The 144,179-nt window shown below is 38.7% G+C and overlaps 5 protein-coding genes and 1 pseudogene across 11 annotated transcripts; 4 read left to right on the forward strand and 2 right to left on the reverse strand.

Moving 5' to 3' along the window:
- Positions 1–16,959: 16,959 nt before the first annotated feature.
- LOC105048539 (probable inactive linolenate hydroperoxide lyase) lies at positions 16,960–18,645 on the forward strand. The gene has a single exon (XM_010927867.4). The coding sequence runs from the start codon at positions 17,047–17,049 to the stop codon at positions 18,496–18,498; it is 1,452 nt and encodes a 483-aa protein (XP_010926169.1). The 5' UTR covers positions 16,960–17,046; the 3' UTR covers positions 18,499–18,645.
- Positions 18,646–59,343: 40,698 nt separating this feature from the next.
- Positions 59,344–65,112, forward strand: LOC105048540 (ribonuclease 3-like protein 2). 5 transcript variants are annotated; one of them, XM_010927871.4, is made up of 5 exons: positions 59,344–59,868; positions 59,946–60,113; positions 60,210–60,583; positions 64,501–64,551; positions 64,661–65,112. In XM_010927871.4, exons 1-4 carry the CDS (start codon positions 59,359–59,361, stop codon positions 64,535–64,537), a joined length of 1,089 nt encoding a protein of 362 aa, XP_010926173.2. In that variant the 5' UTR covers positions 59,344–59,358; the 3' UTR covers positions 64,538–64,551; positions 64,661–65,112. The 5 variants fall into 5 exon arrangements, with proteins under 5 accessions (XP_010926173.2, XP_010926174.2, XP_073116308.1 ...); XM_010927872.4 differs by having other exon boundaries at positions 64,501–64,545; positions 64,661–64,800; XM_073260207.1 differs by lacking the exons at positions 64,501–64,551; positions 64,661–65,112 and adding exons at positions 63,195–63,307; positions 63,409–64,492.
- Positions 65,113–66,331: 1,219 nt separating this feature from the next.
- On the reverse strand, positions 66,332–116,498 carry LOC105048541 (1,4-alpha-glucan-branching enzyme 3, chloroplastic/amyloplastic). 3 transcript variants are annotated; one of them, XM_010927873.4, is made up of 21 exons: positions 116,067–116,498; positions 115,889–115,960; positions 115,682–115,746; positions 102,345–103,022; positions 96,061–96,233; positions 95,898–95,987; positions 93,708–93,783; positions 92,775–92,882; positions 91,799–91,889; positions 91,536–91,637; positions 88,454–88,556; positions 84,726–84,863; positions 84,185–84,256; positions 81,735–81,839; positions 77,448–77,525; positions 77,166–77,276; positions 68,246–68,326; positions 67,333–67,437; positions 67,038–67,123; positions 66,865–66,919; positions 66,332–66,668 (listed from the first exon to the last, which is right to left on the reverse strand). In XM_010927873.4, exons 1-21 carry the CDS (start codon positions 116,369–116,371, stop codon positions 66,636–66,638), a joined length of 2,727 nt encoding a protein of 908 aa, XP_010926175.1. In that variant the 5' UTR covers positions 116,372–116,498; the 3' UTR covers positions 66,332–66,635. The 3 variants fall into 3 exon arrangements, with proteins under 3 accessions (XP_010926175.1, XP_010926176.1, XP_029121377.1); XM_010927874.4 differs by having other exon boundaries at positions 66,435–66,668; positions 96,061–96,227; XM_029265544.2 differs by lacking the exon at positions 68,246–68,326 and having other exon boundaries at positions 66,435–66,668.
- Positions 71,231–73,257, forward strand: LOC140859045 (uncharacterized; annotated as a pseudogene).
- Positions 73,276–75,972, forward strand: LOC140859044 (uncharacterized). Its single transcript, XM_073260208.1, has one exon. The coding sequence runs from the start codon at positions 74,003–74,005 to the stop codon at positions 74,810–74,812; it is 810 nt and encodes a 269-aa protein (XP_073116309.1). The 5' UTR covers positions 73,276–74,002; the 3' UTR covers positions 74,813–75,972.
- An 18,817-nt stretch (positions 116,499–135,315) lies between the features above and the next one.
- On the reverse strand, positions 135,316–142,228 carry LOC105048542 (uncharacterized). The gene is made up of 7 exons (XM_010927877.3): positions 141,826–142,228; positions 139,897–139,963; positions 137,904–137,950; positions 136,638–136,725; positions 136,077–136,210; positions 135,893–135,991; positions 135,316–135,651 (listed from the first exon to the last, which is right to left on the reverse strand). Exons 1-7 carry the CDS (start codon positions 142,045–142,047, stop codon positions 135,577–135,579), a joined length of 732 nt encoding a protein of 243 aa, XP_010926179.1. The 5' UTR covers positions 142,048–142,228; the 3' UTR covers positions 135,316–135,576.
- Positions 142,229–144,179: the final 1,951 nt, after the last annotated feature.

Here is a 144,179-nt window from a genome sequence, read left to right on the forward strand (position 1 = left end):
CTCTATATTCCAGTACGCTACCCCTCTAAAGCTTAAAGATCCAGATACCCCTACCATTTCTTGTATTATAGGAGACCTTCACATCGAACAAGCTCTCCTAGATCTAGAGGCGAGTGTGAACCTTTTATCTAGCTCGATTTATGAACTTTTTGGATTCAGAGAATTAAAACCCACATCGGTCATTCTATAGTTAGCTGATAGATCAATTAAGACACCACGTGGGATGATCGAGGATATTTTGGTTAAAGTAGATGAGTTCTATTTTTCAGTTAATTTTTTAATCCTTGACATGAAATTGAGTGGCAATCCAAGGCAAATTTCCATTATCTTTGGCAGACCCTTCCTAGCTACGGCAAATGCGTGCATCAATTGTAGGATAGGAGTCACGGACGTATCATTTGGGAATAAAAAACTGAGATTAAATGTGTTTAGTGCATCTCAGGGACCATCAATGGATAGTTGCTTCGAGATAGATACAATCGAGGATATTATAGAGGAAGCAACATCAATGATTTTTGCACATGATTTTCGAGACACCCATTTGATATACTTTGGAGTGGACGACTATGATATAGAGGGAGGTAGTAAAGAAGTAAATATTTTAGTTGATACATCAAGTGATGAAACTACTCTCCATTGGACAATCAAGTATGAGCCATTGCCTGCATTAGCCAATACACCCACAGTCCCATCATTAGAATCACCACCTGCACTAGAATTAAAGCCACTTCCGGCCACACTCAAGTATGCATTCCCAGGACCTAATAACACCCTTCCGGTGATCATTGCATGAGACTTGACCCCGGATCAAGAAGCACAATTGGTTGATGTTCTAAAGAAAAATAAAGAAGCTATCGGCTAGTCCATTGCCGATCTAAAAAGAATTGACCCCTCCATCTGTATGCACCATATTCATTGCGAGGCAGATGCCAAACCCCATCAAAATATGTAGAGGAGAATGAACCCAAATATGCAGGAAATAGTGAAGAAAGAGGTGGTAAAATGGTTAGACGCTGGAATCATCTACCCCATATTCGATAGTAAATGGATCAGCCTTACTCAAGTAGTACCTAAAAAAGCAGGTATTATTGTGGTGGAGAATGAAGAGGGTGAATTACTTTCCACTCGCACACCATCTGGTTGGCGAGTGTGCATTGACTATAGAAAACTCAATGCCGTTACTAGAAAGGATCATTTCTCGTTATCCTTCGTCGATCAAATCCTAGAACGGCTAGCAGGTCAATATTTTTTTTTATTTCTTAGATGGTTATTCGAGGTACAATCAGATATTGTATTTTCAGATGACCAAGAGAAGACCACCTTCACTTGCCTCTACGGTACTTTCATTTTTCGACGTATGCCGTTCGGACTCTGTAATACACCCGCTACATTTCAACGGTGTATTTGACCATTTTTTCAGATATGATGGATAAATATCTTGAAGTATTTATGGATGATTTTTCTGTATTTAAAACTACTTTTGAGGATTGTCTTCATAATCTCTCCAAAGTCCTTAAGCGCTGTACGGAGATAAATTTGATTTTAAGTTAGAAAAAGAGCTATTTCGTGATTCAAGAAGGAATCGTATTGGGACATATTATTTTCGAAAGAGAGATTGAGGTAGATAAAATAAAAATTACGGTCATCTCAAAACTACCACCCCCCACTTCGGTTTGACAAATACGATCTTTCTTAGGTCACGTTGGATTTTACAGATGCTTCAATAAAAATTTTAGTAAAATATCGAGACCCTTGTACAATCTGCTAGCCTAGGATACACCATTTATCTTTAATGAAGAATGTCTACAAGCCTTCTACACGTTACAACAGCACCCATAATAAAACCTCCTGATTGGTCCTTCCCATTTGAAATCATGTGTGACGCTTCCGATTTTGCAATAGGGGCCATCTTAGGTCAAAGAATCAATGAGGAGCCACATGTGATCTATTATGCTAGTAAAATTTTATCCGATGCTCAATTGAACTACACTACGACAGAAAAAGAGCTACTAGTGGTGGTATTTGCCCTTGATAAATTTCGTTCATATCTATTAGGGTCTAAGGTTCTAGTGTATTCTGATCACGCGGCTTTGAAACATCTGCTTTCAAAGAAAGATACTAAACTACGATTGATCATATGGATCCTTCTACTTCAAAAATTTGATTTAAAAATTCGAGACAAGAAGGATTCCAAAAATATGGTCGCTAATCACATTTCTAGAATACTAGTTGATCATATGATGGGTACAGATGAAGTCAAAGAGAAATTTTCTGACGAACAACTTTTTGCAACATCTTCTGACCAAATCCCATGGTTTGCCCACATCATTAACTACTTGGCAACATGGCAAGTTCCTCTCCATTGGACAAAACAGGAGAAGGATCGATTCTTCTCACAGGTCAAACATTATTATTGGAAGAAATCCAAATTGTTCAAACATTATCCTGACCAAGTGATTCGACGCTGTGTCCCTAAGGGTGAGTATCAAAGTATACTTACCTTTTGTCACTCTCATGCATGAGAAGGATATTTTAGTGGAAAGAAAACGGCCACAAAAGTGTTATAAAGTGGGTTTTACTGGCCGACATTATTTAAAGATGCACATAAATTTTGCCTTGAGTGCTTACGCTGTCAGTAAATGAAAAATATTTTTAGAAAAAATATGATGCCCCTATCTTTGATCTTAGTCGTGAAAGTTTTTGATGTTTGAAAAATCAATTTTATGGGCCCCTTTCCTCCATCCTATGGATATGAATATATTTTGGTTGCGGTAGATTACGTATCTAAATAGGTTGAGACTATGGCAACCAGAACGAACGATTATAAGGTGGTAATCAAATTCATCCAACAGAATATCTTAAGTTGATTTGGTTGCCCAAGAGCCATTATTAGTGATGGAGGTACACACTTCACGAATAGACACTTTGAAAGTTTAATGAAGAAATATGAAATCACTCACAAAGTTGCCACACCTTATCACCCCCAAACTAGTGGCCAAGTGAAAGTCTCCAATAGAGAGATCAAATGAATTCTTGAGAAGACGGTTAGGCCTAATCGAAAAGATTGGTATGGATGATTAGACGATGCATTATGGGCCTACCGTACTGTATACAGGATCCCAATAGGAATGTCTCTTTACCGACTCATTTTTGGAAAAACCTGCCATCTGTCGGTAGAGCTAGAACACCACGTATTTTGGGCCATAAAGTAATTCAATTTCGATATAAAAAATACGAGTAGTAATAGGAGACTACAATTGAACGAATTAGAAGAGCTACGCAATGAAGCATATGAGAGTTCATAAATTTATAAGGCTCGAACTAAGGCTTATCTTGATAAATATATTTTATGAAAAATGTTCAAACTTAATCAAAAAATGTGACTTTATAATTTGAGGTTGCGACTATTCCCTGAAAAACTCTGTTCACATTGGGATGGACCATATGTCGTAACTTAGATGTTCCCTCGTGGAGCAATTGAAATCAAAGATCCTAAACAGAAAAATACCTTCAAAGTAAATGGCCAACGATTGAAATATTATATGGATGAAATTAAAGATGGCAAGCAAGTTGACTCAATTGAATTACAGGATCCAGTTTACAATTGAACTTTGGCTTGGTCTGACTGAAGACCTTAAACTTAGCGCTTGTTGGGAGGCAACCCAATATTTTATTTTTCAGCTATCCAATTTTTCGTTTATTTTATAAAATTTTTTTAAAAAGATAATTAGTCAAGTTGGGGGGAGCACCATGATCAATGGAGTCAAGAACACACTAGCCCAGCAATGAACGACATCTTAATCAACATTACACACATCGAACTCAGGTGGTGTCCTTCTTTGTTACACTCTATTTTTACTTTATTATGATTCTCTTCTTCAATTGGAGACAATAAAAATTAAGTTGGGATGGAGAATAACTAATTAAGTCCTCGAGTATGATCAGAAATAATTAATTTTGTATATCTAAATTTTGTCTCAATTTAAAGTTAACTAGGTACTCTAATCAATAAATGATTAACGATCTAGATAATTTTAGAAATATCGAGAAAAAAATTATTAAAGACATCCAATTAATGGAAGAATTTAAACCAGACTAAATTTTGAAGTGATTCTAGAACCTTTTTTCCACCATCTCAATGAAGAATCTGCTTTATGGGGGTATGGGTGGAAAGGTTGAGATATGCAAAAAAAAATTATTACTTAAAAAAAAAAGAGAGATAAAATAAAAAAGAAAGGTTTTTAACATTTCTCACTAAGTAACCGGACTCCTTCACCTAAGTAAGCATTGTTGTTCGCGTCAAAAGGTGAGAATGTGAAGAAACTTCTTGTATAGTCAGTTTTAACTCATAGCCTTTTCGACTTGAGTTAGTAAGCCTGAGGGGTGCCTTACACCTAATGCCCTAAAGCCAACTGGTTTGGGAGTCATTGGCCTAAAGCTTGCTATAAGAGTCAATTAGAAAGCTTAAAGGGTTAGAATATTGCACAGACTATACATGTAAATATTTTTTCAAAAAAAAAAAGAATAAGGAGATTAAATTATAAGAAGATAATAAACCCTGCTCACATCAAGTTTGAGGACTTAAAGAGTAGATAGATTTGATCTTTCAATCCCTTATAAATTTATATAGTCAATTTATTATAAATTTTCATATGAATAAATTTAATTGCACTATATCCAAACTGATCAACATGTTGGTCACTACAAAAGGAATCTTGAAGAGTTCAAGGGATATTATTCTCGCTGTGGAGCGAACTTCTTCTAAGAAAAAGTCTAGTTGGAAGAAGAAGAACAAATCTACTAAGAAGCAGAAGAAAGAGAGCAAGCCATAAAATGATGTTCCAAAGAAGGCTGAAGCAAAGAAAAAGTATTTTCACTGTGATGCTGAAGGCCACTAGAGGAAGAACTATCCACTCTACCTAGAGAGCCTAAAGACTAAGAAAGATGATAAACCTTCAGAAGGTATGCTCGTAATTGAACCTTACCTTACAGTTTCTTTTACTTCCAGTTGGGTATTGGACTTTGATTCGAGTACTCATATATGTACCTCAATGCAGGATCTAATAGAAAGTAGGAGGTTGAAGGAAGGTGACATAATCCTTCGGATCGACAATGGAGCAAAAATTACTGTAGAAGTCATTGACACTTATCCTTTTCGATTACCGTTGGATTTTAGATTAGATTTAAAAGACTGTTATTTTATTTCTGTAGCAAGTTAAAATTTAATTTCCATATCTGTGCTAGCATTGGATGGTTTTGAATTTAATTTCAATAAAATCTTTTGTTCCATTTATTTGCGAAATAAATTGGTTGCATAAAATTTTTAAATTGACAGTCTACATCACTTGCATGTTAATGTGAATGTAAATTTGAACGAGCAAATAGTGAGTGCCGTAGATCAAAAAAGATCCAGAGATGAAATTAATCAGAAGTGCTGGTGGCATCATAGACTAGGTCATATTGGAGAGGAAAGAATAAACAAACTAAAAAAAGATGGGATCTTGGCTCTCTTCATCCAGAGTCATATCCAGCTTGTGAACTGATGAATACTTAATTTAGGATACTAGAGGCACTAAATATTGTAATCATTAATATTAATTTATTAAGAATTTAATGCTATCTTGTCTATTTTGCAGGTAATTGGGAGTTTGGATTCATACGATTCAATTTGGACTCAAATTGGTTCAGATTTGAGCGAATCAAGCAATCAGCTCTTATTTCAGTATGAATGCAACTTAAAGATCAAGGGTCAAGAAGCAACCTCTCCAATCAAAGGCCCAGATTAAAAGATAAATGGAACTAAGTATGAACATGACTTATTAATCAACAGAGGAGAATCAATATGAAGATCCAAGAGTCCTTATTCACACTCCTATCTCTCTTTTCATGAAATCCTAGCCTCCTCACTCTATAAATAGAACCCCAATGCCTCCCTCTTTTTGAATGAAGCCAACGCTTAAGTTCTCTTCAAGCTTCTCTCTTTCTCTCTTCCTCTTCTTCTTTTTCATAAGTCTAGGAGAGGTACTAACCCTAGCACAACATATTCCTCCATAGATCCCTTTTTCACATCCCATCAAATCTAGGAGAGATTCTAATCCTAGTACCGTTATCCTTTCTCTGTTACATATCCGCTTCCATCAACCTTTCTTCCTTGGAGTTCCTGTACCAAGCCTTCCAGCCATCCTATCACTGTCTGCACGAAGAAAGATGAAGGATTCAAGGAGACACATCCACCATCGAACGCAGCAAAAAGATCAACTTGGTTTAGTTATCTTGTATCGTAATTTTATTTCTTTTCTTTATGTATACTTCTTTATTAGATTAATGAAAAGTAATTTTATTTTTCATGCTTTTTTCTTAGTTTTTTTTATAATTTATTATTTTGTTTTTGTATTTTCAAAATAATCAACTAAGTTCTCTATGGATACGATCTCGACTTATCCTATCTACATAGTAGTGAGTAGAGTTAATTTTGGTGTACTACGACACACATCATGAACCTTGCCTTCGAAAAAAAATGATCAAGTTGCCCTTTATAGGATATGGAGAAAGGGCCACTGAGTTACTTGTCCTGGTATACACCGATGTATGTGGGTCATTTGATGGCAGATTAGGGGTGATTATGGCTACTTCATCATCTTTATTGATGATCCGTCTAGGTATTGATATGTATATCTGATGAAACGCAAGTCTGAAGCCTTTGAAAAGTTTAAGAAATTCATAAATGAAGTAGAAAAATAAATAAGTAAATCCATTAAAATTTTTTGATCTGATCGAGGAGGTGAATACCTTAATCAAAAATTTTTGAGATATCTTAAGGACAACGGCATAGTCTCTCAATGGACTCCTCTCAAAATACTTCAGCTCAATAGGATATCCGAAAAGAGGAATAGGACCCTATTAGACATGGTTAGGTCAATGATGAGCTTCACTAATTTATCTTTACACCTTTGGAGACATGCCTTATTAACGGCAATTCACCTGTTGAATAGGATTCAATCAAAATCTATTCCTACCACACCGTATGAGATATGATACAGTAAGAAGCCGAATCTAGATTATCTTAAGACTTGAAGATGTCCAATCTATGTCAAAAGACAGATGGCTGATAAATTAGAAGATAGATCTATAATAGCTCATTTTATAAGGTATCCAAAAGAATCAATGGGATACTACTTTTACTTTCCACAAGATCATAATGTGATTGTGAATCGAAATACCATATTTCTAAAAAAATAGTTTATCCAGGATGGTGGTAGTGGTTGGTTAGTTGAGCTCGAAGAGAAGCTCTCTGAAGAGCAAAGAGCTATAGATCCTCAGGAACTCAGTATTCATGAGCCAGTAGTTGATGTTCCTCTACCACCTCATAGGTCTAGCAAAATTTTTTGACCTCCTGAAAGATACATAGGTATGCTAACGAAGAAAATAAAAAAAATATTTCTTATGGGAGATAAGGGTCATGGTGATGATCCTAATACCTTTGACGAGATGATGTCTGACATCGATTTTAAGAAATGATTAGATACAATGAAGTCAAAAATTGACTCGATGCATTCGAACCAAGTATGAACCTTAGTAGATCTATTCGAGGGTATAGTACCCATTGGGTGTAAATGATTGTATAAAAAAAAATAGATACCGATGGTAAGGTAGAGACCTATAAAGCTAGGCTTATGGCAAAATATTATAGCCAGCACGAGGGCATTGACTATCAAGAAATCTTTTTTATCCGTAGCTATGCTGAAGTCCATTTGCACTCTGCTTGCTATTGCAGCTTATGATTATGAAATCTGACAGATGGATGTGAAAACTACTTTTCTGAAAGGATATCTTGAGGAAGATATCTATATAGAGTAGCCTTTGGGTTTCACATCTGGTGATGGTGATCACAGAGTCTGCAAGCTACAAAGATCCATATATGGATTAAAGTAAGCTTCTTAGAATTGGAATCTTTATTTTGATGATGTGATCAAATCATTTGATTTCATCAAGAATGAAGAAAAACTTTGTGTATACAAAAGAGTCAGTGGGAGCATAATAACATTTCTCGTATTATACGTGGATAATATTTTTCTCATTGAAAATGATATTACTATACTGACCACGATCAAAAGATGGTTGTATAAGAAATTCTCCATTAAAGATCTAAGGAAAGCATCCTATATTCTTGAAATAAAGGTCTATAGGGATAGATCTAAAAAGATACTAGGCTTGTTACAAAAGCTGTACATAGAGAAAGTACTGAAGAGGTTCAGTATGAAAAATTCTAAAAGAGAACTTTTACCTCTTAGGCATGATATTCATCTTTCCAAGATGATGTGTTCGATCACATCTAAGGAAGTTCAACACATGAGTAGGATTCCTTATGCCTCAGCCATAGGGAGCCTCACGTATAACATGCTATATACTCGACCTAATATTGTCCTTGCTATAAGTGTCACGAGCAGGTATCAGTCAAATTCAGACAAAGAGCACTAGATAGCTGTGAAGAACATCCTTAAGTACTTAAGAAGAACTAAGGATTTATTCTTGATCTTTAGAGGAGGTTCTGAGTTGCGAGTCGAGGGATATACTAATTCAGACTTCATGTTTGATCCTGATGATAGAAAGTCTATATCAGGATATGTGTTCGTACATAATGGTGGCGCAGTCAGCTAGAAGAGTTCAAGCAACCCATCATAGTGGATTCGACCACAGAGGCTGAATATATCGCTACTTCGGATGCTGCAAAGGAAGACTTCTGGTTCAAGAAGTTCATTGTGAAACTTGAGATTATGACATCAGATGCCATACCATTTTATTACAATAACAATAGAGCTATAGCACTTGCTAAGAAGCTGAGGTCTCATCAGAAATCAAAGCATATCAAACGGCGATACCATATCATACGTGACTATCTTAAAAAAAAATATGTCGAGGTACGAAGAGTAGACTTCACAGATAACGTGGCAGATCCGTTGATAAAGCAATTGAGCCAGCCAAAGATAGAACATCTTGAGAAGATGAAACTTAGATTAGTGATCAATTGGCTTTAGTCCAAGAGAAAGATTGTTGGATGTATGTCTTAGAAGTCAATATGGCTGACTCATTATAATAAAGCTAGGACATAATTTTATACTTAATGCATTGATTTGATCAATAAAAAGGATAAGTTTATTTTTTCTTTAAATGTGATGTGTCTTTAAATCATCCATAAAATTAATAATTCAAAATATATTCTCAAAGTGTTGAGAATTAGAGATATGTATTTAATTCCTAAATGCTCCTGGTCATAATATCATCATAAGGACGGTGATCAATTCGGATAGATCGATGCACAGATTGCTTCCTTCGAGATAGATGAGTCTCTGATATATAGTGTAGAGATACTGAGTGATGAGTGTGGATAGTTATTAGAAAATAACTAGTACTGAGCATGATCACACGAGAGATGACTTAGATTCTACTCGATCATCGGTGATTGTCTCAATGCTGTAGTTGTATGAATGATCTTTTAACCTGCGATGGTATGACTACTCACAGTGAGACTACTGGAGTTTGACTAACACATAAACATGATCTTAATAAGTTTTTGTAGTAGATGTTGGCGACAGTTGGTCCACTGTAGGAGTAGGGTGTGCATCAAGATAGAATCTATCAACTTTGATAGAAAGAAATAGTCCTATAAAATTTTGAGATGCTAAGTCTGAGAGTCTGTGGCCACAACAGTGTGATTGATGAAAAAAAAATTTCATAAGGATCACAATTGGACTTGAGTTGATCAAATCAATCACATGACTAATGATGAGATTGGACGATTTATCCTTGACCTATCATCTAGTCGGGACTCATAATAGAGGGACTGAATCATATGTGAACTACACCTTTAGATTCTTTTTCGATTCTATTGGGTTGCCACTATATATTGCTAGCTGTCACTGGTGGATTGTGAGAGCTCACTAAGATTGCTCAGGATCGATAATCCTTGATGAGTTAAAGTGAAATTATTTAGACCCATTGAAAAGAGTTTCAATGATACTATGATAGAGATCATTGTATATCTCACTATCAGATAGAATTGAACCTATTGGATCACACAACAAAGAAATTAGATCTAGAATAAGTAGTTGGGCTTATGAAGTCTTAATTGAATTTAGAAAAATCCTATTGGATTCAGGGTAACCTTGCTAGCACATGGTTGGACCCAACTTTTTTTTTATGTTTGAATTTTTTATTTGATAAGATTAATTTAAATTTAATTATTTGCTAATAATCTAAATAAATTAGATTCATTGGTCTTCAATTGTTGGGTGCCTAAGATTTTGGATCAAATAAATTAAAAGTTCAAGCCCTTAATTAATTTTTTTGATAGTTTTGATTGGATGCCACTTGATTTGATCAAGTTGGGCATGCCCACCCATTAGAGGGCGTGTGGGACTAGCATGGGGCATCCCATGGGTGCCATATGGCGTGTATATTTGTGGGTGCAAAGGCTCCAATAGTTGGTGCCTAAAGGATCTCCTAAAGGGAGTCAAATAACTAAAGAAATAAGAATTTTCAATGCAAGTAGGAGCTGTATTAAGTGGTTGTTTGGTTTTGAATAGGATTCAAACCTTATGTCCATTTAAAGAGTCCTTTCCTAAGGCTTCTATGTAATTAAACCAGCAGCCCCACGTCTCCATAGAAGTGCCCACGCCCCCTCTCTCTTTTCCTCTCTCTCTTCTCCATTGAAGAGCCAACGCCCAAGGTTGGGCATCCTCCATCTTCCTTGCCCAAAGGTATTCGTGCGTCTCCTTTTGCTTGCTGATTTCTAGTCTCGGATTGCTTCATAATCTAAGAAAGAAAAGCAAGAGAAGAAGAAAAGAAGAAGATCAAGGAAAAGATTAAAGAGTTGATCATGATCCAGGCGTCGTTCAGATTTGCAGGCTGATTTTTCTTAGAGAAAAAAAAATCAATACCAAAGATGATTGTTCCAGGCTGATCCTGAGTGGATATCCGTAGAGATCGGATGCTTGTACGGCTAAAGAAGAACCTAGTCTCTTCTAGATCTAAATTTGAAAAAAAGATTTGCAAAACAGGTATGTAATTCGATTACATATTCAATTTCAGCATATGTTCAATTTCAGCATATGAAGTAAATTCTAGTACTGTATATTTTATGCATGCATGATATAGATTAAAAGATATTTTAATCTTCTATTTTACTATATTATTTAAAAAAATTTTTTTTGAAATATTCATGCATGCCCCGGCATAGAAAATTTAACATAAAGGGCCACTGTGTGATTGAACGGTGTAAACCTTTATGTAGACAGGCTCAGTCGGATATTGTGTGACTCTTGAGCGAATAAAAGATGGTAAGCATCAAATTTCTTCCATGCCTCACTGTCCAATGGATGACTTATCATATCTATATGCTTGCAAATCTCTTCTTTGTGCCATCTCATCTGTCCGGTAGTACTTTTGGACAAGTAGAGCCTCCAAAGCCTAGAAGTAAGGAGGAAGTATCGAAAAACCTTATATGGTATATTCTTCTTATTTCTATCCTCTTATCTCATCTTAAATTAGCTTCTACTGCATACGTCATATGAGCTCTTCAATCGATTCTCCTTGTAGAAAAGCATGCATTCATTACGGCATGTATCTATCTTCTCGTATCTCATACCTAATCCTTTCATCATTTTTTTTGAAGCATAGAAGCTCCCAACAAGCTTCTCATCTTTTAGTAGCATCTATTTTATTATTGCTACCATCCTATCATAATAATTGACCATCATATTAAACTCAACTTTCAAGTTTAATAACTCTAACACAGCTGATAATACAGTGTGTTTTACATTCCGGCCATAGTGGTTCATTAGCATCTTTCAGCATACAATAGAAATTGTCACTGCCAACTTCTGGATCGTCCTCCATATCCCAGTCAAAATTAGGACTAGCTGCATCCATAACCATATCTACTATTCTAGTTGTGCCCTATCTTGCTAACTTCTAACTCTTGCACTTATCTCCCACATCCAATGCTTATAGTTTGGCATAAATTTACTTCCATATAACTGGATAATTATTGTATCTCTATCGAGCATTTTTTTATTGACACATTTCTCACAAGGACAACGAGCCCATCATTGAACTAAGAGTGCCACATTTTCAAAAGTATAATCACAAAAGTACTTGACACCCTACTTATATTCAGCAGAAATCACTCCATCGATTATCGACGGTCTATCCAACTATGGTCCATAGCACACTATTTAAAGATTCTGCATACACAAATACAAGGTAAAATACTTATCAATTATTTTATTATTTAACATAGCTTACATAATAAATGTATTCTATCATCAACTAATAGGTATAGGAGGATCTATCGCATTCAGGAATTACATTAATTTTATAGATCAATTACAGTAGTCAAATGATATGCAATAGGGACTGAAAAAAATTTTGACAATATTTTTTCTTAGTTCTTCCCATACGACTGAAGATGTGTGAGAAGAACTAAAAAAAAATGATATCCAAAATTTTTCTCGAACCCTCAACATACCATTTGATTACTGTAATTATCTATAGAATTAATTATAATTCTCAAACTGTACAAACTGGATAGTCAATTGACCAACGTACATAATTTTCCATCCATATAAAAATATATAAATGTATAGATGCTGTAGAATATGTACATTAATCAAAAAAGGGATCTATGGTTCTATGCAATATAAAATTTTTAAAAACAAATGGCTAAGTAGGAAAAAAGAAAAAGTAAAACAAAGTAAGAGCAAAAAGAGGCTTCAAAAATGAAATATCTATTCTAATGAGGATCATTAATTAAAAATCAGTCATCCAAAATCTTCATCATAGTTAAGGCTGGAATTGGACTGGGCCCTACCCTTACCCAAGCCTGGTCCAAAAATTTTTTTCGGACTGCGGATCGAGCTTAGTTTAGAAAAAATTAGGCCCAAGCCCTGTCTTGGCCCGAGCCAGAGCCCGGCCCGAATATATTTGGGCAAGCTTGAACCATGAGATGGCTGCAAAGTAAGAAGGCCGCAAATTAGGAGTAGAAATTTTTTTAAAAAATAAAATAAAAACTTAAAAATAATACTTAAATCAGAGACTAACAAAGTAAATAAGGGAACGAGAAAAAGAAGAAGGCTCAGATCTATCATTGAAAAATAAGGCATTGTAAGTTTCTTTGCACCTTTAACCATCAGGTAGCTGCAAGCGATTGCCTACGATGTAACAGACCATCCAAGCTTGACCTGCAACTACAACAATAAGAACAGAAATGCATCACCTCCATCTCTCTCTAGACTCTAGGCGCATCTTGCACAGACAGTCATCATAGCCTCTTTATGAATAGAGCAATGCTGATTTTTGGTTGGATGCAGGCTAGCAGTATAGGGCCCACTCTAGGATTGAGCTCGGACCAGACCTGGGTCGGGCCAAATATATACCCGAGCACGGCTCAAAATTTGAATGAACCCTATAATTAGGCCCAAGCACAGCCTAAACTATTTCAAGTCTAGCTTGAAGTCCGATCCAAATTTAGACCAATCCGAAGCCCATCGGACCAGCCCAGGTCCAGTTCCAATCCTAATTATAGTTAAATAAAATAAATAAATAATTAAATTAATAATTAATTAATTATCTAACTAAAATTAATTAATATATTAAAATAAAAAGATTTTTAACGATGGCTCTACTGTCGTCGCCGCCACCGTCGGTAATACTCACCAAAAGAACGGATATGCTAGCATAGGAATGCCGACGGTGCAGGAACGGTGGTGCGGGGATGGCAACGATGATCCAGTGTAGGGATGGCGGATCCGACAGGGGGAGAGCAGATTTGACAAAGAGGGCGGTGGATCCGACAAGCACTACAAGAAAAATAATTTTTACCGATGGCTATTAGAGACGGTAAATTTACCGTCGCTAATACTAACCTTAAAAATATCCCATCGATTCTCCACTCTTCATTTTTGCTCATCCTGCCGCTGCCCCCTCTTCCCCCCACCTTCGATCCTCCTCTTTCCCCTGCCGCTGGATCCCGCTGCCCCGAGCCATCGGCCATCTCCTCGAGCCTCCGACCGTCAGATCCTGCTTTTTCAAGCCTCCGACTACCTTCTCAAGCCCCCGTCTGTTGGATCCTGAGCCCCTTAACCGCCTCCCACCTCCTCGAGCCCCCAGCCCACCTCCCCTCGACCCCATCCCACCGCTGGAGCCCTCGAACTCCTCCCTCCAGCCCCCACGCCACTGGAGCCACCTCGGATCTAGCCTCTCCCTACTTTCCTGAGCTCCTCCCTTCTTCCCATCCACCTCCTAGAGCTAGCATCCCACCGCCTGGCCTCCCTTTTCATTCCACGCCCCTCTCCTTGCCAGATCGAACCCCCCACCGCCTCCCCCTTCTCCCCCCATCGTTTCCCTTATTAGATCTCGGACCCCCCACCGCCTCCCCATTCTCCTTCCGCCCCTCTCCTTGCCGGATCGGATCCCCTACCACCTCCCCCTTCTCTCCCCGCCCCTTCTCTTACCGAATCAGATCTATGACGGCCTCCTCCTTCTCCCCCCGCCCCTCCCCTTGCAGGCCCAGACCCCCCACCGCCTCCCCTTTCTCCCCCCACCCTCCCCTCACTGGATCGAACCTGCGACCCCACCTCCCTCCTTCAGAGCGCCCAACTGCCGGAGCATCGAGCCACCAGAGCATCGTGCCATCGAACCCACACCACCGTCGTACTGTGAGTATTAGCGACAGTGATGGCTCCATCGCCATCGCCACACCCCATTCTATCTTTTTAAATTTTAAATATTTAAAATTAAATTTATTTGATTATTATAAATTAATAATATTTAAATTTAATTTAATAATATTATTAATTTTAGTAATATTATTAATATTATTATTTAAATTAATATTATTCTAGAAAGATAGAACCACTCCGAGAAGCTCTCCGATGAGAGTAGGCCTACTGCCTTCAACGATAGGGGTTCAAGGTCGGGCTGCCGTCAGACTGGCTCTAGCCCGCTTATCTACCTCGATGGCGGCTGGAGCAACTCGGTGATTGGATTCTAGGCCCTAGGCCTGGCTCGAAGGAATAAGAGGAGAACTAATAAGGGTAGTTTAGGTAAGAAAAGAATATGGTGGGGATAATTGAGCATGACTCTATTATTATCTTTTAATTTTTTGATCTGTTTTTAGCTGACAATAGAGTTCTTTATAATTGGTCACAAAAATGATACTCTCTTATTAGCTCACTGGCTTTATGTATTATGTTAGTATCACTTATTTTTGCTACAGGTAATACTTTGGAAGGTCTGTCGGCTGAGCTGCCTAGCAAAAAATTTAGACAGCCCATGATTATAATACATTTGATATAAGATATGCTAAACAACTGACACATTTGGCACGAGATATGTTATAGCCTCTTTTTTGCTTCCCATATGATGTCTTAAAGCTGATAGGTGCCGATGGATTTTGGTTGCTATATTCTTATAGTTGTCTTTTTATTTTTTCTAATGATGATCTAAACTAAATGGATATTGAAGGAACTGGCTCCACAGATTGCTATAGCCTCCTTTTCTTCTACCCATATGATGTCTTAAAGCTGATGGGTGCCGATAGATTTTGTTTGCTATATTTTTATGGTTGCTTTCTTATTTTCTCTGATGATTATTCAAACTTAATTAATAGATATTGAAGAGAATGGCTCTATAGATTGCTATGGGCTCTTTTTCTTGTTCCCATATAATGTTTAAAACCTGATGGGTGCCGATGAATTTTGTTTGCTATATTCTTATGGTAGCCTTCTTATTTTTTTTGATGCTAATTTAAACTTAATTAATAGATATTGAAGAGAATGGCTCTACAGATTGCTATGGGCTCTTTTTCTTGTTTCTATGTAATATCTAAAATTTGATGATTGCTGATGGATTTTGCTCGCTATATTTTTATGGTTGTCTTCTTATTTTTTCTGATGATAATCCAAACTAAATAAATATTGAAGAGATTATCTCCATACGTTACTATAGTCCTTTTTTTTTATTCCCATATGATATGTTAAAGCTAATGGGTGTCGTTGGATTTTGCTTTTAGCTTACAATAGTGGAGTTCTTTATAATCGAAAGCGAAGGTGACACTCTTTTATTACCTCACTGGCTCTTGATAGCTGGATTTACAGGAGAGAAGAAAATCAAGACTTACCTGTAGCTAAGAAGCTAAATCCCATAATTTTTTTTTTTTGTGATGACTTATCTTTGGGTCGCCATTGGTCGTCGGTAAAAAAGGTTATTGGCGACGACAAAATTGCCGTCGCTAATTGCCATTGCTAAAGCTTGTTTTCTTGTAGTGCCTTATACAAGGCTGAAATTGGAATAGAACATACTAGATACTAGTATATCAATATCCATATTTATTTTGTTTGACAGATATGGATATGAATATGGATATTAATAGAATGCAAAAATTTATGTCCATATCATTTTTAAACAAATACTGATACAATTCAGATGCTAAAAATATGGATATATATATATATATATATATATATATATATATATATATATATATATATATATATAAAAGTCAAATAATTAAACTTTATAATTATAGAATCAAAAAATATTACTAAACAAATGATAAATTAAATTAATAAAATATTAATATAGTTATATATTTTTTAAAAAATTTATGAGTGCTCTATAAAATTAAATATTTAGACATCGATTTGATAGTTATCTATTTATATTTATATTTTTTTATTAATATAGATATTAATCGGATGTCAAATTTTTATTCATATCATAATTGCTTAAATTCGCAAATGGAACCAAGATCGTCCGGTCCCCTACCATCCCTCACCTTACCGATGGCAGGCCTATCGTCTTATACCATCTGTCACGGATATCGACAGGTGCAAGAAAGCAAGCATGGAGGCAAAAGAAAAAAAAAAAAGGAGGAAATCGGGAAAAAAAAATGTTACGACAGTGACCAGCTGCTAGATTTAAGCCAACGAGGAGGAGGAGCTGAAGGGAAGAAGGAGTAGCTGAAGGGGAAGAAGAGAGCCGGTCATTATGTTAAGCACCATGTCGATGATGATGCGGCCGTCATGCTCCTCCGCCACCACCCCTCTCCCCGCACGCCCCATCCCGGGCAGCTACGGCCTCCCACTAATTGGTCCCCTTAAAGACCGCCTCGACTACTTCTGGTTCCAAGGCCCAGAGACCTTCTTCCGGAGCCGCATGGCCACACACAAGGGCACCGTCTTCCGCACCAACATGCCGCCCACCTTCCCCTTCTTCGTCGGCGTCAACCCCCACGTGGTCGCCCTCCTCGACTGCTCCTCCTTCTCCACCCTCTTCGACCCCTCCCTCGTCGACAAGCGCAACGTCCTCGTCGGCGACTACATGCCCAGCCTCGCCTTCACCGGCAACACCCGCGTGGTCGTCTACCTCGACCCCTCCGAGCCCGACCACTCCCGCGTCAAGAGCTTCTGCCTCGACCTCCTCAAGTCCAGCGCCAAAGTCTGGGTCTCCGAGTTCCTCCGCAACCTCGACCTCATGCTTGCCTCCATCGAATCCGACGTCGCCAAGAACGGCTCCGCCAGCTTCTTCTTGCCCTTGCAGAAATGCATCTTCTCTTTCCTTGCCAACAGTCTCGTCGGCGCCGACCCGTCGGCGTCTCCGGACGTCGGTGATCTAGGCTTTGTCTTGCTCGACAAGTGGCTCGCTCTCCAGCTTCTTCCAATCACCAAGGTTGGAGTCATCCCTCAGCCTCTAGAGGAGCTCCTCCTCCACTCGTTCCCTTTCCCCTTCTTCCTCGTCAGCGGCGCTTACCGTAAGCTTTACGACTTCGTCGAGAAGGGCGGCCAAGAAGTGATTCAGAGAGCGGAGAAGGATTACGGGCTCAAAAAAGAGGAGGCCATCCACAACATCCTATTCGTCCTCGGATTCAACGCCTTCGGCGGCTTCTCGGTCTTCCTGCCCTCGCTCATAACCACTATAGGGACGGATAAGACAGGACTGCAAGAGAAGCTGAGAGAAGAGGTGCGGAGAGTGATGCAGAGCAGAGGGGAGAGCGTGATGAGCTTCCAGGCGGTCCGGGAGATGGAGTTGGTCCGTTCTACGGTCTACGAGGTGCTCCGGCTCAAACCGCCTGTCCCGCTCCAGTTCGGGCGGGCGCGGACCGACTTCGAGCTAAAATCCCACGAGTGCTCGTACCGGGTGGAGAAGGGGGAGCTGCTTTGCGGCTACCAGCCGCTGGTGATGCGGGACCCGTTGGTGTTCGACCGGCCGGAGGATTTCTTGCCGGACCGGTTCCTGGGGAGCGCCGGGAGAGAGCTGCTCAATTATTTGTTCTGGTCCAATGGGCCGGAGACGGGCACGCCGACGACCGCCAACAAGCAGTGCGCGGCCAAGGACTACGTGATCGAGACGGCGTGCCTCCTTGTGGCCGAGATTTTTAACCGCTACGACGAGTTCCTCTGCGACGAGTCCACGAACGTTACCAAGCTGGTCAAAAAGTAAATAATTAACGGAGTTTGAAAGCCTGCTTTATTTATTTCCTTTGAATAAGTCTGTTGCCTTTGAGGTTCTATTAACGGCATTTTCTTCCGTTATAATGGAACCCACGAAAGCTGTTGTTTACGGATGCAAGGACCATTATTTGCTCTATTTTCTGTAATTTAAAATTATTTAGTATATATATTAACAATGACATAGTGGTAAATAATGGATAAAAATAACAAAGTTATTGGCCAAACCATTCTTTATTCAAGTGGTACAAATTTTAGGAGGAAAATGAGAGGAAAATTTGAATCTAAGACAACATTATTTAGTTAAGAAAATAATGCCAACGCAATCACTAAAAAATATTTTTTTTACATAATAACTGTTACGCAAAGTAGTTGTTAAGGTTATAACGGCTGTTATCTGGCCAGGGTTGCTTTGTCTCCTTTTACCTGGGGCATGAGACGCAGGCTGCTGTCGTACTTAGGGTGTTTCGGACGCGTGTGCCCCGTGAGTTTTGTCGGTTTGTTCTGATTAAGAGGGCATGGTGATGCGGGTGTAATTGGTTTCCGTCATGGATATTTTGTGGGTAAGGTACAGACGAATTGAGACGTATGGCTCCAAGAGTATTTTGGAACCCACGGTGTGGAGCACTTGGCCCAGCATTTTTGGGTGGGAAGGAAAAGTTGAGCAGACGGGAGAATCTATGGATGTTGTGCACTCGCTTGCGGAGAAATTTTTTGTACACCATGGACAATGCAGAAAATTCGATTATTTTTTATTGAATTTTTTGTTTCAAAATTTTATATTATAAAAATATTTTTATTTTTAAAAAAATTATAATATTTTATATTAATATTATGATATTTTGTATCTAAAAAATTATAATTTTTGACCATATGATATCAAAATATAATGCAGAATATCATAATATGAACAGGATTTTATAATTTTTTTTAAAAAATAGAAATATTTTTATCATTCAAAATTTTTAAATAAAAAAAATTGATCTGTAAAAATTAAATATACATTGAAAAGTAATTAAATAAAAATATTCTTTTCATATTATGATATTTTAGATCATATTATAACATCCTGAGCCATATTATATCATAGAATATTATAATTTTTTTTAAAAGATAAAAATATTTTCATCATATAAAATTTTTAAATAAAAAAATTGATCTATAAATATTAAATATGTATTAAAAAATAATAATTATGTGGATCAATCGAATAAAATAACGTGCTCCATGTCAGATTTTCTACACCGTCTAGGTGCACAAAAAATTCCATGTTGCCTGTGATATTATTGGACCTGCATTGCAGGCTCCTCGGACACCACCGTAGAGGTTTAGCTATGATTCGATACCAGTCGCGTACACATGTTTATTCTATTCGTATTCTTGATCCTGTATACGAGATGTGTCCTACGTACAAACAATTGGTTACTGGTTCAGATACCGTGAATAAAGCTAATGCAGACGAGTTGCCGCAACCTTGGTGCAAGCTCTCTCCCACGCGTTATTTAATTTCGACCACACAAGAGGGGGCTTTACTCCCGTCGCAAATAAAAGATCTTGTTCAAGAAAATATCTAGAGTGTGATATCCGTCACGTGGAGTACATGTTAGCTGCTCGATTTGACTACGTCCTACGCCACAACTTTTTTGATAGGAAAGATTATGTAGATAGGAAAGATTGCAAATTGATGTATAAGATGTTGGCCTGATCTAAATTCTAAGTGAAATGCTAAAAAGTAACTGCTCAAAAAAAAAATATGCTAAAGAGATGTAGATAACCAAAGGCATTTACAGGAAGCCTCTAGGTAGTTTATTTCTAAATTTACTGTATTGACCGATATCATACCAGATGTACTATATTGGCACCACTCAATGCATTATTTTATGTTATATTATTTGATACATTTCATCATTTCATACCATATTGTATATAAATACTGTAATAAGATGGTATTGACATGTGGTCTGATATCAAGATGGTGAATCTTGATTAACATGGTGATATCATCCAATCGATTGTTGCAGAGGGAAAAACCTTCATATTAGATATATAAAATATGAAGCATGTATGATCATGCATGCTTTTGTGGCACGAGTGGTTAGTTGAAAGTTGAGTTCCCATCAAGCACGACCATTTACCAGCAAGAGAAGACAATTGGTTAGTTCCAAGAACATACATTTGGTTGGTCGTCGTGATCTTCACATTTATTAATCAAGACGGAGTATTAATGAGTGACCACGCAAGAAAAGAAAAATCAAATATTTTATGGCACGGCATGTGTGATGTCTTACTAATTTCATCTAATGAATCAGTATCCCACGGATCGAGCTCCATCAATAATTTAATTCTTTGCCGGGTATACGATCTGCCAAAAGCATTTTTCCCAATGGCCAACTTGTATCATGACTGCTTCAACTTTGGAATCGAAGAAGTGGATAATCATAGTCCTATCAATATATAAAGAGCGGTCCAGTATGTTGAGGTTCTCTCTATTGCAATGCATTAGGAGGACAAAATATGTATAATTTTACTCTCGTATGCAGAGAGATCGCTTCCGTATTTGAAATCTGTGATGTCCACCTCGCAATAGAGTGTCTTTATCATTAAAACTCGTTCTCAATCAATATATTTGCATTTATCTTTATTGATTGGCTTGGAGGGGTATGTGATTGATTTCAGAAGAACAACTTTTCAATAAATGATTGTGATTTCGAAAAAAGGTTGATTTCTACATGACGGGCGTCTGGCTTTAAGTGGAATTGAAGGGTGGAGGAGGAAATATGGTAGATAAGGACACAGCAAGTGTATGGATATAAATTTCCAGCTTCATATTTGTAGAGAAAAATTTCTCCAGCTTGACATCTTGTTTTCTTGTAGACATAGAATGACTTTCTGCGGTTCCGTATAAACTCAAATGTGAGGTATTTATGATGGAATCATGACTTTTTTGTCTCTTAATGTCATGGGTGATGCCGTTCGAAACCGTTATCTTCTAGTCTAGAATGGACGTAGCAATAGATTGAATCATGTGGATTAGAGTCAATAACCACTAGCATTAAGCCAATTCCACATCTAATTAATAGGTTAGAATATATAGCAAACACAAATCTGACTTAATTATATACTGAATAAATAACATGTCTGACACATGTAACACATTTTGAACATGCCTTCTACTATGGTATAGTTGGTGGTCTTTGGAGATGGGAATCAAGGACCAGGATGAGAGTCCCACCTCTATCTAGATTTTATGAGGAATAGGGTAACCTGAAAGGGTGGCACATCTAACTTGTATTATGTAGCACACACCCAAGATGTGGGTTTGTGCTAGCCTTCTTAACCTTCCTGTGATTCAACAAAATTGGGATTGTTTTTGCGAAGAGGAAAAACAAGGGCGATGTCGCCATTATCGCTCCAACCAAATCATAGCTGCCAGATTTTGTTTTTATACTGAAAAAGAAATATTGTAGCCTTGCTCCCAAAGGTTAGAGTTATTTTAGGTGTCATAAGCAAGTTCTTGAATCTCCAAACTGAAATTTAAATATGAATGAATTAAACATAAATATTTCTTTTATCAAAAAGAGAGGGACATCCGCCTTCGTTATTATTATAAAGGTCCATATTTATATTATATTATAAAAGGCATTGGGATTCTTTGGATCTATAAGATTTGCCCATCTAAAGAATATTGTTTGATTTAAAACCAAAATTTTGTTATGTAACAATTTCATTATGGATGGCTTTAAAAATTGTTGGGACAACTAGATCTGCTCCCCCCAATTCATAGTCGGCCTCCCGACTATGTGTCGATATCTGATGATGATCGTCAAAATCAGACCGCCAAACGAGTTCTATTTTAACTATAATATCTATAAGGCTCATCGTCCGACTTTCTATCGATGTCATGAATACAGACATTCGACTATCAATCAAAACACCGACAAACAGTCGGTAATTCCCAATCGACTTCCCTGACGATTTCAAATCAACCATAACGACTCGTTCGACATAACCAATAACCAGTTGGTACACCAAAATCATAAACCGATGATCAGTCGGCATATTACGAGCGCCGACATACAGTCAGTACACCCATATCATCGATATACAATCAATATATCAGAAACCACCAGCACAAAGAGCTCGTAACGACTACTTACCATGATTGTTGGTGGGTATTAACTGTCCATCCCACGATCACATAATGTCGAGATAAGCAGAACCTCACGTGCCTAACTGTCACAGACAGTTACACCCATATTGTCTATATAAAAGGGAGGTAGGAGAACAATGAGCATAAGATATTTTTAGGCTAATATTCTATCAAAATCTACTTTCAACTATCCTGTTCACCACTTTCTGTTAACTTATGCATCGGAGGGTCTCTGCCGGACACAACTCCGATCAGTGTGGACTTGTTTTGTAGATCGCTCGTCGTCGACTCAGAAGCACTTGAGATTTGATCGCAATAGATTAGTGCACCAGAAAGGAGAGAAGAACGAATCCAGTCATGGTAAAGACAAGAGCTCAGAACAACTCCACCGGCTCTGCCAGACAATCTTCCCACCAGAAAGATCTTCCTCCTCCACCTCCAATGGCAGAGTCCAGTTTTTCACATCCGGTTGTTACAATGGACGTACAATAGCTCGCTGCTTTAATACAGTAGATAAAAATACTGACAGAGGCAGTACACAGCCTCTAGCTGCAGCAAACACAACAGTAGCAGCAACCGATGGCGGAAGAGCTGGCGGTGCATATGGTGCCATCTAGACACAGTCGTCTCATCCCTCGACGATCTCCTTCTCCATCTTCGAAATGACGACCGGCTCAACATTCCCATCATATTGAGCCACCATCTTTCTGGCACTCCCACCATGCCGCTTGACGACAGCGATGGTCCCTTTGCCCCTCTCGCCACCATAGTGACAAGAAGAGGAAGAGGCCATGCGCGCCCTCAACTTCCTCATTCAATTCTTTGGAGGATTCTATCCTTGCATTTTTTTAGCAATGGTGGCTTGACGACCATGAACGTAAGTTCAGAAAAATCAACCGCCGACTCGCCCAACTTCAGGTGGATGGTCGAGGGTTCTCCAACGACCTTGGCATCCACACTACTCTACCCTTCTCCCGGCACATCTTAGATGAATCGATTCTAACTCAGTTCAAGATGCCATAGATGGAGCCTTATGACGGCTCCACCGACCCTATCGATTACTTGAAGAGCTATAAGGCTCTCATGATGATTCAGGGGCAACCGATGCCCTCTTATACTATGGCTTCCCGACTATAATTTGGAAAGTTGTTCGAGCTTGGTATTCTGGGCTCCAATCGGGAAGCATCCACTCTTTCGAGCAATTAGAGCAATCATTCGTGGTCCACTTCAGTAATAGCAGGAGGATGCCGCGAACGTCTGACAGTCTCTTCTCTATTAAGTAAAATGAAGGAGAGAATCTGAGAAGCTTCATGGCATGTTTCAACACCGCCACACTTGAGGTCCGAGACCTCAATAAAGATATGGCCATCTCGACCATGAAGAGGAGTCTGAGAAGATTCATATTTCCATATTCTTTGGATAAGACCCTCACTTGGACATATGTTGAACATCTTGAGCGCACGTATAAATATATATGCACGGATGAAGGTGCTACTGACCGGCACCAATCAGAAGAAAAAGGTTAGAAGAAAAAGAAATAAAAAAATGGAGCTCCGACCGAACCAAGTCAGACATCACATAGCAAATGAGCTTCATCCCACCGACGGAGTCTAAAACTGAATAATTACGGCAACAGGTATGACTTCTACACTCCTCTCTTTGCTCCTCATGCATAAATTTTAATGAAAATAGATGGAGAAGAGTACCTCTATCATCCCCCACCAATGAAAGTACCATCGAGGAGCCGCGATAAATGAAAATACTATCGGTTCTATCGTGATCACAGTTACGATACCGAATAGTATATTCAACTCATGAATGAAATAGAAGATGTTGGGTATAAAATACCCCCCAGCCGAAGTTCGTAACGGGAGTGATCCTCCGGGGATCCAACTGAGTTTCAACCTCTGACAACGTCTCTTCAAACCTCCCAGGCGGCCGAGCCTCCGCCGCACTCCCAAGTTTTGCCGACGGGCAGGGCGCCGCCAGTGTCGACCGGATTCTTCGCGACGACCGGACTCCTACGGGAGCCGGACTCCGCCCACAACTCCAGCTGCAGGCAGACTTCGTCCGGACTCCTACGGGAGCCGGACTCCGCCCACGACTCCAGCTGCAGGCAGACTTTGTCCGGACTCCTACGGAAGCCGGACTCCGCCCACGACTCCTGCTGCAGGCAGACTTTGTCCGGACTCCTACGAGAGCTGGACTCCGCCCACGACTCCAATTGCAGGTAGACTTCGTCCGGACTCCTACGGGAGCCGGACTTCACGCTCAACTCCAATTGCAGGTAGACTTCGTCCGGACTCCTACGGGAGCCGGGCTTCACCCTTAACTCCAATTGCAGGTAGACTTCGTCCGGACTTCTACGGGAGCCGGACTCCGCCCAGGACTTCACCTGCAGACTTCGTCCGGACTCCTACGGGAGTCGGACTCCGCCCACGACTCCAGCTGCAGGCAGACTTTGTCCGGACTCCTACGAGAGCCGGACTCCGCCCACGACTCCGATTGCAGGTAGACTTCGTCCGGACTCCTACGGGAGCCGGACTTCACCCTCAACTCCAATTGCAGGTAGACTTCGTCCGGACTCCTACGGGAGCCGGACTCCACCCGCAACTCCGATTGCAGGTAGACTTCGTCCGGACTCCTACGGGAGCCGGACTTCACCCTCAACTCCAATTGCAGGTAGACTTCGTCCGGACTCCTACGGGAGCCGGACTCCGCCCAAGACTTTACCTGCAGACTTCGTCCGGACTCCTACGGGAGCCGGACTCCGCCCACGACTCCAGCTGCTAGCAGACTCCGTCCAGACTCCTACGGGAGCCGGACTCCGCTCGGGACTTCATCTGCAGACTTCGTCCGGACTCCTACGGGAGCCGGACTCCGCCCACGACTCCGATTGCGGGTAGACTTCGTCCGGACTCCTACGGGAGCCGGACTTCACCCTCAACTCCAATTGCAGGTAGACTTCGCCCGGACTCCTACGGGAGCCGGACTCCGCCCAGGACTTCACTTGCAGACTTCGTCCGGACTCCTACGGGAGCCGGACTCCGCCCATGACTCCAGCTGCAGGCAGACTTTGTCCGGACTCCTACGGGAGCCGGACTCCGCCCACGACTCCGATTGCAGATAGACTTCGTTCGGACTCCTACGGGAGTCAGACTTCACCCTCAACTCTAATTGCAGGTAGACTTCGTCCGGACTCCTACGGGAGCCGGACTCCGTCCAGGACTTCACCTGCAGACTTCGTCCGGACTCCTATGGGAGCCGGACTCCGTCCGCGACTCCGATTGCAGGTAGACTTCGTCCGGACTCCTACGGGAGCCGGACTTCACCCTCAACTCCAATTGCAGGTAGACTTCGCCCGGACTCCTACAGGAGCCGGACTCCGCCCAAGACTTCACCTGCAGACTTCGTCCGGACTCCTACGGGAGTCGGACTCCGCCCACGACTCCAGCTGCTAGCAGACTCCGTCCAGACTCCTACGGGAGCCAGATCTCGTCTCCGACTTCGGCCACGAGAAGACTCCGTCCAGACTCCTACGGGAGCCGGGCTTCGTCCCCGACTTCGACTGCTAGTAAATTTTATCCGGACTCCTACTTTTATATTAGGAAAGAAGTAATTCCCACGCCTAGAGAAGCTATTGATCATATAATTTAGAAAAACAATTACGGATACCTTTCAAAAGATTATTTACACTAATATGGTACTCTAGCGTTGTCCATTCTTTAATTTTTCAAGTAACAGAAGTTTCCACCCTCCTCACCACTTATCTTTTCTCATGTTTGCTTATATGCGGTTAATCCTATCAATAAACGGTTCCACCAAACCAAAAAGCCGCCAAAGACAAGCTGAAGGCCAGAAGGGCAAAATGTCCAAGGCCAACCCCTTCCCGAGAATAAAAATGGTTTTTGATTGTACTGCTCGAGCAAAAAGCATCATACTTTTTGGGTCATGTGGCATGCCACTCCAATGGTGATAACCCGTCACATTCTATCCACCACGCATTCATGAGGTCATGTGATGCCACGAGCCATTCTTAGTACCTGCTAAAGATTTGAAATGCATAAAAATCAGAGTTCTTTTCCCAAATAGTACGAAAAAAAATTTTTTTTACCAAAATATATCAAAACGAAACTTATTTATCAAATTAATGTAAATGAAAAAAATATCATTTTGAATGACGTTTTTTCCGCTTTCACGTCAGCCCCTATTTCCACGCTGGCATCGACCGAAAGGAAAAAAAAAAAACATCAAGAAACGCCATTTGGGATGGCGTCTTTAAAAACGCCATTTTGAATGGTGTTTTTAAAAACGCCATTCAAAATGGTGTTTTTCAATTTTCCCATCAGAAAAAATCGTGGGAAAATGGAAAATTTTATTTTTTAAATTTTGGAATTAGTAAATAAATTAAAAAAATAATTTAGATTGAAATTTAAAATATAAAGATTTTAATTTGTAATTAATTTAAAAAATCATAAAAAAAAATTATCATAGAAAATAAAAAAAGAGAAAGAAATAAAAATTTGAAATTTAATTGAAAAACATCATTCGAAATATTTGTCTTAAAATTTTTTTTAAAAAAAATTTGAAATAATCAAAGAAAAAGAATTTTAATTGAAAATTAAAAAGAAATTAAATTTTAAAGATTAATTGAAATAAAAATATTATTTCAAATTACTTTTCGAAATTAGAAATAAATTTTTTTTAAAAAATTAAAAAAATTTGTAAAAATAGGGTTAAAAAATTTTATAAAAACATAAAGAATTGAAAAAAATAGAAATTATAATTGTAATTGAAGAACGAAGTTTTTATTTTTAATTTTAAGAAATAAAAATTATAATTATAAATGAAATCAAAAATTATATTTTAAATAACTAAATTAATTTAAATATAAAACGCCATTTTGAATGGAAAATTAGAAAATTATATTTTTTAAAATTTGAAATTAGTAAATAAATTAAAATTTTAATTTTGAATGAAATTTAAAATATAAAGATTTGAATTTGTAATTCATTAGAAAAATTAATTTAGATTTTTTATTTTAAAATGGCGTTCAAAATGGCATTTTTCAATTTTCCCACCGGAAAAAATCGTGGAAAAATAAAAAATTTTGTTTTTTAAACTTTGGAATTAGTAAATAAATTAAAAAAATAATTTGGATTGAAATTTAAAATATAAAGATTTTAATTTGTAATTAATTTAAAAAATCATAAGAAAAAAAAATTATCATAGAAAATAAAAAAAAGAGAAAGAAATATGAAAGAAATAAAAATTTGAAATTTAATTGAAAAACATCATTCGAAATATTTGTCTTAAAATTTTTTTTTAAAAAAATTTGAAATAATCAAAGAAAAAGAATTTTAATTGAAAATTAAAAAGAAATTAAATTTTAAAGATTAATTGAAATAAAAATATTATTTCAAATTACTTTTCGAAATTAGAAATAAATTTTTTTAAAAAAATTAAAAAAATTTGTAAAAATAGGGTTAAAAAATTTTATAAAAACATAAAGAATTAAAAAAAATAGAAATTATAATTGTAATTGAAGAACGAAGTTTTTATTTTTAATTTTAAGAAATAAGAATTATAATTATAAATGAAATCAAAAATTATATTTTAAATAACTAAATTAATTTAAATATAAAACGCCATTTTGAATGGAAAATTAGAAAATTATGTTTTTTAAAATTTGAAATTAGTAAATAAATTAAAATTTTAATTTTGAATGAAATTTAAAATATAAAGATTTGAATTTGTAATTCATTAGAAAAATTAATTTAGATTTTTTATTTCAAATTTTTTTTAAAAGATGTAAAAAAAATCTTAAGAAATAAAAAAAAATTATCATAGAAAATAAAAAAAAGGAGAGAAAGAAATATGAAAGAAATGAAAATATTATTTCAAATTACTTTCAGAAATTAAAATAAATTTATTTTAAAAAGATTCCAAAAATTTTTAAAAAGAGGGTTAAAAAATTTTATAAAAACATAAAGAATTGAAAAAAATAGAAATTATAATTGAAATTGAAGAACAAAGTTTATAATTTTTAATTTTAAGAAATAAGAAATATAATTGTAAATGAAATTAAAAATTTTATTTTAAATAACTAAATAAATTTAAATATAAAATTTTAAAGTATTTTTAAAATAAAAGAAAAAAAATACTAATAGAATATAAAAAAGATAAAAATGGAAAAAAATTAAAATTAAAATTTAAAAATATATAAATTATAAAGTAGATTAGAAAAAATATATCATAAAAGAATAAAATAAAATTAAATTAATTACAATTTCTTTGTTAGGGTATTTTATCAATGTGACTTAAAAAAATAAGAAATAAGAATTAAAATTGTAATTGAAATTAAAAATAATATTTTAATTAATAAATTAAATTAAATATTATTATTTAAAAAAATAATTTAAATGAAGGAAAAAAAATGGGTGGAAAATTTAAATTTTAATTTGAAATAAAATTTGATAAAAAAAAATACAGTGTAAAGTTAAAATTTGAGAAAAAATATGGAATAAGATATTCATAAAAAAATATTTGTTTAATTAAAAGAAATAAAAAAAAAAGGGGGAAAACGCCATAGAGAATGGCGTTTTCCCCTCCCAGATCCCTTTTCCCCTCTCCTTCTTCCTTCTCCCTTCTCCTTCTCCTCTTCTCCCTTCTCCCTTCTCCCTTCTTGATCTTCTCCGGCGTCTCTCCGGCGGCACGGCGGCACGGCGGCGAGGTCTCGGCGGTGGTGAGTTCTTCCCGCCTCTCTCTCCATCTTCCTCTTTCTCTCTCCCTCTTCCCCTCTCTCTCTTTCTCTCATCCTGGCGGCGGGCCGCGCGTCCCGGCGGTGGCTCCCGGCCCCCTCCTCTCTCTCTCTTCCTCTCTCTCTCTCTCTTCCTCTCTCTCTCCCTTCTCCGTGGCCGCCGGCCACAGACTGGCGGCGGTGGGCCGCGCGTCCCGGCGGCGGGCCGCGCGCCCCGGCTGTGGGTCCCGCGTCCCGGCGATGGCCCCGGCCCCCTCCTCTCTCTCTTCCTCTCTCTCTCTCCCTTGTCCTTGGCCGCCGGCCACAGACGGCCGGCGGTGGGCCGCGCGTCCCGGCGGCGGGTCCCGCGTCCCGGCGGCGGGTCCCGCGTCCCGGCGGTGGCCCCCGGCCCCCTCCTCTCTCTCTTCTTCTCTCTCTCTTCCTCTCTCTCTCCCTTCTCCGTGGCCGCCGGCCACAGACTGGCGTCGGCAGGCCGCGCGTCCCGACGGCGGGCCGCGCGCCCCGGCTGTGGGTCCCGCGTCCCGGCGGTGGCCCCGGCCCCCTCCTCTCTCTCTTCCTCTCTCTCTCTTCCTCTCTCTCTTTCCCTTCTCCTTGGCCGCCGGCCACAGACGGCCGGCGGTGGGCCGCGCGTCCCGGCGGCGGGTCCCGCATCCCGGCTGTGGGTCCCGCATCCCGACGGTGGCCCCCGGCCCCCTCCTCTCTCTCTCTTCCTCTCTCTCCCTTCTCCTTGGCCGCCGGCGGCGGGCCGCGCGTCCCTGCGGCGGGTCCCGCGTCCCTGCGGCGGGTCCCGCGTCCCGGCGGTGGCCCCCGGCCCCCTCCTCTCTCTCTTCCTCTCTCTCTCTCCCTTCTCCTTGGCCGCCGGCCACAGACGGCCGGCGGTGGGCCGCGCATCCCGACGGCGGGTCCCGCGTCCCGGCGGCGGGTCCCGCATCCCGGCGGTGGCCCCCGACCCCCTCCTCTCTCTCTTCTTCTCTCTCTCTCTTCCTCTCTGTCTCCCTTCTCCTTGGCCGCCAGCCACAGACGGCCGGCGGCGGGCCGCGCGTCCCGACGGCGGGTCCCGCGTCCCGACGGTGGCCCCCGGCCCTCTCCTCTCTCTCTTCCTCTCTCTCTCCCTTCTCCTTGGCCGCCGGCCACAGACGGCCGGCGGTGGGGCGCACCTCCCGAAGGCGGGGCCCACATCCTGGCGGCGGGCCCCGCATCCCGACGGTGGACCCCGGCCTCCTCCTCTCTCTCTTCCTCTCTCTCTCCCTTCTCCTTGGCCGGCCACAGACGGTCGGTGGCGGGCCCCCCGGCGGCGGCCCCGCGCCCTCTTCTCTCTCTTCTTCTCTCTCTCCCTTCTCTTCGGTTGCTGGCCACAGACGGTCGACGGTGGGCCCCGCGCCCCGGTGGCCAAGGCGGGCCCGCACCCCGACGGCGGTCCTCGACCCCGCCTCTCTCGGTGGGGCCGCATGCCCTGACGGCGGGCCCCGCGTCTCGGGGGTGGGCTCAGACGGTCGGTGGGGCCGCGTGCGCTGAAGGCGGGCCCCACGTGGTGATGGCTCCGATGCGATGGGTTGCGACGACGGTGGGGTCCATGGATTCCGACGCTCTTTTTTTTTTATCTCATTAATTTAATTTTATTTTTATCTTTATTTAATTAGATTTAATTATATTTTAAATTTTTAAATATATTGCATTTCATGAAAACGTAGATCCGTCAATTGATCAATGTATAATATTCTACGTTATCCGTATAAAATATATATGAAATATATATTTTTATATGGATATCGTAAAATACATACATTGGTCAATTGATTGTCCAGTTTGGACAGTTTGGGAATTGCATTTAATTCTATAGATAATTACATTATTCGAATGATATGCGGAGGGTTCGAGAGAAATTTCGGACAGTATTTTTCTTTAGTTCTCCTCACACATTTTGAGTCGTGTGGGGAGAACTAAGGGGAAATGCTGCCAAAATTTCTTTCGGTCCTTTTTGCATATCGTTTGATTAATGTAATTAATCTATAGAATTAATGCAATTCCCGAATGGGATAGGATCTATCTGTACCTATTTGTTGATGATATGATGCATGTATCATGTAAATTTTTTCAATTGTATTTTAAATTTTTAAATATATTGCATTTCATGAAAATGTAGACCCGTCAATTGATCAATGTATAATATTCTACGTTATCCGTATAAAATATATATGAAATATATATTTTTATATGGATATCGTAAAATACATACATTGGTCAATTGATTGTCCAGTTTGGACAGTTTGAAAATTGCATTACAATCTTTTTTACTCTTTAAATTTTTATTTTAAAAATCATATACATTATCTAATTATTATATTTTATTACAGGAGTCCAGACATCTTCGTCTACGACGATCCGATGCAGATTTCTGGAGGACAGAGGATATCCCACGTAGAGTGTTAGATTATTTACGATATTTGGGATTTTATGGAGTATATCGGATCGGTCGTATACAGATGGACGTTGGTCTTATTACTGCTTTGCTTGAGAGATGGCGTCCAGAGACACACACATTTCATCTTCCATTTGGTGAGGCGACCATCACTTTACAGGATGTCAGCATCCTTACTGGACTACCAGTTGATGGAGATCCAGTTACCGGAGTTGATCCCGCACTTACCATTCTGGAGTGGCAGGCTTTGTGCTTGCGATTGTTAGGGTTTGAGCCCGACGCACATTTTTTCGATCATTCACGACTCAGGATTGAGTGTTTGGATGATCGTTATCGTCATTTTCATATTGCGGATGATGCACCGGAGGAGATGGTGCAGCAGTATGTTAGGGGTCAGGTGCTGCGATTGTTAGGTGGTGTCCTGTTACCTGATACTTCATCGAATAAGATGAAGTTGATGTTTTTGCCATTATTAGAGGATTTAGACTTCGCTCGTCGACTCAGTTGGGGCAGTGCAGTACCAGCTTGTCTATACCGAGCTATGTGTGGGGGGCCTATGCTGATCAGAGCGAGATTGGCGGTTATCTTGTATTATTGCAGGTATGTGAATTAAAATTTTTTATTTTTAATATTTAATTATATTTGATATTGAATATATTATTTATTTAATTTTTGAAATTTGCAGATTTGGGTATGGGAGCGTATGCCGACTATCAGTCCATTACGATGACAGTTGCTCGAGATGCCATCAGAGCAGCAGGATCCTGATGTTCCATTCAGACTAGACGGACCATTAGGATACAGGTATCGAAATATTATTTTTTTTATTTAAATTTTTTTATTTTAAATTTATTTAATATTAGTACATTGTGAAACAGATGGAACGTTGCATTCAACGTTCATCACGTATCGACAAGAGTGGCACGGGTTTATAGGTGCCAGTTGGATACATTACTTGATACATCTAGACGAGTAAATTTTAAATTTTTTACAAATATCAATTTACAGTATTCATAATCTATTATAAATTTTTATTAATTTTTTTTATTTTAACTATATTATATCAGTTTTTGTGGGAGCCATATACAGATGGGATATTGGCTATACTGCCGCAGATGTGTACAGTTGGACATGACATATGGACTGCTAGGGTGCCGCTTATTTGTTTTGATGTGGTAGAGTGGCATCTTCCCGATCGTGTCCTGCGGCAGTTTGGTCAGATTCAGGGCATCCCAGAGCAGTTTGATACCAGTCAGGGACTTCATCGTATTGATCGACGAGGGAGAGCTCGTATCGACTGGCGTATCAGACATGCACAGTACATCGATATTTGGGATGCACGTCGAGATCACATTGTTCATGGTGATCCTATTTTGAGAGGCCGTTCATATACTGATGACTACATGGCTTGGTTTTTTAGCATTACGGTGCGAGTCATTGGACAGTCTCAGTATGCAGTTTCTGGATACGAGGGCGAGAGTTCTACTGTACGTCTTTTGGTAAGATTACGAAAATTACTTCATGTTATTTGTGTTATATTTTTGTTTTATATTGTACACTATACTGATTGTTTTATACTAACTGTTCTATTTCTATTTTATAGACTGATTCTGTGTCGGAACTCGTATTGGACATTCGTCGTGCTTTATCTACGACTGATGAGGACGAGCGGATTCAGATACTGCGGGAGATGGAGAGAACAGGTTCTGGAGCATTGGGGGCAATTGGTGTTGATCCACATATCTGTGCGCCTTGGTATGGAGCAGTTCGGGCGCCAGATATGAGTTATACGCCGTCACCATATGCTTCACATATGCCATCACCGCATATTCCGCATATGTCATCATTCGATGCTGCACAGATGCCACCGTCTTTTCATCCACAGATGGCAGTGTCTTCTTCGTCCTACATCCCCCAGATGCCATCACCGGGTACCAGTTGGCCACATGAGTATGATACTTTTTTTTCAGGTCCATCCGTGTATCCAGATGAGAGAGTTGAACGGGTCTCTCAGTCCGTAGATGATCCGACAGCATCAGTTATTCCTGAGCAGCATGATCAGCAGATCTCCTCCACTGATATAGGAGAGGAGCCATCACAGCAGGAGCAGCCGGCGAGGACCTTCCTGAGAAGGTCCAAGCGACCACGGGCGCCGCGACGTCCTTGTGGGACTTAGTCTTTGTTGTATTTGTATTTAGTATTTTTACATTTTTGTTGTACTATTTTTTTTGATATATTTAACATTTTGATTCTATTGAATAATATTAAAAATTGATTTCATTTTATATTATTTAATTTTAATTTATTGGATATTATAATTTGTGCATATGGATACACATACTCGAACGTGTCTCAGAACATTAGGAGAGAAAATGTTATGCCGGCGGGCCGTATTTTCCGGGGGCGAGCCCCGCATTCCGATGGCCACGCCGGGCCCCCGCGCCCCGACGGCGGTCCTCAGCCCCCGTCTCTCCCGGCGGTGGGTCCCGTCTCGATTGGTTGTGGGTCCAGAGCAGTTTGATACCAGTCAGGGACTTCATCGTATGGATCAACGAGGGAGAATTCGTATCGACTGGCGTATCATACATGCACAGTACATCGATATTTGGGATGCACGTCGAGATCATATTGTTCATGATGATCCTATTTTGAGAGGCCGTTCATATACTGATGACTACATGACTTGATTTTTTAGCATTACGGTGCGAGTCATTGGACAGTCTCAGTATGCAGTTTCTGGATACAAGGGCGAGAGTTCTACTGTACGTCTTTTGGTAAGATTATGAAAATTACTTCATGTTATTTGTGTTATATTTTTGTTTTATATTGTACACTATACTGATTGTTTTATACTAACTGTTCTATTTTTATTTTATAGACTTATTCTATGTCGGATCTCGTGTTGGACGCTCGTCGTGCTTTATCTACGACTGATGAGGACGAGCGGATTCAGATACTGCGGGAGATGGAGAGAATAGGTTCCGAAACATTGGTGGCGATTGGTGTTGATCCACATACCTGTGCGCTTTGGTATGGAGCAGTTCGGGCGCCAGATATGAGTTATACGCCGTCACCATATGCTTCACATATGCCATCACCGCATATGTCATCATTTGATGCTGCACAGATGCCACCGCCTTTTCATCTACAGATGGCAGCGTCTTCTTCTTCGTACATCCCCCAGATGCCATCACCGGGTACCAGTTGGCCACATGAGTATGATACTTTTTTGAGAGGCGTCCATCCGTGTATCCAGATGAGAGAGTTGAACGGGTCTCTCAGTCCGTAGATGATCCGACAGACGATCATGGGCGCCGCGACGTTCTTGTGGGACTTAGTCTTTGTTGTATTTGTATTTAGTATTTTTTCATATTTGTTGTATTTTTTTTTTTACGTTTGACATTTTTATTCTATTGAATAATATTAAATGTTGATTTTATTTTATATTATTTAATTTTAAATGATTGGATATTATGATTGGTGCATATGGATACACATACTCAAACGTGTCTCAGAATATTAGGAGAGAAAATGTTATGCTGAAAGGATTATAAAAATTATAACGTAAATAATAATATATCAAATATTGCTCTTTGAATTGAATTTTAGAAAAAATAAGTCTATTTTTAAGTAAAGAAAAGGAATACGTAATAGAATGCTAAAAAGATACAAATAAAAGAAAACTGAAATTATAATTTCAAATGATAAAATTTTTAAAAAAAAATTTAAAAAAAATATCATAAAAAAAATATTAAAATAATAATAAAATAGGAATTATAATTATAAATTTTAAAAAAATTTAATTTTAATTTAAATTAGAAAATATCATTTAAATTATTATTTTTATTATTTAATTAAATTTATTTATTAAAAAATTACAAATAGATAAGTAAAGATATTAAAAAAAATAAAAAATAAAAAAAAAGAAAAAACGCCATTCTCTCCCCTCCCCAAACCCCTTTTTCCCCTCCTTCTCCCTTCTCCTTCTCCCTTCTCGATCTTCTCCTTCTTCCTTTACAAATTTAAGTAAAGGAAAAGAATACATAATATATCATAAAAATGAAAGAAAACTAATATTATATTTTTAAATTATAAAATTTACAAATTAAATTAAAAAATATATCATAAAAAAAGTAAATAAAAGATAAAAAATGGTAATAAAATAGAAATTATAATTTCAAACAAAAAATTATCTTTAATTTAAATTAAAAATTATCATTCAAATTACTATCCTCATTAAAAAATTTAATAAATTAAAACAAATAATTAAACAAATTATGAAAAAAAATTTAAAAAATTTAGAAAAAAGAAAAAGAATAAAAAAATACCGAAGGAAACGGCGTTTTCTCCTTTCCCCCCTTCTTCTCTCCTTCTCCCTCTTCTTCTTTCTCCCTCTTCTCCCTTCTCCAGCGTCTCTCCGACAGCACGACGGTGAGCTGCCTCCTCTCTCCCTCTTCCTCTCTCTTCCTCTTTTTAAAAAATTTAAAAATTAAAAATTACCAGAAAGAAAGTCAAGGGATCGACTCACAGAGTGTCGCAGTCAAAAATTTTGCGTGCCGTTAAACTCTTTTAGCCATGAGTCGATTCATGGGGTCGACTAAAAAATATAAATCTACTTTTCTTACAATTTTTTATATTATGTATTTGTAATCTATTAATAAATAAATTAAATTAAAAAATGAAAATAATAATTTAAATGATAATTTTTAATTTAAATTAAAATTAAATTTCTTTAAAATTTATAATTATAATTCTTATTTTATTGTTATTTTTTTATTTTCCTATGATACTTTTTTTTATTTATTTTAAAATAGTTATCATTTTAAATTATAATTTCATTTTTCTTCCATTTTTTTCTTTTTAGCATTCTATTACGTATTCTTTTTTTTTAATTAAAAATTTATTATTTTTTCTAAAGTTCAATTTACAAAATTTTTTTTCCACATTTTTACACTGCATTTATTTTTTGATCAAAATTTAATTCAAATTAAATTTTCCTCCCTTTTTTTTCTTTATTTAAAATATTTTTTAAATAATAATATTTAAATTAATTTAGTTATTTAAAATATTATTTTTAATTTTAATTACAATTTTAATTCTTATTTCTTAAAATTAAAAATTATAAACTTTGTTCTTCAATTACAATTATAATTTCTATTTTTTTTCAATTCTTTATATTTTTATAAAATTTTTTTAACCTATTTTTAAAAATTTTTTGAATCTTTTTCTCTTTTTTTATTTTCTATGATAATTTTTTTTGAATTTCTTAAGATTTTTTTGGACATCTTTTAAAAAAAAATTGAAATAAAAAATCTAAATTAATTTTTTTAATGAATTACAAATTCAAATCTTTATATTTTAAAATTCAATCAAAATTTAAATTTTTTATTTATTCACTAATTTCAAATTTTAAAAAAGAAAATTTTCCATTTTCCCATGATTTTTTCTTTTATTTTTGGGTGGGAAAATTGGAAAACGCCATTTTGAATGGCGTTTTTAAAAACGCCATTCAAAATGGCATTTTTAAAAGCGCCATTTGGAATGGCGTTTTTAAAAGCGCCATTCCAAATGGCGTTTATTCCTTTTTTTTTTTTTTTGGGACGATGCCACTGTGGAAATGGGGGGTGACGTGGCAGGGAAAAAAACGCCATTCAAAATGGCATTTTTCCCTCTTACATCAGTTTGGTAAATAAGTTTGGTTTGAATATATTTTGGTAAAAAAGTTTTTTTTTCGTATTATTTGGGAAAAGAACTCTAAAAATCAAGTAGATCCGACAAAAAAAAAAAAAGTTTCTGCGTCACTCTATTTCTCACTAACAATATTACCTTTACGTGGCAGTTCGGGATTGGTGCGGTATATGAGACCAATATGGATGATAGATTGCATGGATTATTACACCAATAAAAGAAATTATTATACGGATCAGGCCTAATGGATCAGTTCAACGGCCACTTGCCATATTATCCACCTTGTATTTAAACGATTCACAGGATCAAAACAATGATTTGAATTGATTCTATGGTAGGTGTGTGCGTGTACATATAGTTTTTTCAAAAGTTTCGAAAAATTAAATGTACATATAGAAGCTCTGATTCGATAAGGCTATCTTGAGAAATTTCAACGTGACCATCCGACTCAACTTCCTACCGACCAATAATCTTAGCTTCAATCTGAAGAAATGAACAACAATCGACCAACGGTGGGTCATCAACATGATTTTTGAATGATCGAGAGACTGGAGAGTAACTTTTAAAAAAGAGTCATCTAAAAAGAAATAATATAATAATATATTTTTTTTTGGATAAGAATATTCGAGAAATACAAACTCTTCATGATGATACTATCGTCGTCTCGATGATGATAGCAAATTATCATGCTCTACAGACGTGTTATTCTACTCTACTTTCTTTTAAATATGACTACCGACTGACCGACTCAGAAGGATCTCTACGCCTTTAGTCGGCTTCACTAGAGATGCAGTCAGTGTGGAAGGAGAAATTATTCTCCCTCTGACTGTAAAAATCGATCCACGATAAAGCACCATTCTCTTAACGTTCACAATTGTTCGAGTTCCTTCAGCTTACAACATCATACTCGAATGATCAAGACTCAATACGTTGAGAGTGGTTATTTCAACTTATCATCTCTTTATCTGATTCCCAACAAAAAGTGGAGTCGAAGAGATGCGAAAGGATCAACAACTGACCAACGTTGCTTTTTAGTTTCAGTCGAAGGTAGCAAGCCTGAAGGTCTTCTGTCGGTTGACAAACTAGATCAGAGGGATCAAGAAAAAAAGAGAGAGCCAGTTGAACAACTGATTTCGATCCCTTTGAGAGAGGATGATCCCACCAAAACTATTCAAATTAGATCACAACAACTTGAGTCCGAGCGAAAGCAACTAGTAGAACTACTGAGAGCAAATATCGATATTTTTGCTTGATCGACAGCAGACATATCAAAAATTCCTTCAAAAATAATAAATCATCGATTGAATGTTGATCCAAAAGCTAAATCGATGAGACAAAAGAAAAGACCTTTTGCATCAGACAGACAGAAGGTCATTGATGAAGAAGTGGACAAGCTTCTTGTAGCGGGCTTCATCAGAGAAGCCAACTATCTAGATTGGCTAATCAATATCGTGATGGTGAAGAAAATCAATGAAAAGTGAAGGATTTATATTGATTATACCAATTTGAATGAAGCATATCTGAAAGACAGCTTTCCTCTATCGAAGATCAATCAGTTAATTAATGCAACATCGAAGTACAGACTCCTGAGCTTCATGGATGCTTTCTTGGGATACAATTAGGTCCGAATAGTGTCTAAAGATGAAGAGAATACAACCTTCACAACCGACAAGGGCATCTACTGCCACAAAGTGATGCCATTTGGTTTAAAAAATATCAGAGCAATCTACTAACGGTTGGTTAACAAAGTTTTCAAACAACAAATTGGATGGAACATGAAAATCTACGTCGATGATATACTGATAAAAAGCACCTTGATCCACGATCATGTTCAGGACTTAAAAGAAGCCTTCGACACACTTCGACGATACCGGATGAGGTTGAATCCGACTAAGTGTGCATTCAGGGTGACTGTTAGAAAATTCTTAGGATTTCTCATGTTGTTACAAGAAATCAAGGTCAACTTGGAGAAGATAAAGGCCATTATCGACATGAAGTATCCCAGCTCCAAGAAGGAGATACATCAACTAAATGGAAGGATTGCCATACTTAGCTGATTCATTTCGAAATTGGTAAAAAAGTGTCTATCTTTCTTCAAGCCCTTACGACAAATAAACTTTTCATGGTCGGATAAATATCGATAATCTTTTGAAGATCTGAAAAAGTATTTAATGTCTCTCCTACTGCTCACAAAACTAAAAGAAGAAGAAATGCTGTATCTTTACTTAGCAACTTCTTCGAAAGCAGTTAGTTCGATTCTTATCCGAGAGGATGAAAATTGAATTCAACGATCAATCTACTACACTAGCAAGATACTCCACAATATCGAGACAAAATATTTGAGGATGGAGAAGATAATCTATGCTCTGATTATATCGGCTCAATGATTTTGATCGTACTTTCAAGTACACTCAATAGTTGGCTTGACGGACCAGTCTTTGAAGGCAATCTTACATCGATCAGATACTTTCAATCGGATAGCAAAGTGGGCGATCAAACTCAGTGAATTTGACATACAATATCATCCACGACCATCAATGAAGGTTCAAATTTTGATAGACTTTATCGTCAAGTGTACTGTACCCGATGATAGATCTGATCATAAATCTGACGATAAGTCGGAGCAGATTGAGAATCCAAAGATCGAACCTGAATTGACATGGGTCTTACATTTTGATGAAGCATCCAAAGCCCAAAAGAGTGGGGCCGGCCTCATCGTCACCAACTCTGAAGAGACTGTGACTGAATATAACTTTCGGTTCAACTTCAAAGCATCCAATAATCAAGCTGAATATGAAGCCCTCCTGATTGGCTTGAAGATTGTGAGAGAGCTTGGTGTAGACAACTTAAAGATCTTCACTGACTCATAACTGATTACCAGATAGGTCAAAAAAAATTTTGAAGCCCGAGACCCGACCATGATGAAGTACCTTTAGAGGGTGAAGGATCTAATTCAAACTTTCAAATATTTTGAGATCTCTTACATTTCAAGAAGTGAAATTGCACATGCCGATGCACTATCTCAACTGGTGACTACTTCTTTCAATCTACTTGATCAAACATTCGTCGAATATCTCGAACAATTAAGTATCGACAAGGTCAATGAAGTGTATCAAATAAATAATGAATCAAGTTGGATGGATTCGATCATTCAATACTTAACCAATGGTATCCTTCTAGGAGATTCATTAAAAGCCAAATGACTAAAGTGGATGGCTTCTCAATATATATTGATGATAGGGGTGGCAATCGGATCCGGTCGGGTCATAAATGGGTTGGGTCAGAAAATCATCAACCCAAATCTGACATGTTTATTAAACGGGTCAAAAATTCAAATATGAATCTGACCTGTTTATTAAACAAGTAACCTGACCTGACCCATTTAATCTATTTATTAAATAGATCAAATTAGATTAAATAAATTAAACGGATTAAATAGGTCATATTAAATGAGTCAGAAATAGGTTAAACAGATTTTAAACGGGTTAAATGGATCTTAAATGGATTAAACAGGTTAAACAGATTGGGTTAAATGGATCAGAAATATGTTAAACTGGTTAAACAGATTAAATGGGTTATCTGACTCAATCTGATCTGAATATTAAATGAGTTAAATAGGTTAAACAGATCAGATATCTAAAATTCAAATTCGATCTACTTATTAAACAGGTGAAACACGTTGATCTGTTTATGACCCAAACTTGTTTAGTCTAAATTCAAATCTGTTTATGGCGGATCGAACATGGGTCAGGTTGGCAGGTCTGATCATATTTTGTCAGTCTTAGTTGATGAATGAGCAACTATACAAAAGGTCATTCTCTCTTCTACAGCTTAAGTGCCTGAGACCTACCAAAGCCGACTATGCTCTCTGAGAAGCCCACGAAAGGATTTGCAAAAATCACTTGGAAAGCAAATCACTGGTCTATAAAATTCTACAACAGAGGTACTACAGGCCCATCATGAGAAAAAATACAGCTGAGCTTGTTCGAAGAAATGAAACATGTCAAAGATATGCCAACATACAGCATCAACCGGCAAGTCAATTGACGTCAATCATTGCACTATGATCATTCAGACAGTGGAGAATCGACATACTCGATCCTTTTCCTTTGACAATCAGTCAAAAAAAATTTTTAGTCATCGCGGTGGACTCTTTTACCAAGTGGGTGGAAGCTAAACCAAATCATTCAAAAGAAAAGATGAAAGGAAAGATCGAAGACTTCATTCAAAAGTCTATCATATGCAGATTCGGATTGTCACATACCATCATTATCGATAATTATCGATAATTCAACGATCAAAAATTTAGAAAATTCTATGCAAAACTTCATATTATGCACAAACTCACCTCTATCGACCATCCACAATCTAACAATAAAGTGGAGGTGACAAATCGAACAATCTTACATGGTCTCAAGACTTGACTGAACGAAGCCAAGGGCTTGTGGGTAGAAGAACTATATCATATCTTATGGGTCTATCAGATAACTCCTCGCATTCTGACAGAAGAGTCACCATTCAACCTTGCATATGGAATGGAAGCAATAATCCCATTGGAGATCGGACTGCGATCAATGAGGATAGAGTAGTATGCAAAGTCAAGCAACTCCGACTATTAAAGAGCTGACTTGGACTTGCTCCTGGAGGTTCGGTAGTAAGCTCAAATAAGAATGACTGCATACCGATAAAGAATGGCCCGATATTACAATGCAAAGATCAAACCGAAGGTCTTCCATCCTAGAGACTTAATCTTGAGAAAAGTAGAAGTTTCAAAATCCTTAGATAAAAAAAAACTATCTCCAAACTAAGAAGGACCTTATAGGGTTATCGAAATACTTCATCCAGCTGCATACCGACTAGAGACCCACAATAGAACGACTGTCCTCCAAATGTGGAATGCAGACAATCTTTGAATGTACTATCAATGAAGTTGTTCACATGTAGAATATATTTGAAATGATATGATTGATTTTCAATAAATTCTCGATTGAATATATGATATCTGATCGATGACTAATCGACCAATATATATACCGACCCAATTCCATTCGGACGACTGTACATGCCGACTTCGATCAGTCGACTCTATATATCGACATTAGATGGACAATTATATATACCGACTCAACTACAAGTGAGTAGAACAATAAGCTAACTCGACTTTGATCGAGTGAAAAATATACCAATTCAATTTCAATCGATCGAAGGATATTCGGCTAGCCCCCATATATCAAATACTTGTAAAAATTCATGCCTAAAGTTTAGTTGGCTGATACCCGACAAACAGACAAATCCTGTGACTTCAACTAATGATTGTTAGTTAGCATATCAATTGATAGTCGATTGCTATTTGATATTCATCTATATTGGTAACGATTATCTACAACAAACAATACATTCAAGAAGTTCAATACTTAGAAAATTTTACTTTCATTCATTTATCAATAAAAGATTACAAAATTAGACTAAGGTCCAGTTACAAAAAGAAAAGTTAGACTACAGTCTGATAACAAAAATAAAGACCTACGACATCTACATCGACTGCTGCTCAATCTCCTCAACTATTGTACCGATCACTGCTGCAGGTCCAATCTCCTAGCCTTCGACAGTAGCCGGCTCTACTTCGATCAATGCGGGTATGGATTCTTCAGTCAGAGCAGCTGTTTCGTTGGTTGGCTCTACTTCTACCGCCTATTCTCAAGGGTCGAGACAGTGATGCTACTTATATCCAGGTCCGGATAAAGATTTCTAATAGCATCTCTGCCATCTTCATACCCGACCTAGTAGACCACATTGCCGCCCTAGAGAATTTCATTCTTGAAGTCTTCAGACTTCTTGTAGTCCTCAACGGCTTGCTCCTGCGTCTGACTAAGAGCCTCCTAAGCTGACTTCGCCTCCTCCTTGACGGAGGTCGATTCTACATCAGTCAGTGCCAACCGAGCTTCGATGGCCCGATGCCTCTCCCGTTCTCCCTCCAGTTTCTATATACAACCATCACATTCTCTCTGGAGCCGACTGATCACATGCTTCTTCTTCTTAATTCACTCCTCTTGGGACTCGACTGACTGCTAAGCCAACTCTAACTCAGCTCTAGCTGACTCCAACTCAGTTTTCATATGGAAGATCTTCTCTTGATATTTTTTCTCCCATTCTGTTGCTGCTTGAAGATGTTCAACGGCAGTGGCTTTATCGACATTTGCGGCCACAACCTTGTCGGCCCATGACCGATGGAAGTCCGCAATCATCCTGTACCCTCTCTCTAGTACCGATATGTCATGCACCAGTAGCTGAAAAGAAGAAGAGAAGAGTCAAAAAAAAAGCAAGTATAAGAAAGATAGATGGAGGACCGAGAACCAACTTACGTTGAGAATCATCGGGTAATATGATGAGAATTTGTCAGACACCATCCTACTCTATCTATTCTTCCTGTCAGTCAGGAGAAGTACAGCCTCCAAATGCCGCTTAGCCAACTTCATGTTCACGAAAGCCGACTCACCGATGAGAATTCGAATGTCGAAAAGCTTCGTAAAGTTTGTCGGAGCCCCATCGTCAGCCAAAACTTCTGGTGCCTTCCTGCGTTCCTGTGTGGATGACTGGTCTATGGGAACTGCCATCCATTCGGATGTAGGTGGCATCTGAGATACAATCGGTTCTATATTGACTGGCTCTGGTTCGGATGTGGGTAGCACCCGAGATATCGTCGGCCCCCCGCTGGCCAGCTCTAGATCTACAACCATGACAACATCGTCATCGTTTGGCTGCCTAATCGATGAGTGAACTTCGACTGGTGGTAGAGCTGTCAGAGCAGACAATGCAACAATCGCTTCAGCGATGGCTTCAGGGATGACCACTGATGGTGTGTCAGGCCAAACCTTCTTCGGGGCATGAGAGGGTCTTTCACTAGCAGCGGGCCTTTTCTTGGCGGTAAATTGTCGGATCTCATCTGTCGAAGGTAGCGCCGAAGGTCACATAGCTACAAGCAGAAGATAACAATAACTTTGTTACAAATTTGAAATCAAATAAAAAATAAAAATGAAAGACCGACTATACTATACCTACGGTAAGCGTCAAACTAAGTCTGACGTCATAAAGAGCCTGCTCCGTAAACAGCTCTCATTGCTGAAGGACTTTCATGTCCTTCAGTCGGAGGAAGTCTTCTTTGTCAGTGATTTTGACTCGACTGTTCTCATTCGGGCTCGTCCTCGGATTCCCCCAGATGGAAGGAAAGTCCCAAGGCAAAGAAGAAAAAAGAAAAAAGAATTGGGTCTTCCAATCATAAATGAAAAAAGGAAGGCTAATAATGAAGGACAGACCTTTCCTCGAGCTGAAGAACCACCAACCCTCAGCCTTAGGGTGGGGGTGAAGGATGAAGAAGGGTTGAAAAAGAGAAACTCGAGGAGTGGTCGAAAGCATATGGCACAATAGGGCAAAACTAATGAGAAGCCGAATGAAATTTGATGCAAGTTGAGCTGGACAGAGTCGATAATAGTCCAAAACATTTCGAACGAAGTCCGAAATTAAAAAACGAAGACTAGCCCTAAAGTTCTCTGCATAAAAAGCAACTTGATTCAGAGGAGGAAAAATCATCCGACCATCCGGATCAGGAGCATGCAACTGAAACTACTCCAGGATGCAATATTGTTTCCAGAGGCGGACGACTGTAGACTCGATCAGAGAGGAAGCCTCTATTGTCATATCCAAAAGGGAATCGCCGACTGGACCAACCGGTCGACTACCTTGAGAAGGTTCAAGATTGGATCTATCCTCATCTACCCTAATCTTATCCTTATCCTTCCTACTACTACTTGCTATTGATAATGGCAGAAAAAAAGAGGAGGCAGAAAAGTGGAAGGAAGGAGGAAGGCCTAACCTAGAAACTAAAGAAGGAGCTAGAGATCACGGAGACACGAGGAAGAAAATAATGGTTCCCTAGAGCTCTCAACACCTACCAGAATCCTCCAATGGAACCTTCAATAGTTGACACCCACGGGAGGCACTCTCAAATTCTCAATCGTAGTAGAGAACTCGATCAGATGAGGAAGGCAACCCTTATATATAACTTATCAAGGGCTGAGATATGTTCATTCAAATTGAGATTGTCCCAAATTCAGATGCATGGCAACATCCAAACCGATCGTCAATCCGACCTTTCGACGCACCTATTGCCAGATTGACATGTGTGGGCACAATTCGTGTGAATCGACAGGAGCCAACAATCATTGGACATGTGGCAGCTCCAAATCGACTAAAATCAAATCAAATCAGATCATTTCACCATTCGATCAACTGCGATATTAAATAACTATCTTCTCGAATCGACATCCCAATGATGATCGTACGATCATCGCAAGGACAAAACGATTGAAAATCTTTCAATTTTTGAGATGATCATTAATGCCTGTAATCGAAACGATCGTACAATCGGAGCTCGAAATGACATGTGGTGACTCCCTTCATCCAATATGTCAAGCCACATGTCGAGCCATGTGTCAAGCCACCTTGGACTTAGGAGTGGGGGGCAACTGTTAGGACAACCAAACTTGCTCCCCCCGATTCACGATCAGCCTCCCAACTATGTGTCGATATCTGGTGATGAACCATCAAAATCAGACCGCCGAATGAGTTCTATTTCAACTACAATATTTATAAGACTCATCGTCCGACTTTCTATCGATGCCATGAACACAGACATCAGACTATCAGTCGGAACACTGACAGACAATCGATAATTTTCAATCGACTTCTCTAGCGGTTCCAGTCAACCATAATGACTCATTCAATATAACCGATAGTCAGTCGGTACATCAGAATCATAAATTGATGACCAATCGATATATTAGAAACACCGACATATAGTCAGTATGCCCACATCATCGACACACAGTTGGTATATCAGAAATCGTCAATGCAAAGAGTTCGTAACGGCTACTTACCATAATGTTGGTGGGCATTAACTGTCCATCCCGCGATCACATAATGTCAGGATAAATAGGACTCCATGTGCCTAACCGTCACAGAGAGTTACACCCAGATTGCCTATATAAAGGAGAGGTAAGGGAACAGTGAGGGTAAGATACTTCTGGGCTAATATTCTGTCAAAATCTATTTTTAACTATCCTGTTCACCACTCCCCACTGACTTAGACATCGGAGGATCTCCATCGGACACAACTCCGATCAGTGTGGACTTATTTTGTAGGTCGTTTGTCGTTGAACTCAGACACACTCGGAGATTGATCACAACAAAATAAAATCGTATCCCATAACCAACCTCAATCCCTTCTCGCATCTAAATCCCATAAGGACCTATATTCCTTTATCTTTTTTTCTAAATGAATTTATGTCCTTGACAAATTTATCTTTTTTTTATCTCTCTTCCTCCTGAACAATTTTATTCATCTTCAATCTCTATCTTTTATTGTAGTTTTTTAATCTTAATTTTATTTTAAATATTTATTTTTTTTAAATACTTTTATCTATTTTTTTTGGTACTAAATATGTGTCACGTATACTTGTATTCAAGCTACTAAAAATACATGTTTTAAAAAACAAAATTCAAATCTAAAAAAATTAACTACTAAATAAAAGAAATGACCATTGAAACAAGCCTCAATTCATAATCAAATTTAATTTATAAACAATTACTGTCTTAGATTCCCAACCCAAATATCACCCAACCACAATCAGCTAACTTCATGTACGTATAAAGATCGTCCATCTAGCTTAAAGTAACATATGGTAGTTTGAGAAGCTATCCGTCTCCTTCCTATTCAGAAATACGTTGTTTCGATGGTGTCACGCCCCCGATCTGAGATTGTGAATCGAGGGTCATGACAATCGCCGCATACTCATAGAAAACTCTTCCCATAAGCATATAAGGCATCTCATCATACTATCCTAAAACAACAGCGAAATAATTAGTCAATAATTTAAATCCAAAATATAACGACCTAAATTTTTTCTTTAATGTCTTAATAAATTCAACAATGATTCATAGTCCTTACATCAAATTTAATAAGACTTTCAACCGAAAATAAAAGTATAAAAATTCTACTTCTGATCACTCTTCCATTCATATCTTGTATCATCTTAATTCCTCAACATCTGTAAAAATAGTAAAATAGGAGGTAATGAGCTAGACAGCCTAGTAAGCAATGATCACTTCTCAACATATTTCATCAGGCATTTAAGTAAATAATCATTTATAGAAAATAAGCATATAGAGTTCATCAATTCGAAATTAATTTCAATTATGCAACATAATTCATGCCAAATTCATTTCTTTTTCAAAAATTCAAGTTTCTTTTCAGATTTCAATTTCTTTCGTTCTTAAATTTTTTTCGTCAACCATGAGCTATGACCATATTTTTTCTATGGCAGGGTCATAATACCGCGTATCTTCTTACGGTGAGCTGCGAATCATCTAATAGCAAAGTCCTTCGGAACCGCTGGTCTCTCTGGCAGTTTATCGCTAGTCTCTCTGACGACGTAAATCCTCAGGATAAATCAATTACCAACGTATATGCCCCCATTGGCAGGGTCCTTAACATAGTCAGGTTGTCAATTCATATTGTTCTTATATCAGAATTCTTCATAAATCATGTTTCATATTCTAATTTCGATAATAAAATATATAATCATGTAGTATAGAAATCAGTCAATATAATACATCATGGAATCAATATGTTCAATCATGCTTCATCATAACATTTCAAATAAGATATTTTCATAATAAAATACCATTCATCCAATTCATGCATCGTTTCACAAATCATGTCAGAAAAATATATTATAATTTATTGATAAATCTTGAAAAAGTAAAATATTACTTACCTCGAACGCATTCTAATAAATCCACATAATTCTATAAATTTTCTTTCGAAAATTTTATTCGTAGATCATATCGCGATATCCCATGATCAAACATCCACAATCCTATATAGAATCAATTTCAATAATTAAAAAGAGTACGAATACCATATTTCAACGGTTTAGATTGGATCCGATCATCTAATTTCATCTAATCAAAATCTAATTAGGACCTAAACGATCCTAAATTTGACTATCAGATCAAATCGGATAAGAAGTGATAGGACTGAGATTTTTTCATCGATTTCATAAAATCAAGTGGAGAGAGAAAATTAAAGGAGAGAGAATTCATGAGGTACAATTCGAATTGATCAGGTGACACAATCCAACATTACGATTGGTCTAATATCTCGATTGGTAAAATCAACATGATCAAATCAAGTCATGGCTAGATCGGGATCATGGATGATCAAATCTAAAGATTCATGGTCTGATCAAGGTGGGTGCCAATACACTACCCAACAATCATGGATCAAGATTCTTAATCAGATCAGAAATATTAAAAGAAACTCTCATTGATAAATCAATCAAGAGAAAAAAATCGATAGAGAGAGAAATGACTTTAAAGAGAGAAAATTTTAGAGAGAAAAAATTTATCTTAGACTCCTCGGACGATATGATTCAACAAATCTAATCGATCAGATCAAATCATGCTGAAATTATCATGTGAATAATTTAATAAAATTATAAAAATTAAAATCTAAAAATAGCTAATCTGATCAAAGTGGATGTCGATGTACCGTCCGGTGATCACAGATCAAAAATTTATTACTAGGATCATTTAAATTCATCATCATTCTTCTCAAGATTCTAAAAAATCTTAGGAGAGAGAAATAATCTAGAGAGAGAAAGTAGAGAGAGAAAGTCTAATTTTAGAGAGAGAAAATACTAGTTCAAGCTGAAGGGAGAGAGGAAGAGAGAGAAACTCTCTTTCTCATATTTTATTATTTATATCATTATTTATTAATTAATTAATTTTATTTTTCTTTCTTCTTTTCTTTCTTTCTTCCTTTCTTTTTTTCTTTTTCTTCACGGAAGAGAGATGAGAGAAAATCCTATTTATTATTATTATATTATTATTATTTTATTTTTCTTCTTCTTTTTTTCTTTTTTTTCTTTTTTTTTTCTTTTTCTTTTCTTTCTTCTTCTTCTCTTTCTTTTCTTTTCTCTTTTTCTTTTTTCTTTTTCTTTTCTTTTCCTTCTTCTTCTTCTTTTTCTTTTCTTCTTCTCGGGCTTGCTTTGACTGAAATAGGGGATCTTAAATCTCCTCATTGGTGTTTCGACCGATGGTGCAGCCAGTGTGGGGCGGCCATCGGCAGGAGGGAGGTGGCCCAACGACAAGAGGAGGGCCAAATCGATGGTCGGCGGTGACCATCGGTGTCGGAAATTAAAGAAAAATGGGCAAAAATAGAGGTTCTTCCGCAACAAAATCTGGTGACTCCGATCGCCGGCGAGCATGCACACCAACACGGGAAGGAAAGGAGAGAAGAGAGGAAGGAGGAGGAGGCTCACCTTCGACGTCGGTGAGGCTTTCCGACGAGAAATTGGACGGGCATAGGTCGGATCTCCACAGTGGTTTTTCGATGATTGCCGTCGACTGGGCTTAGGATCTTCGATGAGAGGGAGAGAGGAGGGTTCTCCTCCTTAAATAGAGCTAGAGGGGGGGGCTCTTTTCTGACTCCGATTGGGAGCTGACGAGAGGAAGAAGACTCCCTTCGGGAGTCTTCTCCTCTATTTTTTTTTTGGGCTTTGGTGGGCTGGGATTCTTTACTCGGGCTGGGCCATCACATTCTTTCCCTCTAAAAGAAATTTCATCCTCAAAATTTTTCTTGTTTGAGTCTTCATAGTTTCTTACTTGAATCTCATCTACAAATATTTTAATATTCTAATTCTTGATATAAAATTCATTCTTAAATCATTTTATAAAGAAAAAATCAATACATCAAATATTGATCTGAAATGGAACCATTCATTTTCTTATTTATCAAGATCAACATCTCAAAGATTTTTAATGTTTCAAGATTTCGAAATTATGATCTCATTTCTTGTAAAAATTAATGTTCAATATCTCATGACTCAAATTAAAATCAAATCTATCTCTTGTGAATAGAAGAAGGTCAATGTCTCTATTCTTGCATAAGAACTTCATTCATCATCATTCATTTATTTATTTATTTATTTATTTTAAAATATTAACCACTCTTAATTTCAACCCATCATAAGATAGGAAAACATACTTTCATAAATTATACTATGACATCCTAATCAATCAAAATTCAAAAATATTTTTTCTTATTCATACTTTCAAAAGTTGAAGATTTATCATTTCAATTTCATTCTCGAACTTTTGATATTTTAATTCTCAATATAACTTCATCATTTAATCATTTCATAAAGAAAAGATCAATATCATCGGTGTTGATTAGAATCAAAATTACTATTTTTAATCATCAAAATTTTCTTACTCAAACCCTCGAACTCTTAAATATTCTAATTCTTGAAGCAAATTTCATTAAGTCATTCCATAATAAAAATCAATAACTCAAAAATTGATCTAAATCAAAACTATATATATATATATTTTTATAATCAAAATCAATGTCTCTATTCTAAGTAAGTATATCAATTTGCTTTATCTAAATATTAACTATTCTTAATTAATCGATTCATTATCAAATTAAATTATAAATAACTTCAATTTATCTTTTGTAGAATAATCGTCAATATCAATAGATAACCTCAATCTTTTTCATTCAGTCAGAGAAATAATAATGATCAAAAGAGTTCTAACTTCAAATTTTATTATACCCTGGAGATAAATATTTGAGTATAATAATCTAAGATCAAAATTATTATTCAATAAACAATCTCAAATTCTTTCTAATAAATAGATAATTATAAAATTCAATTCTAGGATAAAAAAAATTATCTCAAAATATTCTAAATCTAAAATCAAAAATCAAGGGTCCACTCATCCTAAAATCAGGATGCTAAATATTTTTGTAGCATAGTAGGTGGAAGCACTACTTTTAAAAATCACATTAGGATATCTAAAATAATTTAAAATTTTAAAATATTATTCTTTCTAATATCAATAAATTTTTTGTATCAAACTATATCATATATCATAATTCTTTAACTCAAAGGGTCAATATTCCTGACTTACTCAAAGTAATCCAGATTACAATGCTTTCGCAGCGCACTCTAATTTAACAATCAAAATTTCTTAGGTTCACCAAAAAAAAGTTTGATCAAATTATTTCTTTATCTTATCAATAGAAAAGATCTAAAATTTTAAATTTCAATTGAAGTCAAAGATTAACTTTCGATTCTCATTCATACTTTTACTAGTATACAATAATCTTGATTAACCCTTGAGTCCAATATCATATTTAAACCATCATATAGATTTACTATAATCAATATGAATCAAATCTTAATTCTCATATCAATTCAATTCGATAATTTTCAAACCAAAAATCCTTATAAGTCAAATCAATAAAAAAATCTTTCGATGCTCCACCAAATTTGGACATAATCAGAATATATAAGAATTTCAAATCATTATTTTTTTTTCTAAAATTTTTATCATCAGGATCTTTAATATCTATCAAATATCCTTTCATAACAATCATACAAGCTTCAAAAAAATCAAATCTCTATTTAATAGTAGATTCAATTAGGGATCTCGTTAACAAAAATAAAGAAACTCCATATCAATTCCTAAATCCAAAATTTCTAAATTATAAATTCATATAGATCCCTTAATTTGAAATAAATATAAATCAGATCTTTTATCTTAATCTAAAGATATCAATTTTTCTTTAACAACCTCAACAATAATATCAGAAAATCTCTTGGTCAACTTAGATACGAAATCTTTAAATTGAAATTTCATGCACATCATGTAGTCTCCAAGAGACATAATAAGATCCATTATTTAGATTTAAGGATAATGATTAAAGATTCCAGTATGATGAATATCTTTCAATCTCAAAATCAATTTCATCAATAAGAAATATACTTTTTTGCAATATCTCCAAATATGCATTCATCCTAATATGTCACTTTATATATGATCCACATACCAAGTTCACTTTCGATAAATATTCCAATCAAGCATCATAAAAAAAAATTTCTTAGCCCATTCTGGAACAACATTTTATTATCAAATCTTTATCTTGCAAATAATAGTCAACTTTTCAACTAGAAGTAATATCATAGTATTATTCTCACATCGAATTTGAACTTACGATTCACTTGAATAATCAATGATCAAATTAATAACTATAATGCACAATAAAATTTTATGTCAATCCTTTTGTGATTACTTTCGATCAAGATCTAACTAATCATATCATGATCTATAGATTATCCATCATATTTCAAACTCCATATGTCATAATCTCTTGCAATCCTTTTATACATAATCTCAATATTTAATCAAAATTTTTAAATATTTCTCCCACTATAATCATCAAAGATCTACACTATAATGTCCCTAGTGTCTATCCACTTATACCCATTCTATATCTGATTTTATGTTTCATAATTCATCAACTTATGCTCTGATACCACTTTAATTGTTACGCCCCCGATCTGAGATTGTGAATCAAGGGTCATGACAACCGCCGCATACTCATAGAAAACTCTTCCCATAAGCATGCAAGGCATCTCATCATACTATCCTAAAACAACAGTGGAATAATTAGTCAATAATTTAAATCCAAAATATAACGATCTAAATTTTTTTTTTAATGTCTCAATAAATTCAACAATGATTTATAGTCCTTACATCAAATTCAATAAGACGTTCAATCGAAAATAAAAGTATAGAGATTCTACTTCTGATCACTCTTCCATTCATATCTTGTATCATCTTAATTCCTCAACATCTGTAAAAATAGTAAAATAGGAGGTAATGAGCTAGACAGCCCAGTAAGCAATGATCACTTCTCAACAGATTTCATCAGACATTTAAGTAAATAATCATTTATAGAAGATAAGTATATAGAGTTCATCAATTCGAAATCAATTTCAATTATGCAACATAATTCATGCCAAATTCATTTCTTTTTCGAAAATTCAAGTTTCTTTCCAGATTTCAATTTCTTTCATTCTTAAATTCTTTTCGTCAACCATGAGCTATGACCATATTTTTTCTATGGCAGGGTCATAACACCGCGTATCTTCTTGCGGTGAGCTGCGAATCATCTGGCAGCAAAGTCCTTCGGAACCGCTGGTCTCTCTGGCGGTTTATCGCTGGTCTCTCTGACGACGTAAACCCTCATGACAAATCAATTACCAACGTATATGCCCCATTGACGGGGTCCTTTACATAGTCAGGTTGTCAATTCATATTGTTCTTATATCAGAATTCTTCATAAATCGTGTTTCATATTCTAATTTTGATAATAAAATATATAATCATGTAGTATCAAAATCAATCAATATAATGCATCATGGAATCAATATGTTCAATCATGCTTCATCATTACATTTCAAATAAGATATTTTCATAACAAAATACCATTCATCCAATTCATGCATCGTTTCACAAATCATGTCAGAAAAATACATTATAATTTGTCGATAAATCTAGAAAAAGTGAAACATTACTTACCTCGAACGTATTCCAATAAATCCACATAATTCTATAAATTTTCTTCTAAAAATTCTGTTCGTAGATCATATCGCGATATCGCATGATCAAACATCCACAATTCTATACAGAATCAATTTCAATAATTAGAAAGAGTACGAATACCATATTTCAATGATTTAGATTGGGTCCGATCATCTAATTTCATCTAATCAAAATTTAATTAGAACCTAAACGATCCAAAGTTTGACTATCAGATCAAATCGGATAAGAAGTGATAGGATCGAAGTTTCTTCATCGATTTCATAAAATCAAGTGGAGAGAGAAAATCAGAGGAGAGAGAATTCATGAGGTACAATTCGAATTGATCAGGTGACACAATCCAACATTACGATTGGTCCAATATCTCGATTGGTGAAATCAACATGATCAAATCAAGTCATGGCTAGATCGGGATCATGAATGATCAAATCTAAAGATTCATGGTCTGATCAAGGTGGGTGCCAATACACTACCCAACAATCATGGATCAAGATTCTTCATCAGATCAAAAATATTAAAAGAAACTCTCATTGATAAATCAATCAAGAGAGAAAAATCGATAGAGAGAAAAATGGCTTTAGAGAGAGAAAATTCTAGAGAGAAAAAATTTTAGAGAGAGAAAATTCATCTTGGACTCCTCGAACGATATGATTCAACAAATCTGATCGATCAGATAAAATCATGCTGAAATTATCATGTGGATAATTTAATAAAATTATAAAAATTAAAATCTAAAAATACCTAATCTGATCAAAGTGGATGTCGGTGTACCATCCGGTGATTACAAATCAAAAATTTATTACTACGATCATTTAAATTCATCATCATTCTTCTCAAGATTCTAAAAAATCTTAGGAGAGAGAAATAATCTAGTGAGAGAAAGTAGAGAGAGAAAGTTTAATTTTAGAGAGAGAAAATACTAGTTCAAGCTGAAGGGAGAGAGGGAAGAGAGAGAAATTCTGTTTCTCATATTTTATTATTTATATCATTATTTATTAATTAATTTATTTTATTTTTCTTTCTTCTTTTCTTTCTTTCTTTCTTTCTTTTTCTTTTTCTTCACGGAAGAGAGAGGAGAGAAAATCCTATTTATTATTATTATATTATTATTTTTTTTTCTTTTTTTTTTTTCTTTTCTTTCTTCTTCTTCTCTTTCTTTTCTTTTCTCTTTTTCTTTTTTCTTTTTCTTTTCTTTTCCTTCTTCTTCTTCTTTTTCTTTTCTTCTTCCCGGGCTTGCTTTGACCGAAATAGGGGATCTTAAATCCCCTCATTGGAGTTCTGACCAACGGTGCAGCCAGCGTGGGGCGACCGTCGGCAGGAGGAGGGCGGCCCAACGATAAGAGGAGGGCCAAACCTGTGGTCGGCGGTGACCACCAACGTCGGAAATCAAAGAAAAATGGGCAAAAATAGAGGTTCTTCCGCAACAAAATTCGGCGACTCCGATCGCCGGCGAGCATGCACACCGACACGGAAAGGAAAGGAGAGAATAGAGGAAGGAGGAGGAGACTCACCTTCAACGCCGGTGAGGCTTTCCGACGAGAAATTGGACGGGTTCAGATCGGATCTCCACGATGATTTTCCGGTGATTGCCGTCGACTGGGCTTAGGATCTTCGGTGAGAGGGAGAGAGGAGGGTTCTCCTCTTTAAATAGAGCCAGAGGGGGGCTCTTTTCCGACTCCGATTGGGAGCCGGCGAGAAGAGGAAGAAGACTCCCTTCAAAAGTCTTCTCCTCTATTTTTTTATTTTTTGGGCTTTGGTGGGTTGGGATTCTTTACTCGAGCTGGGCCATCAGAGATGGTCTTCTTTTGTAGGCTGAGAGATAAATTTTTATTTTTTTAAATTTAAATTTTAAATTTGAATGCATGTATTCATGATTTGATGGGGGATTTTTTTTTTCCTCCACTGTGCTGGGTTTCTTTTTTCTTTTCTCCGTATTCTCTTTCTTTTTAATAATGAATTTGGATGGTTTTCCCTCCCTTTACATAAAAAAAAGAAACGTAAGGTAGTTTGATGGGACACGAAGCAAAGAAAGGGGGAACTCTTTTTGATATGGGAAAGAAACGCAGAACTCAACCAGGAAACATGTCATATCCTTACTCTATGCGTACAGACAAAGCACGGCCCAGAGGCCTGCGAAGGTTGCGAGAAGAGGGGAGTAAACAAGACAACGAGATGGCCCATGCATAGGATCATGCGAACAACAACCCGCCACGTCGATTTCCAATGGCATTTGCCCCTCATGGTCGGAGGATTGCCAATAGAATCTGGCAAAAGGAGCAAACCGTCCATGCAAAATTGGTGTTTTGCCAGAAATTTTCTCTCTTATATAAAAATGACATTAAGGAAGATTACTAATTGATCTCTCACAAAATAATGGTGAAGCAAACCGTCTGAGATCTATTGAAAATTGAATGTGTTTTTTTTGGTCTTCTGCACAGAGAAAAATTAACTCAGCATCAATGGAGTTCAAGATTCATGTAATGTCTGATGATTAGTTCTCAGTGCATTGCTGAACATATGATGATAAACACAAATGTTAAATTCTCCGCAATGTAGTGGAGGTTGGCTTAAAGCAAATGCTGATGCTGTATTTGGACGCTGAATGGTTAACCGGAAGGTAGACGGATTTAATCATATGCAATCATTCACTTGTTCTAAGCTAACTAGCGAATAAAGTTACTCATTGTTTGGTTGAGAAGAGTGAGGGATGGTAAAAAGTAATATTAGAAAATGGATCTCAGGGAAAAAAATTGAAGGAAAAATAAGGGGTGGAGGGGCTGTCGGCCTAGTTAGCTTTATTTTATCCTTCTTTATGGAATACAGTTATTCAGGTTAAGTACCTTTTCGGTTTGTGACTGAATAATTTTATCCATCATTTTGTGCTATTATTTGGCTAGTTAAATTGACAACTTCCTCTTACTCATTGTATATCATCAATCAAAAACCGCCTGAATATCCCTTTTGCAGCAAATCCAAACTACCTGCGCTCTTAATATTATGCATCTGGGAATAAATGTCTAAAATTGAAGACTTAAAAAGTTAAATGAAATATGGCTTGGCCTTCATTATTAAATGGTAATGAAATGAGGATTGTGAATCAATTTATATTTGTCTTGTTCTTTACAATGGTTTTCGTGACATATGAGATGGCCTTTGTTTTTGTTTTTGTTTTTGTTTTTGTTTTTGTTTTTTTTGGGGGGGGTAGAATCACACCTTTCTTATCTCCTAATATTAAATGCAACTAACATCTTTAATAAAGTATTCCCACCTCTCAGATATCGCCAGGCGAGTACATCGATGCCAACTTCTAGTTTCCAGTAAAAATAATTATTCCCTATATCTTCGTTATAATAATTTTTTAATGTAATATAAAATTTTACATACATGAAATCCAATGTGATAATATTTAGACTCCCACTCTTTGTCGCTGATTTCAATAAGTTGTGGAAGCAGATAGTCAAAACACTCCTTAATTTATGTTATGCAAATTCCATATCGTTTTTCATAAAATAAGAGCTCGTTCTTGGGAGAATAAAATATTTATAAAAAAGTTGATAACTTTTTCATTAACTAATCTATCTATATTTTTTATGTTTTGGTCAAAAAAGTGAGATTGCTAAATTAGGTTTCTATAGGCAACATTTACCAACACAATGGACAGAAAAACTTACCCATTTGAAAGATGGGTTAATTAGTTTCCCATTAGCTGGAGGCCTTATTTTTTATTTCTAAAATACCCCTTCTTATGTTAATATACCAACAAACTCTAACTTCTTGTTATTTTTATCTATAACAAAACCTAACCTAAGCAGTGATACTATAATCTTCAACCAATTTCCAACTAAAAGATTGGCGGAATCTGATCAGTCTTTCATATATCTAACTTAAAATCTTTTTTTTCTTTTAATTAGTGAGTTTTACATCTTTTCTTGTTAGTTATTATGAATGACTCTTTCTTCTTGTCCTTCAGTGGAGATTAGATCCTTTTACTCTTTGATTTGATAGATTCTATTATTTTTTTCTTTTGCCATGTCTTTGAATCATCTAGTCCTAATTTTATATGGGTAGAAAGGATACTCTACGAGGAAATTAGGCTCCAACCACTGAGAGACAATACACAGTGAGTGTGTAAATTAAATATCGAAGCATAAAAAGGTATCATGAGAAAGATGGATGGTATTACTATTGAATCCCGGACTGAAGTTGAGGTTAGTGACACCGAGGTGAATCGAGGTCGGTGGTGCTAAGAAAGTACTCTAGAGAAATAATGGACTTGGAAAAAAAAAAGTTCTTGGCTAAAGTTGGTTCAAGTGGGATTTTTTGATGCTCAAATAAGTTAGGAATCAATAAAGGAGTGAGCTGGAGAGGCTCGAGAGCTTGTATACATGAGGTTGCATGCTTCTTTCTATTTATAGAGGGAAGTCGAAAGCTAGTTCTACAAGGAGTGGCGGTCATATCCGTGGAGATCATGCTTCGTGTACTATATGCGGCAAGAATAAGTGATCCGGTAGTTTCGGATGTCTTATCCATATCATTGCTATTTGGTATCAATTCTAGACGTAACTGTCGTTAGAAATTTCAATCTACTGAGATCGTGATGTTATCTTATTGAGGTTGGGCTCACTAGGCCAGTAATATCCGAGATATTCCTTCTTCGGTATGAGTCAAGATCGGTAACATATTCGCACATCAGAAAGATCTTAATAATTTATCTGTGAAGTCGTAATATAAAAGAATATGAGTAATAAATCTTAGGTTCATCTTCCAATTTACAAAATAATGTAGCTAAATTATTTTATAATCCAAGTGTTATCCGGATAATAGTCATTAGAAAAATACATATCTGCATATAACTTCACACCCTCGAAAGAATCTACCACTATGACGCTAGCAATTGGCAAGTCATACCTGTATGGATAGCTATTGGCAAAGAAGATGCTGTGGTTACACAATGCTTAATTATTAAAAGCTTAGATTGCATACCGTTACCCAATGGTCAATCCTGGATCGTCGAGAGATCACCAAATTTTCATTTTCCTTCAAAACTGGCTTTGATTTGTAATTTTCATTCAAGACGACTTGGAAATCTCTTTCTTAAGCTACCCACGGCACTCAAAACGCTTTATTAACGTAGACAACCCCCCACCCAACACACACACACACAAAAAAAAAAAAAAAAAAAACACTTTTTTATGTTTTGATGTGGAAAAAAAAAAAACACTTTATCAAGATATAAAAATGTTTTAAATACAATAAATAAATAAAATACCGTGCTGAATGCAATGTGATTGACGACAGCAGGATTCGAACATATGTGCTGAATATGGTTGATACTGCTGATCAACAACTTACTTTGCCGAAAGTAGTTATCCAGCTTTCCCGACGACGGAAGGTCTGTTCCCAATTCGAAATCGCCCCTGCCCCCAACCTCGCCGATCACAAGCGGACGATGCTCGGCCCTGCCGGCGCCGACTTTGCGTCCTCCTCCTTGCCGCCTCTGGTGGACGCGGGCGACGAGGGGATGCGCACGGCGGTGGCGAAGGTGGAGCGCATGCTTGCTTACTCGTTCCGGGACCCGAGGCTTCTGGAGGAGGCTTTGACCCACTCGTCCGACACGGAGCACCCGTCGTACCAGCGCCTAGAGTTCCTGGGGGACGCCGCCCTTTGTCTCGCATTCACCAACTACGTCTACCTCAACAACCCGGGCGCTGGCCCCGGCCAGCTCACCGTCCTCCGCGCCGCGAACATCTCCACCGAGAAGCTCGCCCGCGTCGCCGTCCGCCACGATCTCTACCGCCTCGTCCGCCGCAACTCCCCCATGCTCGATCAGATTGTATCCATCCATCCATCTGAATTATTTATCATAAACAAAGAGGCGAACATCTTCTTAATTCTTGATCTCCTAATCAGGTGGACGAGTTCACTCAATCGGTTCTTAGAGAAAGGGATGAGGACTTGGGATGTCTGCACCACGGCGGCAGCAGCGTCAAAGCCCCCAAAGTTCTCGCCGACATCGTGGAGTCCATCACCGCCGCCGTCTACGTCGACTGCGATTTCAATCTTAAGACGCTCTGGAGGGTAAATTCCTGGAATCCGGAAGTTTTTGCTTTTGCATTCGCCTCTTGTTTGCTTTTCTTTGATCTTAGGATGCCGTCATCGTTGGAGTGGGAGCAGGTAATTAGGAGCATGTTGGAGCCGATAATTACGTTGGAGACTTTGGATGAGCAGCCGGTGACGACACTCTACGAGCTCTGCCAGAAGCGTGGGAAGAGCGTCTACTTCAAGAACTGGAAGAAGGGACAGACGAACGTGATGAATGTGTTTGTCGATGACAAGCTCATTGGAATTGGGTCATCCGAGCAGAAGATAATCGCGAAGCTCAACGCTGCGAGGGATGCGCTGGAGAAACTGTTATGCCCCGAGGCGGAGTATATGGATATGGAGCCGAGTTTGCCGAGAGGGGATGAAGCAGGAGAGCAGGTAGAAGGATCAAAGCAGAAGCTCAGTGAGCTGTGCAGCAAGAATCGTTGGCCGAGGCCGGTCTACAAGTAAGCTTCTCTCTTGCTTCAGCTTATGTCTGGCTCTGTTTCTCGTGTTTTTTTGTTAGACTGGGAGCTTCTGTTATATTTGCTCGACAATTTTTTTTTTGTTAAAATTTCTGTTTCTCACTTCATTTGAAAGATATGAAATCTGGAATTGTGTTTGAGTTGGCTTCCATGCAACATCTTTGGCTTCTCTGATTGTTGCAGCAGGCTTAAAATAATGTCGGCCAATGGATTGATCTATTGATCTGTTGCTGGTTTTGATAACCATTATCTACTCTCTACGTAGTAGCTTCCTTTCACTTCCGTCATGCGGTGTGTAGTCAGATTCAGATTTGTTTTGCTGCAGAACTGTGAGAATGACGTTTTGTTGGGGAGTGATATGTTCAAATTTTTAAACTTGTTCATTTGGACATTGTTAATATACCTCCATTATAAGTATACACTTAATTTCAGAAAGAGCAGGATGGCTTTCATAAACTCTAAAATTGACAGTTGCTAATTCATGTCTTATTAATTAGCATTTCTTTTCTATTTTTGATGGATTTTGTCTCTGTGCCTTTGCTTTCTAAATGAATATATGATCCTTAAAACTGATATGTGGTTTCAAAGGGACTGGGAAGGCTACAATCTTTATCCATAATACTCTTAAAAGGAAAAATAAGCAAGCTGATCATACTTTCTTTCATCAACCACATATATACTACTAAAATACCCTTACTGAAACTGCTTAGCGTTTTCCACTTCTATTTCACATTTAGAGACTCTTTATTACTGAAATCGTGAAGATCCTAACTATATCTCCATTCAATGAATCAGTTTGTACATGTACTCTTGTACTGTTATGCGTGGAATTAAAGAATGGAGTAAATAAAGCATATAAAAAGAATAGGACTTTGAACCTATCAAGAAAGAAGGTTGCTTAATGGATACTTTTTGCTATTGGATGACGGTCTTAATGCACCCTGTTTTGTGTGTATAAAATCTTAGACATAGCATGAAGGGACAAATAAAAATAATTGCATATAAAAAATATAATTTTACTTATTAGGAAGAAATGTCAACCATGTGGGAAAGTCTAAAATGTTTTCTTATAAAGGGCTTAATGTCTTCCACCCCCACTTCTTAACATACAAACTCTGCTATTAAAATATAGAAAATCCTACATGTACTTGAAAACAATACCGATATTTTTTTCCAACTTTAAAGCAAGTAAACTGAAATTTTTCTTGCATAATTTGCTACAAAAACTATTCTAAGCAGTCCTAGTTGCCATTTCTTGCTTGCAATTCATGGTGAGGCATGCCAAGGGTAAAGCACAACTTTATTATGATTCGGTAAAGAGTTTTTCTCCTTTCAAAAGAGATGCCCAAATGGCGAGCCTTATGTCTGTCAAGACTCAAATTTAGGTCTATTGAATTTGATGCTATTGCACCATTTTAAAAATATCTTCCCTTCACAGAACCAATAATAGATTAGTTATTGTTTCCTGTAGTTGTAGGATTACATTTCTGAATCTGACCTTAGGCCTCCATCTGATTGACATGCTCTTAAGTAATATTTGTAACTGTGAAATGTTGCAACGACACTCCATATGGTAGCATATTTCCACTTTAGTAAGTGAGATGCAGAAACAATGTTTTTATTTTTATTTTTATTTTATTTTTTGTCCATTCAAATCCACAAGGACACTCTTGCAAAAGTTTCAGGGTATTTGTCCGAATACAAAGGACAAAGGGCCTGATTATCATCATATTCAATGAAGATCAATTGCCAGGTGATGGCAATGAGGATAACTATTTGATAAGTTACTTTAACTTTTAGTTGTGACTACCACAAAAGTCATTGTGCATATGCAGAATGACAATCAGAAACACATTTGTGGGCATGCACCTGTCTTTTGATAAATTCCTCTAAGGTCTTGTCGGCAAATATGCCAAAATGAGCTAATTTCATGGACACTCTGGAACTAATTTCTTTTGGAACAGAAGTTGTTTATGATAACAGGAACTTGAAGTTGTTGCACATTTAGCCATAAAATCAACAAAGAAAGATGAGTTTGAAATTATCTGCATGCTTGCAAATGCTATGTTATTGTTTAAAATAGATCATTAAATCTATGGTAGAATAAAGATGAAACACAATGTTTTACGTGCACCCAGCATTATCAAGGAGAACAAGGGGGAGGGTGTGGAAATCTCAACAAAACTTATTTTAGGAAACAAACAAGCGAATTTTTGAATTTCTAACCCAGCCAATCCTTACAAATAGTGCTTTAAGACTAGCAAATGTCACTATGCAATTCAATACCTCATCTAAAGATAATGCAAACCTAGCTAGTTAAGATAAAAGAAAAGTCTTATGAACATAAGCTAAAATATTTAAACTTCTAAATTGTTCCCAGTTTACAGAAACATAACAGAAAATCAAAAGATATGAACCCATGTAATCTTTAGGCTTTGCAGTTGCATGTCACATTTACGGGACACCAATTATCAAACTGAACGTTTGTTTTGGAACTCATCATTCGTATCATTACGATTTCATTGCTTTCTCTTCTGTTTTGCACTGTTTAAAGCTACTTATTCAGTTTGGATTGTGCTTGCTGAGTTGTTAGGATACTCGTGCCAAGACAAAGTTCCTCCAACATCGAGGAAAGAGCTCAAGATTATGAAGATGGAGATTTAATGATGATTCCTTTATATGAATAACCATTTATTGAGCATGATAGTACAGATTTATCATCGAAATTTGAAATAAATAAAAATTTATCTTTTGGTGGAATATTCTCATTTTTTGTGCTTGAGCAATCTCACATCTTCTTCCCTCAGGTCCTCCAGTTCTCCCCTTTGTGTTATCCCTGGTCCATATTCTTTTCTAGCTAGCATTAGAGTTCAAGGCATCTTATATTACTTAGTATCAAAAAAGTTGGAGTTTTTCAGCAATGTTTAATATCAGAGTAAGTTTGATTCCTTGGACAAAGCAATTTCAGTTCCTAGCACCAAGTGAGTTTGATCCCTTGTGTTAAGAGTTTGATCATGCAAGCTTATTTGCTTCTGGATGAATGAAGTTTTTTTATGATTTGGATTGTCAATGGCTGAAAATTTCAATGGACAATCATGTGACTTCAGTACTGACCTTTAAGAAGATCGCCTGGCAGAAATCTGGGATCCTCCATTTTTCCAAGATGTAATTCTTCATTTGGAATGAACATGACACTGTTAAAGAATATTTCATAGATCTTGTGCATAGAAATGGGAAGCAAACCTAAAATGAAAACTAAAGACGAAACAAATGAAATTGAAACTGTGACTGCAATCTGCTCAAATATTTAGGTACACAAATTTTGAATTATCTTAAAAGGGGATATGATTCTTGGAAACACATCAAGCTCAAGGGAACAAATAAAAAAAAACAAATGAGATTCTCCCCTCTCTCTCAAAAAAAAAAAAAAAATGAAAAAAAGAAAAAAGTTGAATGAGGTCGAAACTTGCATAACTAATCGAGTCGTTGACTGGAATATGCATAGATATGCAGTAACACAAAAAGAATATTCTAAGAGGAAAATGAGGAATGTCAAATATGTATGAACAATTGTTAACATGAGATGAAGACCTCTCTCTCTCTCTCTCACGCGCACGCACACAAAGATACTTTTACAATAATATCTGAATTAACTATTGGCTTCTTTCTGTTTTTCCAATCATGTATGTGTCATATCTTTGTATGTGTTTCTTTTTTCCCTTGAAAATAAGGCGCCACACACACACACACATACTTTTGCAATAATATCTGAATTAACTATTGGCTTCTTTCTGTTTTTCCAATCATGTATATGTGTCGTATCTTTGTATATGTTTCTTTTTTCCCTTCAAAATAGGTGGGTAATGCTTAAATTGTATAGTTTTCTCGTGGTTTTGTAGCATCTCCAGCGTCGATACCATGGGAACGAGGACATAAGCATCATTGTACTCGTAATCACATCATTGAACTCATCGTTCCTGTTTTAAGAAATGACATTCTTTTGGCATTGCGGGTAGATTGAGAAATTTAACTACACTGACATGTTTTTGAAATTTGCAGAATTGAGAGAGAACATGGGCCTGCTCATGACAAGAGATTCATTTGTTCAGTTCAAATTGAGACTTCAGACAATGCTTTTATGACATTGAGTGACCCAAAGTCAAGGGTGAAGGATGCGGAGAATGCAGCAGCATGTAAGATGCTTTCCGAAATACTGATTGGTGTTGAGTAATCCGACACACCTCCACCCATCAAAAGCTCCATTACAGAAACCAAGTTAACTTTTTTTCTATTAGTAACTTTTTAGTTTAAATTTTAATGCAGGTCACTGTTTGTCAGTATTATTATTTTATGGGGGTTGTAATATTTATTGGCCGTATGTTCTTGGGGAACCATATACAGCCCTTGGCTATCCCTTGCTGGTGTGTGGTTGTTGGAACTGGTAAAATTGGTACCTTGGATTGATCCATTTGACTTGATGTGCTTTTTGAGAAGTTCGCTAGTTAAGACTCCATGCTTATGAGTGCTCAATCCTCTGCCGTTGGTTCCACACAAATCATCATTGTGGGTTCTTTTTGTAGGGCCTGCTAATGAAGGTGAAGTTAGTTTAATATATATCTAATGCTGACAATTATGAGGCAATGTTTTCCGAAAACATTGTTTTCGCAGAGCTTTTCTAGCTTTACGATCATCTATAGTACCATGAAAATACAGAGACATTACAGCCGTCTATGATACTATGAAACACCAAACTCTGGGGAACCGTCACGGTGCTTCCATACAAGCACTTCAAAAGTCTATTTCTCAAGTCACCTACATCTTAAACCACGTCCATCTATTTGTCCCTCTAAAAGGTTAATGTCCAAACTTTATGCTGGTAAAATCTGTAATCCGTAGACTATTAGCCGGGATGGATAGTAATAAGTGTTGGTTTTTGGTTGCTCCTACTGAAAATAAATTCTGATGTCCTTACTAATGATATTGATAACACAAAGCTCTTAAGGTGCAGATTGCCTAAAACTTTGTTGGGTTTATTTTATTTAAAAAAACACACCGGCCAGTTACAATCTCAGCCATCCAAGATCCTGAAGAGCTTTTTTTCTTTTTTCTCTGGTGCATAAAGCAGTTGTCCTAGGATCCAACATTGCCATTGTCCTTATCAGTCGGAGCCTCTTACCACTCCACTGAGTAATGACCCTTGCTATTTATTTCATTATCATGCCAATGTTGCTTAAATCTCATAAAAAGAGACCATACGTATGGATGAATCCTAAATTGTAGGGCACCAAACTGGAAGGTCCCAACTGATTGCCTAACAAACATGTGCCTTCAGAATAAAAATAATTAGAAAATGGATCTTGATCACTCTTATTATAAAAAGTCCAAAATCATTACACGCCTGCCTGCCCGCACATGCACGCACGCACACACACCTACACACACACATAATGTCTTTTAAACAGATAGAACCTCATTCACTGTATTAATTTTAAATTTTTTTTGGGGAGGAGAATACAAACAAGCAATAGCATCATTCTAGCATGAGTACAATCTAAAAAGTCAAAATACAAAATATCCTATAAAACCTCACAATGAATGCCAGGTACAATCTCTGATGTGCTCAAGTATGTACAACACAAACATATAAATCACTGTACAATCTCTCTCTCCCCCGCGCGCACAACACCACCCCTCCCCCCCCTCCCCCCACAGTAAAAATAATAACCATTATTGCTTGAACCAGGTAGGCCTTCGTTCTGGTTTGTTTTGCTGCATATGACGTGGTGCTGCAAAGAACCCAGAAACTGCATTTATGCACGACATCATCATGCGAAGTAGTAATCCTCTGCTTAATTCCAGCTGATGCATAGTTTGTTCGAAGCTCTTAAAAACCTTTGAACACAAACATAACTGCAGCTTCGTGACATGCACTATAGATGCAGTCTTTGAAAGCTCCCAGAATTGTTGATCTCATACCAATTTCCATTAGTAAACCCAAATTTATTATCATAACTTCTGCAAGTGGCAGCACCATTCATAGTCTCAAAATTCGCACCAATTTGTATACCTGATAATATATGGTAATTAGAAGAACTGTATGCATATTGGAATGAAGCTATTGCAAAAATTAGAATTTCGTCTCCATGTTTATTTTTATGATTGACAAAATTTCTTCTACACGTTTCTTTTTTTATGATTGACAAAATTTCTTCTACATGTTTCTTTTATGATTGCCAAAATTACTTCTACTTGTTATTGCCTACCTGAGCACTTCTAGAAGGCAATGCCACCTCCAAGGAGTTCCGACAACCATCACTCCTGCAGAAATATTCAAAAAATGGCAGAAACAATCAAAATTTTTTGCTCAATGCAAAGACATATTGACATAAAATACACCAAAATATCATAATCTGGAGAGTTATATATGGAAGAGCACCTTTTGGTACTTGTTCTTCGAAGATACTGATTGCTCTTAAGCTCACCTCGTCCACCATAGCTGATTTCATCAGTGTTGAATATTATCTGTGCCAAATCCAGGTACATGTAAATGCAACCTAACAAAAACTAACCTATTTGGATTGTTTTTAACATCTAGGACCCCTACAGAGAAGAAATAATGCTCTACATGTTCTGAAGACAACATATGCATGAGTAAACCAGAAAAAAGATATATGACTAAGAAAATGCATTTGCCAGGGGAAAGAGACAATTAGAATGATGAGGTGATATACCTGATATTCCCCAGCTTCTTCTACCCCAATACGATATGTTTCATATGAGATTTCTGGATGAAAATTGAATATGAAAAGGAGTGGTCCTCTCATGTAGGATATAACCTGCACAGAAAATATGTAATTCAGATTCTTTTAGTATCTTTAATATAAAATTTGTCCAGCTGGTTATAAATTAGTGCGGACATCAAAAAAAAAAAAGAAGTCTGCTTCCTTTCTAATAATTTAATTGTGTAAAATAATTTTGGTGTTTACTTGCACTCTTAGAAAACATAAACTTTGTAGCATTGGCATTATATGTTATAAAAAGTTTAAAAAAAAAAACCATAACATCCATGAGCATTTTACCCTTCTACTTGGTAGAAACTTGTACCAAGGATTTATGGAATGCATTGCATTAGAAAGGAAATATCATGCTCCACATGGTAGGGCATATCACATGTGGCACTGGAAAGACTGTCAGATATAGCCCATATAAAGAACCCACGTGTTCCATTAGCATGCTAGCTAGCTCATAATCATAAGGCAAGAGTTCCCTAAATGATTTGTCACTTGATTTAATGATGAGATATTGAATCAACTATGAAACCTCCTCGAGTTTCAATCTCCCATACTTTGATATTGTTTTGCTTCTCAAAACAACACTGGAGGCATCCCAATCACCTCTGCATCATCAACTCCATATCATATCTTTATGGTCCCATTCATGAAGGAATTGCTAAAATTTATGTTGCCATCTAGCCATGATGGTTCATTTCTCATATACTTCTCACACAAGCCTCTAATTGATGATTCAGTCTCTCAAAAACATGAATCACAAGGACCTAATTCCAGCTGATGATCGATGCATAGAAAATGTCTCTTGATGGCTATCTATAATGGTAAAACAGATAGAAATGGTGAAACACCATACCATACTAGAGTCATTCACATGGTGAACCTTTGACAGACTTCTCGAAAGTATTTGTTCATTTTCATCTAGCCTCATCATGTCCTGCAAAAGAAGATAAAATAACAAGTTTAATTAGGGTTTCTAATTAATCCTTAATCCGAGATCATCCATGACAAACTATGAATAAAAATAATTGTATATAAACATGAACTCATTTGTACTCTCATATATTAAGGATTTGCTTTGTGGTATAAACCGTGTCTTTTACTGTATCCCGAGCCAAAGAGCCACCCTTTGGTGGTTCTATACCTGGTCAATTTGCCTACATGATCCATATTATTTTGATATATTCAACAAAATAGAGCTTGTATGGCTCATATATCCATATAATGTCAGAGGTACTTGATGACCATACAACACACACAGCATCCACATGAATCTTTTTGCCAAGGTTGCTGTAGAAGAACATATCATGAACCTTGAGCACTATGTACTAAAACATGATGAACATTAAGATTGTACAGAGGTCTGCCAACTGCATGCAATTGATGACAACAAAATTATGATGGATACAGCAAAAATTGGATGGACAACAGACAAAATAGAACCAGCAAATTAGGAAAAAAGTAATCAATGAAGTGCAGACAGCAACTATTTTAGTTGTTAGAGGTAGTAGCATGGTAGGCTCAATAAGTACATTTATTTTAGCAAATGCATTTTATTTATGTTTTTGTGATGCTTTCATTATTTTTAAAATCAGTGTGGTTTATATAAAACCTGTGTACTGCCCAACGAGAATGGTTTACAAACATACATACATAAGCATGCACATACATGGCTTAATGAGAACAGTTATACTTTTTGGCACTTGTATGTCAATGAGATATTGGGTCAATAACGGGAAATACTTGTTACAGCATGCCTCTTGGTAAGTAAATAGTCTTGTAGCCAACCTCATGAATCCTCATATTGAAGAGAAATTGAAGAATTTAACAGGTAGCTCTAAAAGAGATTCAAGAATTTGAGAGTTAAATCTAAAATGTCATATTGCGGAATAGAAATGGCATTCGCATTTGCACCCCCCTCACTGGAGTTATGTTGCAACCTTGAATAAGTACATGCCAACTCCCACTATTATATTGTTCTGATCAGAAGTTTAGGTAAAAATTTTACATGAAATATTTCTTAAATATTGATATTCAACTTATCACATTCAACAATACAAAATGAGTTAACAACATTAAGCAAAATTAACATGCAGAAGCATGCAGTTGCAGCATCCAGAACTATTACTGGGAGATTAGCGGCATAAAAGCAATTCAAAGGGAGTTGAGATTGTCTGAACAAAAATATGAAATATGCCAGTAAGACATTTAAACCATGCAACATCTACTATTTCAGCTTGCACATGGAAGCTAGCAGGATCTACAACGAAACTTTGGGGCAGAAATGTATACAGCTTATGTAGCATTTCAGATGTCTAAACCAGATTTTTCAGCATGCAAGCAAAAAATTTTCAGCTCTGACCTTGCACACTAGAAATAAGAACACAGAGTCAGAAGGTAATGTTCAGCAAATTTAAAGCATCAGATTATTAATCAGGCGATGTCTGCTGTACCATGAACTCTGCCCCTTGGTAAAGCTGCTATCATTGGCATCTCAATCAGGAAATTTGATACATAACCAGGGAGGTGAAGATAACAAAGGAGAACTTGTTTTTATTGAATTAGAGGCTGCTCTCCTCATATATGGTCCCAACCAGGGTTCGCCGTACCGGACTGAACCACCCGGTACGAGGAGTACCGAGCCGGACCGGCAATTTACCGGTCCGGTTCGGACCCTTTTTTCGAAATTTTTCCCGAACCGCCCCGAACCGCTCGGTTCGGTTCGGTTCGCATCCATACCGCTCAAAACCGGGCGGTATGGATCGGTTCGGTCCGGTTCGGCGTGAACCGAACTGTACCAACATGCCCACATGAATACAGTGGGGAGTGGGGAGGGGGGAGGGGGGTGGGGTCGGAGACTTAAATCATTGAGTCTTAAGAGTTCTCTGAGAACTTCTCAGAGAACTCCCGAGGATTCGAAGTTTATGAAGGTCTCAACGAAACCGTTGAGACCTCCGAAAAATTAGAAAAAAAGGAAAAAACTCCGTCAAATTGTAGGAGTGGTTCGAGGAGAGGCTGATCTTTGGCCGGAGGTAAGATAATATGTTATTTTCTTAGTAAATATTTTTTTTTTAAGTTTTGTTGTTAAAAATAGGATAAAAATGAGAAAGAATGAAAATAAGAGAAAATCATGCCAAAATTTTATGATTTTGGTATGATTTAATTATATGTGATAGATTTTTGGAAGATCTACACGATGACACCAAAATTGTTAATTTTTGTTAATTATATATTTTTTAAATATTTTTAAATATTTATTTATTTAAAAATTAAAAAAAAATAAATTTTAGAGAAAAAAAATCAGAGTTTGAGAATTATGTTTAGAATGATTCAAGCTACTTAAATCTAATTTCAAATTTTTTTAAATATTTGAAATAAAAAAATTATTTTTTTAATTATTTAAATTAAAAAATTTAATTATAAAATAAAAAATATATAAAAATAGTGTTATATTTTAGTTAATTTAAAAATATTATTTGAAGTATATAACATATTTATTTTAAATTTATAAATTTTAAAATAATTATTAAAATTATTTTAAAATTATATATAATTATTTTAATTATCGTTAAACTATCGTGTTTTATTGTACTTGCATATATTTATAAGAAAAAAATTTAGAGCATGACGTTCGTTCACTTTAATTAATCAGTTATTTTATAGTATATATTTATTTATATAAAAATTATTAAAAAAATTAAAAAAATAAAAAATCAGATTTAGTTTTGAAATTGAGAATAATGTTTAGAATGATTCAAAACAATTGAAATATTTGAATCTAACTTGAGATTTTTCTGAAATTTTTTTTGTAAATATTTAAATAGTAAAAAATATTATCAAATAAAAAATATATGTAATTAGTATTATATTACAGATAATTCGAAATAATTAGTATTTTGTTATACCTGCAGAAATGAGTAAGAAGAAAGATCCAGAGCGTGACATCGGTTGGAATCATGGCGAGATGCTCTCGGCTCAGCATCATTGGAGATGCAAATGGTGCAACACAGAGTTCAAGAGAGGAAGGGTGACTAGATTGAAGCAGCATCTGGCTGGTGGTTATCCTGATGTGTCCATGTGTCGGAAATATCCACAAGAGGTCCGACAATTGATGAAAAAGCACTTTGCTGATTTGAAAGCAGCGAAGGAAAGGGCAAAGCAGAAAAAGATCGAAGTAGACCGTCGAGCTGCAAAGCCACCTTCTTATCACTCTAGAGAGTCAGAAGAGGCTTCTGCTCCAGATGATGAGGCACAGATTGAGGCTGCCATTCCGGCAAGCTTGGCGGATCAGTACCAGCAGAAAAAGATGGCCCGGTACAGAGAGCGATTCGGACCATCATACTACGAATCAGGATCTGAATCAGCGACTGGTAGGAGAGAATTCGAGTTAAGAAGGACTACCTCAGTCAGAGAGCCTGGTGGTAGAGGGAGCAGACGCAGCATGTCTTCTTTGTTGGGAGCTTTTGGTAGTAGGAGGAGATCCTCCAGAAATATTCCAGCAGGAGCCAGCATTCAGGATTTGGATCCACATGCTTTGCCCAGCAAGGATTCAAAGCAACAGAGAATTGACAGTATGCTGAAAAAAAATAAGAATGGCGAGCTATTGGATCATGGTTTCATTTCAGCCATATTCCAGCAAATGCAGCAGTCAATCCTTACTATCGATCTGCTATTTCAGCCATAGAGGCTGCCGGCCAGGGTGTAGATCCTCCAGGACCTAAGGACATTTATGGTCAGCTTCTTGACAGCAATAAGGAGGATCTGCAGAGATGGATTGCTTCTTATAAAAATAAATGGCCTACATACGGTCTGACAGTGATGTGTGATGGTTGGATAGGTCCTACTAGGCGGAGCATCATTAATTTTTTGACATACTGTGATGGAAAAATATTTTTTCATAAATCAATCGATGCTTCAGATAAGATGCACGATGCCACATATATCCTTGGTCTGATGGAAAAGATGATTGATTCAGTGGGTGAGCAGCATGTCGTGCAGATCATCACAGATAACGGACCACAATATAAGGCTGCCGGAGAGTTGCTGATGGAGCAGCGACCGCAGATATACTGGACCCCATGTGCTGCACATTGCATTAATCTTATATTGATGGATATCGGAAAGATTCGCAGGGTGCAGCAAGTAGTGGAGATTGCCCAGACCATTACTAGATTCATCTACAACCACACATGGGTTCTTTCATTGATGCGGACGTATACTGGGGGGGAGATCTTACGACCGGATATCACACGATTTGCTACCAACTACATAGCACTTGATAGTCTTCTTCAGAAGAAAACAGCCTTACGTCAGATGTTTGTCAGTGCCGAGTGGCAGGAGAGCAGATATGCGAGGGCCGGCACTGATGGAAGTCATGTGGAGAACTTGGTGACGAGTCAGTCATTTTGACAGCGAGCTGAGAAGATAGTGAAGGCTATCAAGCCTTTATATGAGGTGCTTTGCGCCGTGGACAACGAGAGATACCACCAGATGGGCTTCCTATATTACATAATGGAGAGGGTAAAGAAACAGATCAGTGAGAATGATCCCAAGCATGCTCAAGAATTCATTAACATTATTGAGCGTCGTTGGGACTATCAGATGGGCAGAGATTTGCATCTAGCCGGTAAGTTTGGATTCAAGAATGTTTTAAAATATTTTTTCAAAGCATGAAAATAAAATTATGCTTAATCAGTCTTGAAATTTATCTGCAGCTTATTACTTGAATCCGAAATTTCAGTATACTATTCCGGGGATAGATATGGATAGCGAGCTTCTTGCTGCTCTTCACAATGTCATATATAAGATGGTGCCCGATCCAGAAATCACGTCATTGTGTCTGCAAGAGGTATGCTAGTTTAAAACAGATGTAATTATTCAACTGAATTCGATCTGATATATTTATAAATAATAAATATATTTTATTTCAGACGAAACAGTTTAGAGAGGGATCAGACAGTTTTGGAGTCCCATCAGCTGTCGTAAGCAAAAAGCAGATGAATCCAGGTAAATTACATATCAATAATGAGCAATGTAGATTGATATGTAATTTTGTTTAATAATATCATCAAATTTGATATGTAATTTTGCTTTTGTAGCTGAATGATGGATTCATTTTGGAATGTCAGTAGAAAATTTGAGACATATGACTGTCCATATTCTTTCTCAGATGGTCTCTGCTAGTGGCTGTGAGCGTAATTGATCCATTTTCGCCTTTATCCACAGTAAACAGAGAAATCGTCTGACACAAAAATGTCTTGACGATCTTGTATATGTTCACTACAATCTGAGGTTGAAGCTAAAATGTATTCAGGAGGAAGTTCAGTTGAAGTACACTAGTCCGACGCTGGATGATTATACCGACGAGGATGACGATCCGATCATCGGATGGCTTGCAGGTCAGCAGCAGGAGCCAGAGCTTGATGAGCCAGGATCCCCTCCACAACCAGCCAGTGTGGTGGCAAGGGAGATCAGGGTGGATCCAGGGCAATGGGCAGAAAAAAATATTCCACATAGGATTTCAGCTGATCAGCCACAGTCTGAGGGGACACAAGGGACTCATTCATCACATGACTCGCTATCCGATACATCTTCCCAGAGATTCGAGCGAGAGATGTATAGACGTTCCTCTCGGCAGTCAGCAAGAAGGCATCCATCCTCCCAATCACAAGAAACTCAGTCACAGAGGGGCACAAGGGGGGGAAGGAAAAGACAGTTGCACGTGCACCACTCTCGAGAGTACAGGAGCTATCTGATTCAGATACGGACACCAAGGAGAGTGATGATGATACTGGTAGTAGTAGCCATGGATCTGATGATCAGGGAGGAACTGGAGGACAGGAGACCACCGTTTATGAGACAGCCACAGGGTGATATTCGATTCACCGGTGAGTCTCAGTTTACGCATGTCACACAGGATAGGAATCATGGTGGACGAGTCGATAGAGATCGTGGGGTGCCGATTTCATATAGACGACGGGCTCTTAGAGGTCGTCCAGCACATGATGCAACTGCGGATGATCTTGCACGTGGAGTAGGGTCCATGGATGTATCTGGATCATCCTCGTATTATGGATCCTATTATCCACAGCCATCTTATGATCCATATGCATATGGTGCATCCGAGGCATCTTCTAGTGGTTACTACCCTATGCAGCCTGGAGCATCTTACGGATCAGATTTTGCTACCGACATATTTGGATGGGCTCCTTCACAACCGTACCATCATCTTGAGGATACTTCTCAGAGTCAGAATTTTAGCGAAAAGTCTGAGATGTCTTACAATCCAGAGAGGATGCCTTATGGGATGATGAATATTCGAGAGTACGGTGCAGCTTGGCTAGAGGGTTGGACTGATGTCCCTTCAGACTATGTTGATGATCCAAATATCTATGAGCGTGACAGACACTCGACAAGAAATTAAATGCAGAGTACATCTTAAGGTTCGTACATCAGTTATTGTGCTTTGTACTTAAATATTTAGATACATTTTAATGCGTATTTTATATATTTTTTCTTTAGTTTTAAGATGACATAGTTGAAATATAATGTAAATAAATATATGTTTGAAATTTTGGATCAAGAGTCTTTGTACCACAATCTAACTCCAAATTGAATCCAAATATGTCAATAATATGCAATATAATGCCATATTGAGGTTGTATTTATCAATTATTAACTTTAAAAATCTAAAAAAAATAAAAATAAAAAATAATTGTGTACCGATATCGGACCGGTACGCCTGGGCGTACCGTGTCGATACGGTACGGTACTGGTACCATACCGTACCGATCCGGCACCGGCACGCCGTCCGGTACCGGTACAGCAAACCTTGGTCCCAACCATTAGGATCAATGGGCCGTAAGTTTTCAAGTTGACTCCATGGCTTGTGGGTAGACCATCTTCTCTCATTTCATTGGAAGGAGACGTTTAGTTATGTTGGATAAGTTTGCAGTCCTTTGCAAGATGGAAAGTTACCAACTGAATATGAGCAAACAAAGGATGGATTGTATCTCAACTCTCAAAGCAAAGGAACTATTACCAAAGCAAATACCAAATGAGCTTTTGTGTGCAATATTGCAAAGTGTGAAAGGCCATGGCACCATACGGTCAAACAGGATCTGAAAAGCTATGTAACTACACAAAAGCAATTACTTTTAAAAAAGGTTTATCATCAATTAAGATGCCTTAAAAAGCTTCATGATAACCAAAAATCCAAATGAACCAACATCCCAAATCTAAGTTGGCTTTAACCATATTTATAGGAAATTCTACCATATTTAGAATTTCTTGAAATATTTATACGCTATCTTGCCATAACATAAATGACAAAGAAACTAACAATTAACAATAATATATGATGCAAGCATTTCTACTAAATGAAATTGACTATTCTCAACAAAACTTATTAAAACAAATAGAATACAACTCATTCAACTAAGCCCTAATCCCAAAGCTCAACTCAACTCAATTTAGTCTTAATGGAAATATAAGAGTCAGCTACATGAATCCCTTTCCTCAATTCCTCTGTTTAGGCCATATTTTATTAAAAATGTAAAGACTTCAAGTCCTTCCTAACTACTTCATCCCATGTGACTATAGGTCTATCTCTACCCTGCTTTTCTTCAACATGTATCAAATCACTCTTTTGTAGTAGCGCATCTCTTGACCTACATTGTGCATGTTCAAACTATCTAATTCATCCTCTCAATTTGTTCTTGATTAGTGCTACATCTACCTTTTATGACTGACTTCATTTCTCACTCTTTCTTGGATTATGACATATCCATCTCAACTTTCTCATTTCAGCCACATTAATCTTGTGCATATGTTTTCTAACTGCCAACATTCTATACCATAAAGTATACCTGGTTGTATGGCTATTTTATAAATTTTTTCCTTCAAGTTGGCAAATATCCTACAACAACATACCCATTGCACTTCTCCATTTTATTCAACCAGGTTTAATCCCATGGATAATGTCCTCTTCAGTCTTCCTTTCCTAACGAACAACCGATCCTCGATACCAAAAGATGATCATTCTTAAAACTTCATGATCCTCAATTCTTACTCCACCTTCATCACTATTTCCAATTTTACTAAAAATGCATTCTATTATTTCATCTTGATCCTATTTAACTTATAGATTCTAATGCACCCTTCCATAATTCTAACTTATGTTAACCTTGATCATAAATTCATCCACTAAATTATATAATCCATAAACAGCATGCACTAAGGATATTGTTGTCTTAAATAACGCGAAAAGGACTTAGAGCAGATCCATAGTGTAAACCTACTGTGATTCGAAACTCGCTAGTATTACCACCAATAATTCTCCACAAGAAACTGCTCCATTGTCTATGTCCTCAATCACATGAATATCTCTAATGAAAACTCCTTTCTTTTTTAACACTCACTATAACACTTCTCTAAGGACTTTCATATGCTTTTTAAATCAATAAGAATCATACAAAGATCTTGTCTCTTTTCTCTACATTTCTCCATTAACGTTTGAAAAATTAAAAAAAAAAAACTATATTCAGTTATATGTCTCTTTTCTCAATGTTTTTCTACTTGTTTCAATATTCTATTAAAAAAAATAAAACATTCCAAAACATTAACTAGAATAGATCCCTTTATTTTATTCCAATACAGATCATATTACCTATATTTAAATGAAATACTGTTTTCATATAATACTTTTCCATTATTATGCTATATGCTATGTTATAAAAGCACCAGAATATAATGGACAATGAGATGAAAATCCATACCGTATCAAAGTTAAAAAGATCACTATGCACTCCTTTTTCTGTCAACAAATCCCATCGACGATTTGCAAAATTAAATGAATAGTTGTTGCTTGCCATAGGAAATTCAACTTTCTGGTAAAATAATAACAAAATGCAAAAGCCTCATTACCTTGATTCCAAATCAAGATAAATTGAAATATATATTCAACCAAAGAATGAAAAGGGATAAACAAAAACAACCTAAAAAGGAATCCATGCAGAATGAGAAATGGACGACAATAACAACAACAATAATAAACTTACATATGGATGTCCAAATTCATTGCCCATAAAATTGAGGTATGCACACCCACTAATTGTAAATGTAATTAATTTGATCATCTGAAACATGAAAAAGAAATAATACTGAGAAAATCTCTAATTGTACTTTCAACAAACAAACTTGGATTTTGATAAGGTTCATTTTTAAGATAATTACTAAACAATAAATACAAAATACAACTCATAGCATAGAAAATGAGGGAACTGAAAGTAGTGTTTTAGAATAGCATTTGATAAATTTTTCTTTGCTACCACATCTTTATAGACAAGTTTCAGCCAGCAGTCAATGATATTATCTCGATGACATGAAAAGTAGGAGTTGAAAATTTTATCTGCCAAGAGAGGAATAAAATCAGAGCTTTAGATAGGGCTGAGCACAGGCCAGGTTCGGTCAGGTTGAGAAAAAAATTTCATCCGACCGAACCCACACGGATTGACAAAAATTCAACCCGCTGCCGACCGTTTATCACGTATAAACCGTTTGAAACTGAAGTGAATGGTTTGTAGCAGGTTTGGATGGGTTGCGTCGGTTTGGACTTCAATATTGACCCAATGTTGATTTTAAGTCCAATATTACCCCACGTAAGCTTATTTGCTTTTTTTTTGTCAATTTAATACAAAACAGGCCTAAACCTTTAGAATGAAGTCTAAACAAAGTATTGAAGTCTAAATAACGCCGTCCCAAAATGAAAGTGAGTTTATGAAATATTAAATCGGTTGGGTTCGGTTTCATATGGATTAAAAGTGTAGAAACCGAACCCGACCGTAAATAACCGATTTTTAACAAACCCCAACCCGATTCCATCCGATTTATGTCTTTCAACCGACCGAAACCGATGTTTATTGGGTCGGATTGGCTGGGTTTCTTCGTATTTTGGTGCCCAAGTCTAGAACTCAAATTGACCATGGTGGTTGACATGATGTTTCTAGTCCATGGAATCATCTTCTTCTTCAATTTCTTGGTCCAAGCTTATAGTTCAGGTCTTCAGGACCATGTCAGAACACATAAACACATGCATTCCTACACACAAACATAAATGCATACATACATATGGACTTGTTCCTGTATGCCCCCTTTTTCCCTTTTTTCTATAGAGGTGTAGAAAATTCCATGTTACTTAGCAATCAGCCTTTCTTGTTTGGCTGAATTCGTTTTAACACATTACTTTTACTGCCATGACCTTTGCTATTCTTGAAGCCTCAAGCATCACTGCTTCATATAGAATCCTTGACTACAGTGTGTACTGCCACATAACAGCAATCATCCATTCTTGTACGCTGCACATCATTACTGACTTGAAAATAATTTCTCAGAGCAAATTGTTCAACCAATTCTGCCTATCAACAATGTGTTACACTGACAAAGGGGTATTTATGGATCAAGCCTAAACAAGCCTGCGAAGTGACAACTCAAAGTCCAGTCATTATGAATGTGTCATAAAGAGGTGACCAAACCATAAATGTGACATGTAGCCCTCCATTAATCCTCATTATGAATTTGAAATATTTCAATTTGTGGTCGTATTTTATGTCTAGTGGTTGTTGGGATGACTATATGGAAACTTGTTTGTAATTAATGCATTATAAAGAGAGCTTGCTATTTATACTAAAAAAAGGCTGTCTTACGGAGTTGTTGTTCTTGCTCCTCTCTTTGTTGGTCAATTCCATAAGGGTGTGAGTTTTTATCCAGTGAGCTTTTGTGTTACCTCCTTTTCTTTCCATCATCCAGCATCACTCTCCCTAGATTCTAATGACCGAACACTTTTTGTTTCAACTATTCTTGATGTCACTTAGTTTGCCTTGGAGAATATTTTTTTTTTAATTTTTCTAGTTTAATTATCATGATTGATCTAAATCATTTAATGCTGCTACTTTTTATTGTGGGTAGCCACCTGCAATGAACTATTAGGACAAGCTACTGCTATGGAGTTCCTTGCTACAAGGATTGTCTACATCTTCCCCTTTCTGCTACTCCAGATTTGCTAAAATCATCACTTGTTCTGTTAAACAACAGGCTTACTTGTATCTTCCAGTGGCACTTTAACCTGATTTTTTAAATCTAACTTTTGCTCTTGTATGGACTAAACAAGCTAAGGAATCAACTTAACAGATCCAACCTCAAATGGTCATAGTTCTCATGTAAACTAAATTTTCCAATTGGGTATCCAAGTCAATAATATATTGTTGGAATCATTTGGATGCACAAGAACACGGCAAATGAAGGCAATTCTGTTGAATCAAATTCTACAGAGGACAAAAGGGTCATTGGAGGGGTGAATATTTGTGTACAGTTAAATATTCCTACATTTAATAATTTCATGTTTTGAGTTATTTATTATGGTAAAGGGTCACGTTAAAATTTAAAAAAAAAAATGTTCTTCTGCATTTAGATTGCATTTTCATTATTATATTCTAATGTTCATTATGTTCCTAATTTAGAATGACTAAAACATTGTCATCTTTCTTTTTTTTGTGCATAAAGGAATTCTCCTAGATCATGGATTCTCCTTATCATGTTCAGAGCAGAGCACATGCTATAGACAATGCTTTGAATATGGAAATTTTCTTATCTTAAAGTTCATGGTTAAACACATAAGCATATATCTACAACCAGTAAGACCTAGGGGTGGCAATCAGGTCAAGTCGGGTTGGATATAAGTCAAGTCAAAAATTCGTCAACTGAACCTAATCTGTTTATTAAACAAATCGAAAATTTCGATCCGAACCCAACTTGTTTATTAAATAGGTAACCTAACCCGAACCACATAACCCATTTATCTAACAAGTCAACTCAAATTAAACAAGTTAAGCGAATGGATGAAAAAAGTTAAGTGAACAAATTAAATGGGTCAAACAAGTTAAATGAATAGATTAAATAGGTCAAAAATATTCAGTAAACATATTAAATGGTTTTAAATAGGTCAAGCAGGTCAAGTTCAACAGAACATAAATGGGTCAAGCAGGTTTTAAATAGGTTAAATATATCTTAAACAGGTTAAATGGGTCGGGTCATAGCCTAACCCAATTGTTAAACGGGCCAAAATAGGTCAAATAAGTCAAAGGTCTAAACCTGAACTTGACCTATTTAATAAACAGGTCTAGATAGGTTGACTTGTTTAGGACCCAAACCCATTTATGTCAAACGCAAACCTGCTCATAGTGGGTCATTTGTGCGTTGGGTTGATAGGTCAACTCATTACTTGCCAAGCCTAGTAAGACCACCTCACAAGCTTTGAGGCTGCCATTGTTTCTAAATTTGGCTTATCATCCATCACTGTGCACCTTGCAAATGTTAGATATAAATGTTTTATCTCTTTGGTTTAGAACTGTATTGTTCAGAGAACATGACAAGAAAAACAAAAAGAATCTCAAGACTGAGTAATGGATGGTTAATGAAAACCTAGACAAAGACAACTAAGTTAAAGTGAAAAGCTCAAAATATAGTTAAACAAAACAATCTATTAAAGACATCTAAAAATTAAAATCCATGTTCCAATAATCAAAATAATTTTACTATTTCTATAGTTTCAAAATTTTCCACTGTTCTTATGTTTTTATTTTTTGTACTTTTGTCTAATTGGCTATGAATCATTAGATCTACCACAAAAGGAAGTTTCAATCATCATTGCTTTGGGGATTCTGTACAGGAACATACCCACAAATGCCAATTCAGATAAGTTCCAAAAATTTTCTGAAAAGCTCATCTGAACTTATTTTAAATACAATTAATGAAAAAATAACTTCATGTCATTATTATAAAGTTCATTATGCAATCCTTTTAATGAAGCTCATATCCAAAATGAAATTTATAACTTTTTGAAACAACAAAATGCCCCTGATTTATGCTGTCAAGATACCGATCTAATTAGCCTCCTCTTTCATTTCAATCACACAAAGGTACATTAAAAAATTTATATTCATGATTGTGATATTCTTTTTTTAAGTGTCAATGAGCTTTTAACACTATAATTATCTTGTGCCCTATTTAAGCTATAAAAACATCACTTGTATCGACAGCATTACAATTTGGTATAATCGCAAAGTACATCAAATTAAAGGATTATGCAATGAATTCAGCAACATCAGGGAAATGAATGAAAAATGATTAGCGTCCTCTGTACAATAAGGAACCTCTAGACACATGATCATTAGTGCTGATTGTTGGCAACTACACAACTAGGTAAAATGGCAATATCTAGGAGAATCAAACTAAAAAACATTGTCGAATGAACTTGGCACATCTAAGAAATGAATGGAAAAAAACATTACTTTGTGCAATGAGGAACCTCTAAACACAATGTCATCTGACCCGATCAATTCTTCACTTGGTCTGTTGAACAAAATTTCCGCAAAAGACCTCCCTCCTGAGATTGACTGCAAGAATATAGTAAAAACGATCAATTACTGGCTACTAAAAAATGACAAACCAGGTTATTGTCCCCTGATAGATCATACCATTGAGAGGGAGTTCAGCATTACAAATGTAACAACATATTAATGTATGGGTACCTGAATAGGCATACATATTATTTGCTCAAGAAAAAAAGAAAACTGTACCTATTTGTTTTTGATCTTGATATCTCATAATATTTTTAAAGATACCTTTTAGTCCACAGATATCCTTCTTTCTCATGCTCATTCATTGCACCACCCAAGAGAATGCAAGAGCCAAAAGAGCACCATGTTGCTTCAATGATCAAAAAAACAGGTTGTAAAAGGGATTTTTAGGATTTTGTTGCCCCTCAACATCCTTAAGAATGTATAGAAGTAATTTGAAATGAAGTCAAAACTAAGAAAAAGGGCAGCCTAATGCACGAGGCTCCTGCCACTGCAGGGTCCAGGAAGGGTTAGGTATACAGCCTTACACTCATGTGCCAAGAGGCTATTTCTATGTCTCAAACCCATGACACCTAGCTCACAATGGAGCAACCCTACTGTCGCGCCATGGCTCACCCTCTAATGGGAGTTAAAACAACAACAACAAAAAAAGGCTAAAAAGAAACCGTAGCTGAGGTCATCCTGAACCAACTATCAGTCTAAAAAAGGATGGAATAAAAATCCAACACATCTTCACATTTTACTGGATTCTAATGTTCCACTAACTTTCTAGTTAGTACTTGAGGATTGGATGCAGTCAACAACTGCCTTGGACCCTTTCACATACCAAATAAAACAGGTAGTCTAAACCAACTCAAACTAGACTCATGAAATCATATTGGCTTTATGTTGAAATTTGCTGTTGTTGTTAGTAAAGTCACATTGTATTGATTCCTGTTCATGTTGTGATCTAATGCATGTTAAAGTTGTGCTGGTTGCATTGATGATAGTATTCTATGATCCATGCTAAGGTCGTTCATAATCCATAAGGCTTGTGCATTTTAAATTTTTGTGATTTGAGCTATCTATTGCTTATCAATGTTCTATCAGCAATCTTCTGCAGGTACAAAGACATATTCGTGCATGGTCTCCATTCTGCATTACCTTGGACCAGTAATTCATCTTTATTGTCAGAGGAAAAAAAAATGAGAAATGAAAGAAAAAACGTTTTGCAATTTATATCATGTTGCATGAGCAACTAGGTCATTTGAGTTGGTGGAACGTGGAAGATCCTGTCTTAGAAGGTTTTGCTCAATCAAGTCAAATTTTTGACTTTGTACTACTACAGTTCGACTGTTAGAAAACATATTATATCTAAAAGATTCATCTACGCATTATAGAACATACATAATTGATGAAATTACAATACGCATTTTCACTTCCAGATATATATCTGATACTGATTGTTATTGCAGGATATCATCTGTCCTTTATATTTCTGAAGTGAGCTTGCCTATCTTCCCTTCACCATTTTGGTTTCAGTTAGCCTTTCTTTAACATGGCTTTGCAGCTGAATGCAAACTATTGTTCGACTGATGAGGGAAGTACAATGTGTCCAATGCAGGCCATTTGAAAGACATACAGCCCATGGTGCTTAAGCATTTCTAGTCAGCAGAACAATGCAAAAACACAAAGTTATATTCAAAATAGTTTATGCAAGTATGATTCTTGTATGCCAAACAAATTTAAGGGGAATCTAACTAAAAAGCAAGTTGGCTGGAAAGTGCCAATCAGGATACAGGAGAAGCCTTATGACAACTTGTGATGTCCCAATGATCAGTATATCTTGAAAAAAATTTACTATATCTTGTAAACAAAAGATAGCAAAGGCCCATAGTTTTGGTCTTCTGCTATTCTATCACCATGAAGACATAAGTACAAATCCATGCCAATCCAGCACCCTAGCCTTCAAAAGCCACTTTACATTTGAATAAACAGTTAATGGAGAAGTGGAAGATGAGCAGAAGGAAGTCATCTTTTGTTCAGAACTAGAAATTATTGTACAAGAATTTACAATTGATTATTCAGAATTTCAGATACTTGAGCAACAACTAGTGACACTAGACTCAAGGAAAAAACAACCAAAGTAGCAAATTATAGCAATGTTCCATTTTAAGTAGAATTAATATACATGCATATAATGACGAATGTGGCTTTTGTTGGTCTACGAACAATAAAGAATATTGCTCTAATACATAAGTATAGAGTAGCATGTTCTCCACAACCACAACCATCAACTTGAAAGGAAAACTGTGTTACGCAATATGCAAGCATGACATACCAGCATCAGAGCCTTGGGGACAGCAAAAAATTGTACACATAAAGGAAAAATAAAGCAGTACCTGATTATGATTCTCAGCATACAGAAGCATATTGTGACTGCTCTGCTGGTTGCTTACAAGCACACTCACAATCTACAATGATCACATGACACTATACTTAAAAATTAGAAAATGATGAATAAGCTTTTAATAGATATTATAATTACATTCATAGCTAAATAAAACTGCATTTTGAATTTGGATCGCTAATCATTTCCATTGTTTAATGTTATAACAGAATTTAAATGAGAAACTCTGATTAAACGTAATGCTTGCAGGCATCGTGCTCCATGCCTCTGCATCGACCATGCATGTTGATGAGCATTGGGGAGAAGTTACTCGAATGAAGTAAGCAAAAAGGGTAACTTGAAAAAACAGCAGAAAACTATAATATATACCTCAGCAGCTGTAATGTGAAAGATGCCTCTAATAAAAATGCAAAATATAGCACTAAAGAACTGTTCAGGAGTATTATTGGAGCATGATTAGCAAGAAAGCTCCAAAAGTAAAATGACACTGACTGCCATCTTAGAAAAAAACATGAGGCAAACAGCAGCAAGACCTTATTCATGCTCCAGTCCCGATCAGGGACATTTTCAAGAAGCCATAACCACATTTCTGATGCAGAAAAATTGACCCAGTAGTCAAATCCTAGTCCTCCTTGAGTAGTTGATTCACACAGCCCAGGATAGAATGTTGCCTACATTAGAAAAAAAAGAAAAATAAAATGTAACAAAATCACTGAATGCATCATGACAAATTTTTGTTTACAACATTAACTACAAAATGATGCAACAGAAAATTAAACACACACACACACACACGTAAGATTAAGTGAACTAGCATTAGAAAAATAATAAAGAAACAACTCTAAGAAATGAAGCATCGCATTTCCTATCTTTAATAGATTGTCCCTTTATAACATAAGATTAAATTAGCTTTCATGATAGATTGTCCCTTTATAACATAAGATGAAATTAGCTTTCATGATCAACTTCTGATTGAACACATGATGAATGCCATGCATCCACAGCATGCATTGCTTTGTCTTAAACTACTAAGGTCTTGTTTGTGTCACATATGATTTATTAGCAGTCCAAGTTAGCAAATTCAAGGGCTATAATTTTCTATGAAACAGTTCCTTGCTAAGTTTCTAATGAATATTTAATTAGTCAAAGGGAACGTTGCGACAGTAGCATTGCAAAGACTTAATTAGATTTGCATGCAAAGACTATAGATAGGACATCAAAGTAAAACTGAAAAGAAGAAGAGTCAAGTGGCAAGGAACAGATAAAATTGCTAAATTTAATGTCCATAACCCACATGTAGCGCCTGTAAGCAGACTAGGTCCTCAACATCGGCATCCATCAATACTGTGTAGTGGCAATCCCTCATCCTTGTGGAAAATCATCAAAATTTTAGGAACTTTGTTTTATTTGTATTGGGATCTCATATAGCATCTGCATGCACATTGAATCTCAAGTTTCACCTTTGTGTCCTGTCATTAGCTTGTAGTGACCTGAAATGCTCTCCTACAGAACCAACCTTCGACCCTATCTTTGATTAGTCTTCTTGGTGTGTAGGTTTCCACAATTTTTTGTGGGGATTGCACTCACTAGTTCATGGTCCTTTCTGCTCCTTGATGTAATCTTGCTTAATCATTAATCATCTCTATTCCCAAATACTTTGGACCTATGATGTTAGCTCTTTTTGGGTTTTAGTTACACTCTTCTAGCCTCGACTTTTATTATTTTCTCTCACTCAAACTCTATCCTTATACTTTGGACTGGTCCTGCTTGGGTGTTTCTTCAAACTGTAGTGTTACTATGGTTCAGTTTCTCTTTGGCGTAAGCTATCAGTCTTACAATTTACCTTGGCTTGATACTTCATGAAAAAGATCCTTTTGCTATCTATTTGATATTTATACTTGATGCAACAACTAGAGGTTTCTCAGCACCAAGGTCCCCTAGTTTCAGTACTAAGTACCATGATGGTAGACCTGTTCATGGGCCGAGTTGGGTTGGGCTTAGGTTAGGTTTTGCCTAGAAGACACACAATTTTCTTAGGCTCATGCCTGTTCCAAATTGGGCTTCAGGCTTTATCACCATTTCTAATTTTTTTTCTAAAAAGTACTAAAATATATTTAGTAACAACAATAATATATTTAATTTTTTAATCCCCATTTAGCATTGTGATCTTGAAAGGTGATCATAGTGCTAAAGTTTTCATACGTAGCATTTCAGTTTGAGATTGATATGGTGTTTATACCGATTTAACATCTAGTTTCTTTTTTGGAAAATATCTTATGCATCTATTGATGATTTTCAAAAAATAGAGAAAAAATGTGGGCTTGGTATATTTTTATATATTTTAGGTTTCAGTTAATTCATGGCATGTATCTCCTCTCCATGCTCTTTTCAGTTTTTTTATTTCTTCTTTAAGAGTGGTAGGTTTGGTGAACTACAGAAGCTACTCATCGCCACACTCAGAAATGGAGCAAATTTCTTATGTATGTTTTCCTCATATACATATTGGTTGTAAATTGCTTAACACGAAATTCAAGTTGCAAAGAAAGAAAGGAAAGAAAGGAATGAAAGAAAGAAATGAAGGAAAAAAGATGGAAAAGGATACAAAGAAAGGAGGGGACAAGGAAAAAAAATGAAGGAAGAAAAGAAAGGAAAAGAAAAACGAAACAGAGAATGGAAGAGAGAAGGAAAAGAAAGGATGTGAGGAAGGAAAGAAGGAGAAAGGGAAAGAAGGAAGAAGGGAAAGAAAAAAGGGTAAGGGGCCCGACCCGCTCCAAACCAAGTGAAACCGGGCAGTTCAGCTTGGTTCGGATTGATTTGACCGGATTCGAGCCTCCAACTAAGATGAACCACTAAATCATCCTAGTAACCAACCGGTTCAGGTCAGTACACTCCAAACGAAGTGGTTAGAACAGGTCAGATGACCCTGCTTGGCACAATGTCATGATCCTGATATTTGCATATGCAAGTTGCAATCTTATCATTGCTACCTTGGCGTACCCGGAATCCTAGACCAACTTCAATTTGTATCTTTCATCATCTAGATTCCAGATTCAAAAACGCCCACAATGAGATTCCACTACTTGCTCAGCTATACAAACATTGATTTGTGGTGTCTTGTCACTTGGATACCTTCTGTACCATGACTTGCACCTACAGTGCTCACTGAGTGATGCAATTTGTATCATTTAGTCTAATGCCTTTGAATGATCAACTTGATTTTATGCAAGCTCTTTGAGTTTCATTCAGCATTGTCTCAGTTATTTTATAGCAAGAACACTTCAGATCTAATACATTCACCACAATAATTGATTCTTTACCAAGATATCCACACAAAGCCTTTTTACTTTTTTGGTACAAAGACCAAAGCTTTTTAACCCATTGATGCGTTTCTTGCACCAGAAAACTCTAAATTAAGATCTTAACTTAGGGGGAGGCCTTTACATCCCAACAATCAAAAACTGTAACTGGGAAGCTCCGAAGCTGCCTTATTAGAACTCGATGTTCTTGTTTACAATTTTAAAAAAAATACAATTTTCCATCTGGAGCTCGTATTCACGGCATGCAGTCAAGTCTCAAGTCTGGGGTTCTTTTCTTTAAAGCTTAAGCTCCTCACATATTGCCTTCATAAGTAGTGAAATTTTTCATAATTGATCCTTCAGTTCAAATTTTCCCATGTTACTTCTGTTTCTTTGACAGAACATTTCCCCAAATAAAACTCTGTCTTGTCTTCATTCAATATTGGAATTCAGCGAGGGTACTATAAGCAAAGCCTTCTGCCTAAATCCTACGCTTGTAGATTGATTGGATGATCAATTCATAACTTCTGAGATGTACGCAGCAGTTGATTTCTTTATTGTCTCCATGATGCATAAAATATTTATTGGGTAGCTTCCAGAAACATCTTGCACCATTTCATACTTTCCTGATCTTACCACAGGAATTTTCCCCAAAACAGAAATATTTACATCACATATCTCAATTTGTGTCACATAAAAAACTTTTCAGTTCGTCCACCTTGAATTTAGTTGTATGAACATGAGATTAGACAACCATGCTCGTCAGAAAGTGACGACCATGCTGGCAACAGAACATCCGGAGTAGTATGGCAGTTAGAGAAACAAGATACAACATCAAGCTTGATTTCAAATGAAACCCACATTGCCAGTTTAATTATGAAAATGAAGTCACGAGATGATGGAAGGACATATACACATATTAAAAAAATATATATAGAAGGCCAAGGTATTATACTGTGACTTACATCTTCTGCAATTGTGATAATATTTGGATGAAGATCATGTAGCATCTCATTTGCCAAAATGAGATATATCAGAGCATCCTTGTCAACATATTGATTACAATACCTATTATTGGATAAAGATAACCATAAATATATGATGTACACGTGAAGGCAAAAATACTAGAAAAACAAACTAAACAGTGTCAAATTAAAAATCGAACAAATTAAATATCTATGAACTGTCTTATATACTCTTCAGGTTCTAGAACCTCACCAAGATTTTAGAACATATATCGGTACCCATATTGCCGTGAAAGTTTGTAGAATGCTTTGGGTTAAGAGCCTAAACACACTACTGTAGTCATAAAGAACTAATCTCAGAAAATCCTATGCCATAAGAAACAAAAGGACTACAGATATTACTGAGATAGATAGCCTTGATCGGGAAGCCTCTAAGAGTTTAAAATATGATGAAAGATAGCATACAGACATAAAATATGCATCATTTATCAGTTTTGACAATGTCCTTTTTTAACATAATTGTAGTTGTTTTACAATAACTCCTGAATTTTATCACCACTGTAAGAAACATATCACAGAAACATATCGGCACACTTTTTTACTACTGATAGAACATACCATCAGAAAAGACCGTTCAGCTACATATGGTTTTTAATGCCAAAATATACTTGTGATGGCAATAACCAAATTCCAATAGCATTCTGTCAAACCTTCATAATCTTCCCTTATTATTCTTAGCATAAAAAAAAATATAGAATGAAGGACTGATGGAAGACAAAAAGTTAAGATGGTTCTGAGATGCTATATAGTTAGGTCATCAACACATTAAAATGTCTGGATTAATAGTTGCATACAAAGAATATTTTAAGATGAACAGTCAGAATGTCAGACATAAATGTAACTTCATAAAGGCTAAGGCAGCATATGACTCGCACATGTGATGGTTCACATGGCCAAAGTAACCTTCTTGAACATGCAAACTTGCCCTCATATGTGCAGAAAAAGGTAACATCAGCGAAAAGACAAGGCTAATATGCCGCAGCAAATGTTTTGCAACAATTTATGCTCATTTTTGAAAAAAAGGATGGCTTATCAGAGAGTTTTGAACTATGTACAACAAATCAGAATGAATATTTTCTAATAAATGTCTCACCTATGTTGACATGTTATCAAATTCTTTGGCCTAATCCAAATATATTTGTTTAACTGGTTTCATTTGTTCGTTTGTATACTCATCTGGACCAATAAACAATTATCTTTGATGAGATAGTTATACGCTTAAAGAAATTGTACAGCTAGTATGGTCCTATAACACCAAAAACAAAACAATACTGGGATTTATGAAAACTGACAAGCAACAGCTATTATGGTCCTTGATATCCACTTCTTAAACTATCACAACTATTCCACAAAAATAAAACTTCAAGGCAATGTTCGCCGAACCGATATCGAAGGTCGTACCAGCCGACAACCTGTTCATGACAGTACAGGTCTATACCATACCATTCTAGGGCATATCGGAAACAAAGAGAGGAAGAGGGCAAGACAGAAAAGAAGAGAGGAAGAGAGGAGGGGGGGGGGGTGCTGAGGGGTAAACCCTAACCCGAATCCTAATGGAGCAAGAGAGATGGGGGGCGAGGAAAGGGGAGGGCCAAGGGAAAACCTAACCCTGATGGAGAAAGAGAGTGGGGGTACACTTATCGATGACAAGGGGAAGGAGGGTGGGGAGGGAGAGCAACATCTCGAGCTAGGAAGGTGCTGTGAGTGGCCGTGAGCCTTGAGATGCTATGATCAAGAGCAGCAGATAGGAGGGCTTTTACTGAGTGGGGGCTGGTTTTAATTGAACCACAGGGTGTCGGTGGAGGGTTCAGCTCGGTACACCCCAGATGGATGGTTTGGGGTGGTACGATGAACCATACTTCAAGGTCATACATAGACTCAAAATGCTTATTATGAAAAGCTGCCATTTTGTACATAGGTAGGAAATCTCCAGACTATTAATTATTGATCTTAATCACTTTTGGGGTTTTAGATTATGATTGATACCTGATGATATGCATTCTCAAAATAGACAACTCACAACGCCCCATGCACCAATAAGGTTTTAAGTTCAAAACCTACTCTAGAATTCTAGTTTAATTTCTTCACTCATCCACATACATGATTATGTATGTAGGTACATATGTAAAAACATGAATGTACATAATCAGATGGTTTTGTGGGAACAAATATCAGCCTTTATTTCATGAATCATACATTCAGACAGAAACAATGACTATAACTAACAAGCCATATATTAATTATTTAAAGGTAAATTTATATAACTTTTTCCCATTCACTTTTAGTGGAGTTGATTTCTTCAATACCTCTCTCACCTGTGGTGAAGACAGAACCATCCAAGTTCTTATCTTTGTTGTCATCAATCGATAATCATCCAATACATCAATGCAAGTTTATGTGGAGAATGTTTACTATGTTCTGGAAACTTAGAAGGGAATCAATGACCCTAAGGCCAACTCATATATTTAGATGTCACTAGAGCCCATGGTAGAAATGCACAACAAGGATAAATGTACTCAAATGATTAATACAGCATCCACAATACATTCACCCTGTGAATGGCTTTCTTATCATTGGATGCCCTTGTTAGAGGTCACTCTACAAGCCTTCTGATTTTCATGTTTCCCACTTTCTTTTCTCATAGAATCTTTTCAACTTCATCACTGGGGACAACAATTGCGAATGGTTCCAATACCTACCAGATCATCAATATGTACCGGGTATTATACTTCTGTTGTCCAAAAATGTTACACATGAAGGCCTTTTTTTTTTTTCTTTTGGGTTGCAGGCATGTCTACAAGGCATGGCTAATATTGTCTGAATCAAACATCAGAATATTCTTGCACTTTGTCCCATGAAAACTTCATGTTTGCTTGGTTTGGAACATCTTCCATGATAGATAATAATAATATGGTAATGACTGAACTAGAACAAAGGTCACTTCAATGCATGAAACACCACTTTACTGATGCATAATCAAATTTGACTCTTGGGTTCATTATAAGGACAAGTGAAAACTTACTCCTCCATCTCACCAGTAAAAGTAGCAAAACCATTGTGTGTATACATCATGGATGAAAGTGAGTGGAACTGGAAGCCATCAACCTGATATTCTGTAACCCACCTGTATAAATATCCAGATAATAAGCAATATTATAAAAGTAACACCTAATACGATTTGAAATGCATTTTACACAATAAGAACCATAAGAAATTAATTGCAATGCCAAGGGCCATAAAATAAAATGGTTGTGGCAAGAGTTAGGCTACTGTTTCAGAAACTACCACTTCAAATTAGACAAAAGAAAGTGTAACACATCTACATCGCCATATTTGAACATTCTAGTACCCCAATATTTATGATGTCCTCGTTTACCTGTCAAGCAACCAGCATATATAGTCAGAGTACTTATTTAAAACAACTAAAAAAGACAAGCAGAAAACATTCTCAAAGCCTATATTACTGACATGCATACAAACTTTCAAACATATAATAGCCAACAAGGTTATGGGTAATACAAAAGGTCCAAAACCAAGCATTGCTGATACACTTCTAGTACCAGGAACTAAAAAATTACATAGTCAAATTAATAAACAAAATAATAGTAGATGTTGAAGAAATATGGTAGTATCTTCATATACAAATTTCCATTAAAAAAAAAAACAGAGAGAGAGAAACTCCTGTGATATAAAAGTGAGTTTAAATTTCTTACATTTATTCTCCATACATAATGAATCATCTTAGTTGATGATACAGACCAAGGTCAATTAATTAACAATTGCAATTACATTACGTTCAGGATTCCATTTGGTTTGACAATATATCAAGTCATGATAAGTCAAAATATAATCTAATTATTAAAGAATTTACAAGTATGTTAACTATATAGATAGGTACACCACTAGTTAGCTCTTCTTTTGGAAACTCTTAATCTATGATACATTATGACTCTTGATGCAGCCAAAGTATTTTTCTCTTGAAAGAAGAAGTTTGAGATGATAGTTCTGTGAAAAGTGGCACATGCCTAAAATGGTGTGCCATTAGCATGGACAAGAAGTTATACGGTGTAAGTGTATAAATATGATTGTTGATCTTTTGCTGAAAAATTGGATTAGCACCCTCTCTCGGCTCAAATTACAATAAAAAGATAGTCATCAATTAATTAGAATATACAAGAGCTAAAGTAGAATTTCTTGTAAACTATTAAAGTGCACCAGCTTCAATGAAAGACAATAGAACAAAACAACGAAATGTTGATACCAGTATGAAAGAAGCAGTCATTTGATCCATCAAACAGTGCTAATCCAACCAACTCATCTGCTGATGCATAAGAATGCACAATATCTAAAAAAACTAGAATACCGAGACCTGCACAAAGGAACACAGATGCCTGCATGATCATCAAATCAAAAATTCTACAGGTGTTCCCTTCCAATAATAATAATAATAATAATAATAATAATAATAGAGGTAAAAAAATAATAATTGAATTTAACATCAAGAATTGAAAATTTTCAAGTAAACAAGTAATTGCACAAACTGTAAAATTGTTTCATATAGTGCTAAGATGAGTATTGAGAAAGTTAACATAATGCCACCTATAGTCAAGATTTGTCATCTCGGTACCAGACCCCATTCCAGTACTATCCTATTACAATATCAGTACACGGTACAGTACAGTAAGGTTTGGAATACCTAATGATGGTATGGCATGGTACCATATACCAGTTCAATACCAGTATGGTACAGTATGCCTGATAGGGTACAATATTAACCGATATGGGAAATCTTGCATATAGGTTTAAAAGGTAGCAAAATATATCACATGAAGCTCAAATCATTATCATGCCCTATCTAAGGTTTTTTGACACCATGAAATAGTTGTTTTATTTAAATGAACTCATTTTGTTAAATTTATGAAACCTTACCATATCAGTATTATATTTCACTGGTAGGATTTGGGTCTTGTTCATGCAAATTCGAACCCAAATTCATTAGGAGATAAAAGTCTCCAACCCCAAACACAAATCCCAGTCCAAGTCCATAAATGGGTCCTCTCTAGACATTGTTCATTTGCAGTATACTTAATTACCATGGCACCTGCTACCTAACAGCTTTTACAAGAGAACAGTATTGAGCTGAACATATTTACAGCACTAAAGTAAAAAAAAACAGTAGATCAAAAGAGCAGACCATGTGCTTCATCAACCAAACACTTGAAGTCCTCAGGAGTGCCAAATCTACTGCTTACAGCAAAGAAATTAGTGACCTGCATTTATTAAACACGATATATTACAGAGGATACTAGCAAGGGGAAAAAAATGGAGTTCCCTGTTGACATGAGAATGCAATTAAACCTCTGTATCACTGACCTGACAACACTAATAATAGCATGCTCCAAGAATGAAAGAAACAAAACATATAATGATATTGTTGTATCTTTCTCGAACAAAAAGAAAAACAAAACAAAACAGGAAAAGGGGATCATGCTACATAATAACATGAAATACAAGAACAAATTAAGTATTAAGTAAATTAACAAATTCGTTCAAGGGAAGATCCTTCTAGTCATGACTCCTCCCTAAACCAAAGTGAATTCTGCTTTTAAACAAAAACAAGATAAGCACATACATAAGCAAAAAATATATGATCTTACTTTTATCAACTTAATTTAGAAATATTTGTGCTACCATAATTGGAATGCATGACAGATAATCATAAACTTAGTCATTCACAATAGCATTAGCTAATATGCATGTCATATTTTCAGAAAATCAGTAACTAATTTTTAAGATGGGAATATCATAACGCATGACATTTTGATCCAAGCAACATTCAGATTTCATAATTGAATAACATTTAAGAGATACTAAAGCCATTTCTAAAACTTGTAAAAATATGCTGACAAAATCCTCTGTCCCAGCAAAACGTAGGAGTGGAGGAATCAGTTTAAAGTATATTGATCAACAATAAAATGGGAGTTACAGATGAGAAGGAAACATACAGATTTACCTTCAAACCAGAGAGAAATCACACACAAAATGACCAACATACTACCTCATCAAAAGAAAGAGTAACTAAGACCAGTAACAGTGATATGGAGAAAAGGCAAAAGACAGAAGCACAGACCTACAACAGAAAAACAACCAGAAAATAAACCATAGACCCTCTGCTGAACAATGCCAGATTACACTACACAGTCTCAGCTCTAAAGAACCCTGTGAAACTACAATTTCAAAGAGCTCTTGTCAGTAAAAGAAATTTCTTCCTTTTAAACACCCATAGCTAGAGTTTTCTCAAAACAGAATGAGGGTGCATAGATGTCCATCCTGATGAATTATTTACACATTATCAACCAGTAGGCAACAACAGCAGTGTTACCTAGACACTTGGCACAGATGCCAACTTTTTTAAGTGCCCAGGTGTCCCAAGTGTTTGACCCTTAACCTCCAAAAACTCCAACATGCGGACATGTCAATACAATATAATTTATACAGATCAGAAATATAACTATTTTAAAAAATATGCCGATGACAAGCATAAAGTAGCACTTTAAGTGTGAAGTTCTCATGACATGATAACATTAAAGAAAAAGAAAAAATAGACATCAATATGGATGCTTCACTATACTAAGTCTCAGCATTTTGAACTAACATTATCCAGTAGTAATATAATTGGAAACTGAAGTGTCTTCAATTGAAATAGTGTTTTTGACAGGACACTCCAAAAAAAAAGTGCCAAGTTTCGACACTTCAAGCATATATAAGCAGGAAACTCCATTTTTGGAGAGTCATGAGCTGCCAAATTGTCAATGCCATGCCATGTGTCCATGTAACACAGCCTCCATACCTCTTTCTTTCTTCAAAGATCAAGATACTTATACATAGGGAAAATAAAGTCACTATATATTTATAGAAGTTACAAACAATGTCAGCAGCATTGGCATTTTCAAGGATGAGAGAAGATACATGTTGCAAATCATGTTTTTTTATTCTGATATTCATAAAGATTGTCAATTCAGTCTAATCAACGTCTGGATGCATCATGTGAATCAAATACAACAACAAAATCCAATAACAAAACTGACATTCCACATCCACTAGTTTAGAACCTTAGATAGACTAAGGTTAAATGAATTGGTAAGACCAATGTCTTCCTCTCCTTTCACTCTTGGCGTATTTTTTTTTTTTAAAAATCTAACATATTGGCCTTTGATTTTGAGTTGACCCAAATTACTGAACATTTACAATGAAACTACAAAGATCCTCAAGGTCTCAACATTAAAAACAGCTTTATATAACATCAAACTTTCAAAGATTGAGAATGAATAGCAATGCACAACAATCTTAATCTGATATAACTGAAATGCGACAAACTCCTCACTTTGTAACCAACAGAGGAATAATCTTTATGCTCGATGACCCCAATTAACTGAATGGCATTATATCCTGCATTCTTCACATGTGGAAGAACCTGCGGAAAGAAAATGTCAGAAGAAAATAAAATTCAAATATAATGAAAATATTTTAACATTTCTAGGTGCAACCTTGGAAGTAAATTCTTTGAAGGAAGATATTTTTGGCTCTGATCCACTTATTCCAACATGACATTCATATATACGAAGTGACTTTGGAACTTTTGGACGCTTGTTCTTCCACTTATAAATGTCTTCTGGAGGAGGTTCCCAGTATACTGCATAAGACTTCTTTCCATCTGCATCTTTTTAAAAAAAAAAAAAAAAATCAACTTTACAAAAACAAGCATAAGAACGTTTAACATTCTCCCACTCTAAGATTCCTAAATCAATTTTATGCTTGTTCTTCCGCTTATAAATATCTTTTGGAGGAGGTTCCAATGCATGCATGCATACATACATCCATGCATGCAAGAAATTTTATTGTAAACAAGACGAGAAAATGAATTGATTACAAATTTACAATTATCTTGGCAAGGCATACGAAGGCAGGAAATGGTGAGCCAAGAGTGCACTGGTCAGCAAGAGAGGCTTAAGAAGCCATTGGCACATGTCCATCATGATTATTGGAGTAAAGAAGCATGTAAAGGTACAGAAACTAATGTATTTGGCAGCATTAAGGATCAACTCAATGCCCATTCATAAGGATGCGTGACGCAATAAATACTTCATGCTTGGGAGTACATCTCCTAATGTATGCTATTTAAAAATTATGTAGTCGTAGTTGATTAAACTGATGCATGAGTTATTGTTTTTTTTTTTTTAAAAAAGAATCAAAGATTGATGGAAAACTTTGGAGGCAAGGGAAGTGCTCTATATTAAGTTATTCAAATATGAATCAGATGCAAAAAGAAGAAGAAGAAGAAGAAGAAGAAGAAGAAGAATGGAGGTACTAATCGTAACCGATGGATGAAGTCTCCTAGCTGTATTATTTGTCTTTGCCATTTACCATATACAATGGGTAGCGAAAGTAGAAGATACCATCTTTGATGGATCTTAAGAATGCTGGATGGGTGGAAATATCTTGTAGTATTGTTGATACACACATGCTTGGGAGACAAGGGAAAATTATATGAGATGAAACCTGGCCAATCATGTTGTATATATATAAGTGTAGGATAACACGTACATGTGCAAGGGATGAGCTTCAAATATAAGGATGCTAAGGTGGATATTTAGTAATACTAGGAACTAGGAAGGATTGAAAAAAAAGAAATTAAAAGGAAAGATGTTGCTCCAATAGAGAATAATGTTTTATAATGCATATGAAGATGGTTTGATCATGTATAATGGGGATTGAGAGAGGCCCTTGTAACGATGAGGTGCTACAAATATTCATGAAAGGGCCAAATACAAGTAGGTATTGGATTACTGGATGAAGGTGGCACTGAAGGATCTTAAGAGTTAAGAGGCATAATCTGAAAAATAAATGGTAAGGAGGGGCCCTAAAATCAGGCTATGAGTAGCTAGAGAGTCTGAAGTATTTTGGATGCTTTTGTATGATACTAATTTGTCGAAAAGAGACAAGGTAATATCATGAAAAACTAATTCAGAAGTGTATATAAGGGTAGTATGATTGTAATTTTGTTTCTCGTTTTTACCTTCATTGCTCTGAAGTATATTTCCCTCCCACTTCTTTGTTTTTTTTTTTCTTTTGGAAAAATGATCATCTATACTACGCTAAAAAGCATGAGTTAGAACCTTAAATGCTATCATCTTTGTCCTTGGTGGATCTCAATAGTTTCATCCCCACTCAATCACAATGATAAGATCTAACCTGTTTGGTGCCAATAAGATTAGATCCTATATGCATATACATACATATGCATATGTGTATGTACATATGTATGCAAATCATATTTTACATACAATGCACAGTGAAAGAAAAGGGGAAAAGACAGATAGAGGGGGGCAGGAGAAGGAGAGAGAGGGGTTGTATAGGATCTAATCTTATTAGAACCAAACAGGTTAGATCTTATCATTCTGATTGAGTGGGGATGAAACTATTAAGATCCACCAAGGACCAAGATGACAGTGTTTAAGGTTCTAACTCATGCTTTTCTGTATAGTATAGATGATCATTTTTCCAAAAAAAAAAAAAAGAAGTGGGAGGGAAATATACTTTAGAGCAATGAAGGCAAAACAGAGAAAAACAAAATTACAATCATACTACCCTATATACACTTCTGAATTAGTTTTTCGTGATATTATCTGATCTTTTTTTGACAAATTATATCATAAAAAAAGCATCCAAAATACTTCAGACTCTCCAGCTACTCATAGCCTGGTTTTAGGGTCCTCCTTTCCATTTATTTTTCAGATCAAGCCTCTTAAGATCCTTCCATGCCAGTAATCAAATACCTACCTCTATTTGGCCCTTTCACTAATATTTGTATCACCTTATCATTACAAGGGCCTCTCTCAGTCCCCATTATATATGATCAAACCATCTCGATATACATTATAAAATATTATTCTCCATTGGAGCAACATCTTTCCTCTTTATTTCTTTTTTTCAATAGTTCCTAGTTCCCGATATTACTAAATATCCACCTTAGCATCCTTATATTTGAAATGCTCATCCCTTGCACATGTACGTATTATCCTACACTTATATATATACAACATGACGGGCCAAGTTTCATCTCATATAATTTTTCCTTGTCTCCCAAGCATGTGTCTATCAACAATGCTACAAGACATTTCCACCCATCCAGCATTCTTAAGAACCATCGAAAAAAGTATCATCCACTTCTGCTACCCATTCTATATGCTAAATGGCAAAGACATATAATACAAGAGACTTCATCCATCAGTTACAATCAGTACCTCCATTCTTCTTTTTTGTTTTTTCCACATCTAATTCATATTTAAATAGCTTAATCTAGAGCACCTCCCTTGCCTCCAAAATTTTCCATCAATCTTTGGTCCTTTTTTTTAAAAAAAAAAACAATAACTCAAGCATCAGTTTAATCAACTAAGACTACATAATCTTCAAACAGCATACACTAGGAGATGTACTCCCAAGTATGAAGTATTTATTGTGTGACAACATCCTTATGAATGGGCTTTGAGTTGATCCTTAATGCTGCTAGATACACTAGTTTCTGCACCTTTACATGCTTCTTTACTCTGATAATCATGATGCACATGTGCCAATAGCTTCTTATGCCTCTCTTGCTTACCAATGCACCCTTGGTTCCCTATCTCCAACCTTCGTATGCCTTGCCAAGATACTTGTAAATTTGTAATAAATTCATTTTCCATTCTTGTTTGCAATAAAATTTGTTGCATGTCAAACTTTTCACTCAATAATCAGATTAAGGTAACTTGCCGTCGTCCTTTTTTCCGTTGGTCATGTCTACAAAGGGGAAATTCAAATCAAACTCAATCTGAAATTGTGCTCTTAAAACTGTTCTCTGCAGCCATGGTATCACAGGGCCACATCGATTTTTATGATGCTTGCTTTCTAAGTCAATATTTTAAATTAGCATTAGATTCCATTTCCACCTTTTGATATCTCGATCAGCTTTTTGTTTTCTCCCACTTCGCATTTTATGCCACTGAAGTGTACAGCCTATACTTGTTAGAATGAAGTGAGATCAACATCCTTTCTAAATTAGAGGCATGTTGATATGATTCCTGTTAATTAGCCTGAATTTCTTCCACCTGACCTTGTAAACTTTATTAGCTTGTAAGCTAAAATATTGGACGTCAGACTCATTTCTCCGAATTACCTCTGAGCTTTCCATCTAAATGGCCTAATTAAGCTCAACACTTTTAAGATTATAAACATGAAAAGTTATCCTAGTTCATAACAGCATGCGCTACATGCTAATTCTTCAGAATTTTCAAGTTAAAAAATTTTGAGAGGGAAGACAAGTTTAGATATAATTCCCTACGATCATATGCAGAGTACAAGCATGACTTCAAGTGATATCAACAGCCTTTATCACGTGCCTAAAATAACTAACATCAAGACTTTAATCCAAGGAAGGCGGAACTGGAACTGGAACTGGAACTGGAACCGGGACCTGTGCTGGCCAGTCGGCGGTATGAGTCGGTATGAGTCCGAACCAAACCGACGGAAACCAATACAAAAGAGAAGAAGCGAACCGGGGAGAGGGAAAAGAGAGAGAGAGAGATAGAGGGGGAAAAGAAAGAAAAGGAGGGAAAGGAAGCCACCAAAGGGCCTTTGGCTAGCCGTTGTGGCTGCTGGATGGTGCAATCAATGTCTGCAGCACCACAGGCGTGAAAGAAAGGCAATCGTCCCTATTTCCTGAATTTTTTTTAAAAAAAATCTAGATTACGGTGAAGCCAACAATGGATTTGCCGGCTTCACTATTTTTAACTTTTTAAAACAAAAATTCTCTAACAATAAAGCCAGCAAATCCAGTGAAGCTGATAAACCCATTGCTCGCTTCACTATTCATCAGTATTTTTAAAAAAACGTGATGAGGGAATAGGGACGATCGCTCCTATTCCATGGCCATGGCTCCGCCCATGTATTTTTTGCTGTCTAGTGGCCACGACGGCTATCCGACGCCCTCCGACAGCCCCTCCATCGGCTGTATGATCCTTCGGTATTATTGCTCCCCCTCCTCTCATTCGTTTAAACGTCCTATAGGGCAACACCGAGCTGCGGAGGCCTCCGCGGCCCTCCGACGGCATCATCCCATCTTTCCCTCCTCTTCTCTCTCTCTCCCTTCCTCTCTTTCCCTCTCTATCATCCGGTGTTTCAATTTATCTGTCCGAACCATCCCAGTTTGCCACCAGTACGGCTTAGAACGCCTTGAACCGTTCGATTTGAGATAGTTCGGCAAACCTAATTTAATCACTATTAACCATTAAAGAATGGTCAAATATCATTTATATGAATAATGTGCATCTTTTTTAGTGACCTTCGTGACTGATTATCCATACAACATGTTCCGCAACTTCCAGTTAGACCATAGCAATGATTCCAATTCTGGTAATTATGGACATGCTGACCACCAGCCAGCACAATATGTGTCTTGGGATACTGATGCAAATCTAGATTCATGCCTCAAAGAAAATATTAAAAAAAATTAAACATAAAAAGGGCCCTTTATAATTAAAAGTTAAAAAAAAAAAATTGATGGTTGCTATGGCAACCTAGTGTTGGTGACACTATTGACCCAGCAAGGGCCAGCACTCAAAACCTTGATCCATAGAACTGAATAGTTTGTTGATCATGTTTCAAGGTGTACCAATTCAAAGGGACAACTATTAAATCAGTTGCATTAAGCATAAAATCATTGTCACTTCATAGATTAGAAATATATGGTTTTTCTAGTCTAAACAGACAACAACTTGCTTAATGTTGGGATGACTATAATGCATCCTTTAAAGAAAAACTTGTAAACTTGTTAAAACTTCACCCTTCGATTTGCATCTAAATTCTAAACATTGAGAAGAGCGAAAAGGAGCACAAATTTACCAATTATGATGCAATTCTTAAAGCCCAAAACACTATCATACCACTGCTGGCATGTGGCACATATTAGCACAAAAAGATCAAAAAAATCCATTAATTGATGGTCCGAGAAACATAATCATCTTGTGGAGTGATGGACACACACAAATATACACACAGAGAGAACCCTTACATTGGAAAAAGAGGTACAATGCACAGTTTTGTAACTTCACCACGTGTTTCTTGATGGCATGCTTGCAAAGTGCTAAGATTGGAACTCGAAGAACATGCAGAAAACTTATTGTAATTCTTATCCAACAAGAATACAAATAAAAATATCATTATTTTTCTACTAGAAAAGAATTAGAAGATGAGTTATCAGAACAAATAAAGAAGATGCAATTGACAAGAAAGATCGATCCCCCAAAACATACAATTAGGAATCCAAGTTAGCTTAGGTGCAGTAATTGAACGATTCTCCGGTGAACAAGATCATTGAAATAGATTTATTTAATCTTTGCACATGGTCAGTGAGCCAATTCAATGACAAGTAATGAATTTGATCCCCCAGTGATAAGGCCTTCTCTATCTACAAATAACATGTTATATCTCCAAAACTTTGTAGGAAATATGAGGTCCTTATGTCTGGCATATCCACCTGACTTTACGTGTCTCAACACAAGACCTTTTCTTTTTTTGAAGAGACCAAGTAAAAGAGGCTCCTCGATTTAAAAAGAAGAAGATAGTTTTTCCCTGACAATGGTTATTTGATGCCATATGCATCATCTTGAAAAAGAATACCAAATGACATTCTCATCCCACAAAAGGGAAGTCAGTAAAAAATTCAAGAGAAGTAGCATCAAGAATGAGAAATTAAACATAATATTCATAATACTACATAATGGCCAAGAGAGCATACCTGGAAGAACATATGTTGCCCAAGCAGGAACCCGTTCCAAAGCCCCATCAGGAGTATTGAAATAAACCCTGTACCGACTTCCATGAGAAATAGCAGGCATATACTTTTTTAACCATGCTTTTCTTCCTTTCCTCATTTCTATCCAGTATGCAAGAGGAGGTTTCTTTGCTCGAAATTCCTCCTGCGTTACTGGATCACTTATAACACTGCACATATCAAACTTCCTTCCATCATCAATGACCTCATAGTTTGGTAAGTTGTTGGCAGAATCATTTTTCTGGGTTTCTTTCCATTGCTTGTATCGTGTTTCAGCATCAGGTATTTCACCTAGTTCTTCTTCTGATTCGGGACCATTGGGACCAAACATCTGTTCATATAACTTAGCAACCATCTCTAAACGTGACTTCAGAGGCCAGATCTCTCCAGGTTCCCAATATTCATCATTTATTCTTTTAAGTAGTTCCTCAACATTAATGCCATTGTCACCTTTGTCATAGTCATCCACATAATTGTACTCTTGAAAATAATACTCTTCTGGTTCTTCACCATCCCTAAGCTTATCCTCAAGAATGATAAACCAATAGCCAAAATCATCAAGCCCCAAGTGTCCTTCTCTCGCACTATTTTCTGTCGGCGACCAGTCATTAAAGTCACCAAGAAGTGCACAATACCGAGCACCTATGAAGCAATATTTATGAAGTAATTAGATATAACATGATATAATAGATGACAAAATTTAAAATTGTCAGTTGACCTTTATATAGAAATCCAGAAGTCCCCAACCATGGTAAGTAAAAAGGATCCATGTTCCCAACACTAGCAGATTTTTCAGCATTGAAAGAACAGTAAGAGTTGATCGTACAACTGAATGTGTTCTATCTAAAGATTAGGAGAAGAGCAGGCCAGCATCTAGGTCTGCCGCCAACATGCACTGGTACCATAGGAATTCAAATTTTTGCAGTAATGATCTGTAATCTTCACTCTATGATCAACAATCACACTAAATAAACAAACAAGGTCGCATTCATCAGATGTCAATGTAGTGAAGGAGAGTTCCAAACAACAAAAGCCCAAGATAACAAGTCCTCTTGTTCTGCAAACATAGATTCCAGAATCTTCAAAATAAATCATGTTGCCTCCAACATTGGGATTGACATCGTGCTTGGTCAAGCAAAGTGCACAATTTCTTGTCCACTAAGAAAGTACAACAATCTACACTGCTGTTGGTTTCAATTAGTCTGATAATGTTCTACTATGTTGTCATATTATATGACACTATTCAAGCACTGGAATACTGGAGACAGTACTATATTCACATAGAAAGCATGTAAATCTTTAAACACAAGGTGTGGTGTTATTGAGTCCTCCAATATACAACAAGTCATGTCATACTTCCAGGAGTAAACATTGCCACTCAGACATAAGCAAGGACTTTGCTCATAAATGCCTTAAGCAAACAATACAACCTATTTGTCATCTCAGCGAAATTGGATTTGCGGTTAATATATGTACCATGACATCTTAAAGTTAGGAATTAACTTTCACCATCTCTTCAGATTTCTTAACCCTCTTCTCCCTACACAATATGGTAACAGGCCCATCCACCTGGGAAAGCAAGAAATCAAGCATCCAATAGGGCATATTACCCTTTCTATGCACCATTGTTTCTTTCTCCCCCTTCAACTAGGGTTCATATATGTCCATATGCAACATTTTTCAATCTTATTGATGCCCTCTCCCTCCCCCCCCACCCAAAAAAAAGGAACCCCTTTGTGATAAGTATCTGCTTCTCTTTCACCTCTTTTTTCCTTTTGTCCATTCCCTCCTAGAGGTGCTAGTGGACCGAGAAGACCTGCATGTGATACACTAAAGTTGATAGAGTCCCAACCCATAATGAGAATTGGACCCATTAACTAGGAAATGCTAAACCAGACAACTATTTCTAGTACAGATCTAGAAGAGTTGGACATGATCAGCAGCAAAACCTGATAAAAGTTAGTTCCAAATATGTCTGGCTATAGATCTTAAAGTGGCCAGAACCCAACCCACTGGGTGAATTGATTAAATTTGGTCCAAACAAGAACTTGCACCTGACTTACTGACTCATAGTATTATCTCCTAATATTTTCCTGCATATTTTTGTTTCTATTCCCTCTTTGTGCAGTCAACAATCAAGAAGACAATGCTTAAACCATGGTTTACCTTCCCAGTCCGAACCAGCCGATACGGCCCGTACCGAACCGAACCGGCAGGTAACAGATTCGGTTCGCCCTCTTTTTTCAAAAAATCAAGCAAACCGCACCGAACCGCTTGGTTCGGTATAGTTCACTGCCGAACCACTCAAAACCGAGCGGTTTTGCTCGATTCTGCTCGATTCGGCTCGGTTCACATGCGAACCGAACCGTACTGACATCAACATGGGGGGGGGGGAGTGGGGGTGGGGGGCCCGGAGGGGGTGGTTCTTGTCTACCTTTGTGGGATTGCGCTATCAATAATTTGATAGCCTCAACCTGAGAGCCGAGAAGCCCGAGAGTTTGCTCTCAGCTTCTCAGACTTCGACGACAGGTGCGAACGAAGCCCAAAAAAAATTGAGGAAAAATTCCACAACTCTTTTGATAGAGCGACAAATTTCAACTGGAAGTAAGGTCATCCTTCATTTTATCACTAAATATTTTATTTTTCATCTTTTTGCGGCCAACAACCACTAAAAAGTAGAAAAATAAGAAAAAATTATACCAAAATTTGTGATTTTGGTATGATTTCATTATATGTTGTAGATCATTAGACGATCTACATGATGACATTAAAATCATTAATTTTTATTAATTATTTTTTTAAATATATATTTTTAAAAAAATTATTAAAAAATTAAATTCAAAAAATTATAAAATCAAAAAATTATTAAACTGTCATATTTTGTTAAACTTGCAGAAATGAGTAAGAAGAAAGAGTCAAAGTGTGACATTAGCTAAGAGCATGGTAAGATGCTCTCAGCTCGGTACCATTGGAGATGCAAATGGTGAGGCACAGAGTTCAAGGAAGGAGATGTGACTAGGTTGAAGATGCATTTGGCTGGTGGTTATCGGGATGTGGCCATGCATCGGAAATGTCCATAGGAGGTTCGATAGCTTATGAAGAAGCACCTCGCTGATCAGAAAGCAGCGAAGGAAAGGGCAGAGGAGAAGAGGGCAAAAGTAGACTGTCAAGCTGGAGAGCCACCTTTCTATCATTCTAGAGAGTCAGAGGAGGTCTATGCTCCATATAACCAGGAGACAGAGATTGAGGCTGCCATTCAAATAAGTCTAGATGATCAGTACAGGCTGGAGGAGATAGCCAGATATAGAGAGCAATTTGGACCGTCATTCTATAAATCGGGATCTGACTCTGCGACCGCTAGAGGACTCTGAGTTCAGGAGAACCATCTCTGTTAGGGAGCCAGTCAGTAGAGGCAGGAGGGGTATTTCATCAATACTGGGGGTTTTTCGCAGTAGGAGAAAGTCCGACAGAGATATTCCAATAGGAGCCGCTATTCATGATTTGAATCTACATGCTTTTTCTAACAAGAATTTAAAATATTAGAGGATTGACACTATGCTGAAGAAGGATAAGAAGAAAGATATGTGATGAGCTATTGGATCATGATTTTATTTTAGCCACATTCCAGCAAATGCAGCAGACAATACTTACTATCGGTCTGCCATTTCAGCCATACAAGCTGCCGGCCCCAATGTAGATCTCCCAGCATCCAGGGATATCTATGGTCAACTTCTTAACACTGCCGGCCCCAATGTAGATCTCCCAGCATCCAGGGATATCTATGGTCAACTTCTTAACAGTAATAAAGAAGATTTGGAGAGATGGATCTCTTCTTACAAGAGTAAATGGCCCATATACGGACTGACGATGATGTGTAATGGTTGGATCGATCCTACTAGATGGAGTATCATAAATTTTTTGAAATATTGTAATGAAAAAATATTTTTTCACGAATCAATTGATGCTTCAGATAGGGTGCACGACGCCGCATACGTTCTTAGATTGATGGAGGAGGTGATTGATTCAGTTGGAGAGCAGAATATCGTACAGGTCATCACAGATAATGGACCGCAATATAAGACTGCTAAGGAATTACTGATGAAGTGGCGATCACATATTTACTGGACATCATGTGCTGCATATTACATTGACCTCATGTTGATGGATATTGAGAAGCTTCGTAAAGTGCAGTAGGCAGTAGATATAGCCCAGTCTATTACTAAATTTATCTACAATCATACATGGATGCAGTCATTGATGTGAAAATATACTGGGAGAGAGATCTTGAGATCGAGTGTTACACGGTTTGCTACAGAATACATAGCACTTGATATCCTTCTGCAGAAGAAAGCAGCCTTACGTCAAATATTTGTCAGTGCCGAGTGACATGATAGCAGATATCCGAGGGCCAGCACTGAGAAAAGTCATGTGAAGAATTTGATGATCAGTCAATCATTTTGACGAGCTGATAAGATGGTAAAAATTATCAAACCATTATATGAGATGCTTCGCAGCGTCGATAGCGAGAGATACCCCCAGATAGGTTTTTTGTATCACATGATGGAGAAGATAAAGAAATAGATCAATAAGATAGATCCCAAACATACTTAAGAATACATCAACATCATTGAGCGCCGCTGGCACTATCAGATGGATAGGAATTTGCATCTAGCCAGTAAGCATGAATTCAAGAATCATCTGAAATTTTTTTTCTTATACTAGTATAAGTTTATTTAATCATTTGTGAAATTTATTTTCAACTTACTATTTGAATCCGAGGTTCCAATACAGCATATCCAAGATAGATATGGATAATGAGCTTCTCACTACTCTCCGTAATATTATATATAAGATGGTGTTCGATCCCGAAATTGCATCTATATGTCTGTAAGAGGTACGTTAGGTCAATTAAAATATGACCATTTAACATAATAATATATTTGTCACTAAAATAAATATATTTTTTATAGACGAAACAGTTTAGAGAGGGGACAGATAGCTTTAGAATCTCATCAGCTATCGTAAGCAAAAAGAAGATGAATCCAAGTAAATTACAAATCAACAGTAAGGACTTTGTTGACATTACGTGCCTACTAATATCATAAAATCTAATATATAATTTTGTTTAATTTTCTGACAACTGAATGGTGGATTCATTTTGGACAGTCCGCACCAAATTTGAAAAGTATGGCCATCTGTATTCTTTTTCAGACGATCTCCTTTAGTAGGTGTGAACATAATTGATCAACTTTCGTCTTTATCCACAGCAAACAAAAAAATCGTCCGACACAGAAGCACCTCAACGATCTTATTTATGTGTACTATAATTTGATATTGAGGCTAATATGTATCCAGGATGAAGTATAGAGAAAGTATACGGATCCGATGATAGATGATTATGCCATTGATGATGAGAATCCGATGATTGGATGGCTTGCAGGCCAACAGCAGGAGCCAAAATCTGATCCCCTCCATGACCCACCAATATGGTAGCTAAAGAGATCAGGGTGGATCCAGGACAGTGGGCAGATAGAAATATTTCACATAGAGTTTCAGCAATCAGCCACAGCCTGAGGGATCACAGGAGAGTCATTCATCACGTGACTCCATGTCTGAGTCATCCAGCTAGGGGTTTGTGCGAGAAATACTGAGACAAGGCCGATCTGTGATATCCCAAAATCTTAAGGCACGTGCCTTAAAGCATAAACCAAAAAAAAGAGAAAAAATTATATGATTTTTTTAAAACATCAATAATACAAAAAAAAGAAAGAAAGAACCAGCAGGTGCGTTGCATATGCTGGACATATGTGGGAAGCTGGAAATTCAGTGGAAATTAAGGAATATGCAGAAGAACTCCTTCACCGATTGAGTCTAAAAACCACTCAAAAATCTAATTGAAATCGAATTGAAACTCTTCCCATAGAGATCTATTTAAGGACCTCAACCCTTTGATTCATCATCACCAGAAAATCACCAAAGATCGTTGTTCTTTCTCCCTAATTTCTTCTTAAAGTACCGATAGTTTGAACCTGATTTGGCCATCGAAAATCAGGCCAATGCTCTTCAAAATCATGTAAGAACCCATCAATCTTTAACTTGCCCTTTTCTCCTTCTTCTGGATTCCCTAAATCTCGGATTTTAGCTAATCTCTTGCCGAATTTCTTCTCAAAAATTGAAGCTACTGAATTCTTCTATTTTTCGTAAGCTTTTTTTGGTCTATTCGACGTCGTTGGGCCGCCGCCGGTCACCGGAGCCTGTGGTTGTCGTCGTCGGAAACCGCCCTTCCAGCTATGGGTGGCATTGGACGGGGAGGACCTCCCTTGCCTCGAGAACGAGGGGACAAAGAGTCCCTTGTTCTATTAAGAAAAGAGAGGATGCAAGTCCTCTGTTTCACTACGGAAGAAAAAAACAAGAAAAAGAAAAGAAAGAAAAAAAAAGAAAAGGAAAAAAAAAAAAAGAAGAGAGAGATTTTCTCTCTCTTCCCTCTCTCCCTTCTTTAAGCTTGAAATCCCCGCTTTCTCTATCTAGAAAATCTGATTTTCTCTCTCTACCAGTTTCTCTCTCTAAAAGTATCACCTTTTGGATTATGTCCCCTCTAAGATTTTTTTGGATTTTAGAAAGATCCTTTAGTCTTGATAGATCCTGATGAACGGATCTTAATCGTTGACTGTCAAATGGTTTACCGATTTCCATCTTGATTAGGCCGAGCATCATGAGATTTTATCATCCATTGTATCGTAACATTCTTTGTTGACTCTTGATTTGTAGTAAATCAATTTGATGTCCTAAATTAAACCGACTGGATGTCGGGTGCTACCATATAGCCATTCAGCCCCGTGAGGATTTAAGATTTTTATTTTGAAAATAATGATTAAAGTTTGATAAAAATAAGATTTTGGATTTAGATTTTGAAAGAGAAATTTTTGAAGTTGTGTGGATTCGTTAGAGTGCGAGGTAAGTAATAATCCACTTTCTCTAGATTTTTTATTTATATAATATTATTTTGAATATTGAACAAATTATTATGGATTTATATATGATTTATCAATATCATGAAAATATGTTTTGAATGAAAATTAATATTTTCTTATACTGTTGTCGTAACTGTTTATGGATCTGAAATCTTATATGCATATTCTGATTTGATTATGAAATAAGCATTATTCTATGAAAAGAGTTTTGATACGAATCGAATTTTGGACTTTCAGCCTCGCTGTGTTCTAAATCATGTCAATTGGGGTTAAGTATTGGCACTCTAAGCTCATGATTTTGTTTCCGACCCCGTTATAGGATAGAAGTGTGGTATTCTGACCCCGCCACAGGGTATAAATCTGGTATTCCGACCCCATCACAAGATATAAGTGTGATATTTTGACCTAGCCACAGGGTATAAGTGTGATCATAATGAAAGGCTCATGAGTTAAGTGAAATTGTTTTGAATCGGATTTTTTTGAAGACGATCAATTTCGAAATCAGATATATGATTATGTATATGAATGTTTAAAAGATACTGATACTATTGAATTCATATTTCGAACATGAATTTGATTATGTTTATGCACCGATTAATGATAAACTGTATTTTGACAATTGTAATTTATATTATCACATGAATTATCTAGTCGAGATAATCATTATTTACTGGGCTGTCTAACTCATTACTCTTATTTTATTATTTTTACAAATTCAGAGATCTAGCTTGACTCGAAGATTTGATAGGGGAGAACAAATTAGAGGAAGACTTTGACATTTTATTTAGATTAGGATTTATTGAGATTTGATTGCAAGATTATAAAATTTTATTTTGTAAGATATTTGATTTAGTTGTTTAAATTTAAAGTTGAATTATAATTATTTAAAATTTTATTCTGCTGTGATGCATTGATATCATGACGAGATGCCTTGCATGCTTGTGAGAAAGAGTTCTCCATAAATAAACGGTGATTGCCATGACTCTCGACTCACGATCTCGAGTCGGAGATGCGATAATTAATATGATATCAGAGCATAAGTAGACAAACTATGACACATAGAATCAGACATTAGTGGTGGATAGACACTAGAAACATTGAAATGATGACTTATATTAATTGTGACATAACTTAGAAACTTAGATTTGACATAAGTACATTGATATATTTAAATCAGAGTGCACAGCGAAAGCAAAATGATCTGAATTATTTTCAAATTGATCAAAACAGTCATTTGATTTGACAGATATTATGATGAAAAATTCGATTTAGAAATTAAAGGATGATATGATTTGACATAAAAGTAATTCTAAATTTTAGAAGACTTAAGCCAAAAAAATTTTGAGGATGAAATTTCTTTTTGGGGGGGATAATGTGATACCTCAAAATCTTAACGCATGGATCTTAAAGCATAAACCAGAAGAAAAAAAGAGAAGAAATTACATGCTTTTTTTAAAACATCAATAATACAAAAAAAAAAAAGAAAGAACCAGCACGTGCGTTGCACGTGCTGGACATATGTGGGAAGCTAGAAATTTAGTAGGAACTAAGGAATACGCGGAAGAACTCTTTCACCGATTGAGAGTCTAAAAACCACTCAAAAATCTAATTGAAATCGAATTGAAACTCTTCCCTTAGAGATCTATTTAAGGACCTCAACCCCTTGATTCATCAACACCAGAAAATCACCAAAGATCGTTGTTCTTTCTCCTTGATTTCTTCTCAAAGTATCGACAGTTTGAACTTGATTTGGCCATCGAAAATCAGACCAATGCTTTTCAAAATCAGGTAAGAACCCGTCAATCTTTGACTTGCCCTCTTTCCCTTCTTCTGGATTCCCTAAATCTCGGATTTCAGCTAATCTCTTGCTGGATTTCTTCTTAAAAATTGAAGCTACTGAATTCTCCTATTTTTCGTAAGTTTTTTTGGTCTATCCGACGCCGTTAGGCCACCGCCAGTCACCAAAGCCTATGGTTGTCGTCATCGTCGGGAACCACCCCTCTAGCTGTGGGCAGCGTTGGCCAGAGAGGAGGACCTCCTTTGCCTCGGGAACGAGGGGACAAAGAGTCCCTTGTTCCATTAAGAAAAGAGAGGACGCAAGTCCTCTATTTCACTGCAGAAGAAAAAAAAAAAGAAGAAAAAGGAAAAAGGGAAGAAAAGAAAAAAAAGAGAGATTTTCTCTCTCTTCCATCTCTCCCTTCTTTAAGCTTGAAATCCCCACTTTCTTTATCTAAAAAACCTGACTTTCTCTCTCCACTTTCTCTCTCTCTATCAGTTTCTCTCTCTAAAAGTGTCACCTTTTGGATTATGTCCTGGCTAAGATTTTTTTTGGATTTTAAAAAGATCCTTTGTCTTAATAGATCCTGATGAACGAATCTAAATCGTTGACTATCGGACGGTTTACTGATTTCCATCTTGATCGAGTCGAGCATCATAAGATTTCATCATCGATTGTATCGTAATATTCTTTGTTGACCCTTGATTTGTAGTGAATCGATTTGATGTCCTAGATTAGACCAACTGGATGTCGGGTGCTACCACATAGCTATCCAGTCCTGTAAGAATTTAGAATTTTTATTTTGAAAATAATGATTAAAGTTTGATAAAAATATGATTTTGGATTTAGGTTTGGAAAGAGAAATTTTTGAAGTTGTGTGGATTTGTTGGAGTGCGAGGTAAGTAATAATCCACCTTCTCTAGATTTTTCATTTATATAATATTATTTTGAATATTGAATAAATTGTTAAGGATTTATATATGATTTATCAATCTTATGAAAATATATTTTGAATGAAAATTAATATTTTCTTATCCTATTGTAACTATTTATTGATCCGAAATCTTATATACATATTCTAATTTGATTATGAAATAAGCATTATTCTCTAAAAAAAGTTTTGATACGAATCGGATTTTGGACTCTCAGTCTGGTTATGTTCCGAACTGCGCCAATTGGGGGTTAAGCCTTGGCATTCTGAGCTCATAATTTTGTTTTCAACCTCACCATAAGGTATAAGTGTGGTATTCTGGCCCCGCCACAGGATATAAGTGTGGTATTCCGATCCCACTACAGGATATAAGTGTGATATTCTGATCTAGCCACAAGGTATAAGTATGGTCATGGTGAAAGACTGATGAGTTAAGTGAAATTATTTTGAATCGAATTTTTTTGAATACGCTCGATTTCCAAATCAGATATATGATTATGTATCGGAATGTTTGAAAGATACTAATACTATTGAATTCACATTTTGAAAACAAATTTGATTATATTTATGCACTAATTAATGATAAACTGTATTTTGATAATTACAATTTATATTATCACATGAATTATCTAGTCGAGGTAATCATTACTTACTGGGCTATCTAGCTCATTACTCTTATTTTATTGTTTTTACAGATCTAGAGATCTAGCTTGATTCAAAGATTCAATATGGGAGAGCAAATTAGAGGAAGACTTTGACATTTTATTTTAGATTAGAATTTATTGAGATTTGATTGCAAGACTATGAAATTTTATTTTGTAAGACATTTGATTTAGTTGTTTAAATTTAAAGTTGAATTATAATTATTCAAAATCTTATTCCACTATGATGCATTGATATCGTGACGAGATGTCTTGCATGCTTGTAGGAAAGAGTTCTCCATACGTATGCGGCGGTTGCCATGACCTTCGACTCGCGATCTTGGATCGAGGGCATAATACAGTCACAGAGGGGCACCGAGGGAGCTCAAAAAGGCAAAAAAAAAGAAACAGCGGTTGCAGCATCTTCGAGAGTGCAGGAGTCAATTGACTCAGATTCAGAGACCAGCAATAGTGAGAGTGATGATAGCAGTCATGGATCTGATGATCAGGTAGGAACTGAAAGATACGAGACCACTATTCATGAGATACAGCCACAAGATGGTATTCGATTCACCAGTGAGTCCCAATTTATACATGCCACATAAAATAGGGACCACAGTGGTGACCTGATAGACCTCGTGAGGAGACGATCTCATATAGGCAACGGCCTCCCAGAGGTCGTCCAGCGCATGATACAACTGCAGATGACCTTGCACGTGGAGTAGAATCCATAGATATATCTGGATCATCCTCGTATTATGGATCCTATCACCCACAAATAGCTTATGATCCATATGGATATCGTATATCCGAGACATCAGCTTCCAGTGGCTACTATCCTATGCAGTCCGGAGTATCTTATGGATCGGATTTGGTTACTGACATATTTAGATGGATTCTTCTACAGCCATACTATCATCCCGAGGATACCTCTCAGAGTCAGAGTTTGAGCGAGAGATCTGATACGTCTTACAATTCAGAGAGAACATCTTATGAGATGAATATTCAGGATTATAGTGCTACTTGATTAGAGGGATGGACTGATGTTTCTCTGGAGTATGTAGATGATCCAGATATCTACGAGCGACACAGATACTCGATGAGATATTAGATCAGCAGAGATCTTGATATTAGCATATTATTCTTTATAATTTGCACTTTAGATATATTTAATGCATTGTGTTAGTCTTTTAGACTTATTTTTTTTATGATAGAATTATTATATGACATAAATAAATATTAATTTGGATATAAAGTAATTTAAAAAGTAATTAAATTTTTTTTTGAAATCAAATTCAACTGAAAAAATCAAAAAAAAAAGGCAACATACCGGTATCGAACCGGTACGCCATGGTGTACCCACACACGATATGGTACGGTATGCGGTACCATATCGTACAGCAGCAAAACTGGTACGGGGCTCGGTATCAGTTCTGGAAACCTTGGCTTAAACTTTAATCATCAGACCACATTTTGCCATTATCAATTTCCAGATTCTTCACATTGTTTTCAAAATTTCTTTGACCCATGGATGTCATCATTTGGGTATGTGCATATATTGACTCTTTTTCAAAATGTACTTTTATAGTCAATCCCTCAATCCAATGGCATATTCTTATAAACAACTTCATCCTCATAAATACTCCATATCCAGCAAACAAGTAAATATGTTCTGAAAGGCTCTGAATATTGTCGGTTTCAGTCAATTGTTTAGACCTTTAAATGTTAATTATAAAGTAATAGGGTGGATCTCAGGTACAACTTCTAACATGTATGACTCAAAAGCAAATTAATGATTACTAAAATGGTCAAGGAAAGAGGTGTCAATTAGAGAGCTTATTGCACAGACAATGACAACCAACACGTCCAAACTGGATTACTTGCTCTGTAAGAGATCAAAATGGTAAGTTACTGATATTTGAATAGAATGCTCATTCGCAACATATTTGCTAGCTCAGTAATGCCAAAAGTTAGTCAACTTGAATATAATGCACCATAATAACCTATCAGTACACATTTGTTATCTGTTTTCTCATGTTAAAGGTCAAGATAGAACCTTGTGCATACTGCAAATGACAACATGCACATACACAATTCAAATACATTCTATAAAAGATTATAACATGAACATGGCAAATGACAGCAAGTGCATAGGTGGCTTCATCTACATGCTCAACTCAAATATAGCCACATTCAATGGTCTGTTAATATTACACATCATATTTAGCTCTTTTTTTCCCTAGAACGAAGTATGTACTTGCAGATTTTCCAAGGTTTTAATGTACTAAAAAGGTAGCCATTAACCTGCATTGGATCGTTTCAGCCAAAGCCAACTGCTACATATTCATGTTAATCTGTACAATTTTGGGTTAGTTGAAACAAGCTCTGACATTGAACTTAATGCCTACAATTTTCAATCAAACTAAAACATATAAGAAAGATCCAAAGATCTTTAAGTTAATATAATATTTGGAATATAATTAATTTGGTGTTCTCAAGTAACTGTACCATGTGACGATGTTAAAGACTAGTTGCATTTTTACACATATGTTCCAGTAATGCATTTGCAACTCAAAGACATAATATGTAATTGGAATCAACTTAGTAGTTCACTAAGATTGAGTTTACCATGATTCAAAAACCACCAAAAGCAAGTTATCTTTGATGATCCAAGATTCTACTGAAGGAAAGACATATAGAAATACAATATGAACCGTCCCATCAATTACTTTACCATTATCAGGTAGCAGCTCTTCCTGAAACAGAACATATAAATTTAAAAAAAAAAGGGTCGGATTATGGTATCAAGTGTTATACTGAGGTACAGTCTCAATGGAGCATGTTTAGAAAACCAGCACCACATCTTGCAAGATAATTAAGAAGTTCCAATACACAACTAATCCATCTGTCAGACCAGATAGAAGAATTCGGAAGTTCACCAAGGCCAAAAAAAAAAAAAAGAAACGGGAAATCAGCATTACCTGGGGCCCACTCCATGTAATCCACCCGATGCTCCCTGTGCCGATGCATCCCTAATATCTCATAACTGTCCGAACCAACCAAGAACAAGCCACATTAGACCACACCTCCATAATTTTTAACACATTTGAATGAAACACGGTGAAAAACCGATAATTTCTTGCATTGGGGGAAAAAAAATCAAAAATCAAGACTCATCAGAAACCCACCCAGCAGATGCCTCCTTCAAATCAATAAAACGGGAAAACAACTCGAATTTCCGGTCCTTGTAGGCCTTATGCCTGAACACAAAGTCAAGACAAGGCTAAACCTTGCAAAACAAAACAAGAAAACAATCAAAGAAATAATAAGATTAGGTTCTTGTGGGTATAGTTCGGAAGAGAGTACCGCTCACGGAGGAACTGAGCGAACGCTCGGTCGGAGATGCCTTTCTTGGAGAGGAAGCCGACCGGGTCGGCGTTGGGCTCCGATTTGTTGGTTGGGGAGCGCCGAGGTGGCTTCTTCTGCTGTTGCTGCTGCTTCGGGGGCTGTTCCTGGGCTGAAGAGCTGCACTTCCACTTCCATTGCCGAGGGGATAAAGTTCCGGCGCTACTGCTCCCCGGGTTCCTGAGAGGAGATTGCCCAAAGAAGGGCGAGATCCGGTCTTTAGAAGGGAGGAGGAAGTGGGCCGATAGGAGAAGAGAGGAGGGCATGGTGGCGACTGGGACGGAAGTAGGCTAAAGAAGAGGAAGAAGAATGGAGAAGGCGATGGGGGAGGTCGGTTCTCGCTCCCCCTGCCGATTCTGAATTTTGTGGGTGGGTTCTGATGATAAGCCCGCCGCTTGGATATTTAAAGGGTCAAGTGCCGGAGGGCTTATAAGGTGGCCGACCGTCTCTTTTGTTAGCGTGCAAAAATCAGGCTAATGCCTAACGGGAAAAATTAGGTTATCACCCAACGAGCAGACGCAAAACTGCACGCGGATAAAAAGACGGACATGCAATAAGTCCGATCGCGACTCAGAGCAAATACCGCTCCTAAGTAGAAAACTTTGAAACTGTTGCAAGTCAATCCCTCAGTCGCCCGATCATCGAGATCGCACACCTACAAGAGAAGTCCTCACGAATCGAAGATACCTCCGACGGAGATCCTCTGACGGTCAAATCAGAAAGAGACTAGGCAACAGCGAAAAATCAGAGACCCAGCTCAAGAGGGCTAGGGAAAGCTTGGGAGCTGGAGGGAGCGTCAGAGAGCTTACCAAGCCTGTTGTCTTACCCTTTTTTTATAGTAGGACGTGATGTGGTCCCACCATTAATAGTGCAGACAATTGGGAAGTTGTCAAATCGTCATGGACTGTCAAATCGCCGTGGGTTGTCAGAACGAATCCATGTCCTCGACAGGACAATGCCCCAGGACGACTGCACAGCATGTCCTTGACAAGACAACAGCCCATAGCGGTCGTACAGCCCTTGGACGGGCTGACCGACTATACGTCGATATTCGGCTGTGGGGACATCGGATGATGATCTGGAGACAGCGTCGGTCGGTTTAATGCCTCGCTGAAGTCGGACATCGGCTACCACCCCCGACAGTGAGTCAGTGATCTAGGCTCTGCCGCTCGACTAGTCGGAAATAAAATAGGTCTGTCCGACCGACATACCTTCGGTCGGATAATGTCGGCAGCTACTGTCGGCAGTCGTCGGTCGGTGCGGTCGGTGAAGTCGGACGTTGGTCGGACAGATCCGAAGGTGAGTCGGCGTAAAAAGGATCGATCGATATATCCCAATAAGAACCAAATTTGGGAGTAGGTTCAAACAGGCGATTGCCTTGTCATATTTTGTTAGTATAGGATCAAGTAATTTGTTGGACACGTTTCTTAGCTTCACATACGAAATTTGGTGGAGACGAGATGCACGCTAGTGTTAAAACAACGCGTCAAAATGTGACAATACAACATATCAGAACTAATGAGATCAAGTGAAAGAAGAGAAAATGTGCTTTACAATATGACGTAATAAACAATCGAATTAAGAATATTGAAAAATGAGATCTGAAGCTAAAATTTTGATCCTTGTAGATGACCAGTAAGATAGTTCCGGTATGTGTTTTATGTTTTATTTTACTCTTTTTAAGACATCTATTGTCATGTACCAATATATATACATATATCTATTGTCCCTTAGGCAGAAAGTGATTCATGATCTATCAAATCCTTTTCCACAAATTTCTATGATGTTAGTTTAGGTCATCTTCTTCGGGCTATCTTGATGTTTTAAAACAAATTAAAAAATCGATTTTTTTTCCAAATCCATTTCTTTGATTGGTCAATTTCGTGCTATTTCTTGCATACCCCTTTTGATATTTTTATTGTTGGTACATCTACTTAAGACAAGATGCATTTAGAAAATGAAAATGGTAGTTCCCATTGGAAATCTAGATGTAGCATTTCCTTTCTTGGAGTGCCTACAGACACCAAGTAGGACTTTCTATGTTTTATGAGAGACATGGAACGTAGAATTTGGATATGAAAAATAAATCCAATGAATTGTGGAGTTATGTCTGGTGTTGGGATATACTGACCGACCCCTATATGCCGACTTATTTTCGAAACGGTCCGACCGACGCCCGACTCTACCCACCAGACGGACAGACGACTCCGACAATGACTGTCGATAATATCCGATTGAAGGTATGCCGGCCGAACAGACCAATACTATTTCCAACCGATCGAACGGTCGAACCCATATCACCGACTCACTGTCGGGGGTGGCAGCCGACGTCCGACTTTCACAAGGCACCATATCAGCCGACGGTGTTTTCGAGTCATCACCCGACATTCCGGCAGTCGAATACCGACATATAGTTGGCCAACCCGTCCAAATGCCGTACAACCACTATGGGCTGTTGTCATGTCAAGGACATACTGTGCGACCGTCCTGGGGCATTGTCCTGCTAAGGACATGGGTTAATTCTGATGACCTGACAACCCACGTCAATTTGACAGCCCCCAGCGATTTGACAACTCTCCGTTGTCTGCACCATTAATGACGGGACCATACCGCATTCTACTATAAAACGGAGTAAGACAACAGTTTTGGTAAGCTTTCTCAAGCTCTCTCAAACTTTCTCAAGCTGAGCCCCTAGTTCTTTCCACTGTTGCCTAATCTCCTCTCTGACTTGACCCTCAGAGGATCTCCGCCGGAGGTATCTTCGATCAGTGTGGACTTTCTTTGCAGGTGCCCGTTCCTGGTGATCAGACGACGAGAGGATTGGCTGCAATAGATTTTGGCGCGCCAGGTAGGGGGTGCAGCTCGTACTTCATAGAGCTTGAAAAACTTCTCGGGATGACAAAAATCAGGACTCAGCGATAGAGAACTATCGGATCAGTGAGGCGCTCTTCCCGTCGGGAAGAGGCCCCTCCTTTACCCTCCATAGCAGAACCCAGCTCTCCGCACCCGGTGGTGACCACGGAGGCACTGATCGCGACGATCGTACGGTAAATGATCGTTCTTGTTGGTGCGAAAATTCGTCTGCGCCAGAGAAGCTGGAGTCGGAGAAGCCGCGGTCGCCGTCGGGACCTGCAAGGGAAGTCTAAACCGGAGGTGGGGTTGCTCCGGCAAGACCCTCCGACGCTCAAGTCAGTTTTCTGCCTCAACAAGAATGGAGTGCCCGAATGGAGAATTTAGCAGAGTTTTGAGATAAAGAAAAGGAGCTTAAAGAATAACATATCTGGGTCTCCCTTTTATAGGCGGAGGAGGCAAAGGATTGATGGCGACATTTGTAACCGCCTGGTAGCGGGCTGCCCATGGTCAGGGGAATTGATTGCGAAAGATAGTGGGGTAAACCCGTGGCTATCGCCATAGCCTGCCACGTAGGGCCTGTTGTAGATAGTGGGGCGGCGTCCGTTGTCGCTAGTTGTCAACGAGTAGTGGGATCGTGCAGCACCTGCCACAGGGAGCGGAGCAGAATCGTGGCCATTGTACAGCCCGTCAGAGAGTAGTGGGTCCGTCGCAGGGGGTGGTGGAGCCGCACGGAATCTGCCACAGGAAGTGGAACAGGTCCATGGCTGTTATTGTTATCTGCCAAGGGACGCAGATCTGTTGATCAAGGCTCGGTAGTGGTCGGAGTTCGGCCTTTGCAGGAGTCCGGGAGGAGTCCCCCCTTTGGTTGAGGTCGCGGGTGGAGTCCGGTTCCAGTAGCCGATACTGAGGTCGGAGACTGAGGTCGGAGCTTGGCTCCCGTAGGAGTCCGGGTGGAACCCTCTCGGAGTCGAAGTTGCAGGTGGAACCTGGCTCCCGTAGGAGTCCGGACGGAGCCGCCCTGCTACTGATGGAGGAGTCTGGCTCCCATGGGAGTCCGGACGGAGCCGCCCTGCTACTGATGGAGGACCCGGCTCCCATAGGAGTCCGGGCGAAGCCGTTCTGCTGTCGATGGAGGAGTCCGGCTCCCGTAGGAGTCCGGGCGGAGCCGTTCTGCTGTCGATGGCGGAGCCCGACTCCCGTAGGAGTCCGGGCGGAGCCGTTCTGCTGTCGATGGAGGAGCCCGGCTCCCGTAGGAGTCCGGGCGGAGCCGTTCTGCTGTCGATGGAGGAGCCCGGCTCCCGTAGGAGTCCGGGCGGAGCCGTTCTGCTGTCGATGGCGGAGTCCGGCTCCCGTAGGAGTCCGGGCGGAGCCGTTCTGCTGTCGATGGAGGAGCCCGGCTCCCGTAGGAGTCCGGGCGGAGCCGTTCTGCTGAGGATTTCGGCTGCGGATATTTTATACCCAACACCAGTCCCCCTACTTCCGAGTTTGAATTTCAAGCGAAGGAAGTACACACAGAGAGAGATGTGCGCAGTCGGAATTGCCCCTTCGAACCTTGCACACCGCCGCCCCCATTTAACGCGCGCACGTGAGAGTCCGTTTTTTGGTGAAGGTGACTTGAAAAGTTTTTTCGGAACCCCCGTTGAAACGCGATCCCAAGCGTCGCTTTGCGGAAATTTGTGAGCGGTCAACCCTCGATGGCGGTGAAGGGGATAAGTGCGCCATGCGGCACACACCAGTTGGCCCAGGAATACCCGCCGTTATAACTGCGCCAGGATCCATCGGCTATTTAAACCCCTCGGTCCCTTCGCGATTTCAATCCTGTTGCTGTTCTTTCATCTGAGAGTCTTGCTTCTCTCGCCCCAGTCCTTGTTTTCTTCCCTCACCATGTTCTCTACTCGTGGGGCTGTTCTTGAGGGAACCTTTAGGGTTTGGAGAAAGGTGAGGAGGAGAATGGCGGCCGGTGAGAATCTCCGTCGTGCCAAAGGGAGCTCAAAGAAGAATTCCTTCAACAACAGGGGTTTAATAATGGGGGCTGTCGGTGAAGCTATTCTGCCCGCAAATCTCGGGGCAGCAAGGCGGGGTGATACCGGTCAAGAGGGCAGAATAGACGTCATAAGCCATGACGGGATCCTTGACGCCGTCGGGGCCAAGAGACCAGAGGCGGTCGGCGTCGACGGTGGGGCAGTAGAACTTGTTGCGGGGACGGTGGAAGTAACGCATGCCGACCTTGCCGGAGCGTCTCGGGTGGCGGCCGTCGTGGTGCATACGGAGATGAGGCATATCTCTGGTGTCCCAACCGCTCCTGAAGTGGCTACGGTTCTTCTTGAAACAGGTCTTCGCTACTGCCGCCGTTACCCCCACCGCCTCCGGAGATCTATCCCACCCCTTTCCCGCTAAGGTTGGGACTTCGGGAACAGAATGAGGCAAGATGGGGCGAGAGCTGTAATACGCACTGGAGAATGTGACTGAGAAGGATAGAGACGGAGTTCGTAGCTCGGAGCGGCCTCCGGTTCGTCCTGCCCGAACCGTGCTCGCGATATTTGCGATGACGTGTATCTTCTTTTTTTCTGACCCACCGGGTCCTGTAACGTGTACTTCTGTTAAACGAAAAAGTGATTTCAGTACCTTGTTTGCATCTTGTGTTAAATAGTTGTCTGCCGAACTTCTTCATTTTTCTTTCCTTCTCTTTGTCTGTGTTACGTCGTTCCCAGGTCGTCGGCGACCTTTTCAGTTCATGTGGGGTCGTCATTCGCCGAGCTTCTTTTCGGCTTTTATGTCGTTCGGAGATACCTACTTGTCAGGTTTACTTGGATTTTTCTCCGCTGAAGTTGGAGCTAAGTTCGGCTCCCTTGATAGTCCGAACGGAGAAGCCCTCCGGAAGTTGGAGTAGCTCGGTTCTCGTAAGAGTCAGGGCAAAGTTTTTCTGCAATAAAAGTCATAAGTAAAGTCCGGCTTCCGTAGAAGTCCGGGCGGAGTTGTCCTGTAGCTGATGTTGGCGGCGGAGCCCGGCTCCCGTAGGAGTCCGGATGAAGTCTTCTTTGGCGTAGGGACCCGGCTCCCGTAGGAGTCCGGGCGAGGTCTTTTTTGCGGCGAAACCCGGCTCCCGTAGGAGTCCGGGTGAAGTCTTCTTGGCGGCGGAACCCGGCTCCCGTAGGAGTCCGGGCGAAGTCTTCTTGGCGTAGAGACCCGGCTCCCGTAGGAGTCCGGGTGAAGTCTTTTTTGCGGCGGAACCCGGCTCCCGTAGGAGTCCGGGTGAAGTCTTCTTGGCGTAGGGACCCGGCTCCCGTAGGAGTCCGGGCGAAGTCTTTTTTGCGGCGGAACCCGGCTCCCGTAGGAGTCCGGGTGAAGTCTTCTTGGCGTAGGGACCCGGCTCCCGTAGGAGTCCAGGCGAAGTCTTTTTTGCGGCGGAACCCGGCTCCCGTAGGAGTCCGGATGAAGTCTTCTTGGCGGCGGAACCCGGCTCCCGTAGGAGTCCGGGCGAAGTCTTCTTGGCGTAGGGACCCGGCTCCTGTAGGAGTCCGGGCGAGGTCTTTTTTGCGGCGGAACCCGGCTCCCGTAGGAGTCTGGGTGAAGTCTTCTTGGCGGCGGAACCCGACTCCCGTAGGAGTCCGGGCGAAGTCTTCTTGGCGTAGGGACCCGGCTCTCGTAGGAGTCCGGGTGAAGTCTTTTTTGCGGCGGAACCCGGCTCCCGTAGGAGTCCGGGTGAAGTCTTCTTGGCGGCGGAACCCGGCTCCCGTAGGAGTCCGGGCGAAGTCTTCTTGGCGTAGGGACCCGGCTCCCGTAGGAGTCCGGGTGAAGTCTTTTTTGCGGCGGAACCCGGCTCCCGTAGGAGTCCGGGTGAAGTCTTCTTGGCGTAGGGACCCGGCTCCCGTAGGAGTCCGGGCGAAGTCGTTTTTGCGGCGGAATCCGGCTCCCGTAGGAGTCCGGGTGAAGTCTTCTTGGCGTAGGGACCCGGCTCCCGTAGGAGTCCGGGCGAAGTCTTTTTTGCGGCGGAACCCGGCTCCCGTAGGAGTCCGGGTGAAGTCTTCTTGGCGGCGGAACCCGGCTCCCGTAGGAGTCCGGGCGAAGTCTTCTTGGCGTAGGGACCCGGCTCCTGTAGGAGTCCGGGCGAGGTCTTTTTTGCGGTGAAACCCGGCTCCCGTAGGAGTCCGGGTGAAGTCTTCTTGGCGGCGGAACCCGGCTCCCGTAGGAGTCCGGGCGAAGTCTTCTTGGCGTAGGGACCCGGCTCTCGTAGGAGTCCGGGTGAAGTCTTTTTTGCGGCGGAACCCGGCTCCCGTAGGAGTCCGGGTGAAGTCTTCTTGGCGTAGGGACCCGGCTCCCGTAGGAGTCCGGGCGAAGTCTTTTTTGCGGCGGAACCCGGCTCCCGTAGGAGTCCGGGTGAAGTCTTCTTGGCGTAGGGACCCGGCTCCCGTAGGAGTCCGGGCGAAGTCTTTTTTACGGCGGAACCCGGCTCCCGTAGGAGTCCGGGTGAAGTCTTCTTGGCGGTGGAACCCGGCTCCCGTAGGAGTCCGGGCGAAGTCTTCTTGGCGTAGGGACCCGGCTCCCGTAGGAGTCCGGGCGAGGTCTTTTTTGCGGCGGAACCCGGCTCCCGTAGGAGTCCGGGTGAAGTCTTCTTGGCGACGGAACCCGGCTCCCGTAGGAGTCCGGGAGAAGTCTTCTTGGCGTAGGGACCCGGCTCTCGTAGGAGTTCGGACGAAGTCTTTTTTGCGGTGGAACCCGGCTCCCGTAGGAGTCCGGGTGAAGTCTTCTTGGCGTAGGGACCCGACTCCCGTAGGAGTCCGGGCGAAGTCTTTTTTGCGGTGGAACCCGGCTCCCGTAGGAGTCCGGGTGAAGTCTTCTTGGCGGCGGAACCCGGCTCCCGTAGGAGTCCGGGCGAAGTCTTCTTGGCGTAGGGACCCGGCTCCCGTAGGAGTCCGGGCGAGGTCTTTTTTGCGGCGGAACCCGGCTCCCGTAGGAGTCCGGGCGAAGTCTTCTTGGCGTAGGGACCCGGCTCTCGTAGGAGTCCGGGTGAAGTCTTTTTTGCGGCGGAACCCGGCTCCCGTAGGAGTCCGGGTGAAGTCTTCTTGGCGGTGGAACCCGGCTCCCGTAGGAGTCCGGGCGAAGTCTTCTTGGCGTAGGGACCCGGCTCCCGTAGGAGTCCGGGTCTTCCACTTTGCTCATGTCAGGACGAGGTTCTCCTCCTGTTCCTGACAGGGCTGCGGGGGCACATTAGGGCATTGCGAGGCCTCTCCCCCCATCCGGTCTAAAAGAACCGGACCTTCGACTTTGCTCGAGTTAGGGCGAGGTTCTCCTCCTGTCCCTAACAGGGCTGTGGGGGCACATATGGGCGTTGCAAGGCCTCTCCCCCCATCCGGTCTAAAAGAACCGGGCCTTCGACTTTGCTCAAGTTAGGGCGAGGTTCTCCTCCTGTCCCTAACAGGGCTGTGGGGGCACATATGGGCATTGCAAGGCCTCTCCCTCCATCCGGTCTAAAAGAACTGGGCCTTCGACTTTGCTCAAGTTAGGGCGAGGTTCTCCTCCTGTCCCTAACAGGGCTGTGGGGGCACATATGGGCGTTGCAAGGCCTCTCCCCCATCCGGTCTAAAAGAACCGGGCCTTCGACTTTGCTCAAGTTAGGGCGAGGTTCTCCTCCTGTCCCTAACAGGGCTGTGGGGGCACATATGGGCGTTGCAAGGCCTCTCCCCCCATCCGGTCTAAAAGAACCGGGCCTTCGACTTTGCTCAAGTTAGGGCGAGGTTCTCCTCCTGTCCCTAACAGGGCTGTGGGAGAGACTGTCAGGTACAAAAATAATTCCTCCTTGGGCTCGGGCTTCGCCAGCAGTGGGGGCGAGCTAAGGTAGCTTTTTAATTCTTCGAATGCCTGTTGGCATTCAGAGGTCCAACAGAAGTTCTTCGGCTGCTTGAGGGTTTGAAAGAAGGGCAGACATCGTTCGGCCGACCTCGCGACAAAGCGATTAAGAGCCGCGACTCTTTCCGTGAGGCATTGAACCTCTTTGATCGACCTTGGGGCAGCCATATTTTGGATGGCGCGAATTTTCTCCGGATTGGCCTCGATCCCGCGCCCCGACACCATGAAGCCCAAGAACTTTCCTGAGGTTACCCCAAAGGCGCATTTGGTCGGGTTCAGCTTCATTCTATACTTCCGAAGAGCGCCAAAGGTTTCCTCGAGGTCGGCGACATGATTTTCGAAAGACCTGCTTTTCACGAGCATATCGTCCACATAAACCTCCATATTCCGGCCGATCTGCTCCTTGAAGACTTTGTTCACCAGTCGTTGATAGGTTGCTCCCGCGTTCTTGAGGCCGAACGGCAGAACCCTGTAGCAATAAAGGCCGCGATTAGTGATAAAAGCAGTCTTCTCTTCATCTTCCGATGCCATTCTAATCTGGTTATAGCCGGAGAACGCGTCCATAAAAGTGAGAAGCTCGTGGCCCGAGGTAGCATCCACCAGTTGGTCGATCCTGGGAAGGGGGTAGCTGTCCTTTGGGCAAGCCTTATTCAGCTTTTTGAAATCGATACACATCCTCCACTTGCCGTTTGCCTTCTTGACCAAGACAACATTGGAGATCCACTCTGGATAATTGACCTCCTTGATGAATCCGGCCTTGAGAAGTTTATCCACTTCCTCGGCTATCGCCCTCTGCCTCTCCGGGGCATGACTCCGGATTTTTTCTTTTGTTGGCCGATGTTTAGGGTCGACCGCCAGATGATGTTCCATGACTTCTGTGTCAATCCCCGGCATATCCGCCGGGACCCATGCAAAAATGTCCGCATTCCTTCGGAGAAAATCCACGAGATGCATCCGCACCTCCTCCTCCAGGTTGGAGCCAATTAACACCACATGCTCCGCATTCCCATCATTCAAAGGAATTGGTATTAGGTCCTCGATCGGGCCGCCCCTCTCTTCAGTGAGGTCGTCGTGCGCATCCAACCCATCGACTGGACGGAGGTCCGCTTGATCGCTTCTTTGCAGGGCAATATTGTAGCAGTGCCTGGCCAGCGCTTGGTCTCCCCGAACTTCTCCAATCCCCTTGTCAGTGGGGAACTTCAACTTCAAATGGTAGGTTGAAACAACGGCTCTGAGGGCATTGAGGCCGGGTCGGCCAAGAATTGCATTGTAGGCAGATGGTGCCTTTACCACCAGAAAATTCACCAGGGCTCTGGACTGCTTTGGATGCTGACCCACGGTCACAGTTAGAGCTATCATTCCTTCCGTCGGAACGGCGTCACCAGTAAACCCTATCAAGGGGGAGCACATCGGCCTTAGATGACCGCCAAGAGTGGCCATTCTCGAAAAGGCACTGTAGAATAAGATGTCGGCCGAACTTCCGTTGTCGACGATAATGCGACGGACGTCATAATCTGCTATATTCAAGGAAACTACGACCGCGTCGTTATGAGGGAATTGGACTCCCTGGGCGTCTTCTTCAGTGAAGGCTATGGGCTCTTCAACTTTTTGCCGCTTGAGGGGTGCAGCTGATGTGCTGATTGCCTCCTGCCGGGATTCCCCCGAGATGACGTTGACGGAATCCGGCGAAGACTGGTCATCCGGCCACCCTTTATCGGCAACCATAGCCGGAGGTAGTTGTGCAGAAACCTCGCGAGAGGGCATCGGATGGAGAAAAGAGGATTGGATGCCGGAAAAGATGGCCGGAAGCGGGTCCGTTGAGCGCTCCTTCAAGAACAAGGGTGCTGCGAAGACACAGGCCCTCCTTCTAGCGCCAATCCTGTTGGTGCGAAAATCCACCTGCGCCGGAGAAGCTGGAGTCGGGGAAGCCGCGGTCGCCGCCGGGATCTGCAAGGAAAGTCTAAACCGGAGGTGGGGTTGCTCCGGCAAGATCCTCCGACGCTCAAGTCAGTTTTCTGCCTCAACAAGAATAGAGTGCCCGAACGGAGAATTTAGCAGAGTTTTGAGATAAAGAAAAGGAGCTTAAAGAATAACATATCTGGGTCTCCCTTTTATAGGCGGAGGAGGCAAAGGATTGATGGCGACATTTGTAACCGCCTGGTAGCGGGCCGCCCATGATCAGGGGAATTGATTGCGAAAGATAGTGGGGTAGACCCGTGGCTATCGCCATAGCCTGCCACGTAGGGCCTGTTGTAGGTAGTGGGGCGGCGTCCGTTGTCGCTAGTTGTCAGCGAGCAGTGGGATCGTGCAGCACCTGCCATAGGGAGCGGAGCAGAATCGTGGCCATTGTACAGCCCGTCAGAGAGTAGTGGGTCCGTCGCAGGGGGTGGTGGAGCCGCGCGGAATCTGCCACAGGAAGTGAAACAGGTCCATGGCTGTTATTGTTATCTGCCAAGGGACGCGGATCTGTTGATCAAGGCTCGGTAGTGGTCGGAGTTCGGCCTTTGCAGGAGTCCGAGAGGAGTCCCCCCTTTGGTTGAGGTCACGGGTGGAACCCTCTCGGAGCCGAAGTTGCAGGTGGAACCTGGCTCCCGTAGGAGTCCGGACGGAGCCGCCCTGCTACTGATGGAGGAGCCCGGCTCCCATGGGAGTCCGGACGGAGCCGCCCTGCTACTGATGGAGGACCCGGCTCCCATAGGAGTCCGGGCGAAGCCGTTCTGCTGTCGATGGAGGAGCCCGGCTCCCGTAGGAGTCCGGGCGGAGCCGTTCTGCTGTCGATGGCGGAGCCCGGCTCCCGTAGGAGTCCGGGCGGAGCCGTTCTGCTGTCGATGGCGGAGTCCGGCTCCCGTAGGAGTCCGGGCGGAGCCGTTCTGCTGTCGATGGAGGAGCCCGGCTCCCGTAGGAGTCCGGGCGGAGCCGTTCTGCTGTCGATGGAGGAGCCCGGCTCCCGTAGGAGTCCGGGCGGAGCCGTTCTGCTATCGATGGCGGAGTCCGGCTCCCGTAGGAGTCCGGGCGGAGCCGTTCTGCTGTCGATGGAGGAGCCCGGCTCCCGTAGGAGTCCGGGCGGAGCCGTTCTGCTGTCGATGGAGGAGCCCGGCTCTCGTAGGAGTCCGGGCGGAGCCGTTCTGCTGAAGATTTCGGCTGCGGATATTTTATACCCAACAGTTCTAATGGATGCAGTCAAAAGCCTCCAACAACAACCGACCCAGTTGTCGTAACCGCCGGCGGCGCACCCTATACCATCCAGAAGCAGCCACCGACGTCCGCATCAACTTCCGTCTCCTCCTCAAGAGCAGCCATCTCATCACTCCCACCGAGAAGGGGGGAGGCGGCCACAGCGTGACATCCACCGATCTCGATGTCCCTCTCCTTCCCAGCTGGAGTGAGCGAGGAAGGAGAAGCAGCCGCGGACGCCGTCCGCCTCACTCTCAAATTCGTCGGGAGGTTCGACCCCTGGGGTTTTTCAACACTGATGGTTGAACGACTACGAACGTAAGTTCGAAGAGATCAACCGTCGGCTTGCCCAACTCCAGACGGATGGTCAGAAGTCTTCAAACGACATCGACTTTCGGACCACCCAATCTCTCTCCCGATTTATCCTCGATGAACCGATCCCTAGTCGGTTCAAAATACCTCATGTGGAGCCTTACGACAACTCCACTGATCCAGTTGACCATCTGGAGAGCTACAAAGCTCTCATGACAATTCAAGGGGCAACCGATGCCCTCCTCTGCATCGGCTTCCCTACCACACTCTGTAAAGCTGCCAGGGTCTGGTACTCCAGCCTCCGCTCAGGAGGTATCCACTCCTTCATGTAGCTCGAGCATTCTTTTGTGGCCCATTTCAGCACCAGTCAGAAATCGCCACGAACCTCGGACAGTCTTTTCTCCCTCAAGCAGGGAGAAAATGAGACACTCCGACACTTTGTGGCCCGATTCAATGCGGTCACACTTGAGGTTCGGGACCTCAACGAAGACATGGCTATCTCGGCTATGAAGAAGGGGCTAAGGGGGTCCCGATTCACATATTCCTTGGACAAGATCCTCCCTCGGACATATGCCGAATTACTAGAGCGCGCATACAAATACATGCGTACGGACGAAGGAGCTTCCGACCGGCACCTGACCGAGAGCACGGGCCAGAAGGAGAAGTGGAAGAAAAATCGAGCTCCTGCCGAACTCAGCAGGCCCCCGATCAATAAATAGGTCTCGCCCCAACGACGGAGCCCGAGATCGCCCCGACGGTGGAGTCCGAGACCGACGCATCGCAGGTATGACTCCTACACCTCTCTCTCCGCTCCTCGTGCGTAGATTCTAATGGAGATCGAAGGGGCAGAATATCTGCGATGGCCTCTGCCTCTAAAGGCAAAGGGTCTCGATCGGAGAAAATACTGTCGATTCCATCGGGGCCATGGTCACAACACCGAGCAATGCATCCAACTTAAGAATGAAATAGAGGCCCTCATACGATGAGGGTATCTCGAAAAGTATCGAAGGGACTCGCCGACTCAACCCCTTCTCGATCGATGACCCCAACCGACTGAAGAGGCAGCAAATAATCAGCCTACTATCGGGGTCATCAACATGATCTCCAAACGACTCGACCAAGGGTCGGACAATGGATATTCGACTTGTCATCGTTATCCTCATCAAATATGTCGGACACGACTCGACTATCAGATTCTACAGCACGATCGTGTCAACAAGCTACGTCGCACTTGCGACATACTGACTTGGTCACGATCGGTCGAAGGATATTCGGCTTGCCATCATTTATCATACATCGCGACGTGTATGCCCGACCAAGGGTCGGGCAACGAATATTCGACTTGTCATCGTTATCCTCACCAAATACGTCGGACACGACTCGACTATCAGATTCTACGGCACGATCGTGTCAACAAGCTACATCGCACATGCGACATACCGACTTGGTCACGATCGGTCGAAAGATATTTGGCTTGCCACCGTTTATCATACATCGTGACGTATGCGCCCAGCCAAGGGTCGGACAACGGATATTCGACTTGTCATCATTATCCTCACCAAATATGTCAAACACGACTCGACTATCAGATTCTACGACACGATCGTGTCAACAAGCTACGTCGCACTTGCGATATACTGACTTGATCACGATCGGTCGAAGGATATTCAGCTTGCCACCGTTTATCATACATCGCGATGTGCACACCCGACCAAGGGCCGGATAACGGATATTCGATTTGTCATCGTTATCCTATCCGAATACGTCGGACACTACTCGACTATCAGATTCTACGAAATGATCGTGTCGACATGCCACATTCAGAGATTGGCCGATACCCGACCTGACGTGCACGCACGACCTACGATCGAGACGACTCTCGACCATCGGATCCCATGCAATCTGTACGATAGTCAGAATGTTGGCCTACGATCGGGGCTTGCTTTGCCCTTAGCATGGCGTGCGCTACTGACTACCTTGATCAACTATACTGGATCCTATCGAATGTCCTAACGAGGTATGTCAGAGCTACGACCTATACTCTCGGGGATGACTCGGTGAGACATACACTTTGAACCGCATGCGGGGAAAAGTTTGAAAAGTCTTTGATTTCATTTAGTTGAAATTAGACTTACAAAATTAGGCCGAAGTCCAATTACAAGTATCAAAGGCGAAACAAAAAAAAATAAAAGAATACAAAAACAACGGAGCAGACACTTCGACTATTCGTCGGAATCGACTTCCTGCACGGAGAATAGTTCGGGAGCAATCGATGTACCTGCTCGGGTCGGACTGGGACCGAAGGTTGGAGCCACCTCACCTTCGGTAGCTCGTTCCACCAGCCCAGGGTCGGTCTCCTCCACAGCCGTCGGATCCTTCGGCATTGGGTCGGCCTCCTCCTCTGCGGCCTGGTTCTCTGACCCCGGAGGGATGACACTGCTTAGGTCGAGCTCCGGGTGCAGACTCTGAATTGCATCCTGGGCATCCTCGTACCCCACCCGATAGGAGGCGAAGCCACTCTCGAGAAGCTCCTCCCGGTACTCGTCCAAGCCACGGAAGTCTTCCACCACCCGGCCCAGCACCTCTTTAGCCGACTCCGCCTCGGCTTTCGCTATGTCGATGTCGGCTTGGGCGGAGGATAGGTTCTCCTCGGCCTTAGCTAGATTCTCTAAGCTAACCCGAAGTTGTTCGCGCTCGGCCTCGAGCTCTCTAATGCAGCCGTCCCGCTCATGCCGCAGCCGGTGAACGGAATGGGTCTTGCACTGGACCTGCTTGCGGGCCGACTGAAGTTCAGCCTCCGAGGTGGCTAGGTCGTTGATGAGTCGAAAAATCTCCTCCTCGAGCCTAGCCTCGCGATCGACCGACAGCTTCAGCTAGTCCACCAGCGTCGCCTTCTCGGCTTCGACGGTTTCGACCCTATTCTTTCAGGCCGCCCGGACAACGTCGAACCTCCGGTACCTGGCCTCCAACTCTGACATGTTGTAGATCAGCTGCAAATGGAAGGTCGGTCGTCAAAAAAATAAAATGATGAAAACAATAATGAAGAAAAAAGAAAAAGAAGAACTCACCTGGATCATGGTCGGGTAAAAGGAGGAGAGCATCTCGATCATCGGCCGACTCTTCAAGAACTTCCGGTCGGTCGGGAGAATGGTTGCCTAACACAACCTCTTGGCCAAATTATAGTTGGCCAGGGTTGACACTCCTTCGGAAACCCGAACGTCGAACGACACAACGCGGTCCGCCGACCTTGTGTCGTCCGTCGGCACCATCGGAGCCTTCCCCCGATCAGTCACCCAGGCTCGGAGATCGGAGAAGGATGGGAAGCTTGAACTTGACTGAGTTCCTCCCGAGGGCGCAACGGGAGCCGCTGCGGGTCGTTCGGGCTCACGTGCTTCGATCCGAACCTCTTCCATAGGCGGGGGCACCGACACTCCTTCGGCTGCCCCCTCTGCCGCCCCTTCCTCGAACGGTGACTCGGGTGGCACCGTCGGTGCCGACAGGACGATGACCGGTTCAAAGTCCGACACTCGTTCGGTGTCGGGCTGTGCAGCCGCCCTCGCAACGACGGTCGGGGATGATGTCTGGGGCCTCTTGGGTGGCCGCAAAGGTCCGACCCCGGGCGTCGGTCTTTTCCTCGCCGCATGCTGCCGAATATCGGCATCAGTCAGTCTTACTCTCGGCGGCATGCCTGCAATTTCAACAAAAAATTAGCACAAATCCGAAGACGGATGAAAAAGTCAAAAGACGACCGACAGACCGAACTGTACCTAAACGGAGAACCGAACTCAGACCGACGTCATACAGAGCTTGCTCGGTGATGAGCTCTCTCTGCTTCGGCACCGACACATCCTTCAGTCGGTGAAAGTCCTCTCGGTCTCCAGCCTCTACCCGACTGTTTTCGTTCGGCTGAGTTCGAGGGTCGCCCCAGCGAGAAGGAAACCCCCAAGGTAGCGAAGAAGAAGTAAAGAAAAATTGATTCTTCCACCCGTGGATCGATGATAGAAGATCGGTAATGAACGAAAGACCCTTTCAGAGATTGAAAAACCACCACCCTCGGACTTTTGGGTGGGGTCGGAGGACAAAAAATGTTCGAAAGAGAGAGATGCGGGGAAAGATCGGCAAGAGCCGACACAACAAAGCAAAGCTGATTATTAACCGGATTGAGTTCGACGCCAGTTGCGCCGGACAAAGCTCGTAATAATCCAAGACATTCCGGACAAACTTCAGAATTGAAAAGCGAAGACCTGCCCGAAGGTCCTTGATATAAAAGGCCACCTGGCCTGGAGGCGGGTTGTTAACCCGACCCTCAGCCCCCGGGGCGAAAAGCCCGAACTGCTCCGGGATACCATACTGCTTTCTAAGCCGTTCGACGTTTGGCCCCGAAAGTGAAGAAGCCTTCACTCCGGGGTCGACCGAGAATCATCGGTCGGGTTCCCCGACTGACTTCCTCGGGGAGAGGTTCTAGCCATAACGCTAGCCCCAAGAAAAGAGAACAAAAAGGAAAGGCCAAGGGAGTAAGGATGCAAGGAGACAAGAATGAAAAAACTTCAAGAAGAGCTTTCAAAGAAGGAGGACGGAAACAGCTACCTAGAACTGGGAGACAACTCGACGGAGCCTCAGTGCCAGAAACAGGACAGTAAAAAGTGAAGTTTTAGATGTAAGTGGCCGCATATATATAAGATCCTTCGACGGTCGAAATGAAAGCGCACCGAACGAAGGTTTCTTGGATGTCGACATGTGGCAGTGCCTGGACCCTTCCTCGATCCGACGGTTCGACGCACCTGCCCCAGATTGAGCCACGTTGCCTCCATCCGCATGAACAGTTTCGACCCAATAGCCCCCTGACACGTGGCGAAAAAATCGCGTCTTGGAATTAATTAACCGACGGCGGTTTACGTTCCCAATGAGACGTCTGACACCGGATCGTCCATTGGTATGGTCGCCGGAGTCGGGACATGACGTGATGGAAAATCACTCCTTTTGCCCAAGACCATCGCCCACGTGTTCACGCGGGCCAACACGACATCGGACTCAGGAGTGGGGGGGCAACTGTTGGGATATACCGATCGACCCCTATATGCCGACTTATCCTCGGAACTGTCCGACTGATGTCGGACTCTACCCACCGGACGGACAGATGACTCCGACAATGACTGCCGACGATATTCGATCGAAGGTATGCCGGTCGAACAGACGAATACTGTTTCCAACCGACCGAACGGTCGAACCCATATCACTGACTCACTATCGGAGATGGCAGCCGACGTCCGACTTCCACAAGGCACCAGATTAGCCGATGATATTTTCGAGTCATCATCCGATGCCCCGACAGCCGAATACTGACATATAGTCGACCAGCCCGTTCAAACGTCGTACAACCACTATGGACTGTTGTCCCGTCAAGGACATGCTGTGCGACCGCCCTGGGGCATTGTCCTGCCAAGGACATGGGTTAATTCTGATGATCTGACAATCCACGTCGATTTGACAACTTCCGACGATTTGACAACTCCCCAGTTGTCTGCACCATTAATGGCGGGACCATACCACATTCTACTATAAAACGGGGTAAGGCAACAGTTTTGGTAAGCTTTCTCAAGCTCTCTCAAGCTGAGCCCCTGGTTCTTTCCACTGTTGCCTAATCTCCTCTCTGACTTGACCGTCGGAGGGTCTCCGTCGGAGACATCTCCGATCAGTGTGGACTTTCTTTGCAGGTGTTTGTTTCCGACGATCAGACGACGAGGGGATTGGCCGCAACATCTGGTCCCAAAAACTAGATCTAAAGTCTCACTAGGCTAGTTTTTGGATTTTGGTGGATGCTACATGAAAATACGAAACTTGATCACTGACCAGATTATATATAGTGTGTGTGTGTCATAAATATCCTATGTGATTATAATTAATAGTTGTATGTATGTATATGTACATATACATGCACACATATACATATAGTTATGTATATCAATTTTTTAACTATAAAAAATAATGGAGAAAGAGCTGTCAAAAACCATTCTGTCCACGAAATTGCTATATATTGCAATTTAATATTTATACCGAACTTCATTCTTAGAAGACCTTTTTATTTCTTCATGTTTTTTGGCAACACAGACGCTTAAGTAACAAAAAGAATAACTGAATGGATGCCCTATTTTTAGGGACAGTATTTCTTATGTCATCATCTTTTTTACAGTATTTTGGGTGTATTACATAAGTAAAAAATAGTCTAAAATATAGTAAAATAATTTGTTAAATACCTGATTTATACTCGAAATCCAATGGACACGTTATCTTTTTTGGACATAATATTGGCTCAATATATACACACATTTATGTATGCATACATGTAAATGCATGTGTGTGCATACATGTATGTGTGTGTGTGCAGGGTTCAGCTGTGAATTACTACTTGCTGATACCCTCTACCTCTGATAGCATGGGTACATGAGACATATTACTTTCCAGTGAATTGTTCTTTTCTGGATAAAAGATTTGAGTGTACAGCCATCGGATTACCTGATACCCCAATGCAGCCCCACCTCTTGGAGCCGCATCGAGATTCATGTAACTTGCAGGCTTTGATGTGCTTTCCTACGCATCACGTGTAACATATATATTCTGAAAACCCGGGGCTGTGTGGGACCATACTTGGACTCATCGCCCAGCCGTCTTTTCCTGGTTTTTTTCCTTCTTTTTCTGGTGTCTATTGCACTGCTTTCTTTCTTCCCTATTTTTGTTTTTTTTTTTTTCTTTTATCTGTTTTCCGCAAGGAAGCCTCTGATGAATGGAGTTGTTAAACATGATTTTTCAATAAAATGCCAAACCATAACTGTGTTGATGGCAACAGGATCTTAGTTGGAGCACGTCTGAACCCCACTGTTACGCACCTCTGCATAATGGTCAGAGGAAATAATATGGATGTCAATTAGTCATTTGCAATATGCCATTCTCTCAGCTTGGTTAGACTAATTACAGGCGAATTCACAACAGCTGAGCAAAAAATCCACGGAATCAAACCAACGATTCATAAGGCAATGTTCATCATTATTTTAAACAAACTATGTTGCTCATTAAGTACAAAACTCTCAAAATTTACAGCATTGCAACTAATGGTATACTCCAGAATTTGACAAACATGATTATGTAGACAATTGTCCTCCTGCCTGCTGAAGATGCTTAAGCAGCACAACAGTTCAAAATTAATGCTGATAATTCAGATCCTTCATGCATCATTATTAAAGCATGTAAACATATATCATTAGCAAAACATTTGGAGTTATAATGACCCTTATCCTTTTTTTGGGTATTCCCTTGCTCCAAAAATGGTTGATCCAATTCTAACATTGGTACTGCCCATTTCAATCTGCAATGACCCATTTTAACAGAATGTTAATAATGATTCCTATTCTATCATACATGCTTGGGCTCAGCTGTCTGATGTCGGACATGATAAAACCCTTATCTGTTAATGACTGGTGCCCTTAAGCATGTGGATTCCACCTTTTTGACCCACTGGGACCCCACATCTTAAGCGGAATAGACGAGTTTAACAGAACAGCTGAGCCAAGTCTCTACCTCAAGGGTTAAAATTCATAGTTACTTACTGCTTGCTCGAAGTCCGCAGACATGCCCATTGACAGCTCGCACTGCTCCTCTGGTATTCCAAGCTCCTTGCACACTTCAGCTCTACAATTTGACAATGTCTGCTCTTCCAATATGCAGGACCAAGCATTAGTCAATCTGTGAGACAGAATTTTTGAAACTAGCTGCTCGAATAAGAAACGTTACCTGGAAATTTTCTGGAGTTGAGGAGTAATCCAACATTCCAATAGTCATTAAACCAGAGAAAATAAGATTGGGGCAGTTAAGTTTGACATGCTTGGCTAATTCTAAACAACCTGAGGGTTCTACGCCAGATTTTGCTGCAAAGAAGTATACAAATATTTTAGTGAGAAGCCAGCATTTCAATATTGTGATCTTGAAAAGCAGAGAACCATCTAAATGAATTCCTTTAATTAGAAAACATAACTAAGATAACACTAATAAAAGATCTATTGGAGCTTAAAGCTTTGCAATCATACTAACATCTTAAAGACTTCAATTTCACAAAATTTATTACATCTGTACTCATATTCCGGATTTGTGGACCCAGATTAGCAGTTTAGACAGTGGAAAGTGAAAGGTTTAAAAAGAAAGAGAATCTTAAAAAGTAGGCAAAGGAAATTACACTAAAAGCAAGTATCAAATTATTCAATATATAAACTCATATCTGCTGGTGTCATCAAAAGAAAAATGACATGATTTTGCAAACATAACTACATAAGGTGAATTTTTTTTTTTACTACTCACACTCTTCTCCACTGGTGTTTACTTGGACCAGAACCTTCAGTGGCTTCCTTCCCAAATTTGCTACCACACGGTCAAGATGATTAGCAATCTGTAAAGCAAATATTCAGATGTGTTATTTATTAATGGTAGCTTTTCAGACTTTGGGCTGCGATGCTGAGTAGTGTTTCCTTTGATGTGGACAGATTCTGTTTACAGCTTAAACAGTACACTTGGTAAATACATAACCTACATGGTGAAATTTTCTCATGAATAATCAGTAAATATTGACAAAAATATTCGTTTCTAGGTGGCCCAAGAGGCTTAGTCTTCCCGCATAATGCATTAAGCATGTATGTACATTAGAAAATAATTCACTATTTTATGTTAACAATCAATATATATTTGTGAAGATGATGAAACTTGACAGAGTCTTGACATTTGAGATTCATCATGTATCACTGGCAGGGATACAACAATCGCACTGTAGGAATAGATGGACTTTAGACGATGCCAGTCTCGAAGAAAGATATGACCAGACATTTCTTTGGGTCAAGTGAAAATTGTTGTTACTGCAGTAAAATTGTATAGAACTGAATTTTCCAGTACCTATATTTAACCACATGCCAAGGCAAAGCTGTAATGGTTCACAGCCAGTCACCATAACAGATAAAATTTGGGAGGACATGAGACTGTACTGTGATGCCTGACACTATTAGAAACTGAACCTTAGAAACTTCTTCGTTTTTAGTACATCAGGAACTTCCTTTTCAGTGGCTTCAAGTCCACCTGCAGACACAAAGTTGTGCATGCTTCATGAGACCACTGTTTGACCCACCTTTTTTCTTAAAAGCAGAAAAAACGTGGATCAAGTATAGAGTTTCTTGTATATCAATTTAATGTTATGCTGATTGTTGATGGTGCCCAGCAATCCAGTATAAGTGTTTTTTTCCCAAAAGACTTGCATTCCAGTTAACCTCCTAATAACATCATCATTAATATCTATATGAACCTTGTAAACTATATGTACTGGCCTTGAAACCCAACTAGCATTATAACTCATTGAGAAGTGAGGACTTATAATACATAGGGACAAGTCACAGTTTAACATGAAATTTCTCCAAGTAACAGGAGCCTGCGTAGAACTTATTTTCCCTAACTTCATCCTTAAACCCCCCCACCACCAAAAGAAAGATAAAAAGGAAAAAAATGCAAAAACATGTTAAAAGTCATTTTGGAAATCAATGATTTGATTGCATTGAGAAACTCATTATGGTATTGAATATTTACCTTCTCATCATCTAAACTCTCAACCATGTCAAGGTTGGGGACATTAGCTGCATTACAAATAACAATCAATCAATGTTATCAATCATATAAAATATCATTGAAAAACTGACATAAAGCAGCATCCCCTGGATTGCAAATTTAAAAATGACCACTCAAACATTGAATAACAAGAAGTCAAGAAGCACAAATTCGCAATGAACAGTAAAGTGAACATGATACTTGGTCCACATGCAGATTGTAAGGCAAACAACTTAAGACATTGAATCAGAAAATTAAAAAAAGAACAACAAAGGTGGACAAGTGCAAACTTCCAGACTAAAGAGCCAGGTTGGTGAGTCAACCATACTATCAGTCTCGTATGTGATAAGACTTGAAGCTAAATTACATATAAAAAAGATTAGCTTTTCTTAATTGTGTATGACGAAAATTTATACTGCGCTAAAATGAGGGAGTTCAATCATTTCAGACCATCAATGTTCCCTTTTGCGGGAGAAAATAATTAGTAGAATGCCAAGTCCTATAACACAAGGATTACTTCCCCAGGTACGATAGGAAATGCATATCCACTAAATCTAAAAGATTCAACAATATGTACAACTCTCCCAATGACTACCCAGAAAGATCTACTCTCTCTCTCTCTCTCTGTGTCTATTTATCTATCTACCTACCAACCTAGCTATCTATCTATCTATCTCTGTGTGTGTGTGTGTGTGTGTGTGTCATCTTACAGCTGGATGCATAGCAGAGTTTTCCAGCTGAAACAGAAAGGATCAGCTGACACCCACTCCATTGTGCTCCCTATCCGTCATGTGCTACCCAAATTGGCCAATCCAGATCATACCTGCCCAACCAACGAGATCCTATAATCATCTACTATTCTACAGATCCAACTAAATATGGCCGGATCTTCATCTACGCGGATCATCTGTTGTTATATGCATTTATGTTGAAAGATCATAAGTTGCATCTATGTTTGCAACCTAAGCATTTGCTACTTTTATGACAGCCCAACTATTTTTTCTCCAAATGTTCCGGCAACAATAGATCATTGCCTAGGAGTGAAGAGCTTTTGCTAACTCAGGAACAATAAAAAGGGACACTTGGTCTTTAAATTTCTTACAGTTTGTAGAGCTCAAAGGAAAACTGATCCATGCATGCATGCATGCACACAAGCATATATTCTTTTTTCTGTGGCAACTAAGAAACTTTAGGGTCTCTAACAACCAGGTTACAGTGGACTACAACCTAGCCAAGGATACTCGACCTGAGATGATATCTCCAAAGGAGTATCTTTATGAACTCTAGACTACGGTATCATGGTTGGATCCGACCTTTGAACAATCACTTCCAGGGATCTCTCCAGCTCTTGGTACTTTCCCCTTGCATCATAACTGGCTTCTAGTTTGTTGTTAGCATCTGAAGAATAATTATTTTAAGGATGTTATGTTCTTAGGTCTGATAGAATCATTTGGGAGGCAATGCTTTTTTTTTTCCACTTTGTCATGGATTCTCCTCAGTGGTATTCTTTACCTTAAGTAAAAGATAAAAGATAAAATAACATTATATGCATAAACAACTCCAGCATTTGAATCCTATGAATTTGTTTTAACACACCTCTATTGACTACATAAGATTGTTATCTTGTTCATTGTATGACAATAAAAGAGGAGACAAAGTTAATAAACCTAATTAAATAACAGTCAAAACTGAAAAAATCAAAACCTTTATGCCATGATCCAGAACACATAAAAAGGGATAATGAGCAAGTCAGAAAAACTAAAGGAACAGCAATCACACCTATGGAAACCAACTGATGTCATGGCACAAGAAAAGTAAAGAATAATCAGAAATAACTGCCAAAAGTTGCCCAAAAAAAATCCAATAATAATTTTCTAAACTCAAGCTGCAATATGAAAGTTTTGTCCTTTTAGTCTCATAAAGTGTTGGTGCAGTAACCAAACCAGTTCAACTTCCAGTGATGGTAGAAGAATACCAAGAAGGGGTTTGACTTTATTGCTCTGCAGATGTCCAATGAAATGCCATTCAATATCTGCAGGAAGCTGAAAAAGGAGAATAGTTAGTTTGCAATTCTGCATCAAATGTTATTTCTGAGGAAGCATTATTTTATATGCTTCATTCCAATTTTTGCTTCTCATTCCTTGCATTGGCATATAAGCCACTGTACAATGGAACACAGGAACCAGCAAGAAGAACATGGCAACTGAAATACAAAGTAAATATTTTATTAAATATGAAGATAGTTAACTTAATTAGTACTAGGCCCTATTTGGGATTGCCATGGATAGTACAGCTTTTGGAGCTTTCGAAAGTAGAGCTTTTGAAAGTAGAGTTTTTACAAAAAGCTGTTTGCTGTTTGATAACTACATTTATAAAGTATTTTGGAACTTTAACATATGTTTAGTAACTAAAACAAAAAAGTACTTTTGGTATAATTAAATGATAAAAAAAGATATTGCATAGTATTTGTATAATGAAGAATAATACAATATAATATTATATATTACTATATATTAAAATATTATTATATTATATAATATTATTATCATATAATGTAACATAATATTGTAATATAATATAATATTATTATAATTATAATTTATAATGTAATATAATATATTGGTTATAATGTAATCTAATAATAGATTATAATATATTATATTATTATAATATAATAATATTATAATAGATTATATTATACGTTTATAATGTAAATATTATTATATTTTTAACATATTATTTTATTGTATAATATTATTATCATATAATATAATATAATGGATTATAATTTAATCTAATAATATCTTATAGTATAATATATTATATTATATTATTATAATATAATGATATTATATTATTATTAAATATTGTTGTATCAAATCATATTTTTATAATATAATAATATCATCATAGATTATGTTATATGTTTATAATATATTATAATATTAATTTATTATTATATTATATTATATTTATAGTATAATAATATGATATGATATGATATAAGATGTATTTATGAGATTTGTTAATGGATATTTCGATAATTTAAAAAATTTTATTTAAATCAAAATAACTTTTTGATATTAGTCAAGAAGTACTTTTGAAAAAAACTTCAAAATGAAGCTTTTTTTCAGGTAGACCTTTTCGGCTTTCTGACAAAGCTAAAACAGTTTTTCAATTTTTTAACAAATATCATTGTACCATTCAAAAGTATTTTTGGAGGGCCAGAAAATGCCTTCTTACACTCCAAAAGCTTAGCCAAATAGGGCCTTAATCAACTATGTAAGATTAAAAACAATTACAGCTCAAAGAATTGGATAACTTGTGAACAAAGTATACAAATCCAGCATAAGGAATTGAGAAGCCAATTCTTCCAAAAAATCCAGTGTAAGGTCCTAATAACAGCATAATTATTAGGTTTAACGCCCCCAAACTACAGAGACAGCTTTAGTAAAGTCACCTATCAGCCAGTGAAAAAAAGAGTTCTTTTTCTGTCAAGGATAGAACCATCTGCCCTCTCAGAAGTCCCAACTTCACCTTCTCTACATCTTTCTAAATTAGACTTATATACACCAAAATACTACTAAAGCCCCAATCAATCAGTCCATACTCCACTAAGAACTCAACAAAAGAACCAGAATTAATTAAAAAAACATGTAACTTTTAGGGTCCATATCTTTATACAGAACCGCCACCCGCATTATTCTTCAAATGTTGTACCTCACATATAACTAAATCATATCTAATCCAAGTTTATCCATCTATGAGTATAAAATTACCAATCTGGCACCTGAAATGATCCAAAATTCGCTAATTTTCAATGCGGCCAACAATTTTCACAGCAAAAAGGAACAGAATCAAAAGGTCGAAAGGAGAGAGAGACGCGGAGAGAGAAGAAGGGGACCTGAGGCGCCTTCTCGACGATCTCCTGGACATAGTTCTCGCCAAAACAGCGGTGCCCGACGTCGTAGACCTGGCGGATGAGGGACACGGGCTTCGTCTTGCTCACAGCCACAACCCTGATCCGATCCGCCGGGCGGCTCGACCTCTCAGCAGCCTGCTGCACCCGGGATAGCACCGATCGGAGGGCCGTCGCCGCCGCGCCTTCCATGGCCGGAGCAGCCATATTGCCACAGAGACCGTCCCTCGCGTGTTCTTCACCCGCCCCCGCCGTGGCGGTCGCCGGAAAAACAGGCCTGGCCGAAGGCCAACAAGCTCGATTTCTCGTAGGTCGTGGCCACGAAATAGAGAAGGTAAAACAGATTTTGTGGTAGTCTAGCTTGGGCGGCCTGCCTTCTGGCGACCTCGCGAAACTCCTGAAAAATGGTCACGTGAGATACATGTGAGAAGGGGGATGATGCTAAATCCTTGGCAAAATTTCGCGAGGTGGGGTAGGCTGGCGGCGAAAACTATCAATTTTTAGAAAAAATTATTGGGATACTTAATTATGTTTAAATTTAAAAAATAATTATTTATTTAAATTTTAATTAAAATTTTTTATTTAAAATATAATTAAAAAATAATTATTTAAAATGAGATAGAATGATCCAATTATCCTTACAGTTATAAAACAATACTACACTATTATAAAATAATACTATACTATTATAAAAAAATAATACTAGACTATAATAAAAGTAATACTATATTATTATAAATAATACTACACTATTATAAGATTATACTATACTATTATAAAGTAACACTGTATTATTATAAAGTAATAGTATAATAAAAAAATACTAAACTATGATAATGTAATACTATCTTATTATAAAAAAATATTATACTAATATAATACAATAAAGCAACACTATATTGTTATAAAGAAATACTGTACTAATATAATGTAATACTACCTTATTGTAAAAGAATACTATACTAATATAATACAAAAAAGTAACATTGCATTATTATAAAGAAATATTATGCTAATATAATTTAATACTACCTTATTGTAAAGGAATACTGTACTATGATAATATAATACTATAGTATTTTAAAGAATATAAGGATATAAGGATAATTTCAGACAAAATAGATAGTTATTTTTAACTTATATTTAGAATGTGTAGGTACTTTTACATAAAACTCGTTTGAGAAGTTACTTTTAAGATGAAAGTAGAGTTGGAGATTTATCTCTAATTTTTTATTTTTTTTATAATTAAATTAGATGATAAAGTCATGAATCGACCTTGGTTGGGAGAGAATAATAGAAGAGAAGAGAAAAGAATATGAGAGAAAGTATTAACTTTTTCTTAGTTGAGAGTTTTTTTATAAAAGAAAAAGAAAGAAAAGATGAGAAATAGAGAGAATATAAATCTTCTCGAATTCATAATTTTTTCTTCTCTAAATCGAGCAGATTTAGAAAGAAAAGAATTAAGAGTTAATGAATCTTTTATAATTCTCATCTTATCTTTTTAATAATAAAGAATAAAATTAATATTACATTTCGGCTTATCTCAAACCTTCCATCCAATTGAGACTCATGTGGACAGAAAAATCAACACAAAAAAAAACATAAAGAAAGATAGAAAAAATTAAAAGATAAGATTTTTTTTGATTTTTTTTTAAATTTTATTGGGTTTCTTTAAAAATATAATAGTAAAAGAATGTTGTAATATTTTTTTTTCTTTCTTCTTTGCTTCCAACTAAGAAGGGATGAAAATATTTTCTTTTCTTTCTTTAAACTCCCAACTAAGAGGAAAGAAATATGTTTTCTTTCTTTTCTCTCCTTACTAATATTTTTTTTCTTTTCTTTTCCAAACTCCCAACCAAGATGTAAGAATAACACACACACACATATATATATATATATATATAATATTTATTTATTTATTTATTTTTGTTAGGAATGAGGATGATTCTATGGTCAAATTTGCTGATACTGGATGTGTGAAATCAACTGATGAACTTGGCCTTAGAAATATTTAGACATGGTTTTGGTGAGTAACATTGTAGGATTATGTGAATCAATAAAATACAAGGAGGCAATTAGAAAATAAATCATTTACCAAAAAAAAAAATTAAAAACTTGCGATGCGCATTAATAGACGGCAAAAGCATATTCCATTTTTGATTTAGTCATGAAACCATGAAGTGATCGGTGTCATACTTTTGTGTATATATTTTAATTTTTGTTGCATGTCAAGGTATAGGTTCAAGAAGAAATGATGCAAGGATGAATATTTGGTAGGATTTGCGATTGAATTTACAAAGGTTTTGTTTGAAATGATCCTGTAATTATTATTATCTTTA

Source organism: Elaeis guineensis, chromosome 7 (genome assembly GCF_000442705.2).
Source record: "Elaeis guineensis isolate ETL-2024a chromosome 7, EG11, whole genome shotgun sequence".
Lineage (NCBI taxonomy): Eukaryota > Viridiplantae > Streptophyta > Magnoliopsida > Arecales > Arecaceae > Elaeis > Elaeis guineensis.

Coding starts and splice junctions, on each gene's coding strand:
- LOC140859044 (XM_073260208.1), top strand. CDS start 74,003: ATGTATAGACGTTCCTCTCGGCAGTCAGCAAGAAGGCATCCATCCTCC.
- LOC105048540 (XM_010927868.4), top strand. CDS start 59,359: ATGGTTGATACTGCTGATCAACAACTTACTTTGCCGAAAGTAGTTATC. Junction 59,869..59,945: donor CCCCCATGCTCGATCAGATT/GTATCCATCCAT, acceptor TCTCCTAATCAG/GTGGACGAGTTCACTCAATC. Junction 60,584..64,660: donor TGGCCGAGGCCGGTCTACAA/GTAAGCTTCTCT, acceptor TGAAATTTGCAG/AATTGAGAGAGAACATGGGC.
- LOC105048539 (XM_010927867.4), top strand. CDS start 17,047: ATGTTAAGCACCATGTCGATGATGATGCGGCCGTCATGCTCCTCCGCC.
- LOC105048541 (XM_010927873.4), bottom strand. CDS start 116,371: ATGCCCTCCTCTCTTCTCCTATCGGCCCACTTCCTCCTCCCTTCTAAA. Junction 81,840..84,184: donor ATGCTGAGAATCATAATCAG/GTACTGCTTTAT, acceptor ATATTCTTGCAG/TCAATCTCAGGAGGGAGGTC. Junction 66,669..66,864: donor TGCCTTCTAGAAGTGCTCAG/GTAGGCAATAAC, acceptor ATATATTATCAG/GTATACAAATTGGTGCGAAT.
- LOC105048542 (XM_010927877.3), bottom strand. CDS start 142,047: ATGGCTGCTCCGGCCATGGAAGGCGCGGCGGCGACGGCCCTCCGATCG. Junction 139,964..141,825: donor TCGTCGAGAAGGCGCCTCAG/GTCCCCTTCTTC, acceptor CTCCTTTTTCAG/CTTCCTGCAGATATTGAATG. Junction 135,992..136,076: donor CAACTCCAGAAAATTTCCAG/GTAACGTTTCTT, acceptor TTGGAAGAGCAG/ACATTGTCAAATTGTAGAGC.